This window comes from Rhinolophus hipposideros, assembly GCF_964194185.1.
Source record: "Rhinolophus hipposideros genome assembly, chromosome: 10".
Lineage (NCBI taxonomy): Eukaryota > Metazoa > Chordata > Mammalia > Chiroptera > Rhinolophidae > Rhinolophus > Rhinolophus hipposideros.
Window position 1 is genome coordinate 70,560,322 of NC_138056.1, and position 126,499 is coordinate 70,686,820.

The 126,499-nt window shown below is 37.2% G+C and overlaps 1 protein-coding gene across 8 annotated transcripts; it reads left to right on the forward strand.

Annotated features, from left to right (window-relative positions):
* Positions 1-10,453: 10,453 nt before the first annotated feature.
* Positions 10,454-114,163, forward strand: YAP1 (Yes1 associated transcriptional regulator). Of its 8 annotated transcripts, none has more exons than XM_081064204.1 (9): positions 10,492-10,997; positions 13,944-14,194; positions 60,118-60,233; positions 77,726-77,845; positions 92,384-92,577; positions 94,767-94,814; positions 105,086-105,216; positions 108,843-108,955; positions 110,469-114,157. In XM_081064204.1, the coding sequence occupies exons 1-9, from the start codon at positions 10,677-10,679 to the stop codon at positions 110,705-110,707; spliced, it is 1,533 nt and encodes a 510-aa protein (XP_080920330.1). In that variant the 5' UTR covers positions 10,492-10,676; the 3' UTR covers positions 110,708-114,157. The 8 variants fall into 8 exon arrangements, with proteins under 8 accessions (XP_080920326.1, XP_080920330.1, XP_080920325.1 ...); XM_081064199.1 differs by having other exon boundaries at positions 10,520-10,997; positions 77,726-77,839; positions 92,384-92,565; positions 110,469-114,163; XM_081064198.1 differs by having other exon boundaries at positions 10,520-10,997; positions 92,384-92,565.
* Positions 114,164-126,499: the final 12,336 nt, after the last annotated feature.

Here is a 126,499-nt window from a genome sequence, read left to right on the forward strand (position 1 = left end):
TTTCAATATTTCCTTTATCTTCGGGTAAAGAAAGAAGTCATTGGGGGCCACATCAGGTGAGTCGGGAGGGTGTTCCAATACAGTGATTTGTTTACTGGCTAAAAACTCCCTCACAGACAGTGCCGTGTGAGCTGGTGCCTTGTCGTGATGCAAGAGCCATGTGTTGTTGGTGAAAAGTTCAGGTTGTTTTCTTCTAACTTTTTCACACAGCCTTTTCAGAACTTCCAAAGAGTAAACTTGATTAACTGTATGTCCAGTTGGTACAAATTCATAATGAATAATCCCTGTGATATCAAAAAAGGTAGCAACATTGTTTTGACTCTTGATTTGGACTGATGGAACTTTTTTGGTTGCGGAGAATTGACTGACTTCCATTGTGCATTGTGCGCTTTGTTTCAGAGTTGTATTGGTACACCCATGTTTCATCAACAGTGATAACATGGCGCAAAACATTGTCTTGCCTTTTCAAAAGATCTTGGGAAACTTCGACTTTCCTTTGCTTTTGTTCATTGGTGAGCTCCTTCGGGACCATTTCTATACACACCTTTCTCATGCCAAGATTTTCAGTTAAGATTTTCTTGTTTCTCTATCAACGTTTACTTGGTTTGCTATGCTTCTTTCTCACAGTCAGCCAACAATTTGAACACACAATTCGACGAATTTTTGCAATGTTGGCGTCAGTTCTGCTTGTTACTGGCCGCCTGACCTCTTTTCATCAGTGACGCATTCTCTCCTCTCTGAAACACATTTAATCCATTTGTACACTGCCGTTTTCTTCATGACATTATCCCCACAAACTTGGACTCACATGTCCCTGATTTCACTTCCACTCTTGTCAAGTTTAACAAGAAATTGAATGTTTGTTTGTTGCTCTAATTCAAGCTCAGACATTCTTGCGACGACACAAAAGCACGCAACAACAATGAATGCCACTCAGCAAGACACTGCCACATGTCAACAGAAACACAGCTGTGAGACACTGATACACCAAGGTTATGAAACCTTCCCGAGCTGTTTGTACAGTGCTGCCAGTGTAAGTGCACGGTGGCAGGTTCTCAAACCTAATTGTCAGACCTTGTAAACTGTCTGCACAACAATGTAAAAAACTGTCTACCTTAAGGTCAAAATTGCTTTTGTACAGATTATATTATTATTAGTTTGACTGGATAGAATATAAGAGGTGGAAAAACTGTTTTTCCCCCCATTCTCTGAGACCCAAAGAATATAGAAGACATAAGCTTGAACTTCTGGTATGTCTTTGGCAGCATTTTGCACACTTACGAGTAATTCACTCAACTATTTGTAATTATTTAATATCTGCCATGAAAACAGGAACTGTGTGTAGTTGGTTCACCCTAGTATCCTCAATGCCTAGCATTTTGCCTGGCACTTAACGAACAATTAGTGTGTGTTCTCTGACTGACCAAGTCCATTTGATCCAGAGAAGCTTGCTGTTGAAGTGTGACTGCAGGTGTCGAGAGGGAGGGAGCAGGGAAGGGTGGGTGACTGAGGTCAGAGAGCATCAGTAACGCAATAGTTTCACTAATTATCCCTAAGCCGTATGAAAAACGTTGCACACTTTGTGTGCAATTAGATATGCAGCCGGGAGTATACCTGGGGAAAAATTACCACTAGAGATCAGCAGCAGCGTGTAAAAGTGAAAGACCTAACTGTGATCAGCTGCAGATGGAGGAATATTCTGGACTGAGAAACTGACCATGGTGACAGGTGACAATACCATGGTTTTCTGGCACTTGAGAACATTCTTCAGAAATTCTGAAAGTCACTTAAGAAGAGAAGGCTCACAGAATTATAGTATAGACATTCAAAAAAAGGACTTGGGCTAAAGACTAGAGAACTTGGGACATTTAAGTCCCATGAGCAAATAAAACACAGAGGCATAAAAAACACAAGGTGGTTTGGTGGGGGCACGAGTGCACCTGACTAGTTGGAAACGAGGAGTCCTGTCTAGGAGTTCTGGGTAATAACACAGAGAAGACAGATTAATGGGGAACTGGTCACTGAGGGCTGTGGGTACAAAACTAAGAAATTTAAATATTTTAAGTAGGTGACGTATAGCAGTCATTAAAGACTTTTGAGCAGGGTAGTAGCATCATGAAAGTGATATCCTGGAAAGATTAGTCTGGCAGTGATGAATTGGGGTGAGGAAAGCCGGAAGATCAAACAGAAGAGTGTAGTAGTTGTCAAAGCACAGAATTGACTGATCTAAGTTAATAGCAATGGAAACCATTTTGAGGAATCATGAAGTATGTGACAATGGAATGCTGATTAGAAAAAAAAGGAAATATGGCCCCCAAAAGGTTAGCGACTGGGTGAATTATGAAGTGTTGGGTATTTGAGGTATTAAGGACAGGGAATTGGGAACTGTGGTAGGAAGATGTGGTCAAAGAGGGAAAATCCCTCGTCCCGCCTTTCATTCCTGTCACAACTCATGCTCAACCAGCTTTGGTCCTTAACAACTCTGAAAACCTGGTCTGAAGTTTCTAAAAACTGACTGGAGACTTAGGAAAATTTTAGGTCCTGAGGCTTCTCAGTCATCCGATTAATCAACAAGTATTTGTTAAGAATGAATTCATTCTTCCACAAATGTTCATTGATTACCTACTATGTGCTACACACTGCAGATATAGCAATGAACAAAACACAAAAATTTCTATATTTGGCAGTTTACATTCTAGTTTTCATAACAGTGTTAGGGCCAATGACAGAGAGAAAGAAATACCCAATAACTCTCAAGAAACTTGAAGTTTTGTTGGAGGCATGGCACACTCACATTTTAAAAATATTTTTCAGTCTAATGGGTATAAAATGGTATTTATTATTTTAATTGGTGTGACTTTTTATATGTGGTAGAGTATTATTTTGTATATTTCCTCAAACATGTATATTGATCCTGGTGGGCAGTTCCACAGTTGGGAACCCCTGCTCTACTCTCTAATTCTCTAGTTAAAAAAAAAAAAAAAAAAAAAGGAGGGGAAGACAGGGAAGAATAGATGAAAACAAAACAACAAAGGAAATAACAAAAGACAGGGAATTACGCTGTCTCTTACAGTAAATGCTGCATTAATTAGCACTAAAAGCTGCATTTAGTGCCACATTTAGTGGTGTCCAACTGGCAAACTAGCAGCTGGTATACCTGATACCCTCTAACGTAAGTCTTCAATCTCCTGACTTGGCACACATATTGAAGTTCATTTGAAGAGGCAGGCTACACTGGGTTTAAATAAGGTTGGAACTTATCATTCCTGTTTATCTTACCTTTATTTTTTTTGTAAAGAAAAAAGTATCACTGGGTTTAAACTAACGCTAAGAATCTGTAAATTAGTTTCTTATATTTTTCATTACTAGAAAGCTGTGTGAGAGAAATAGTAAAATGGAAACCACCTATGACAATATAAATTAACTTTTATTCCACCAAATTTTTGATCAACTGTTACCCTTTTTATTCCCTTAACATATTGTAGAATAAAACAGTTATTCTTAAAAATAACTTTAAAAACTCCATACATGTAAAGGAAAGTTTAACATACCACTGAAGTTCTGAAGGAACCCACAGTGATCAGTCAAGGATGAGTCATAATGAAAGGCTTCCTTGAGAAGGGGACTGAAGTATATTTTTTAAAAAATGGATTGACTTAGGGGAGGAAAGATTGCTAGGCAGAAAGAATGTTCCATGCTATAGAGTACAGGTCGGAAATACATGTGGTATTATAAACTTCTTGACTAGAGCAGCAGATATGCTTAAAAAAGTAGATCATTCAAGTAATATCTACTATGTCTAATAAATGGAGAGCATCTAAAACATCATTTCTGTCTAAAAACCCTTTATATACTTGAATATAATTATTAAGTCTTCCTTCAGTCTTTGTTTCTAAACAATCCCAGTTCCTTAACCTTTACTCAATGTCTTATTTCTCAACTCTTTAATCATCTTCCAGTCCTCTAAGTGCTCTCCAAGTACCCCATGTTTTTCTCCAGTTGTCAATGTCACAGTATATACTATATATGGTCCAAATGTCATTTACACACAATTGATTAAAATTTGTGAAAATCATTATTTACATGTATCCTCTGTTTAAAAGTTTATAATTTAACATTCTTTAGAAATATATTTTGTTTTAGGAAGTCAAAATTGGAACTCATAATGTGTACATGAATTTGTTGTGCTGAGTTAAAATAACAGCATTTTATAACTAAAAGGAGATCACTTAGCCCAACTCTCCATTTACACAGGAACTTGAGGTCCTAAGAGGTTAATTTGCACTGTCCACTATGGTAGCCACTAGCTATATATGAAATAGAAAATTCAGTTCCTTGGTCATACTAGCCACGTTTCAAGTGCTCAGTAGCTACACATGTGGCTAGTAGCTCTGGTATTAGAGAGCACAGATATAGAACATTTCCCTCATCACAGAAAGTTCTATTGGACAGCACTGGGTTAAATGACTTGCCCAAAGCCATAAAGCTGACAGAGCCAGAACTTCCAGTTCCTGCTCCAGAGATCCCATCATACCTTTTTTAAAAGGCAAAATAAGATGGATTACTTATCCTACCTACAACATTTAAGTTTTCGTACAAAGCATTGTGCTATGTGTGGTTCCTGACCCCAAGAAGTTTTTAAGAAAATCACTTTAGGTGGGTTGCTGCCTCTATAGAAATTCCTGAAGTTTTGAGTGGGAGAGCGAGGGTGAAAATGGCACTTGAGGGAAATGGGTGTAGAATCAGAAGATTGATGGGGGCAGGAAAGGCGTGATGGAGCCTGGGAAACCAGCCAGGAATTGGCTGCAGGAACTGAGGTGTGAGCTGAAAAGTGTCTAATGTCTCTGGTAAGGTCAAAGAAACTGGTACATTTCAGTAAACACACATTTACATACACATATACATTAAATAGCTGGAGGCCAGAAGAGATATGTAACTAAAACACCTGCTATTTTCTATATAAGCAGCAGCCCACCTAAAGTAATTTGGTAACATATTCATATCTTCAACATGACATGTGGCACACAAAAAATTGAAAACTAAATTGAGAATATACCAAACTCTGGAAGTGCTATTTAATATCTAACTTATTTCCTCTTTAATTTGATGGTTGTAAAAACATTTTTTGTGCCACATGTCATGTTGAAGATACACTTACATCAAAACAATCACCACAGAATGTTAAAACTATAAACAAATTAGAATCACTGCTTAACAGATCTTTTAAAATAGAATTAATTGTCAGCTTTCAGGTAAGATTCAAGACAGGTAAGATTTTTGAGATCGTTTACAACATAAATGTTGCCAAATAGATTTTTTCTGAATTATCAAATACATGTTATATACTAGATATAGATATTTCTAGAATAAATGATGAAGTTAAAGAGATACTTACCTATAAAACAGTGAAGGTATTCACCTTGATGCATAATGGTTACAAAGTAAGGTATATAATGTTTATAGAATAAAAACAGAATGTGGAATATACTATAGAGTAGTCATTCTCAAAGATTAGCATGCCTCAGAATCACCTACAGGGACTTGTTAGAACCCAGATTAAAAAATGATAATAAAAATTAAAAAAAAATTTTTTTTTTTTTTGCTGTGTCCACCTTGAGTTTCTCCTTCAGTAATTCTCGGTTATGGCCTGAGAATTTACATTTTTAACAAGTTTTCACTGATGCTGATGCTGCTGGTTTGGGGACCGCACCTTGAGAACCATCCATAGGGAATATATTTAGTATTTTTAGAAGATACCTTGTCATTTTTAGTGTCATTTAGTAAAGCACAGTAAATGATGAGATGTAGTAGTCTTTCAGGCCTCGATGTAGAAAGCACAGGCTGCATTTGACAATACATAGTGCTTACAGCCCTGGAGAGGCTCTTTCGGGCCTCCATTATATGCTGCACTCAGTTCTGCCCTAAGCCTAAAGGACCTTGTGCTCGAACACTTTTCACATCCCGCTGTCAGAACAAACTTTAATTACTCCCATGTGGATAATAACTTCAGCTAGATTTTAGAAGAAAAAGAAATTTTATTTAAAATGATTTCTTTTACTGCAGTATCTGTGACTTTGCATTTAAAAAAACAAAATTCATCTATTATGGTATAATTGGAAAAATATATCGTATTTGAATGGAGGAGATCTATCTACAATGGGCCTGACCGGTCCTCTGATATACCAAAATAATAGGATTGAGCAATTTATTCGTGCCCCCAACCCTTTCTGGAAGGTTGTCATACCCTGGTGAACTGCGTATTAGTTTAGGCAACTAGCTCACCCAGATAGAAACCTGAGTAGAATTGATTATAAATATTTTTTCTGCTATGAGGGGAAAATGTCCACCATACAACCAGTATTAGAGCAACCAATTTAAACGAGTGAAAGGTTGGCACACATTTTTTACAAAGAAGTATTGTCATAGATTGTGGCTTATCTAAACCCAACTGATACTGTATAACTAAACGGGTGAACATGATTTTGGTTTTTAAAGTAATGATTTACATGTAGATGTTCATTTCTCAAGTGCTTTAAAATTGCCTATTCTTTAAAATTGGGAAACAGATGACACTTTGAACAAGGGAGTGGATCGTGATGCCATTAACTGAGATGGTGAATCAGAGGAGGATGTGGCTTGGGAGGGTGTGTGTGGCTGGAGGTGGAAGAGGGTAGAGGTAAAGAGTTCAGTTGTGGATGTGTTGAGCCAGAGGGGAAATGAACAAAAGCTGAGGAAGTGAAAAACAGGCATATGGACTGCTCTTTCCAAAAATGTGTACGTACGGGGGAAAAGCTTGTATACATTTCTGTAGGTTTGGGGGGAGATTTTTAGGGCTTTTGTGCATGGTGGTCTCCTTTCTCTGAGCAATGGGAGGTGATGTGATTTTCTGAAAGATTGGGGGCTGGTGAATAACCATGAGAGTGGTGAAGTTTAGAATAGCCATTATTATGTATGAGTGAGGAGCTGATTGCGGACACAAGGAAACATGGTTAGAGACTATAAGTATGGAGAGATACCAGCCCACTCGCCTGAGAGATTTCATCCAGTTGTCCCCAGAAACCTGGGTGTCAGCCAGGCTTTCTAGAGGCTGAGAGAAGCTGGATACTTCCTCTTTTCAAGCCACCAATATACTCAAGCATACCAGAATGCCAAAAGAGGATTACAAAACCAAGGTAGGTTTCAAATGTTTACTCTTAGTAAATTAATTATTTTACCACACAATGATTACAATGCAATGTTATTGTGCTACTCACTAGATACACAATTTACGTAAAATATTAATCCATAATGCATTGCAGAGTGTCATTGGGTAATAGCACCAACTTTAAAGTTCTACAATGAATGCCTTCTTGTGATTATGTAGGTATATCTCAGGGATGATAGTGTAACCCCAGTTCGACAAAATGTCGAAAGCTTTTGTTTGAAGATTTTAATGAGTGTGGGACCCAGGCCCCCATAAGCCTTAGATGTTGGAATGGAAAAAGACAGGTGACTTGATTAATTCAGTTTAAAAAATTCAGTTCATTGAAATACATGGGGCAATGGAATTGAGGGCATAGATGATTAAGAGAGGTTGAAGCAATGAGGTATGATTTCTAAACTGAATTGGGAAAGCAGTGAAAACAGGAGGGAGTGATAGGTTGGTAGAAAAGAGGGAGGTTAATAATAAACAAGGTGTAAGCAATGAAACCGGAGAACCAAATGGCTATTAAGAGAAGAGCATAACATACGTAGTTTCATTTCACAGCGGAAGTATTCTGGATGATGACTGGTATGGACATAGGAGCAGGTGGCCAAAATGAAGTGGAGATGAGGGTCCTTTTTATGTGAGAGGGCAAGTCATTGTAAAACTAGCGTTTTGATAGTGATCTAAATGGTTATTGAAAATGATCCAGGATAATGGTGGGTCTTTGTATAAAGGCGACTCCCCACTTCAAGGTGCCTTCAACTGATAATTGCTCCAAAAATGGGGCTGGAGAGGAAGAGAGGGGACAAAGGATTGAATACATGTTATCATTATCCCTTACTAACCTGTGATTGAAATTTTATAAATGAGGAATAGTAAATTACAAAATCTTGGTCAATGCTATGGAGGTGCTTACAGAACATAAAATTACTCCAAACAGTCTTTCAAATCCACTTATCAAAGTAATTTTGTTCTCAGTTTAATGGCAGGTGAAACACTACTGAACAAAGGAACCTATGCCGTACCCTAAGCCCTTTAATTATAGTGTTCATAATATTAAATGCTCTGGTGAAGGGACAGCTTCCATTACAATCCCAAGTTTTTAATCACTTTGGTTCTTATTTTCTGTGTTTTGCAGTTGAAGTTTTTAATGCATGGTTTCTGCGCAAAGGCTTTGTGTGGGTTGATTACTGGATAGGCGAGGAAGGGACTGACAGCAGGATCCTGAGGGGGGTTGCTGCAAAGGAGAGGCCGAGTTCTTACTGCATGTGAAGTAGTCTGTGAACATGGACAATGATAGCTGACGTTTACGCAGAACTCATCACAGGCCAAAAACTGGGCTACGTACTTACTTTATATCCATTGATTCATTTAATTCCTCAACATATGAAGTAGCTGTTATTACTCCTAACCCCAATATTAAAGAAATTAAAGAACAGGAAATAAGTAACTTGTCCAATGCCTCACAGCTAGTAAATGGTGGAACTGGGATCTGAACTCGAATCTCTGTAACTTTAGAACCTACAAGTTTATGGTTAAATGCACTTAACATTTTTGGTATGGGGGTGGGGATAAATCTAAGAAGCAATCAGACATCTTTGAGGGGGATTCCTTTCTCACATGCAATTGGGGTCCAGAGCAGGTGATTAGGACCTTGCTTTAGAATCTCGAGGGCCTGAAGCATTTTCCCCTGGCCCTGCCCTACCATACCAAATGATACACTTCCCTCCTCAAAATTCTCCTGGGCCGGTCCTGGCAGGAGGAAGATTATCTTTTTGCTCTGGGGACTTTTTCTTGCTTCAACCTATTCATACATCTGATCCACTAGCGTTACAGCCAACATCACTAAAACAAGAAGTTAGATTTTTTTTTTAGAATGGGCTAGTGGACTTAAAATCAGAGTGATGCTACACAACTCTGAATACGCTAAAAACACTGAGTTTCTTAAATGGATGAACTGTATAGTATGTGAATTATCTCAATAAAGCTGCTTATTAAAAAAGTCGGAATGTATGCGTTAAATTTTTCTTTCATTGCTTTTAATGATTTCAAATGGACTCCTTGCACTACCACATGGAGAACCAGGTGCCTGGGTGAGCTCCTCTCCCATTCATTTTTTTCCTCCAGTCGACATTCATGGAGTCCACCCTTGTGCCAGGCACAGAGATAACAAAAAGGGGTGGGCTCACATCCCCTTGAGGATGAAAGGCAGGTACACAGAGGAATGCTTCCAACCAAAGTTGAGCACTGATTCTTTGCGCTGAGGTTTTCACGACTATGTTGCAAGTTTCAGTGGTAAAGTTTTCACTTTTAAATAAGGCAACTTCGTATTTTAGTAAATTACTAGTCACTGATTAATCTCAAAGCTTCAAATTCCAGTCATCGTTTATTCCTTGCAAAGAGTTTTTTTGCATATTACAACGTGAAAAAAAATCAAGTTAATGTTTTTTAAAAAAAGGACCCTTATTAAAATAAGTGCCTGTGACGGGTATCTAAATTCACTCCAACCTCTCCTTGAGGCTTTAAACCCGCATTGGCACTCGGGTTGGTCCAGTCGAGCTAACGCGGGGAGGGTGTAAGCGGGTTTACGCGTCCCCTCCCGACGTCTTCCAGCCTTAGCCATTTCGCATCTCGGGGCGAACCCGGCGCCTTTCAGCCTTTCCCGAGGACTGGCCGGGAAAGGGCCGGGCCGGGCGGGAGGACTTCCTGCGGCCAAGGGCGGCCGCGTTCGCAGAGGCCAGCGCCGACCCGGACGGGACCCAACGTCGGTCGCCGGGCCGGCAGCGCTCACAGCCCGGATCGACGGGCGTGCTCTCGGCCCGACCGGGAAAAGCCCCCGCGGAGGCCTGGGCCGCGGGCGAGGTGGTCACGTGCGGCCGGGAGGGGCGTCCGAGGCCGGGAGTCTGCAGGAATGTAGCAACTTGCAGGGGAAAGTTTCCCTCGGCGGCCGGTCCCGGGAGCGGTGCGGGCGGGCGCGCAGAGGAAGGAAGAGCCTGGAGGAGGCGGAGCCGGCGAGCGGCTCGGGCGGGCGGTTCTCTCAACTTTAGTTTTGGCGTTGGAGGCGAGTTTCTGTCTCAGTCGGGCGCAGCCGCCGCCAGGGAAAAGAAAGGGAGGAAGGAAGGAACAAGAAAAGGAAATAAAAGAGAAAGGGGGAGGGGAAAAGCAACAAGCTGTCTGGCATCCGTCAAAGGAGGGAAGGAAAAAAGTTCTCAGGCGCCGCGGGTCCAGGTCCCTCGCAGCCCCTCCCGAGGCGCAGCCGCCAGACCAGTGGAGCCCGGGCGCAGGGCGGGGGCGGAGGCGCCGGGGCGGGGGATGCGGGGCCGCGGCGCAGCCCCCCGGCCCTGAGAGCGAGGACAGCGCCGCTCCCGCCGCCCAGCGCAGCCCGGCCCGCCGCCCTCGCCGCTTCTCCGGTCTCGGCCCGTCGAGCCGGGGCGCCCGGGCGGAGCCCTCGCCCGCCTGGTCGGGGTGCGCGTCGGGGGAGGCAGAAGCCATGGATCCCGGGCAGCAGCCGCCGCCTCAGCCGGCCCCCCAGGGCCAAGGGCCGCCGTCCGCGCAGCCCCCCCCGGGGCAGGGCCCACCGTCCGGGCCCGGGCAGCCGGCACCCCCGGGGTCCCAAGCGGCGGCTCAGGCCCCCCCCGCCGGACACCAGATCGTGCACGTCCGGGGGGACTCGGAGACCGACCTGGAGGCGCTTTTCAACGCCGTCATGAACCCCAAGACGGCCAACGTGCCGCAGACCGTGCCCATGAGGCTCCGGAAGCTGCCGGACTCCTTCTTTAAGCCGCCGGAGCCCAAGTCCCACTCCCGACAGGTAACCTCGCCGCTCCTCTGCCCACGTCCCCGTCGGGCGGGCCGCGGGCCCGGGGGCGGGCGGGCGCGGCGGTGGCCGGCCCCGGCCGGGAGGTGGGGGGTCCGGGAGCCCTGGCGGGGCCGGGATCCCGCGGAGCCGTGCGCGACCCGGAGGCGTCTGCTGGGCCGCGGTGACCGGCTCCGCGCTCCTCCCGGAGTCTGGAGCCGAGATTTGTTTTTCCCCTCGGAGTTTCCATCTGCGGCTGCAGCCCCGGGGGGCGTGCTTTCCCCCTTCTTTCTTTCTTTCTTCCTGGGGTTCCCGGGAGGTTGGCGGGAGTGGCGGGGGAGGTGGGGAGGCAGGAAGGGGGTGGGGAGCGCCGGCCCGGCCGCGGTGGGCTTGCACAATGCGCGCGCCTCCGCGCTCTGCACCTTCGCTCCCGCCGCCGCCGCCGCCGCCGTGGGGAGGGGGAGGGGGGGCTCTGGCATTTGTGTGTGGGTGAGTTGCCAGCGGCGGCCGAGTTTGTGAAGTCGAGCCCCGAGCCCCCTTTCCTTCGGGGCCTCTCGGTCCACTTCAGCCTCCTGGAGAGGCAAATAATTGTTCTCTTGTTTTCCAGTGTTGATTAGGGGTGGGGGTTGATCCAGTCCCTGTAGTTTCTTACTCTTTCTCCCCCTCCCCCTCCCGAAAGCATTTATTTTCCTCGCGGCCCCGGCGCTTTATGAATACAGGATCCAGACTTTCCTGGAAGTTGTTTATGGAGTTAGTGCTTTCACCCCTGTGTTTCCCTTGTGCCTTGGAACTCGGGCAAGCGCACTCTTATCAAACTTCGTCGGTTCACGTGTTGATTTCCCAATTGTGGGCTATTATTTACAGTCTGCTGAAATGCTTTTAAATTAACCACATCTGCACGTTGCGCAGGACCTGAGCTGCGCTTTACAGTGCCTTGGTTTTAAACACAAGCCTTTGAAAATACACTGCAGGTTGACTCATAGCCGAGTCCTGCCTAGTTCAACTGTGATTACAAGTTAATGTTTGGGAAGCGATGACTAATTCGAGACTCGCCATTGCCTTTTAATTCTTATTGAGGATATGAACATGGCTGTTCGCCTACACAACGTTCGATTATTTTGTCAACTTGATGCAACATTGAAGTGAAACTATTATGAACTTGTTAACATTCCAACAGGTCCCAGTCGATTTGTTTAGTGTAGGTTTTTCTTTCTTTCCTTTTTAAAAAAGGACTTGCTTCAGGCTAAACTTCAGCATAGGAACTTTGCCCAAAAGTTAATTGGTTTTCCAAATACTGCGATGTAGTTAGTCCACTCGGGCTGTAACTGGAGTGGAAAAAAGACTTATCGCCCCCACTGCCATTCCCCTATCTATCCGCAGACCTGTTGTGTGTTCTCCTGCCTCAGGCCAAAGGGTTTTAGAATTCAGAAGAACTTAACCTGCAGACTAAAACCTGGGCCATAAGGAGGAAGGAAAAATGAGATAGCTTCTTGCCTAAACACTTCAATTTGTAAGAAGTAGACTTAGGTATGCTTTTTTCTCTTCATGGAAGTGGGTTTCTGGACTCATGTGTTGGCATTGCACCCTACAGACTACACAGCTATGCTGCTGGTTACTTAAAATGTTTTGAAAGTATAATACACATAGGGGATTGAATTCCCCATTTTGTGGCATCAATAAGCCAAAATGAATTGCAATTGAAAAGTGTACTTATTCTTCTAATAAATAATCACACAAGAATTTATATCCAACAGTTTATGAATTCATGCTATTCATTGTCTACTAAAGTTTTGTTTGTTTTTTAGTAAGTTTCTTAACTGAGTGTTGTGCATCTGTAAGTTTGACTTTTGTTTCTGCCAATGATTTCCTAATTCAAATATATTCTGATTGGAAATTCAGAAATATACATGACTTTAAGGCATAAACACCTCTGCTGATTGCTTCCAGTCTCCCTTCCTTGCTTATATGAATCTAGGGAATTCTAACTTTTTGATAATCAACCCTCATTCTAATGAAGGAATTTAAATACCTATGAGTTATGAATAGTAGAAGATGGGTTATAAATACTATTATCCACAAAATGTTGGCTATAAATCCATTTATATATATGCACTTTTTTTCATCATGAAAAAAGCTATTTTACAAATGAGAAAACTGCCGTGTCACACTAGCTAGCCAGCTTGTACCCCCCAGATCTTTGGGGTCTAAGTGCAGAACTTTTTCTGCTATTATATAGTGCTCAACTTGTAAATGTGTAAGTTCTTAAATTATATTGTAATGGAACTGTTGACATCTTTATCATCTAGATACAAATACATGGTTGGGGTTTCATTTCATTCATTAGGTGGCTTTTAAGAACATTTGGATAGTTCTGAATCTTGCATCCAATAAAAGTTGTATAATTTGTGATGATTGCTTTATTGATGGCATTTGTTCATGATGAGAAAAAATGACAGTTGTCATGTGTCTAGGGCTTGGCTTAAAAAATATTAACTACTTAAAACCTAGTTTGAAAAAAAGAAAAAGAATGCATAGCTATTATATTCCTTGGGTTGTGTTTATACCTGGAACATTTTAGAACTTGGAAAAGCACCCATACTGCCTTGGTCTTTTAGAAATTAGGTTTTAAAATTCAACATTTATTATTTTAGGGATGTTTCATTCTGTACTATTTGCCTCTAAAATATGTAGAAGGCACAGCTAATGTAGTAGGTAGAAATTCACTTAGATGGACTGCTCATCAGTAAAATTACAAATGTTTGTAAAAGTACATACTGAAATTACATAAACCACTTAAAAGTATCCATCTACACACCTATATTCTCCTGTGTCAAATATTAAATATTGAAATATGCCTTTGGTACTTAGATATTTGGTTGCAATGAAATTCTAACTAGGAAATTTAAAGGGACTCTATTTAAAAACAATTTTTAAGAAAATTTCGTTTTAATATTCCTGTAGGCCAGTACGGATGCAGGCACTGCAGGAGCCCTGACTCCACAGCACGTTCGAGCTCATTCCTCTCCAGCTTCCCTGCAGCTGGGAGCTGTGTCTCCTGGGACACTGACCCCCACGGGAGTCGTCTCTGGCCCAGCAGCTACACCCACTGCTCAGCACCTTCGACAGTCTTCTTTTGAAATACCTGATGACGTGCCTCTGCCAGCAGGCTGGGAGATGGCGAAGACATCTTCTGGTCAGAGATACTTTTTAAAGTAAGTGCAAGTAATGATGGGAGATATTTTTCTAAGAAAACTGTACTTTGGAAAACAAAGTAAAATGGTGTCAAGATGTAACATGTCATTCATTTTCATATTTAACTTAATATTTCTTAATATTGTTATATTTAACTTAATGTCAAGTTCAGTTATATCCTCCACATTTTTTTGTTTGTTTGTTTGGTGTGATCTCATTACCTTCTTTAGTTGGGTAATATTTTGAAAGCTTGATTGGTTCTTGTTTCAGAGTCCTTTAATCTTTTCTTTTGTGGCAATTTGGATATTCTCATTTTGAGTTTGTGCCAAATCTGTTAATTAGCCTAGCTCAGAACTGAAAGAATAACATGAAAAATTTCAAATTGTGAGAATTATAGGGCTGGCATAGTCTTAGGAAATATGTATGGCACTAATATCTTTTTAAATAAATATTTTATTGGCAGAGAAGAACTACAAAATAAGTTAAGACTTCTTTGGGAGTCTAATTTTACAGTAGATTGTGAAATGACAAACCCTTTAGCTGCGGTTGGAGGTGATTGATCAGGTTTTTTTCCCAAAATGTAGACAAACATGAATTTTCAGGCTTAGTATACAATCTCTCAGTGGCAAAGTTCTTTCAAGCTAGCAAGTCTTCAAGACAGAATCCTTCTTCTCTAGGAAAACAATAACAAGGCCATTGGATCATTTATTTTTATCAGACGTTTTGTCTTTAACAAACTGGTAACATTTCATTAAAACTGAAAAAAATCAAAAGAATTTTATATTCTTTCACTTTGAAATTATAGATAAGACCTTACTATTTTTATCTGGCTTGTTTGGATTAAGTGTATACAGAATGTTTTCTAAAAGTAATTATTATAGACTGAAATTGATGTTTTAAAAAGGTAGCTTACTATTTAATCAGGTTGATATAATAAAGTGAAAAATAATCTGTTTTCATTGAGATCTGTCTTGACAATCTACTCAAGGCAAATGTAACATTTATTTGTTAGATCAGATAATACAATTAATGATACTGTTTTATTGTGGCTTAGTAATTATTTCATTTTGACTCTTTCAGTGTAGGTTGTTACTTTGTAACGTAAGATTTAAGAGAAGAGCAGAGGAAAATGTTTGATCTTGAAAAGTTTCTACAGTTTTTGCCCCCTTGCCTGCAATTTTTTTCTTCTTTTAATTCGTTTTCTGGTGTCCTGGTATCCATTTCAAAGGGTCAGGTTTCAACCAGAACAATAAAGGGCCTGAGACTGGAAAGTACACATAAGTCTGGCAAACTCATCTGCATGAGCAAGATCATTTGTTCTCAAGCAGACATCCAAAGTAAATGATTGAAAGAGCTGCTAGCTGTGAGGATGTGTCTTTAAGGGAAAAGGAGTGGAAACAAACCAGGTTGTTAGTAGGAAAAAGAAAGGCTGTGCTTTTTTGAACCTCTCCCTGCCGGGTCACATGCTGACCTGGGGAGATTTTTAAACAGCTTAATGACCTGCTTGCCTCCTTTCTTTGGTTGATTCTGTAGCTAAAAGTATAAGGTTAAAAAACAACGTTTATGCTCTTCTTAGTCTTTTTTGGATATTGTAATAATTGCTTATAGGTGACATCCGCCTACATTTTCATTTTGAACAATCCTTTTGTTTTGAACTGAAATAAATATTCTATAATTTTTAAGAATTTTCAATGATTCTTCCATTGAGAAGTGTTTTTCTTAAAGATATTGTTAAAGATGGATTAATGAAGAGTGTATACACATACACAACACACCACTTTGAACACCCCACTCGAGTGGGCCTGTAGGGAAGGTAAATCAGGCCAAAATGATATGAAAATTATGCCATATGAGTAATGATGGCAGCTGTAGAGAGTTTACCTGAAAAAGAAAAAAACTGGGAAAAAAGAAATAAACATCATTGTTCAAGATTTTTGAATTGCTTATTTTAAAGTTGCTAAGAGAATAAATCTTAAAAGTTCTCATCACAAGAAAAAAATTCTGTGTATGGTGATAGATGTTAACTAGACTTTATTGTGGTGATCATTTTGCAGTATATAGTAATGCCGAATCATGTTGTACACCTGAAACTAATATAATGTATGCCAATTATACCTCAATTAATAAAAAATGGGGAAAAAATTTTCTGAGGGACTCTTCACGTGGAAGTAAAGTTAGGCTTATTATATGATAAGCAACATGAGGATTTTGACTCCATGGAATTCAATTTTCTCATTTCAAACCTTTCAGAAATAGAAGAGTTTTCTCTGAGAGGTGGATCTCGGCCAGTAAAAGCAGGCAAAATCATGAATTAGTTGATACCTGTCAGGAATTGTAGAGAGGGCCCCTAAGCATTGGGTGTGGAAGATGGGTACTAGTCTTGTTTTTCTAAACAGTATCTGTAATTGAACAATATGTAATTTGGAGAAAAGTTATCAAAAGATTAGTTCACATCCAATTGTTAAGCTACTTTCATGGCATTATGGGCTGTATGAGTGGTCATAAACAATTTATTTCTGTGTACTTCACAAATAAATGATTAATATCTATCCTGTGAGTCAAAGGTGATGATAAATGAAGCTTTGGGAGCCAAGTGGCTATTGTCAAAAGTTCATTTTTATCCTAATTTTGATGTTTTAAAATCAGGCTCTCTTTGCAATCAATACTTAACAGTTTTCCTCTTGTGTCTAAAGAAGATTGTTGTCAGCTAGTTGTAGAATGATTTAAACTAGTTGCTTACTTTACACTCATTTCAACAGTGAAAAATTAATGTCTTACTAAACATCTTTTAAGATACTTGTTAGAACTAGCTTTTAAGTTACAAAGTATATAACTTATTGAGATTAATACTTGGCATGAAGAAATCTGACCATAAATGGTCCAAACATGCAATGTGATGTAACTTGATTGAAAACTTAGTGTTGACTTTGGAAACAACAAATTGTTGCCTGTGACCATAGATAAATGACCTTTTGAAGTCAATTGGCCCATCCTCTAGCTTCAAGGCAGCATAATTACTGAAGGATTATAGACAGGCAATCATTGGCATTTTTAAAGCCCTTCCTAGGTCATTGAGATCCTCTGGAGAAGACTTGTACCATATCTTGGCAAGTGATAAGGTGAAATTATGGTACTAACTACATTTATCAGCACATATTCAAGCTCTGGTATGATTCTGAAGTTTATAAAAAAAGCTTAGTCTGTATATTATGTATATTATTTGTTCACTGAATTTACTGTTTAAAACTAAGTTATTCAACATTGTATATTGAGCTTCTACTTAAAAAGAATCCTTTCTCTTCATTACTCTGAAAATTATTGCTTTCTTCAGCTGTCTTATAGTTTTCCTACAGGAAATAGTTCTTCAAGTAGTTGGTCAACAACTTCCTATTTCTTTATAAGCAGCTGAATAACTTCCTGAATTAGTATTCTATAATATGTGTGGTTACAAGGAGTGTTTTTCTCAGATTTATTTTATAGAATCTGATACCTTGTAAGTATTACCATGTACAAAGATCTTCTTTGTATATAATGTACCACATAGGACTTTATACTTTCATATAACAAATCTAATCCAATGATTTTAAAAGTTTGTAGATTTGCAATGTTTTAATAATGTTCTAATTTTTAAAAGATCATTTTGTTTCTTTTCTATGGTTTATCACTTGCTGAATAACTGACCACAGTGTTTTTAAACCTTGAAAAGTCAAGGCTTTTTGTGTCTTGTGATCTGATTAAAAGTTATATACAATATCTCGATCCACAGTTTAAAAGGGTATTTTTTCAGAGATTTTTAACATTGCAGTATATAACTTACCCAGTTTTCTAACATTGAATGAACTTGCCTTGTAGATGTTATTGATCACTATAAATTGTTTCTTTTTTGCTACATAAGTTATTTTATAAGTTAATGCTCCAATGCCCTAATTAAAGTTACCTTAGAAATGTATCAAAGATAATTAAACTGTTTCTTGTTGTAATTTGATCTATGCTTCTCCTAAACACTTGCCCAGAAGACTATAAACACCTACAATGTGTATTGTTACCATAATAAACATTAGATCTTTTTAAAAGGAACAGTTACATAAAGAATAAGGCTATTCTGGTTTTTGTTTGTTTGCTTTGTTTTTGGCAGGGGGTTTCTTGCTATATCAAATGTAACTCAAATGATTTCCCTTTAGAAATGGAAAGCTCCTAATAATGCCATTAAAGGTTGATTACACTGCAGAAAACAATTCAAATTGCAATCACAAAGTATTTTCCTATCTGAGGGGAGGGCCAGACTCTGCCTGTTTGTCTTGCTATTGAGGCTGAGTGGAGAGAGAAGATGAAAGTATTACCTCAGCTCTCGGAAAAAATGCTTGCTTCTGCTCAGTGGGTGGGCATCCCAGGGAAGAATGGCCCCCAGTGACACAATGATTTAGGCAGAAAAACTCTGAAGGAACTGTTGAATACAGTGGCAGAAGAAAAACAGTTGGAAGATAGTGGATGTGACAGAATAAATAGAACATAGCGATTAATGTATTTCCTGGGGAAAATAATGAGTATTTTTAATATGAACCAAGAAAGATGTTTAGTTAACAAACTGGATGTGTAGGTCCAACAAACTCAGTGGGCTACAACATGGTAGGCTAGTTTTCTTTTTTTGAAAAATAACATTCAAAAAAAGTATTCCTTCCCAAAAGCCTCATGTTAACTTTTAAGGGGAAAAAAAAACAAAAAAAACCTTAGCAGTATTTGAGTAATTGAAACTTTATAAAAAATGAGATTAGTCTTCACTAGTAATATGGAGAAATATATTTTAGTTTATAGTTAGAAAAATGTTGCAGATTAGCATCCCAAAACAATGCTAGCATAACTGTAAATTGCCTTTTTTATCTTAAGACTTTGGGGAAGAAGAAAATTCTGAACCTAACCCAGTTAGCTGTCAAAATGTATAGTGAAATTTAGGCTTAGGGCAAATCAAAGTGAAGTCATTTTAAAAATCAGTTGTTAAGACTTAAGATTATTCAAACTTAATTTGCTACCTTCAGTAATAGCATAATTTAGCCATTAATTATGGCTTGAAAGTTTAATAATAGTTGAGTAGCATTGTATAAAGGGAGGTCTTAAAGAGCCGTGTGGTTCTATAACTATGGTTACTAAGTGATGCAGTTCTTACAAAAAGGGCTTCTGATTCTAGGATTAATCAGAACTTCAAGCCATGAAAGGGGCATTGCTGTTTTTATGAAGAAGAATTGCTTCGTGGTTCTGGTTGCTCAAGTACTGTAGCACCAAGTTTCCTGGGAACAAGTACTGCCACCGTAGAAGCATTTCCATTTGCGTAGGGCTTGACCCCTTCTAAAAGCAAACAAAGAAGTTTGGTATAAGTCACAATGGTGCCTTTTTTGCTTCTTCCCTTTAATATTTCAGACAAGAAAAAGTGGTCAGTAGTTTAATCCTCGTTTGGCTCTTACCATGAGAAAACTCATAATCTCTAATACATCAGATGATAAGGTGTTTCTCTGAATAATGTTGCAAATGGGGCTAGCTATTAACATACTGCTGTTTTCTTCCACCAAATATTTACAATACTTTATTTGTGGCTGGTGCCATTATCTACACTTTAGTGTGGTTCTCTTAATCTCTTCACTGGATCGTATTAATCACTAGACTTACCAAATCTTCAGCTGATTACTGACCTGGAGTCGTGAGGGTACTTTTTGTTACCAGTTCTGTCCTTCCTCTTGTAATTGCTTGCTTAAAGTGAGATTTTTTGTTTGTTTTTAAAGTGAGGGCTTTCTTTGGCCAATAACTATGTTTAGAGACATGTACTTTTTGATTCATGCATGGAAACTTAACTATAGACTTTGATTTGGGATTTACATAGAGTAAAGACGATTTTCTTCAGAGTGCTGCTATGCTATCACAACATTGTGAACTAGAAAGTTGTTTGAAATTTAACTTCTCACGTATTCTGAAGTGACTAATATAGAGCAAAGGCTTTTGAGAAGGGACTCATCTCTACCATCTAGGAAATGGGGATAAAATGTGGATTTCTTTCTGTCCAAGTGTAAATGTGGGATTCCTTTGTTTTATATTTATGGAACTGTCCTCCCTCCCTCTTCCTTCCACATGTATCAGATTTTATGTCTTTTTAATAAGGGGTATGTTTTTATTATTATTTTATTATTAAAAGTAATATGTTTATTAGAGAGAAATTCAGGAATGGAGAAAGGGGAGGAAGCACCTAGATTCTGCCAAGAGGGGCTTGAAGATACTTATTTTCATTGCCTAATATATAAATACATATTTTGAAATTTAATTTTTAGGGGAGTAACATACATAAATTTAGAATGCCCCATAGTACTATAAAGTTTATAAAGAAAAAGAACCATTCTGACCCATTTTTCTTAATCTCTGACTTACGTTCTCTAGAGGTACACTTCCAACTCCTGTGACATCCCCCCCCATATACTTTAAAAAATTCCCTATTTATAAAATATGCTACACTATATTTCTTAAATATTCTGTACTCCTGAAGTCCTCCTTTCTTAATCTTTCCAGTATAATAATCCTTAACTTTTTGAAGTATTTTTAAATTGTTATGGCTATAGGATTTGCAGCTGAGCTGTATACTGTAACATGATTTTCCAAACAACTTTGATATTTTCTTGGAATTGTTAATTGCCTTGTTTTTTCATTTGTATTTCTATTCCTTTTTTGCCCCCTTGGAGACATCTCTGAGTCTCTTGTCCTGCTCTGAGCTAGACTGGTTGCTCTCACCTTGTTTCAAAGTTGTCTCCTGGGATGTCTTCACTCTCATCCCGGCAGGTACCTGCATCATTCATAATTGGATACCCTATGTACTGCTTTTCTCTAACTTGCTCACTCTTAGAGTTGGCTTATCTGTAGGAATTTGCTGAGAGAAAAAGGTACATGCTGGATAACTGACTTGAGATCTTTTATATCTAAAGATATCTTTGTTCACATTTGATGGGAAGTTTGGTTATAGAATTCAAGGTTTAGTTATTTTCCCTTGGAGTTTTGAAGGTTTTGCATCATTTTTATTCTAGTTTCTAGTTTTCTTTTTTTTTCTCCCTCTTTCTTCTGCCTCTCCGCCCCCCACCCCAACCTGCACCAACTGGTTCAAGCCATTGTTTCTCAGTCTAGTCGTGTAGGACACAGCTCCCTGGCCCATGCTGGTATTATAAGCTTTGCACTCCCCCCACCGGCTGAGGCAGTCGGGTCAGCAGTTGGCCGCTCACAGCAGCTCATGGCAGCTCTTGCCGGTGCCGGCCACTCACTCTGGCCACCGCCCACTCATGGCAGCACACAGCAGCTCACTCTAGCTGCGGGCCACTCGTGGCTGCTCACAGCAGCCCATGTCCAGGGAGAGCTGTTGTTCACAATCTTAGCTGTAGAGGGCGCAGCTCATTGGCCCACGTGGGAATCGAACCATGACCTCGGCGTTAGGAGCGCGAAGCTCCAACCCTGAGCCACTGGCTGGCCCTAGTTTTCCTATTGAGCAGTTAAACCCAGTTTGCTTCCCGTGGGGATTTTAGTGTTTGTTTGTTTGTTTGTTTGTTTGTTTTAATTTCTATTGGGTAGCAGTGTGCTTTTTCCGGACCCATCAGATCCAAGTCAAGTCCTGTCGTTCAATCTAGTTGTAGAGGGCACAGCTCAGCTCCAAGTTTAGTTGCCATTTTCAATCTGGTTGCAGGGGGCACAGCCCACCATCCCATGTGGAAATTGAACCGGCAACCTTGTTGAGAGTTCTCACTCTAACCAACTGAGCCATCCGGCTGCCTCTAGTGTTTTTTTGTGTTTTTTCTTTTTTTGCTTTACCTTTGGGGGATGCTCTTAAATTTCATTATGTGCCTTTTTTAATTCATTGTAAAGGTTGCATGATTTGGAAACTGAATCTTCAGTGTGAATGGTGCCCTTTAAAGTTTTGCAGTATAGTTGCCCTTAATTGTACTGTGTTGGGAAAGATTTATTAGTTCCTGGATAATTTCTTCCAATCGGTTATATCTGTTCTTTCTTCCTGGAATGGCTAGTCAGATTAGCTCTTTAATTTTCTTATCTTTACCCCCTATTTTCCTTCACTTAGTCTTTTGTTATGCTTTCTGGGAGATTCCTTCAACTTTAGCTTTTAATTTTTCAGTTGATTTTTTTTCCCCAAAAAAGCTATTTATTAGTCTTAATTTCCAGGGACTCTTTTCTGAGTTCATTGTTCCTTTGGTATTTTTAATAAGATGCTGTTCTTATTTCATGGATGTAGTAGTAAGTATCTCTCTGATAATATTATAGTAGTTGTGTCTTTTTAAATTTTCTTCTGTACTTTGAGTATTTTAGGTGGGTTTTGCTGGAGAATGACGTAACAGGGACCAATCAGGCCCTGAAGTTGTGGAGGGTCCTAAATGTCAGTACCTCAGTTACATAGCTTCTTTTCTAGTAGACAGTTTCTCCAGATACAAATTTACAATCCTTTTTATGGAGAGCATTGGTGCTGGTAGGTGGTTTAGTGCTGGACAATGTGGAGCGTCAGCCCTGCTCTTGGCTGTGCCAGCTATCGGAATCCAGAGCCTCTGGCTTCATTGCTCTGGAACATAAAATTTCCCATCTCCTGCTGGGACCAGGTTGGGGCGTAGGGGTGTGCAATAGGATTTTAAAAAGTTGTACGTAGGTTAAATTTTTGTGAATCCAATTTGTGACTATTAGATTGACTATGTAAAGCCCCAAATAGTGACCAGACAATTTCATAAGATTTAACTTAAATATTGCAGAATCATTATTTAATAAATACTTAAGTAAATGCTTTTACCAGGCAAATGATTCATCAATTGCATTTGTCTTGGTTAGTGTCAGTGTTGCTAGTTTACATTTTCTTACAGGGGGAACTATATAGTTTGTATAGGTTGGCATTGGGCAGCAGTTTTGTTCAGAGGATTTGGATTCTGAAGTAATGTGAAGAGGCAGAGAGACTGGAGACTTAATTCCTGTTCTTATATATATGATTATTGAGATAATCATATTTGTCATTTTCAAGTACTTTGTCTAGTAGGCACAGCTTTAAAAAGTAAGGCTTTAAAGTAAAACAGCCTTATGAAGTTAGCATATGTCTGTCTTTCCTACGTTCTTTCCTTCCACCCAGTTTTCATCAATGTAGATGGTGGTAGGATAAGGAAAATATTTATTCATATCCAAATTGGTTAAATAATTATTGGCATACTTAATGTAGATTAAGTCCTGGAGTAACTTGGTTTTATTTTAGTGTAGGTTGTTGCTTTCCCTGGCAAATGCTGTTTTCATAGATAGTTCAGAAAAGTAGGCTGTGCTCGGTCTTCAATAGACCACTGTAGATGTCATAGGATAGTGTTAATGTAAAGAGAGTATTTTCTTTACCTATAAACTAACCATGGAGATGTAAGTAGTTAGAATTTGCAGGAAAACTGGGTTTAGTTTAAAATAGATTCACCCAGAGGTGGTAACTAAAATGTGTTAGGACCCTTTGTTGTTGATCTCAAGTTGAATTTCTCCAGATTCACTTTTCATAAATCTCTGTCTTGATTAGGTAAAAAAGTTACATATGTAAATCTTTTCTGGAAAATGAGGAAGTAAACCTTTGAAAGACTGCTAAAATCTTAAGTGACCAGTGCAGAACCAGACCAGCACTCTAGCCATCAGTGAAAAGTGTTAAATGATACCAAAAAAGTAGATACTTATGGGTTGTAGAGGGTATTAAAATAGTGAATGGTGTGGGGGAATGGAACAGAATCAATACATCTTAGTTAAACATGTAGAGTACGGAAGTGTTTTAAAATAGCCAAGGGCTAAGGTTTGAAATGAGCTAAATAAATAGAGATTTCTGAGACCCTGCTTGGAACTAATCCTTACCAGTAATAGGGTCACAGTTAAAAAATTTACCAAGCTCTCCTGGATAACTTTTTTTTTTAAGATTTAAAAAAAAAAAAAAAAAAAAAAAAAGCCCCTCTGGGGAAGAGTTGGCCAAAATACAGATGTTTCTGTTTTTCCTCTACACATGTTCAGACTGATATAAGTTATGTTTCAGAAATTGTGTAGTTTGGATGGGCTCCAGATGATGTAATAGGATCACTTTTAACCCCTCCCAGCTGGAGAGTGTGCAGGCTTTCCTGTTAGGACTGGTACAAATCTCTTCTTATGAGTGACAAAATAATTACTGTTTTCAGACAATGATATATAAAATTAATATCATTGTCCTCTGTATTTGAAGACAAAACATGCCCTTTGTGTACCTGTCTATTTTTAAGTTTTCAGTGAGTGCCCATCATACTACACATAAGAATTTGCACGGCTGGTCCCTCAGTGCCTGGCTCCCTCTGCTCCCTCAGACACATGGTGATGTTTCTCAAAAAAGACCCATTTGGTTCTGGGTGGTGTGTGTTGGGTCTCTTGCATTGATGTGGTTATAGTTTCTTTCTCCCTGCTGTTCTTGGTTATTTTCTTTGAATTTACTAATATGTGCTTAGTGGTCTCTTGATTTCGTAAACATCGACCTAGTGGTTTTATGTAGCAGGCATTGTTTTAATAATATGTCAGTCTTATGAACTAGATGGGTCTCAAGACTCCGTTCACTGCAAGTCGTCTTGTTTGCCTTTTCATTGCTGTCTCTCACTGGAGAACCTGTTGAAGCTAACTAATTATAAGCTCAATAAAGACAGATTTGTCCTCTTTGTTCAGCATTACGTATGTAACTTTTGATGTATTTATTGGCAGATGACATCCCTTAGGCTACTCATTTATTTATTTCTTAAAACTATTGGGGTGACATTGGTCGATAAAATAATACTGGTTTCAAGTGTACAATTCTGTAATACATCATCTGTAAATTGCACTGTGTGTTCACCAAAATGAGTCAGTTCTCCTTCCATCAGCACATATTTGATCCCCATACTGACTGCTCATTTATTTCAGTCGATTGGTTGATAGTCCCCCTGATTAATGCCTTCAGTCCCTGCACGATTATTACTGCTGTGCAACTTCATGTTAAAAAACAGTATTTACCTTGTGTTTTTAAAGTTAATTTTACAAGTTCGAGATGATTCTTAAACTCAAATAGCTAGAGCTATTTTAAAAAGATATACTTGTTTTCTGGATATATATGAATCATAGTTCTACTTTAGGCTATGACAAGTCTGTTCCATGTACGGGGAATGTTTGACTGATTTAGAATTAAATAAATAAGAAAATTTTGTTGTAAAAGTGGTACCAGTGAGTAGACTCATGGGAATTCAGGGGAGAAGCAATGAGCTGGTGGTTATCGGACCTTGAAGAGACTGGACTAAGGTTATCCTTATGGAATTAGTATTTTCAATTCAGTGAGTGTGGGTGTAGAGGAAGGAGGTGGGGAGTCCGACTGAGCTGCAAAAAGGTTTTCTCCTAACAGACAAAAGGCTTAATCTTCCCACCTGGAATAACATTTGTATCTTAAGAGACTCTTCCTGTCCTCAGTGAAGCTGTAGTTAAGTCTGCCCTCTGATTTTGGGCATTTAAAAAAAAGCAGTTCAAATATCAAAACACTTGAAAAACTATTAAATGGCCTGGTTTCATCCACTGCTTGAAAAAAAATGTTTTATAAGTGAGGACTATCTGTTACATGAACATTGTAAAATACAATTGTATCCTGTATGTATTTTTAAAGTTTATTTTGAGGTTACAGCCTATTTAAGATAATTTTTGATACTTTATGACACTATTTGTCAGAAAATGCTAGTTGAAAGGAATTGTTTTCATTTTTCTGGTAGTGTTTAAATTTAGCTTAATGCTTATTTGTTTACCAAGTAAACTTTATTAGAAGTATACAAAATGAATATAAACCCCTTTTTCTCTTTATTATTAGTTTCAGGTGTACAAAACAACATAATGATTAGACATTTACACGTCTCACAAAGTGATAACCCCAACAAGTCTACTACCCCTCTGACACTGTACATGGTTATTACAATACCATTGACTATATTCCCTATGCTGTGCTTTACATCCTGTGACTATGTATATTTTAAATTATAGTTGACATTCAATGTTATTGTATATTAGTTTCAGGTGTACAGCGTAGTGGTTAGGCATTTACATAATTTAAAAAGTGATTTCCCCGATTAAGTCTAGTACTAGTCTGACACCATACATAGTCTTTACAACATTATTGACTAAATTCCCCATGCTGTATTTCACATCCCCTTGACTATTTTGTGACTAGTCATTTGTGCTTCCTAATCCCTTCGCCTTTCTCATCCATCCCCCAACCCCCTTCCCATCTAGCAACATCAGTTTGTTCTCTGTGTGAGTTTATTTCTGTTTTGTTTGTTCATCTATTCTTATAAATCCTTTTCATGGATCAACTATTTCTGTTTTAGATATTATCACTGCACAACTTGAATCAATAGTAAAATATGGTGTAAAAGTTACACTTTTTAGTTTTTAAAGTTGCATACCATGTTTCCCCGAAAATAAGACCTAGCCAGACAATCAGCTCTAATGCGTCTTTTGGAGCAAAAATTAATATAAGAACCGGGCTTATTTTACTATAAGACCCTGTCTTATATTAATTTTTGCTGCAAAAGATGCATTAGAGCTGATTATCTGGCTAGGTCTTATTTTCAGGGAAACAGTGGGAAAGCTGCTGATGACTGAAACATTTTCTTTCATATTTAAGGAAGTTTTTAAACTAAGCTTTAGAATTTTTGAAATGCTGAACCAGATGGTTTAATCCATTTTATATTACCAAAACCAGATAAATATTTTTAGAGCTTGTTTATTAATCAATTTTATTAAATTGTAAAGCAAACCTAATACTTTGCCTATCACTATTATAAGCTACTGTGGAAACTAAATTTTGTTTTTTAAAACACTAGGATTTAAATTGATTAATAAAATTTTGTGGGACACAGAGCAGTCAGAATTCTTTACCTAAACTCAGAGTTTAGTATGGTTTTGGAAGGAAGTAAGGAGTTTCAGGAATGCTAGTAATTAGGAAATGAATATAGTGGACAGCAACGTATTAGGCTGTTAAGATTTCAATTCTGCTTTATATTAAGCAACCACCCAGCATTTCTCACAGTTGTGGAGGCTGTGAAATCCAAGATCAAGGTGCCAGCAAGGTAGGTTTCATTCTGAGTCTTGTTCCCTTGGCTTGTAGGTTGCTGCTGCTTGCTGTATGCTCACATGACCTCTTGTGTGCACACAGAAGTTTCCTCACATGTTGGTGGAGCCTTCTAACAGGAGGGCGTAAGAAGCTGCAAAACTTCTGAGGCTGTTACATAATGTCACTTCTACATTCTGTCCGTCTGTGTGTTAAGGTCAGCCTAGATTCAAGGATTGGGAAGTAGACTCTGCCTCTTGATAGGAGGAGTTGCAAAATATCGTGGCCATGTTTTTCAGTCTACCACACTTAAATGGGAAGTTTTTAAAAATAACGTTCAAGACAGCTAAATTATCATCTGGTGCCTGAAAAACGAAGGGTAGAACATATGTCCCTGGAAAACAGTTTATACTATTAAGTAAAATCTCATTTTTTGTGAATAATGTGATACAAGTTGATAGGTGTTTCCTCTTGGGAGACCAGCAAACCAGGCAAGTTATTTTTACACCATTCAGTAGGTTCGACAGAATATGGACTTTTTGGTCACAATTTAACATTTCTGTTCAAGTCTATGCATTGTAATTGACATCTAATTATAATTATTTTCTAGAACTTGACTCTGGTATTTTACAAAAAACAAACCTATCCCATTTTAAGTTATTTATCTTTAGATTAATTTCGGTGTGAACTCACATGGAAAATTGTAGCAGAAATGGAACCTGGATTTCCTGGTACCTGCTTGATTTTTGATTTAATTATATTGCTGCTCTCTTTCTCGACCTGAATTCAATTAAGTTGAGAAAAATCTGTAGGGTTCTTGCTAAAAGATTTCACTTGATTAATTGACTATCGAATTTCTGTTAATTTACAGACTAGTAAGTTATCTGAATTTTCAAGCTATATGTGTGTATGTAGGCATACGTAAATATACGTAACACTGTTGGTGAGAACTCCCAGTGACTTTAGAACGTTTGTATTTGTTTTTCCTGCTTCCAGAAGTGTTTTCTGTGACCACACCACACGCGTCTAGGTTTCCAGGTTGCTTATAAATGAACAGTCGAGGATCGCTGCTTCACTGGGAGTTAACAAAGACATTCTCAAACATTTAATTTTCAAAACTAAGCGCATCTGTCTTTTTCTCAAGGCCTATAAAACGACAGTGCTTTTCTTCTTCATGAAGTTGAGCGAGTGCTCATAAAAAACTGATTTAATTCATTGTAATTAATGGTACCTAAAAGTTGAATTTAAATAGTGAATTGGGTTTCAGCACTGTGATTTATACTCCCGAAACGACAAACGTGGTGAGCAAGATATCCCTAGTTCTCTGGACTTTTTTTTTTTTTTTTAAAGTTCCATGGTGACTCCTCCATTTTTGGTAGTGGAGTTGTAGTGGGTCTATGAAGAGGCTTCAAAAGAAAAAAGAGCAGCTATTTATGGAGCATTTCCTCAGGCCTGCAATTTGAAGCCATTACGGCCAAGTTGCTGAGCAAGTCAGTGATTGCGTGCCAGCAGTCGCCGAGGCCCCCACCCTGCAGCCTGTGTGAAGTAGGAGTTCAGCATTACTGCTGTGCAAAGCTTGCCCTCTTCAATTATTGTCAGTTGCTTACTTTCTAAAGAGCAGGAGGGTTTCAAGCACTCTAAACCCAGTTTCTTAACAGTTAGATTATTAAGCGGTTGTAGGATATAAGCTAGTTTTTGAGTTTTCAGGAACTAGTTCAGCATCCAAGAATGGGATTCCCTCCATCCCCCACTCGCTTTTAGTTAATTAAAATCAGGTTATCTTATCAATGCAGATCTTGTCCAGCAGTTTTGCGTAAACTCACAGAAACAGATGTTGGGAGTTGTCTATCAGAGGGATTTCAACCTAATGTATACATCCTTTAGTCCTGGAGTCTGTGTTTAAGAGGAGTTTGATTTTCACAGTTTAGGTAACTTTGTTGTCTATCTATGGAAACATCATTTCTCCCTCTTTTTTTTTTTTAAACAGTGCTAGAAAATGAAGTGGTCTCATTTGTGTCTGATGATGAAGTGAAAACCCATGAGCTTCAATCTGCTCAGGATAAAATTATTATGAATCGTTTTATCTTAAACAGAATGCTTCTGATCTGTGGATTTTACAACGTTCACTCTTTTCTTTTTTTTAACGATATTTTATTATTTTTTTATTTTATTGGGGAACAGAGTGTTTCTCCAGGGCCCATCAGCTCCACGTCATTGTCCTTCAGTCTAGTTGTGGAGGGCGTAGCTCAGCTCTGAGTCCAGTCATCGTTTTCAATCTTTAGTTGCAGGGGGCACAGCCCACCATCCCATGCGGGAATTGAACTAGCAGCCTGTTGAGAGCTCGCGATCTAACCAACCGAGCCATCTGGCCTCCTCCACAACTTTCACTCTTTGGTGTATGAAACTTGGAGAACTAAGGAGCTTTTCTGTATTGCAGTCTGAAGTCTTAAAAAAATTAGTCATTGTTCTACAGAATTTTCTCTGTCCTATTAAAAATCTATTTCCCTATTGTTCTGGATTCAATTTCAACATTTTTAAATGACTGAGAAAAATGGTTTTTTGCTATACCTGTAATTTCAATTTCAAGAAAGCATCAACTGGTAAAATCAGTGATTTTACGAGAATTGAAATCTGTTTTTAATTCAAATCCTTTGAAAGGATTGACATTTGTAACTTCGATAACCTAGGATATATGAAATGGTTTTCTACTCATGGACATTACCTATAAGAGACAAGTATTTCCTAATTTACTATGTCTCTGTAACTATCCCCCTCTGCCCTGCCCCTCAACCCATGATTATGCTTAGTCCAACCTATGTTTAGTCAACAACATAGACTAAAGGGAAAAAGAAGAGTACTGTGTTTCCCTGAAAATAAGACCTACCCAGACAATTGGCTCTAATGCATCTTTTGTCAAAAATTAATATAAGACCTGGTATATTGTATTGTATTATTATATTATATTATATTATATCTGGTATTATGTTATATTATACCAGTCTTATTTTACTATAAGCTTATATTAATTTTTGCTCCAAAGACGCATTAGAGCTGATTGTCCAGCTAGGTCTTATTTTCAGGGAAACATTGTATTATTATAGGGTGCCCCCCAAGTACTAGAGTTTTTAAAAATGGCAGCCTAATCACTGAATTAATCCTCTTGGATTTCACACATTGGGTGAAATTAACTGTGGCACTTATAATAGAAATTTCCTACTTATGTGACCTAGATTGAGATTTAAGATATTTTCTATAGTGTTTAGCTAAGTGATAGTTTTTGGAAATTGCTTTTTGGATTTTCTTACACATACACCCGCCTCCAGGAACTTTTTAAATGACAGACAAATTCCTTCAGGGTTCAGCTCAGATTTTAATTCTAGAGTGTCTTCCCAGATTTTTCCTAGTCCCAAGTCTGCCTTAAAGTCCCTTCTTCTGGCCTCCCATGAATCTTGCTGTGTTAGGGAATATATTTTCACTTAAAACACTTGTGCTGTATACCCTGCACCCAGCATAGTGCCAGCACATGCTAACTGCTCACCAAAAGATAGTGAGAATTGCTTTTATATATTTCCAAGTCATTTCAGAAGTATTGTTATTTTCATCTGTTTTGGTGCCTTCAGAAAGCTTCAGCACCGTTCAGAAGAACATGAGCATTTAAGAGCATGTGGTCCCTATCCTCAGTTAGGAAGCAAGGTACACAAAACAGTAATGGCATTATAAAATATCTTTGGACTGCTAAACAATGTGGTGAGCCCTAAGTACTGCCATGTTTCTCCGAAAGTCAGACCTAGCCAGACCATCAGCTGTAATGTGTCTGGAGCAAAAATTAATATAAGCAAGTATAATATATAATATATAATATTATATATAAATATAATATAAGCAACAATTAATATGAGACTGGTCTTATTTTAGTGTAAGATGGGTGTAATATAATATAATACTGGCTCTTATTGTAATATAAGACCGGTATAGTGTAATATTTTAATATATAATATAAGACTGAGTCTTATTTTTGCTCCAAAAGACACATTAGAGCTGATGGTCCAGTTAGGTCTTATTTTTGGGGAAGCACGGTAAGTAAGTTGTCTGTTAGTAACCCAAAGAAAAGATTGCTTGCGGTGTTAGAGCTGGTGGAGAAGATTTGTGGAGGAGTTTGGCCTTTGGTTGCATTCGAGGGCTGCATAGGTTTAGATAGAATAGGATTTTATTCTGTACTGAATACTGCATCCTTTTGATGATTTTGCTTTTTTGTGAGTGATTTTCTGAGTTGAATTTCCGTTGCCTGATTGCTTATATCCCCCACTGGATATTGCAAGGCCTATTCAGTTCACCATTATGTCTTAAGCACTTAGCATAGTGTCTGGCATATGCTTAGTAATGTGGCTGGCTGGCTGATTTACTCACGTAATTCCAAGAGCCTTGGTTTCCTCATCTATAAAATCAGTAAATTGGAATACATGATCTCTAAGAACTTTTCCAGCTCTAAAAGTCTTAAATTTAGAATTCTTAAATTGAAAAATCAATTTAAGAATTCACATGAATTCTCAGGTCTACGTATAAATATCAACAAGTATTTTCTGATATGATGTTGTATTTACAATACTTTCAATTTAACATAAAGTATACTATGTTTGATATATAAATACTACCATTAAGCAAAAACAGTAATGTTGGCAATGGGAAGGGTATTTTGGAGGAGGGGTTTTTCTGAGTGTGACTTAACCTGGAGAAAAATGAAAAGTGGACAAGCTCTAATAATGACATTAAGGGATCTAGATGGAAATTAAGGTGGAATTAATATTTAGGGCTGAAAGAGTTAGAGAGGGCTGACCTTTCTATATAAATAATCAGTGATTAGTTTGGAGTTATAGTTTTAGTAAGAATGCAAACTGATTTTAAGAAATATTGGTTCTGTTTGAGCAAATACTAACACCATGAATTATCTATTGAACTGTAAAAAACGTATTAGAAAAAAGCAATTTGAAATTTAAACTGACAGCTCTTTCTCATTTGTATCTTCTCTGTTGGCACAAAAACTGACAGACAGTCCCTATCCCTGAGAGCCTTAAAAAAAAGGCTTTTATATAGCCTTCTGAGACAAGAACTATTCATTGTTGTCAGAGCCACAGGATAGCCAGTCCACACACTTACCATATCTTTTGGAATCTCTTCTTTACAATCAGTTTTAATTTTGGACTGTTTTGATTGTTAAATACAACTTAGAAATTTTTTAATCCATTGTAGCCAATAATGCAAATTGCTGATGATTCATTACATGTATGGAAGAATGTTAATATATTGTGAGTAGAGTAGTGATTTATATTTATATTTAATTTCAAAGAAAAACATTTAAACTTCCTTTTGAACATGTAAAATTTGTGTTACGTACTACATTTGATATTACTGCTTTAAAGTTGGAGAAACCATGTTTATACTTGCTTTATGAATACTTACCATGCCTTATCTCATTTAATCTCTGTAGTCTTAAAATTGTAAATGTTACATGTTTTATAGATGGGAGTCTGCCTTGAAGAGGTGAAGTTATTTATATCCATCTACCTGTGTCATTCCATAGCACCAGCTATCTCTATTAAATCTGTGGCTGTCTCTGTGATCAATAAAGTTTTTTGATAGACTGAGTTAAATCTATGCTGTATTTCTCATAAACTCATTCAACATTGCATACACATTTGGTGATTAATAAACACTTCTTGAATTGAAGTAGGATGCTTTAATTTCTTTACCATGTTCCTTAAAAAAATGATACCAGTAAGGATGACTTATCTACTCATTCAAAAGCTCCCCCAGTGATTCTGATGTTTGCATCCACTTATCTAATCATTGAATGAATTGAAAAGACTTTTCCAGTTCAACATATACTTATCATATATATTCTAAATCAGGGGTGTCCAAACTTTTTTCAACGTTTTTCACCAAGGGCCATATGCGCTAAAATACACAAACAGCCGGGCCACTCACTCGAGGTGAAGTACGTATTGCCTCACCTGGTTTAGTTAAGTAAACTAAATATATTTTTGGAATTTGCTGTGGGCCCATTGACAATGGCTGGCGGGCCACAGTTGGCCTGCAGGCCACAGTTGGCCTGCGGGCCGCAGTGGCCGCAGTTTGGACACCCCTGTTCTAAATCATTAAGCGCATACATCAAGCTGTGAAATGGGTGGATCTCATTTTATAGATGCCACAGTTTAGCTAGCACTTCCTTTCCCCACCAACTGCTGCTGATTTAAGTTCCCTTTATTATTTTATATACATTTGTGATGATATATGTGCTAGTACTACGTAACTGTAAAGGACCATATAAATGTTGTCCTTTATTACGTGGCCTTGTTTATTCCTAAGAGCAGGTCATGAGGAAAGGTTACATAGACATCTTGCTTTATCTGAAAACCAGTATTTTAGTTGACTTAATTATGTTAGTACTTACACATTGGATTAAAATTTAATAAGGATTTCACTTGCGCTCATGTTGCTCTGACTTTATATACTAACCATGAAAATAGTAGCAAATTGAAATCGACACTCACTTATAACTTCTTTCTTAATGGAACTGTCCTAGTTGGAATTTCCCACTTCTAGGAATGTGAAGCGGTAAGAATGATTTCTTTCATAGTACCTGATTAAGGTAAAATAGCCTCATCATAAAGGCGTGTAAAGAAGACTAAACAAATGTGCAGACTGGCAGATGTGTGTTGGAGGGCATTCTAGCATTGGCAATCCAGTGTGAGAAGAGACAGGATGGCCTCCTGGGTCTTCTGGCTCCAGACCTGTGATCAAGAGCTCATAACTAAAGCTGTTTGAACACTATAATTAATGGTACCAGACAAGCCCATTTACATGAAAAACTGAAAATTCGTGGTATTATAAAAAAACTTGCTGTACCCACACCCAGATAATTTTTTTCCCAACTGTGTACATAATTCAAGTTATATAGTTAATGATCTTAGGGGCTTGTGAATTATTTCCATGGGAGTAAAATATTTAATTGTGTAATTTTAAGTAGGGAAAAAGTAGTTTGATTTAAGGAAATTTACCTTACGATATTTTAGGACCTCTGTATTCTTTCAGACACGTATGAATTTTAAATGATGCTTATTGTTTTTACTAGGATGCTTATTTTTAAAGTACAGAATAAGCTTCTGCTTTCAGGAATTCAGCCGAGTGCTTCAAATGAGAGCTCATGTATTGCAACATTATTTATCTATTTTTGTAAAGGGCTGTTAATCACTTGGTGCCACCCTGTCTGAGTTGTGTGCTTGTGGATTGTCTACATGAAATAACTTGATATGGCCTCTCATTTTTGCAAAACTTTTTCCTATATTTTTAGCCCACCATGCTAGTATGAAGCTAAATTATTTAATAGGAATATTTAGAGACCAGAAGCTTACTTTTAATAAAATCTTTATTGCAGATATTGCCCTATTCTTTATGGAACAGGGAATGTTTACAGCAAATGTCAACATAGTTATGAAATATAATTCAAATAATTCATTATCCCACCTTTGGCCATCTCCCTCTCCCTCTTCCTCTCCATCTCCCTCTCCTTCTCTCTCTCCCTCTCCCTCTCTTATTTCTAAGCATACAGTCTTTTGTTTAAAAGAAAGATTCATATGCTGAGTTTATTTCCATATTTCTAAATTTGCTGTTTTACTGGACACTTGGTTTTCGATGGAGCTGTCGTTTAAGGCCTCTTGAATTATTCTGCAGGAGTGTTAGCAAGGGTTGTAAACTGGAGTTCTTCTGTGAAATGTGAGACTGTGACCTCTTGATCCAAAAGCCAGGAGTGTTGCCAGTTGAACCAAACCCTGCTGTTTCCTAAGAATAGAAATACTCTGCTTAATTATTGCAGTTCGACTCAGTGCTTATGTTGGTCTCCAATGATTGGTCAGAATCCCAGACACACATATTTGGTTGTGTATGTCTTTTGAGTGGACAAGCAAGTATTTCTTTGTAGGGAGAGGAGAGGCAAAATGTGAACAATTTCTTCAAAGAATTTAGGAAGGAGTTCTAGTATACCACAAATAACATTGATACCCAAGACCGGCCTCTGCCCTTAACCCATAGAACTTGTCTTCAAACGTGGAAAGAAATGTCTGTTTTTATGTTAACTGTAAGCAGCTTGACAAGAAACATGTAATGTATCATCTAAGTCTTTCATTTTGGGAAATTGAAGCTCCAGAAACCATGAATGTTGAACTGGGGGGTGGAGGGGGGGGGGAATTGAAGGTAACAAAAGATTATTAGGAAGCAGGAAGAAATAAGTTCATCTGTGAGTCTTAACATATTTATAAAATGTTGGCCATATTTTTCAACCTATTAGTTTGAATTGTTCAAAATCAAAACAGCAGGCTTTACAGGTCTTCATGTTATGAGCAAGATGAATAATACTTCGCAAATTGAGGATTCTTGTTCTCAGATTCAAGCTACCTTATATGTAGTTCTATTTTTCCTACTCCTTTGCTTAACTCATCTTATTTTTTATGCTTGTCAAAATTTGCAGTGTTTTAATACCTGAATATTTTAAAGTCTTTTCAAGACAAAAGTGGTTGTGAAGCCACGGTCCACCAGAGAGATACAGAAGAGAAGCCCTGTTACCTGACCCAGGTAGTTAAGATAGGTCACTTAATCAAAAATCAATTAGGTTGAGTTAGTTGAGTCAGTTATATCAAGGAATTAGTTTGGTTAGTTAAATTAGTTAAGTCACATTTAAGTAATGTACAAGTCATGGAGCCTAGCACTTAAGGTCCATAGCCCGGCCCCAAATCTCCTTTCTAGCCTCATCTGTCTACCACCTCTCCCCCTGCTCACCATGCATCGCCAGTTGTACTACAGTGACTGCATGTTCACACGTTTGTAACTTTGCCTGGCATGTTCCCCCTTTTTGGGCTACTTACCCAAGAAGGTCTCTCCAGCCTCTCTTCATTTTTATCATTTAAGCCTCAGCTCCAGCTCAGATGACAGCACAAATTTTCCTGTAGCTTTCATGGACAATATTTGAATCTCCCCATCTTAACTTTTGTGGCGTTAACTTCACTCATTTTTATTCCTATAGCATTTCTTCAGTTCTAGTACATATATTTTTCACATTTTAGACTCTGAAATTTGGGTACCTCTTACAATTCATGGGACCTTAGATTTGATTGACGGTAAGGTACTTCCAGTACTTAGAGAGGATTGAGGTTCTTGGTTACCTTCCTTCTGGAACATGCATTCTTTTTTGGGGCCATGTCTTTAATTCCTCTTCCAGCGATAGTTTCTGCTCAGATGTTGTTGAATGAAATTGAAATACTTCACTTGGCTCCTACTATATTCATAAATGTCAAGGGTATGATTTGTTCTAAAATATATCAACAATAATGACTAACATTTGTTAAATATTATGTTCTGGTACTGGTTTAAGTCCTTTATGTGTAGTAACTCATTGAATCCTCACAACAACTCTATTATTCCCATTTTACTGATGAGGAAACTGAGGCCCAGTTCATCCAAGATCATATAGCTAATAGGTGGCACAGCCAGGATTCCACCTCTGTCAATCTGGCACCAAAGTCCATGCTCTTAACCACTATTCTATACTAAAATATAATGGAATCTTTGTTTAACCAGGCACTGTGCTATGTATGTGCTTAGCTGAATTTCTCATAATCCCCATCACAGCCCCACAATGGTTTATAATGTAATATAATAGAACATTCCCACTAGGCCATGTATACGTGTAAATTCTCGTCCCTGTTCTGACCATAAAGACATAAAATAATTTCCTACCATTAAGGAAATTATTAATGTATATGCTAAAGTATATGGGTTAATAAAATGATCTTTCTAGGTCTCTTCTCCCTTTTGAAATTATTAAATTCAATTGCTGAAATAAATCCAGATCCTAAAGGAAATGAACTATAATATTGAGTACCTTCTACACTTAAGGAAGGTGGGCATCACCCCTGCTTACAAATGAGGAAACTAAGGTTAAAAGAGGATAAATATCTTGGCCAACTGATTGAAGAAGAAGCACAAGCAGAATTCAGTTTCATCATTGAATCTCTGCCTTTGAGAATGACTTTTAAACAGGCAGATTCTCTGTGGTGGTCTTTTATTTTTACTTTTAGGGTTTTTAGGAAGTCTGGGTTCTTAGGATTCCGGGTGGTATTAATTAACTATGACTGTCCTTGATTATTTAGATTAATTAACGTAAAGTCTGTATTGGAAACAATTTTGAATGTTTTTAGTCTGTTTTAAAGTTTAACCCATTTCATAACATAGGAAAATAATAGAACATGCTTAAACATGCTTGGGAAACTTTGGTGTTTCTTAGTTGACTTATAAGAGAGATTGTAGCTTTGTGCTCTAATCTGCAAGTAAATATGTGACTTGTCTTTAAATACCTGGTTTCAGGTATTTGGGGAGCCTAAGAAGATCATTGGTTTGAAAGCTGAGATATGTGTACATTTATGAGAGCCTGTATTTCTGCAAAAGGAGCGTAGGTTTGGACTCAGTTTATCTGTCTGAAAAATCTTGTGAATAGAAAACTGAAAAAACAAGACGTACAATTAAGATTTACATGGTTTAGCAATGGTTCATTCAGTTCAATAAATCTTATGTGCTCCCTGTGTACCACACACTGATGGGTTCTGGATGGCATAAATGTGGCAGGTGTAGGGGGTCCCATAAGAATGAATGATACCTACTCAGTATTGGTCTCAAATTTGGGGTAGGTATGCAGCACTAGAACGGTTATGTTTATTTGAATGAGTATTTACTTGATAGGCCTTTTAAAGTGTTATCTTACAATTCTCTGGATAATACACGAATATATGAAATGCCTTTACTCATCTTCTGCAAGTTCCTGATCATTGTATCAAGAAGTATATTTTTTATTGCACAAGGAATGGAGGTTCAATATAGAGGGGAAATTAAAGAAAGTCCAAAAGAACAAATAAAATACCCATAATCTCATTACCCATTGATAACATTTTGGCTGTGTGTTTTCAGATTGTGCTATAGACATTGAATATTGACAACTCTTCAATAAAGTTATAAATATTTGTCCTCCCACTAGCAGCATAAGATAGAACCTATTAGAATATGCTATTTTATTGCTGTTGTCTTTTACCTCTTCACATGTTGCTATATAGTTTTTATTTAATTACTTTTTGAAGTATGAGCTCCTTTAGGTTATTAAAGTGACCAACCACTCTGGACAAAACACCATCCTGGAGTATGGAGGGGTGTGTGTGGGTGAGTGGCGCGTGATTTTACCTATAAAGCAACACATTAAAGAAATATTAATGCTATACATCTTGAGCATTTTCAGATAGGATGGTTGCCAGCTAGTGGAGTTAATCTTCAGCTTCCTGAAGGAGCTGTTTTAGAGTCAGAATTTAAAGCTGCCATAGGATAAGAGAAAGAAGAGGCATGGTTTATACAGGGGGGTGGAATATAAGATGAGCATGACCTGTGTGCTGGACACAAAATAGAGAGCATATCTTCAAGAGAGAAAGGAAGCTGGTGAGATCTTAAGGGGTCAAATTGAGTGTTAAGCCAGGAGGTGGATAAGGGGGAAGCTAGATTTATTATTGTAAAGGGAGGGGAGAGACCAGCTATGAATTGTGTTTAAGGGAAGCTGACCTAGCAGCTTGTGTGGAAGGTGGCCTGTCAGGCAGGGAGCCGAGTTTAAATCCGTAAGCCAAACTTGTTACTGCTGAGTACAGGAAGTGAAAAAAGTAAGGGTATTGCTTTTGTGATCATGGAAAGTGGGAAGATTGTTTGGGAATGTTAAAATGATTGCTTTTGTTTGAAGTTATGTAAAATTAAATTTATTTCCGTCCTATCTCTGCTCTGGTCTTTTGAGACTTGGGACTCTGGTTGGGAACTTGGTCTCACTTATTCTGTACCCCACATTGCCATGCATGCTGACTTTGCCCATAGTTGGTATTCAGGAACACTCATTGACTAATTGCATAAATGAAAGAATATACATTACTAGGGCACATTTCAACACCAAGACGTTCCCATGGGGGGACTTGAGGTTATCATTGCATATAACTTCTCAAGGCTAAATAAACAGGACAAGTTGTCACAAATGAAGTGAGAAGATAGCCATGGGACCAGCTAACCAGTGCCAGAGAAAACTCATGGATTTCTCTACAATGCTTAGGCAGACTGGAGGAGAACATACCCTCGTTTTCTTTACATTTCAGTTTTTTTACTTCTCTCCTCTTTGCTAAGAAAGAGATTACAAGCAGTGTGCTCACTTCTTTCCACAGAAATTAGGAGTGGCACTTTAGTGTCCCTTGCCTTTTGTCAAGCAAGAAGTCTCAGGATGTTTTGATCTTTGGCTAACTGAAGTATGGCCAGCCAGTATTTGGGGAACTTTTAAAATGATGGCTTAGTGCTCAATGATCTTGCATAGCAGATTCTTGAGATATAAAATCTAATGATAAATAATTTTAGTTATTAAGTTAAGCCTGAGTTAAATAATATATTTGGTTATCTAACAATATCGTCCAACTCTTTTTCTCCCTTTACGTGGCATACTCAAGCGAGTAAGTGTTCTGTCTTGTATTTATTCTGTAATTCCCAAAGTGTCTGTAGGATTTTGCATGGCCTGCAGTAATTAAAAAATGTCTACTGGCCTGATACTTGTGTTAATCCCTAAAGTATTTTTATTTCATGACATTAAAATGTTAACGACTTTTAAAGGATGAAAAATTCTTACACGTGTGATAGATCTTTTTTTTTTTTTTTTGTACATTTCCTTTCGAAAATACATATATCCAAACGGTATTTCTTTTATGTAGCTGGAATCATAAGTACAAAGTTTCATTTTCTTTACCTTGATGCAATTATCAAACATTTTCCAACATACATAGAGTCTTTATGTTTGCCAATTTTAATGGCTTGGGATTCCATTTAGGAGATGTTTACTTGATTTTGATGATTGTATGGCAGTGTCTTAGAACAATGGACCCAATCTTTCACCCTGCACAGCTTAATACTCTACTTTGACTTCTGTCCAAATCTACTATTTTCAGAGTCAATTAAAAGTATGTCTCTTGAGGGTATGATATGAGCCTGAATCTTTTCCCTAAAAAGAGTATATCGCGTTGATTTGCCCACAAGGCTGGTCTGTCTGCCTTTGTAGTTTTGGAGCTGGAGCTCTTTGTTTATAGCTCTGCTGCAGTTCATCCAGAATTTCTGCTGCCTTACTTGCTTGCCATACGTGTACGCAGCTGCCAAAGCCTACATCTCCCAGTGGTATCAAGTGGATTTGTGAAGTCAACAGAGACTTCATAGAGATCTTGATTTTTCTTTGAATTTTTCCCGTTTGTAGTTTCCTTTGAGTTTAAGCTGGTTGCAATTCTTGGAAGATAGTATTGAAATTGTAGTTCAATAACACATTTAGAAGAATTTTCACCAGGTCATAGGCTGTGAAGGAAAAAGAAACATCAAATAGTCTGCATGACTAACTTTTTTACCTTAAAAAAATTTTTTAAATTGTACATGACCTACATACATACCATAAATTTACATTTTAACCATTTTTAAGTGTATAGTTCAGTGTTATGAACTATCACCAATATCCATTTCCAGAATTTGCTCATCTATTATATGAACAGTAACTCTCCATTCTTCTCTTTCCCAAGTGATAGGTGAAACCTTTGTTCTACCTTGTCTCTATGAATTTGCCTATTTTAGGTAATTAATATAAGTAGAATAATACAATATTTGTGTATCAGACTTTCATTCTTATTATAGTTGAGTAGTATTCCACTGTATATGTATATCACATTTTGTTCATTCATGGACACTTGGGATGTTTTTAATTTTTGGATAATACTGCTGTAGACGTTGGTATACATGTATCTGTTTGGGTTCCTGCTTTTAATTATTTAGGTATATATCTAGAAGTGGAATTCCTTGGTCATATGATAATTTTATGTTTAAGTGTTTCTGGACCTGCCAAACATTTCCACAATGTCTATACCAATTTATATTCATATTAGCAATGCACAAGGGTTCCTAAGTGCTCCACATCCCACTAATGCTTGTTTTCTCCTTTTTGGTAGTAGACATCATAATGGGCATGAGGGGGTATTTTATTGTGGTTTTGATTTGTATTTCTCTAATGGCTAGTGCTGTTGAACGTCTTTTCATGTCTTAATGACCATTTGTGTCTCTTCTTTGGAGAACTGTCTATTCAAGTCCTTCCTTTTTAATTAAAAATAGTAATAATGAAAATTTTGTACCCTCATTTCTTTCTATGTGATAGGTGAGGAGTTTACAGCCTATAAAGATTCTTCTGGAAGTACTCTTGTCTTAAACATCTGAATAGACATGCTAGATACCAGCAGCATTTTTCTGTACAGATGCTCTTTGACTTACGATGGGATTACATCCCAATTAAAGCCATCGTACGTTGAAAGCATTGTAAATTGAAAAAGCATTTAATACACCTAACCTATCGAACATTATAGTTTAGCCTAGCTGGTTTCTGTTGAATGGATGTTGCTTTTGCACCATCGAAAAGTTGAAAAATTGTAAGTTGAATTATCATTAATCAGGAACCATCTGTACTTTGTATTAGGTAGGTTATGTAATGCTGGGTGATGATCCAGAAATCTCAGTTGGCTAAATGCTATTTCTCATTCACAAAGTATTTTTTGCAATCTGGTGGCTTTCTAGGGTGTACCCTTCTTTGTGTTGAATCAGGCATCCCAGATGTACCTCCCTTGTGACTTTGCCATTTTGACATGTCATCATACAAAAGGAAGAGAAACATGGGAAATTCACACCGTTGTTCTGTGTTTTGGCCTGAGGATGAAACAACTTCTCATAGCCTAGTGGCAAGAATGGGGTCACTAGATCTCTTCACTGTAAATGTTTCTGCCACATAGGGACTTCTAAATTTGGAATCAAAGTTACTGCATTTCGTTCTTAGTAAGTATTAAGATCATTAGTGTTGGGGTGGCCGGTTAGCTCAGTTGGTTAGAGCACGGTACTCTTAACAACAAAGTTGCCGGGTTCGATCCCCACATGGGCCACTGTGAGCTGAGCCCTCCATAACTAGATTAAAACAACTTGGAGCTGATGGGTCCTGGAAAAACACACTTAAATAAAAGTTTTAAAAAAGAAAAGATCATTAATGTTTTCTAATAACCTGCAGTAATGGAAATTGAACCATATCTGTTCTTATTAACATTACAAATGTTCTATGTGTACTCTTTAGAGGTGTGTAGCCATTCTTATCCTGGTGATTCATGTATTCCTGGATCTATTCTTATATTTTCAATTCATATATATAGCATTTGTTATGTATTTTTAAATATAGGCACATTTATAAATATATTTTATAAAACACAAAATATTTGTTTTATATATATGCCTAGTATTTGTTAAATAACATTTTACTATAACATGTTAGTTATACAATTAAGAAACATAGCTTAATTGAAGCAACATTATTGAGCATGTAAGAGACTCTTAGGAGCTAGAGGTGCAAAAATGAATGGAACATGATGTTTATTTTTAAGATTAGAGTAGTGCTTTTCAACCAGCGTTGGTTTTTGTCCTCTCTTCCTGGAACATTGATAATGTTTGGAGACATACTTGATTGCTAGAATCGGTTAAATCTTCGGCCAGAGGAGTTTGTTTAATTGAAATCTACTTGAGCTCTTTAAGTGGACAAAAACCAAACCTCTGTGATTTAGTCCATGCTTCCCCGCTTTGTGGAATGCTTTTCCAGCCTCTTCTATTAACTAATTTTATAGATTATTCAGCACTTGGGTCAGAGGTTATCTCTTCTTATGTGCCCTCTGTATCTGTAGGTTGGACCAAGAACTTTTCCAAAAACATTGAGCGCTTCCTGTCACTTTTTATTAAAATTTTATTTTTGTGGGTCTTCCCCAGTAGAAAGAAGCTTCTCCAGGTCGGGAACTGTGTGGTACTCACTTTGAAGTCAGCAGTACCTGTCACTTCGTACCGTGTTTCCCTGAAAATAAGACTGGGTCTTGTATTAATTTTTGCTCCAAAAGACGCATTAGGGCTTATGTTCAGGGGATGTCATCCTGAAAAATCATGCTAGGGCTTATGTTCCAGTTAGGTCTTATTTTCAGGGAAACATAGTAGGTGTTCAGTAAGTGTTTTAAGTAAACTGTAGCTCGGATAATATTGTTTGGCTTGGGTTTAGGTTTGTTTGTTTTGTTGTTATTGTTTTTGGTATGGGAGAGGGTTGAAGACTGGAATTTTAGTTCTGCCTCCACCCACTAGTGTCATGATCTCAGGCAGATGATTGAGTGACCATCATGAGTCCCAATTCGGTCATCTTACAAAGTGAGGGAGGATTGAATTTACAGGATCAAGAATAGCATTCAACCACAACACACTTAATTGGAATCTAGACAACCTTATTGAACACAGCTGTGTGTCCAGGAGTCAAAAGAAGAAACCTTAGTGTAACTTTCAGATAGTTTCCCCATAATTTAAGGCAGGGGATTAACAGTAAATAAATACCAATCACTGAGAGTCCAAATGAGGAGGTCCTTTCACTTATCTGTGAAGGAACTTTTAGGGTACACCTTCTTTATAGACGACCTGGATAAGTGAAGTATTCTCATATTTAATAGGGTTCACATATAGTCTTCAGTAAGAATCTCTCCCGTGGCCAATGAAGAATGGCAACATGTTGATGAAATGGGTTTGTTGTGAGTTGTTTCTCAACCTCTGAGTCATTGGCATCAAAGCAGTTGTAGCTGCTGCTTCTGCCAGTGACCTTGATGTTCGCATTTGTTGGGCAGGTAGGCCCGTCACCTTTCACTCTGACCTCTCTAGACCAAGCTCCTTAATTTAAGAGATCAGTCTGGGCGTTGTTTAAAGAAGCCATACTACTCTGTGAGTCAGAAAATCCGTTCTAGTCCCATTGCAAGCACTTAGAAAATGATTGTTCGTTCTCTCATCTATAAAAGGAAACAATTAGTCATATGGTGTACACTTTTCCTTCTAGCTCTAATCCTGTACCATTGTATGTAAGTTTGCCCTTTGATTTCAGTGGTTCTCTTGTATTGACTTAATCATCAGTTAGTGATCAAAAAGAATCAGGTTATGCCTAGAATATAACCGAATGATCTGACTATAATTTTGGGTCTGCTTCAGTTAGTAGAATTAAGTTGTGTTGTCTCTGGGTGATTAAAGGGAAAGTTTAACAGCCTGCGTTGGAATATATAATACATATTGTATATTTTTAAAATATAGATATTTATTTCCTTGTGATGAGAACTCTTAGGATTTACTCTCAACTTTCATGTGTATCTTAAGCAATATTAACTATAATCATCATGTTGTTCATTGCTTCCTAGTACTTACTTATCTTAGAACTGGAAGTTTGTACCTTTTGACTACCTTCATCCCAGTGTTCCCTTCGCCCCCATGCCATCTCTGATAACCACAAATCTGACCTCCTTTTTTATAGGAGTTTGGGTTTGTTTTTTTCTTTTTAAGATTTCACATATAAGTGAGATCATACAGTATTTGTCTTTATCTGACTTATTTCATTTAGCATTATGTCCTCAAAATTCAACCATATTGTCATAATGGCAGTATTTCCTTGTTGTTTTTTTAATGGCCAAATAATATTCCTCTGTGTGTATGTGTATGTGTGTGTGTGTATGTATGTGTGTACATGTATGTATGTATGTCTTTTCTACCCACTTTCAAAAGTTTGCATTGCACCACTTTCCTTTTAAAAAAGGTGCATGTTAGTACCTGTTTTGCTAACTGAAAGTAATCTGAGGAGGATTATCCCTTTTACAAAAACAGTTGTTACTGTACTAATCTAGGTCTTTCATAAAAATGAAGTGGCAAAACGCAAACTTTTGGAAAGTGGGCGATACTCTTTATACCATTTCAGCTTACAAAATATTTCACAGAAATACTGTATTTCCACATAGCAGGAGACCACCGGTACCACAGCTTCTTTACCCATTCGTCCATCGATGGACACTTCAGTTGTTTCCATGTCTTGGCTACTGTAAATAACACTGCCGTGACCAATGGGGGTGGGATTCTTATATCTTTTTGAATTAGCGTTATTGTTTTCTTCAGATAAATACCCAGGAGTGGAATTGCTGGATCATATGGTAGTTCTATTTTTAATTTTTTGAGGAACCTCCATACTGTTTTCCATAGTGGTTGTACCAGTTTACATTCTCACCAACAGTGCACAAGGATTCCCTTTTTTCCACATCCTAGATGGCATTTGTCCTTTTCTTTTTGATGCTAGCCATTGTAACAGATGCGAGGTGATTTTGATTTACATTCCGCTGATGATTAGTGAGGGTGAGCACCTTTTCATGTACCTGTTGGCCATTTGTATATCTTCTTTAGACAGATGTCTTTTGCCCATTTTTAAATTGGATTATTTGTTTTTCTACTATTGTATGAGCTCCCTGTATAATTTGGATATTAACCTCTTACAGAAATATAGTTTGCAAATATTTTTCTTTTTGTTTGTTTTGCTGTGTAGATATGGGATTTTTTATGCTGCCTAATGTTGCTAGTTTTCTGAAGTCTTTGACTTGGTTTTGGAGGTTGCTTGAATTAGCAGGGTTTTTCGTTTGTTTGTTAACTATTCTTTCACACCTTCCCCAACCACAGAAGCCACCACATGTTGCTTATTTGGACCTCTTTAATTATAGAAGAAAAAGTCAGTTTTATCTTTTGTTAGCATTTTCTTACTCTGCAATATGAGTATATTGGATTAAGTAATTCTGAGATTTTTGAGGAGCTCTTCTATAAACACTGGATCTTTGATACAGGTGTGTCCCACTTTGATTGATGCATCTGAAATAATTCATATACTGTGTTTCCCCGAAAATAAGACCTAACCAGCAAATAAGCACTAGCATGATTTTTCAGGATGCTCATAATATAAAATAAGCCCTAATGCGTCTTTTGGAGCAATAATTAGTATAAGACCCGGTCTTGTTTTCTGGGAATTACGGTAGGGCTTATTTTTTATTACCAGCATCCTAAAAAATCATGCTAAGGCTTATTTTCCGGTTAGGTCCTATTTTCGGGGAAACACAGTAATAGAAGCAGAGTTTGGTTTAGTACTAATAAAACTAACTTAGATCCTTAGGTTTATTTTCTGCCTTAATATTTGTTATGGTGATATACTACTTTTTTCCCCTAATACCTCACACTTCCATAGAGCTTCATAAATACAAGATTCCCTGAATGTCCTCTTTTGTTCCTTAGAATATTGATGAATGTATATTATGTATTGGGAGTCCTGAGCCTTAATGAGTTACAGTCTTAATGGAGGTTGAAAGCCATGTATGCATGATAACCCTCTGATCAGTATCGTGGTAACGCTGTAAAGAAATTTCCATGAAAGCAGGAAGGGGCAATTGGATCTGTTGGGGGCTGAGTGGAGGAGGGGAGAGCTTAGGGAAGCCCTCCTAGGAGCTGACATTTGAGCTGGCCTCAAAGCCTTCTGACAGGAGAAGGAGGGAGGGAAAGGAATTGAAGGGGGGGATACTATGTGAGCAAAGGCATGGAGACATGAAATAGTGATTGATGGCTGAAGTTTTCCTTCAAGTGGGAAGTGTCTTTCATATTTTGAGAACTTGAGAATCTTCCTTCTGTTTGGGATTTTAATCCTATCTCCACTTGGACTTCACCTTTATAGACGTAGGCATTCCAAGTAAGTCTAGTCTGTTCCATCCCTTAAGCCATTTTAATATTTTGTCTTTGTTCAGCAGCTCCATTATGTCAGTCTTGAGCAATAGTAACAAAAACTTTCCACAATTTCCCAGATGCAAATGATTCATAATAGGCAGACACTATTTATTGCCCACTCTACCACTCAGCCACTGCTCCTTCTGACCATAGTGGACAGAATATTTTATGAAAACTCTTGTGTGGAGTTGTTTGTTTTCTTTTTTAAGATACAGAGAAATAATCTTTATTTTATAATTCAGGATTTTCAGTCTTCTCACCTTAATATCCAATAGTGTGTTCTTGATAGTATATTAAAGAATCATTCTCTAAGTGTACATTATATGTGAATTAGAGGTTGAACAAAATGAGTTCCATAGAAAACCAAATTATGTTTCTGCTGTGGGGAATCTTTTCTAGCTATTAATCGTTATAGTTATTGCAAGAGAGTTTTAAAGAGACTTCCAGTGAACCTGGTAAACAGGCTTTTCATCAACTTTTTAGGTTCCTAGAGCTTGGATTTGTTCCCAGTAAGCTGGTGGATGTTTGTCATCTTAATCAGAAAGAGGAATGCCCTCTTCCTCCTTAAACAAACAAACAAACACCTAAGAACTAGAAACCTATGAAACTACTCCGTGGGCAATATCTCATATAAAATTGAGGATCCAACTCTCTAGCATAGTTCACGAAGTCCCTAAGTGATCGTGTTACTTAGTGTTTACAGTGTAACCTTTCTGTTAATTTCCTTTTAATGACTGTGGCTGTGACTATTGGTAACTGTTTCTACCGGCATCCATAAAACTCTCCTTCAAAAAGGTGTTAATATATTTCATAGTATAATTGAATTTCATAGTCATTTAACATGAAAGATTCAAAGAAGAAAACTGTATTTTCACTAACAGGATCACATTTCAATTACAACTTTAAAAAAGCAGTTTGAATCCTAGTTTTCAGCCTGTTCTGATTCTGGTGAACTGGGAAATTTACAAAATGATATTTTTCTCTTTTTTTTCATTGAGGTAAAATTGGTATATAACATATAAGTTCCAGGTGTACATACATCTCCTTTAATGAACATGGTGAGCACAGAGGAGAGGGAAGGGAGACATTTAATCTGTATTTGTAATTGAGTGTTGATAGACTACCGAATATTCTATGTAACCCAGCCCTACCTAATAAGGTAAGCCTGGTTTGGATGAGTATGTAGTGTTCATTTTCTTCAAAAAAAAAAAAAAAAAATTAGTAGCATGGCATGACCATACAAAGAATTTAATGGATGGAAGAAAAGTGATGATTGGTTGGCCATGAATGAAAGAATCCTACCTACCCTTTGCCACATGCTTTCTTAAAATGCAGTGTAGAATATGTAAAAGTTAACTTGTAGATTTTGGGGTCTTTCCCCAAGTTATCTTGCTAATTTCAATATGAAGATTTTTAGATGATTGAAAACATTCTAAAGTGTTATCAAACTATTGTCTAAAGCTAGTGTAATTAAAGAGAAAATATGTAAGATTATTTGACTATTATAATAGTATGAATTTCATCAAAATGGCAGAGGTAGAGGCTGGCAGTTTATGTTAAAAGTTCCATGTGTTTCGTTCTGGTAGGGTCATTGCCTACTTTGCTTAGAAGTGTTTATTACAAATTTTCTCCACTGCCTTCCTGGTCATTTGCCATTGGGGAATGGTTAGACTCATCCTACATTAATATTTTGGGTAGCTGAAGCCCTGTTGTGTTGAAAACTTGAATGTAATCATAAATATTCAATAAATATGGTTCAAGGTTTATAACTAAACGTGATTTCCTCACAGTGGACACATGAGCCAACAGACTGAACAGATCCTTATTTGGAAGCTACTGGTGTCTGATGAGACACAGAAAGCTGACTATAGCTTTGTGTGACTGCCGAAACCTGTCTCTTCTTCTTGGTCCTTGGTTCAGGGCCTCAGGCCTAAGTGATGTTATGGCAAATGAGGTCAGAGTTGGTATTCAACACATTCGTTTCCTTACCTTCACAGGCTCTTTTCCCTCCCCCGAGACTGACAATCATAAAACGAAAGGATAATACTGCCAGGGTCTTTAACGTGTATAGAAAAGTGCACTTCTCTTTGACATCTAACATGTAGTAGTTTCCTTTAAACTATTATTTGCTCAGGAGTATCAGTTTAAGCAAAACAGTGAAATTTGAGGAACAAACCATCTTTTGAAGAGATTACATTCCTTATCTGGCTCTTCTGGGTAAATAAATGTCTTATTGTATTTAAGGATCTCAGTTTGTGAAAGAATATATAAAATTGCTAGATCAATTACTCTCCAAACTTATTGTACTTAGAAATACTGAGGAGCTAATAAGTCTTCCAGATAATTCTGATTATTATCTGGAAGACTAATGTGGTTTAAGGACCACATTTTGAATACTATTTATAGATTTTTCTGTGTCTTAAGATTTCTCAGAGCTTTTTGTTTTATTTTGTTTTTTGGTCATAGTTCTGCCATTTCTTGTTTTTAAGGTGACTCTTAGGAAAGGAGCTAGGTAGACTTTATAATTGAAAATCAAGACAATTGAATTCCAGTCTTTGTTCTATTACTACAACTCTGTCTCATTTTATACTGTGATGACAATCTGCCATTTTCTGTATCATGACATAAGGACAAATAAATATTAGGTTGGTTTAAAAGTAATTGTAGTTTAAAAGGTTAAAAATAATTGCAAAAACCGCAATTACTTTTGCACCAACTTAATACATTGTTTTTTTAACTTTGGGTGAGAATGTTCTCAGTCCTTAAGGCATTAGGAAAAGAATATTGCCAGTCACAACTACAGATAAAAGCCATCTGGGATCAAGATTGAGAAAACTGTGTTTGTTTCAGGAAGCCTCCACTTGAGCTTTGGCATTATTCTCATAACTACTCCATCCTCACCCCTTCCTTAAGGACTAACCATTTCCAAGGGGAGCTGTATAGTATAAGCATGTCACTCTTGTACGGCAACATGGTGAAGTTGTGTTTAAATTGATTTCATACTTGTGAACAAATGTTAATTTTATTCAACCTAAGGCTATAGGGTCAGCTTACAGTGTGGTGTACAATTTGTAGAGTAGAATATAATCAATTGTCGCGTTTGCTTTTATGTGTTTCTGTCCACACATGTTCATAATTTTTACTCATTTTAAAGGCTTTGAGTGATAACCCACTTACTTAAATTTCAACCCAAGATTTTGATTCCTAGTAATACAGAAACTATGTTACCATAGAAGCAATGTAAGTGTTTTCATTCTTATCAAGAAATTATAGTATGTGTATATCTCTGCTTTTGAGGGTTCTAAAAATAATCCATGGTAGACATATACAAATATAAAAAACATGTGGTTGTGGCTTAGGAACTGTAGCTCCTACAAGGATTAGATTGAACAATGTATCATTGTTCCTTGAGTCAATTAAGCGTGTAGGTTTAGCTAGCTTGGGTACAGCCTCTAGCATGTGACTCTATAAATAACACTTGCACAACAAACATGGGCTTGATAAGTGAGCAATAAATCTGGGCTGACTGCCCACTCTTCCAAATTTTAGAACCAGCCTTACCATCATAGTATTTTGAGGGCCTGACAGCAGTAACAGAAGTTTTAAAATTAAAATGTTCCTCACATCTATTTTGTATTGTTCCTCATTTTCCAGTTTTATGCTTCTTTTTGTTTTTCCTGAAAGTCAACTTTTCTTAATAAAAGGAATCCTTTAGTTTGGTCAGTTGGGTTCTTATTACATACTTCACAGCTTTTGTGTTCTTACATATACTTAAGTGCAAATTTTCTCACTTCAGGAACGGTGGAAATTTGGTTGTCCAGACGTCCCCAGCTTCAAAGCAGTCATCTTTGTTTACCTTTATTGGGAGCAAATAGGAATATCTAACAAGTCCCATAACATAGTTATATTACAAGCCCATACAGCAAAGATGAGTTCTGTAAAATGCATTTTATCAGTCTAAGCAGGCCACTCTTGCCAAAAAATTTATTTTTGATTTTCCCCTATTGCAACACAATGAGGATCTGAAAGGTGTATTAGATTCAACACTTGTCAGATGTATTTTTAAAAGTTTCTGTTGATATAGTCATAGTTTGTAGATTATATTGTTAAATTCTTACAATTAATTTGTGCTATCTGACATCACAGAATCTTAGCAGAATTGGGAAGAACCAGTTTGTTAGGTAGCTATGTGCAACTAAAACAGGGATTTTGTGAGAGTAGCTTTTATAGTGAAGAAGAAAATCTTTTTCAAAAGTGGATTATGAAAAGGAGATAGGCCTAACCATATTGTATTATAGATATGGTATAAGTTTATAACAACTTAATTTTACTAATACTAGTTCCAGATTTTAACCAAGATTGTAGCATTTTACAAATTAACGGGCTTGGAGAGGATACTTCATTCTCTACCCTCCCTTCCCCCTCTCCCCCACAAACCAAGATCTGTTAAACCCCCTTTGTGTTCTCACAGCTCCCTATGTATAATTAACTACGTTGTTACACATAAGACTTTATATTGAAACATTGTATATTTTTCACTACACCCGGGAATCTTGGGGGCAGGATTTTGTCTTTATTTTTAGAATTCAGCTAATTTATTCCTTACTCTATGTGTCACATTCTACATGTCAGTTAATCCCATTTAGGATTTAGGTCACAGTAATACTTGATGGTTAAAGAATAACCCAATAGAATAAGCTTTCAATTCACCAAATGGTCATTGAACACTTACTTGCAAAGCACTGTTTATGGATGAAATATAGGAAAGGAAAGAAGGAGAGAGATCGTTTACTCTCCAGAAGTTCATCATCTGGTAGGAAAGACGTTAGATTTGTGTTATAAAAATGCTCTCTATTTGTAGTTTATGATTTCTTAATGCAATGATTCTTAACCCTGTCAGCCCCATCAAACCCTTTTAGTAAGAAATATTTTGGGAACTGTTTATTCTAAAGTGAAATTCAAATGTAATACAACTCAACTACACACATCATTTTTTAAAATCAGCATTATAATATGTGTAATGGGGGGGAGAAATACTTTGTGATAAAATAATATGTGTATTAATATGTAAATGCTTGGGCGTGACTAATAGAAACTATACTAACGTAGTTAGGTACTTGCATCTACATCTATAATCACCCTTAACATGGCAGGTTTTAATAAAGAACAAGTTTGTTGAGTTGGTAACTGAAAATTGATAATGTGATTATTCAGAAAGGATATACTAATTAACAGATTTCCAAACAAAGTTAAATATGATTGATTGCCTTCCAGAAAAATTTAGTGTATAATTAAAATTGTGCAAACCATACTTTGTCTATGTATAAATTGGAGTTTTGTGTGTAAATGTGACTTTTCCCTACGTGGTTGTCTGACAAGACATTGCAAAGTTGTGGAAGACCAACTACTTCATGGCTGGAAATCTGTCATTCAATATTATCTCCCTGTTGGAGTATGATAATCAAAAAAGTCCCTGCCCTGATTTCTAAATTGGTAACCATTCCTCTAAAAAAAAAAAAAAAATGTTAGTACAATATCAAATCAAGTTTTGAAAGGCTACAGTGCTTTTTATTTTGTTTTGTTTTTTATTAAAAGTAGGCAAGAAGGAGTAAACTATCACCAGTGCAGCCAGTGACGTAACAAGCAGTGAGGAAAAGGCTGTTTCCTTGTGACCTAGTGGTACTTATTGTGGTAAAATCAGTGGATGATGGAGTTCAGTGTACCCTCCTGCAATAATGGTGCAAATTAAACTTTGAATGTTTGCCACAGGTTATTATTGGTTTTGCTTTCTTGTAAGTCTGATATCTAAACCATATAGTTCTACAGGTACACAAAATATTTATCTTCTGGGCATTAGTCATCCTTAAAACACAGTGTAGGTGATCAAGTCTCATAGTATCTAAGGCAGTGCTTCTCAAACTTGACTGTGCACACAGACCTCTGGATCTTGTTAAGCTGCGCATTCTGAGTCAGTGGGCTGGGTGGAGCCTGCGGTTCTGCATTTCTAAGGAGCTTCCTCCAAGTCTTCTCTGTGCTGCTGGCTCCAGGCCCACGCCCTCGAGGAGCAAGGGTACAAAGGATTTGTTATCCATTCCTTGAGGCTTCTAAACTTGAACGTAGTTTCAATGTCAATGTTAATCACTAAAATTATGTTACTAAACCTACATTAGCTTATGCAGTTCTCTAAAGCTTTCACTAACGAGCAGCATGAAGTTAATCCTAAACTTTGAGGATACAGGAAAGTCGTTGGGTATCTTCCTATCACTATAAAACCCACTTCTCATTATGTTCCTCAGTGTCCCTTAAATAAGAGATACGGAGTCAGGATAACAAAACATGCAGCCAAAACGTTGAAGAGCGTCTTAGAATTTGTTGGGATGGGCTTTGGCTGAAACATAAGAAGTACTGCGTTTTCTTTGCCTTGGTTTAGATTGATAGCCAACCATCTTATAGTTTAAGTAAAAAGAAAAAAAAAGAAAGAAAAAACTTGTATGAAGAGGTTTTCAACAATGAATATTTTGAGACATTTGGTTATAGGAATGGGATGATTCTTTTATTCCCCAATTATTTTGCCGCTCGTCCCCTAGAAGCCAGTATACCTACACTTGCATGATTCCTTTTCTAGTTCATTCTTCCTCTAAGCTGATAGCTCTGTGAATGTCAGTCTAACGGTCCAGAAACACTTTTATCATTTCAGTTTTCTGTCCTGAAACCTGGAAAATCTACCTGCTGTATCTCGGTATCACCTAGCAGGTGCAAACTAAATGCGTATCTCGTTCTTAAACATTTACTTGACTTGGCCCATTCACCATCAAGTGTTTCCTATTTTATGTATTGGACTTGCACAGGAATTAAGTCAGGAAAAGTATTTGAGGGCCTTTTCTGTACCAGGAGCCATAGTACTTGTTGCTTTTATATATGTTGCCAAATTTAATCCTTGCAACCCTGGGAAGGAAGTAAATAAATCAGTCCCACTTTACTGAAGATAAAAAAGATTGATAAAATTACCTGCCTTTACTACCCAGATTATCATTGGCAGAGCTGGGATTTGAATCCATGTGTTCCTTACTTCTCTTACTATTCACAGAGTAGGCTTCTACCAGGAGGGATCTGGGTCTTGAAAGATTAGGTAGAAATTAGATGTTTTGTGGGCCAGTTGGAGAAAAGATTACCCGAGGGTGAACAGGAGTCAAGAAATGTAGCTGGTGTTTCAGAACAATCAGAGATTAATACTAAGCTTAGATAGCTGTTGATTATGTAATGTTGGTAACACATAATTTGCATAAAGGATTTTTTTTAAGTAGCTTTTTTTTTTCTGTCTAAGTCATCTCTCTGTGACCCACTTCCAAAATGGGTTCATTACTCTTAAAAAACATTTCTTTATATCTCATTGTGACAGTACATGGAGAAGTAAACAGTAGGGAGAGTTACTTTTGGTAGATTCTGAGAGATGATTTAATGAGAGTCTTTGAAACCAACTTTTATAGGAGATTAGACACTTCAATATAACAAGAAATCAGTGCCTAGACAGGGAAGCAGTTTGCAGGTTATCATAGTTATCTCTTAATTTATATCAGTGTCAGAGATGTTTCTAAAGTAAGAAACAAAGTAAGAAGAACAAAAACCAGCATAACTTTTTAGAGCTGCAAACCACCAATTTAAAGGAAAAGAAATAGTAAGCATAATACCCCCATAATCAATTTACCTCTTTACCATGCCATCAATTCACCAGTCACTAATATTCTCCAGTGATTCTACATTTTTTAATAAAGATAGCTTTTTGTCCGAATTGCTACTCCTATCTCATTTCCTAGTCCTGGATTAGTTTTAATAGTTGATGAATTGAAACAGAAAGCTTTTAAAATGACTAATTCTCCCTCTAAATTACATACTCTGAAAAAAAGTCTATTCTACTAGAGTGGTACATTATAATTTTAGAAAATCCTTTTCTACTTAGAGACCAGTATGATGGAGTGAAAAGAGCACTGAGGTAGAAGCTAAAATACTTTGATCCTGGCTGTGCTGCTTAGCCAGCGGTATGAATGAAGGCCAGTTACTCGGTTTTCCTGAGTCTTTGTGTCCTTATTTGTGAAGGAAGGATTGATTGTTCTGAGAAGTGAATGAGAACTGTTGTGATAGGTTTTCCTTCTCAGGTAGGAAGTCTTGACTGCAAGTCTCGACTGCAGGCACTCTCTGATTCTCACCAGCCCAACACCATATTCTCTAGTCCTTTTTCATTGTCTGCTCTCATTGGCTCCTTGGAAGAGCCACATCATCCTGAGAGCAGTTAACAGAAGTTGGCAACTTTCTCCTGTACAGTAAATCCCAGGGTTACACTGGGGTGGCAGCACATGTATCTGATACGTGGGAAAGTGTGTCTGTAGGACGTTCCCTTGGCCTTCGGAATTCACATAGAAGGCTCCCCCCACCCCTCAGTATCCAAGGGATCTATGCATGTCTGTCATTGGTCCCATCTAAAAAGCCCTGGGAATGTTAGTTATACCTCAATAAAAAAAATTTTTTGTTAAAGTCCTGGGAAATCCTCTCGTCTCCATATTCCCTTTGTGTTTGAGTAGGAGAGATGCAGAGGAGTGTGAACCTGGGTTTTTGGTGTACTGGGTGTTGTTGCAGAGGCGATTTCTGTCTCCTTGTACTTAATTATTGCAAACGGTTGGAGGAGTGGAGGTGGTGAGGTAGAGGTTAGTCTTAAGAAATCTAAACATGCAAGATGCTTTCGCAACATAAGAGAAAGTCTGATGTAGCAGAAAAAGTGCAGATTTTGCATCAATTAGTTATGAGTTTAAATCCCAGCCCAGCTACATCCTGGTCAGCTGCCCTTGGACTTGTCAGTTGAATAAATTATAGGTCTTTTTTGTTAAGTGATTATTTTTTTCAACCGTTGTGAGAGACTTACAGAACAATGGCACATTTTTATTCTCCCTGTCTAATGCTGGTCCTAGGGAGATAAGATTTTGGGGTGTCCTCAGGGTAACTTCAGGTAGCATTTCGTGTTCTTATGGTTTCCCCAGTAATTTGAAGCTGTGACAATATTGTTATTCTTTATAAGGTCAGAATTGTTGCTTGCTCAAGGCCCAGGTTTGAGTTTCATAAGATTTACATCCCATCTCACAGGAATATATAAAGCTCTTATATATATATATATATATATGTACATATATATATATATGTATATATATAAATTAAAGTTTATTGGGGTGACAGTTGTTAGCAAAGTTACATAGATTTCAGGTGTACAATTCTGTATTACATCATCTATAAATCCCACTGTGTGTTCACCACCCAGAGTCAGTTCTCCTTCCATCACTGTATGTTTGATACAACTCTTTAAATAGTTCTATACATCAGAACCTCAAGTAACCTGTGGTATTATGCAAAACGTCCATTTTCTAATGGTTCACTTCAGGATTTCTGCCCCTTTTTTGGGTTCCATATACATTTTGCTATGTCATCCAATATGTAAGACCAAATTCTTCAGTGAAAAAAAAAGAGACAGAAGCCAACAGGAGAGGTGGCTCTGCTTACACAAGGGAGATTGTTCCTAGACATGGACCTTGGTCCGGGTAGCTGTAGTGCTTTTCTTTCATCAGGAGTAAATTTGGACAAGTTCATTGTTTCTCAGCCTTAGCTGCTCTAGAGTGAGATCATAGGGTTTATCTTGACCATATCCAATCATCTTTTCTTTCCCAAAATAATAGCAAAGAGTAGTTTATTTACATGTATTAAGATGCTGTAGAATTTCACGCTTCTTATTTACCTGTGGTAAATTTATCAGCTAGGCTATTGTTGGAAACAAGGTAAACTAAGTCTTCAGTTATTTTTTATGTTATACATAGCCATTCATTTTTAACTCTGAAAATGCAGTTTTGAGTTTTCCTTAATTTTACCTCCTTGGTTTGTGTATTTTGATTCTGTTATTTATAATTTGGCATTTCTAAGAATCAGTGTAGTTTGAGCGATAAAATTCTTTTCAACCCTCTCCCTGATGAGCATTTATATGAACTCTTGAGTCACATTCTTAAATAATGCACACTATTTTAATAGTTACTTAATTCAGCATGTATTGATTGAGCCTTTCTATGTACCAGGCACTCTACCAAGGGTACCTCCTTCAAGAAGCTCATATTCTAGTGGTAATAGAAATTGTGTTTTGTAACATTCTGGTATCTTATTGAATGTTCAGTACCCAGGCCTTTTTGTTCTATTCCCTCTTAGTATTTATGCAGTATATTCTTTTTCTTATGTTAAAAGGAAGGCTGGGTATTTGGGGATATACTGTAAATTGACTTGTTAGGATAAAACAGTGTTTTCTATCATTTAATCTTACAGATTAAGTGAAGACAAAAATTTTAAAGATACTTTTTTTCGCATTTTCTTAGGCATCTAAATGGTTACGTGCTTTTGAAGTTGGACAATTTAGATAATAGCATCTTTATTCCTTAAAGAGATGTAGATCTTTTTAAGCAAGTGGAACATTTGCTGAGGTCACATAGTAGTACAGCTCCATGAGACTGAACTCACTGAGATTTAACAGCTTTTTCAGGAGGAGAAATTTTAGCATTTGTATTTACATCATTTCAGCAAAATAAGTGATCTTTTGAGAGCAATAAAACTACATTTTCTGTATTCTATTCAAAACTTTAATTTATTTAAAGGAGAAAGAAGCCTTAAGAACAGTTTTACAGATTGGCTCCAATATTTGGGAAGATTCATGTGGTTCAGAATGGGGTCTTCTTAAACTCTCCAGTGGAGCTCTGTCTCGTTATAAACAGATTAATATGATTTATGTAATGGGTTAGTTTCCAACTATTAGATACTTAGAAAATCTTCAGCAGTCAGAATCCTGAACTTGCTTCTAGTGCGCCTCCCTCTTCTCCTTTACCCCTGACAAATGTTAGGGCTTTTAAGAAGTACTGGAGGCGAGGAGTAGGCAGCGGCATACACTTTCGTTGAAATTTAAGAGCCGCTACTGATGAATCACTGGCCATTTCCTTTCTTGGTTTTTTAACATTAAAACAGGCAGTGAGAAACATTTTCCTAAATTTTGGTCTTCTTGTGGATTTTAAACTTCTTTCCTTGAGTATAACTATTACATTACTTAACCATATGTGTATTGCTTGCTATTGGTTAGCATGAGAAGCAGTGCGTATCTAGAGAACATTTTATGGTTTAATTTGTACAGTGCCTCATATGTAAAATTAAAAAGGAAGAGGAGTAAGCTCTTACTAGGCTTGATAAGGATTTGATCTTTTGGAATGAGGTGCTTACATAGCAAGACTTGAACAAGCTTTTCCCTATGTTGTCTAGACCTGAGCAAATGCTAGTGCGACTGTTTAAAAGCATATATGACCAGTGGGGGGAAAAAGGAGTGCTGACTAGTTAACATTTGACAAAGTATATACTCCACTAAATAAACAAGTATTTTCTCTTAACGTTTGTAGTTGGTCTGTAGTAGCCTGGAATTGAGAGGTACCATTGCCATTCCTAACAATACACGTCTTCTACATTGTTACCTCGTTTTCATCCCTTTTCTGCTTGCCTAGGACCAAAAGGAATTCTTCTCCCATCTCCAATAGGTAATATTTAAGGTTCATTCTAGTCAGAGTCTATAATCCTTTCTATACTGTGTTATTGGTAATGTTATTGATGAAGCTAGCATTCCAGTTCCATGTCAGGAAAATTAATCACGGTGTATCATTTCCTTACCATCTACAGGGATATTTATCCTGGGATGATTCAAGAAGAGAGAGAATTCAGATTTGAAATTTAAACAGCCATACAAAAAACAATTTGAGTGTTTTTTTTTTTTAATTATGTTTTATTTTTGTTCACCCTGCCCTTCCCTGCCCCAGTTTCAAAAATAATGAGTTTATGGTTGTTTAATAATAGGAAAACCTAGCAAAGCAGAGTTCTGTAATTTTGCCATCTAGAAATATACATTGTTACATTTTGATGTCTATTCTTCCCATATGTTTTTAGTACACACACACACACATTTAAACAATAAGCTTCATACTATACATACTGTTTTACAACCGACTTTAAAAACCTGTATTGTGAATATTTTCCATGTTATTCAATATTCTTCTAAAATATTTTCACCAGCTGTATTATAGTCCGTCATATAAAATAATATTTATTTAACCAATCCCTATCATTAGATGTTAGCTGACTTTCTGCTTCTATAAGTTATACAGAAGAGAACCTTGCATAACTCTTTGACTACTTCTCTGACTATTCAGGATCATTTTTTTAGGCAGTTTCATGTATATAATATTTTTAGTTTTTGCTTCACTGAGACAATTCAATTTGCTAGAAAACAACTAGTATTTACTGAATGGTCACATACCAGATGCTGTGCTACATGCCTCATGGTCTTATATTTCATAGAATCTTTAGCTGTTTTCATCCCAATTTTGTTGATGAACAAATCTATGTGACTATATCTAAGATATTTTGCAGTGAGTTAAGAGTATGTAGAATATGTTTAAATATTTTATTTAGCAAATAACAAAGGCCTTTGACAGTCACAGGAGATTTTAAATAAAAACTTACAGATGAAATTTTTAATTCTATTTTGGCTTTAGAGTATATATTATAACAAGACTTAATTTTTTGTGTGTTTTACCTAATGGGTTTTAGGTCCAAAAATTATGTTAATTGACATTCTTAGCTTAGGAGAAAAAAATAGGGGATTCCCTGGTGAATTTTGGCTTTTAGTCATATGACTACTGTTACAGACAATTTATAAATCACATTTTATTTTTAAATTAGAAGTAGATAATAATTGTCCACTAGGTGACAATGGTTTCCCTTCACTTAAAACTCCAGGCATAGCTTTTTCAAATTTTGCTCTTGTGAGATCTAAGAAATGAAAGGTTAGTGACACAAGGATTTAAAAAGTTTGCAGAGGAGGGGAAGGGACCGTGAGATGTCGTGCCTGTACTTTTGTGGAGCTAGTTTATGCCCTGTTCCTGTTAGCCCATATCTCCCCTGTTTTGATAAGTGGGAATGTTGTTTTTAGGACCTCATGTATGTTATCTAATGCACCGGTTTGTTTTGTCTTAGTCACATTGATCAGACAACAACATGGCAGGACCCCAGGAAGGCCATGCTCTCCCAGATGAATGTTCCAGCCCCCACCAGTCCACCCGTGCAGCAGAATATGATGAACTCAGCCTCAGGTGAGTGAGACACTGTAATTAAACCACACTGAGTAATGCTTGTGCACTGGTAAAACTTTCTGTGGAAAATAGTAATTATTCTTTTAAGGAAACTGGAGCATGGGTGATGGTTATTTTTTATCCAGTTTCATGTGGGAGACTTACTTTATTTCAAAATAACATGCTCTATGCCAAAGTCTTGTTTAATCATTAATACATAAAGGGGCTGGTGACTAAAAGCCAACAGTTTAAAGTTTCAGTTCTGAAATGAGTATCTCAGATTCCTAGTTTGGTTAATTTTGACGTGCTTGTGTTTTCTTGTGTCTCAGGTCTTAGAGTTAAAGGTTTGCCCCCCCTTCCTTTTGTGGTTTGGATGGGAAACCAAGCTGTGGTGTTCTTAACCCTCTACCTTTTAAAGTGGATATTTGTTCTACCTTGAGATTAACTGGAAGATAGCCATTTATAAACTCCAAGGCATCTTTCTTAGGTCTAGTCTGTGTTATTGAACACATTTCTACCTTTTTCACAGACGATAAACCTGAGTATAAATCTTTTTTTCTGCCTCTTAATTTGGCAATAACTTAAAATCTACCATGTTTTTCATCTACATAATGACAAGTGACAATGCCCCTTACAGTAGAGAGGAAGATATTAAGAAGTGAATAATATAAAAAAGTTTTTATTCCAGTTCTAGTACATAGGCGGTACTAGGTCAAGGTTTAGTTCCCTCTTCCCTACAAAGTTAGCCGTTGTCCACCTTCTTTATTCTTTGTGATGTGGGCCCAAGTTGCAACGCTGTGCCTGGCACCAGGAACTGACCCCCTTTGCTGAGTGCCCTGAAGGTAATACAATCTGTTGAAATATTTTTACTGTTCCTTAACTCTCTGCTCTGGCTTTTGGTGGGTTGAACACTTTTCTAACGAGGTAAGAGCTGAAAATGAAAATCTAGGCAAGTTCGCAAGCGAGCTTTTCTTGTCATACTTTGTTTATGTCAACTCTTGAGGTAAGATTGATTCCTTAAATCTGCCATTTAGCTTATTTTCATATGAATGCATTTACTTGTTCTCCAAATCTGTTCTATGTGTGACATAAAAACTATTCAAGCATTTATTGACTAATATTTCACTTGGCAATTTTTTTTAATTATTAAGTTTCCAAATAAAAGTCGTGAAAGCTGCTTTGTATTGATAGTCGCAAGATAATTGAGATCATTCACCTCGTCGTGCTCCATCTAAAACAATACCTAGGAAATTATTAACAAATAACTCACTTTAAATTTTTTGAGAGATTAGGCATTTTTGCATCTACAAAGGTTAATTGTGATTCTTTTAGAGCATTGGTTTGTTTTTTTCTATAAAATTGTGTAATGATGATGGTCTAAGCAAATGGGGAGAGTTTGTCTTCAAATTTGTGTTTAAAATCAAAAGTGTATATCAAATTTGTTTTAGTGGGTTTTAGAATATTTGCATGTATTTTATTTCAGGACTGGTTTGTTTGTAAAATATATCATGTTTTTATATACTGCATATAAATTAGTAGGCATGCTTAATAAACAGCTATGTTTTTAAATTAATTTATTTTCCAGTTACGGTTGACACACAGTATTAGTTTCAGGTGTACAACATAGTACTTGGACTTACGAAGTCACCACCCCGAGAAATCTATTACCTGTCTGACACCATACATACCAGTAGTTGTTACAGTATTACTGACTGTATTCCCTATGTTGTACTTGACATTCCCATGATTAATTTTATAACTGGCAATTTGTACTTCTTAATCCCTTTCACCTTTTTCACCCATCCTACCCCCACCACCACCACCCTCATCCACCCAAAACAGCGGTATTTAGTAAAGAGAAGTGCCTTTGGTGGGAACAGTTTGAGTAGACTGGGAAGAGCCAAGATTGTAGTGGGTTAGGAAAAGGGGGCGGGGGAGTATGAAGAGCAGGTTGAAATAACAACAGTCACCCCCCAAAAGACTTGAGCCGTGTTTAAATGGTAGCAGGAGGTATTACATAATAAGAAACCCTATTTATATGCCAGGCATTCTGCTAATGTCATTTTGTACGATCTCATTTAATTCTTGTCATGGCCATTTAAGTTAGGTGCTGTTATTCATCTCACTTCACATCCGAGAAAACTTGAGGAACTTTTCCAAAATTATTCAACTTTTCAATGATAGAAACCAGAATTCAGACTCTGATAATGGGGATCCAGAGCTCATGTGACCAGGGTTAGGTAGTGACAGAGAAGAAAGCCCCAGAGAAAACAGAAGGGATAGGATCTGTTAATGCACCGGAGGCGCTATGTTTATAGCAAACATACTGCAGAGCTGTTTCTACAGAAGGTGGTGGATGTGCGGTGATGTTTGCTTAAGGAGAGTTTGTATCTAATAAAATACACACTATACCTTAAAGAAGAGAGACTATTTCAGGAGGACACTACAGGTCATTGTGTTTAATGGGGAGGTCAGACAATATGATGAATTAAAAAAGGAAGAAACAGGTATGATGAAACCAACAAGCTTTATAAAAAACAAAAACTGATCGTCATAAAGAAAAGGAGTCAGCAGAAGTTTCAAAATGAGGGTAACGTGTTAAGTATATATGAAAATTCAAGTGTGGATTATTCTGAATTTATTCACAAATACAAATGGGGGCTTAACTGTCAAATCAAGTTGAGGCTGTTGATAAAATCTGTATAGTAGATGACTCAATTGTCAATTACATGCATGAGATTGTTGTCTTTCATTCCTTCCATTTTAGTGGACATTGAAGAATAAATAGAGGACTTCTCCATGGTGTTGAAGTGCTTTGGAATGAATGTCACGAGAACTGTAGTCTTGATACACCTCATGTTCACGTAAAATTATAGCCATAATGTCATGTTAATAAGGTTTCCACCTAAGAGCTTCTCTTACTCCACCCACCCACGGTGCTTTCGAGCTGTGTGTTCTCCAGTGAAGTGCGCGGCACAGCTTCTCAAATGGCTGTAAGAGGAACTGAGCTCTTTCTGAGTCCAGTTTTTCCTTGAGAAAAGCAGCAAAGGTGATGCTTGTCTGTGCTTGGAAAAAATAATCTTTTCAGCAGCTTTTAGAGCCTGAAGACTGTGAGGAAGGAGATTGGTGAGGGTATTTAAACTTGGACGGCATTTACTGTAACAAAGCAGCACATGGCTACTGTTCTGCAGTATCTCCAATTCTCACCCTGGAGAGGGAATGCCTTCTGAGTCTGCTAATCTGAAGCCGTCAGATAAAAGAAAGCTACACCGCTCTTCTGAAGCATTTTACTGGGTTATTCAAACTAAATGCAACTTGATTTACATTGTTATCGTTAGTTAATTTAACTAGAACTTTCTAGCTGTGCTCTGTTTAAAAAAGAATTCTTATTCAAATATTTGAGTCCAGTTTTGTGTTCTGCTATAATAATTATTTCTAATCAAACCACTTTTCTTAAAATACTATCGTTTTTTTCTCCAGACTCCCCAGACCTAATTTTTAATGGTTGGCTGGACTGAACGATCTTTTAAGATTCTCTCCAATTCTAAGATTTTTGTGAAATTCTTTTTCTTTTATTCAGTCTAATTCAATTTAGCGAAAATGATCAGTTTACTTTGTTTTTACCAGTTCTTTTTTAAAATGTGAAGTTGAAATGATGGATTTCATTGCTAGACTGGAGACCTATAGTTTGTAATTGGCCAAATTTCTAAGTATATCTAATAGAGAAGTCATTTAAAGGTGCCACCTGGAAAGGGTTCCAGAGGCAAGACTTACTAGATTCTGTGAAGAAGACTAATTTATATTCTTTGTCCATTTAATTGACAAAGAAATTACAGTAAACTTTGTGAAAAGAATTTGAAGGGCAAGGAAAGGGAAATGAAAAAAATAAAAGAAAATTGAATAATTCTGTAAGATAATGGTTATATTTTACTTTAATATAGTATATACATATATAAACCCTATACTATTAAATTATTTGAGGCAAGGTGATCGCCTTTTAGAAGTTCTTTTAAATGTTGTTATGCTTGTAAAATATTAATTTAATTAGTCTTTTGATGTATACTTGGTCTATATAAAATAGTTCTTCTACATACTGAAAATGAGGCAAAAATTAGTGATTTTGGTGTTTGACATTAGAAAATAAGGACTTGGGGAAAGAAAAGTGATACTTCTCCTTAACCACCTCTATTTATATGAAAATAGTAATTTTTTTTTAATAGTAGCTTGTTAACAGTGAACCATAAGATTGCTGAATCTTAAAGCAATAATAAAGTCAAAGTATGCTCTGTGATAATTCAGAAATAACTTGACACCAAAGGGCTGGTAACTGTTAAGGAACATTAAATATCATAAGCTGTAATTTAAATTAAGCAAAATCAATTAACCCAATTATCTGCTTTTTACAAATGTGCCTTTGATAGCAATCTAAAGTTAAATGTCTTATCACTGGTATGTTTTAAGGGATTCGTTATTTTCATGTTTTCAAGTGAGGCATTTATATTTGACTAATGCCCAGATCTACCAACGCAGCACTTTCAGATTTCCCTGCATGGAATTCCTAGGAAATACCTCAAGATGGGTGGAGAAAGATGATACATGTTAGAGGAATGTGCTAAACACCTTCCTTGCAGAGGGGGGAATGTTGAGAAGCAAGCAGAGTGGTAGAGAACTGTATTGCCCCTGTTTTGTGTAATCTCTGTCAGAGCACAAAAGACCAAACGGGAAAGAAATTGTTACCAAGAAAAATGACAGGGAGAGAATAGAAGTGAAATGTAAAAACGACAGGTAAAAGGTAGGTGTAAGGTTTTTAATTTTAAAAAGCACAAGAAAAGGGTCAGGATGTGTGAGAAGTTGCAAAGCTGACAACAGGTTGTAGGAGTTGATAATTCCTACTTCATGTGTTGTATATAGTTCACAAACTTTGAAATTCTACTTTTCATCTTTGGAGTGAACTGAGAAGGAGTTTAGAATAGGAGGTTAAATAAGATCAAGGGCTCTTGGAGTCCGGTGGACCTGAATTTGAATCCCAGCTCTGTCACTTACTGCCAATGAGATCTAAGACAAGTTACTGTACCTACCCATGCCTCAGTTTTCTCACTTGGAAAATGAGGGTAACAATAATAGATAATACAGAATTTTCAGGGCTATTGTGAAGATTAAGTTACACAACCTATAAAAGGTAATTGGGACATAGTTAGAAGTTATTAACAATATACAGTGTTTGGTATAATAGATTGCATGCATAATAGATAAGTAAATGTGATCTGATCTGATATTTTACAGTTTATTTAGTTTGTATTAACTAGTAGCCACAGTTCATTTAAAATAATTTTAAAAATCTGGTAACCATATTGTCTTCAGGCTATATTTACATTACATGAGTCAATGTTTCTGTTCTTCTGAAAGTTCTTGATTATTATAAAATGGAAATTATTTGTCAATCTGAAGTCATAGTGTATATAATGAGACTGTACTGAAGTATATCAACAGTATTCACAGGGATAACATTGTAGCAAAGCCCAAAGTCAGAGCAATAAATGAAACAAGAGATAGAGACAATGTATTTTATTATTACCTTAAGCACTCCTATCCTGTGTCTTTTTTTTTTTTTTAACCAAAATTGCTGGTTTCTATTTTCTCATCTGAAAATATAGGTAAATTAAGAAAGATGGCCACAGGAAATAGTAAAGAACAAAAACATAATAATCCAGAATCGATATAGCTAATTCTTAAGAAACTGAATTGTTTTATATAGTTTGTCTTGATTTATTTGATGATTAAGTTCCTGAAAAATGACTAGTAATATGGAAAGAAGAACATAGTTCTTGCTTAAAAATATAGACCAGTACGTTCCAGTTTAATAAAAGTTGCAAATAATATATAGGGACTATGGAGTATAAAAATATTTGTGAAATAGAAAAAATAATTCAATGAGAATGTCGAACCAAGTTGCAAATGACATTAGCTTGCAATGATCAAATCCTCAGTACTGTAGGAGTTCTTCTTCTAAGTCTTTCTTAAACCCAACGATGCCTTCCACATGGCACCTTTTAATCTTGATGGCCTCTTGACTTTGCTGCTTCATGAAGCAAGCATCCTGTGTCACGGCAGCTAATGGCCTGTTTTATTCTGAGGATGACAGTGTCTCACTCCTCTTCGCTGGGGATCTCTTTTGATGTTAACTGACTCCAGCCATGATTTTTCAGATAACAATATTTTCTAAATAATATTAAAACTCAGATTGCCTGGGCAAAGCAGCAACATTTGCCAGTGGAACAATAGGTGTTGGCTGATAAATTGTCATTCTTGATGCCAAGTCTGCCCAGCTGGGCTTCTACAGTGAACTCCCAGGGTAAAACAACCCCACCCCCAAATACATCAGTAAAATTATTGGCATGTACAATCCATAACATTTTTAAAGTATTCATTTCTCCATTCCTTTATTGAATAAGCCCAAATTAATCACGTTGCAAGGCAGATGTATAGAGTTACTTGGTTTTCTTCAGTAGCTTCATATTAGTATTTTTTACAGTGCTCCATTTTAAAAGATTATTGCAATTTGAGAACCATAATATCCAAAATAATTATCTACATCCCAAATATGTTAAGGAGTATTGTGTTCTTATATTTAATTATTTGCTTATTTCAGGTAAGATGATTCTTTCCTGCTATCTGGGCTTATTTTAGAAGTTGTCTTCTGAAGGAAGGAGAGATCTGTAGAAACTCAGCATTGAGTTTCCCTTGTTGAGTTCTCTTGACCTGTACTTAGAGCACAAATAAATATATATATTTTAATTTATTCAAACTCTTTTGAAGTAACTGTTTGGGAAAGTTCATTTGAATTCTGAAAGTTACTAAGATTTTAGTGTAAGTAAATGTAATGAAGAAGATAAAAGAAAAGGATATAAGCTTATTTCTGTTATTTTTAACCAATGGACTAACTTAGAAAAGTAAAAGGATATTATTAAAGAATGTAAAGAAAACAGTTTTGGATACATTAGTATCATTGCCACCAGCTCTCTTAGTAAAATGAGTTATTAAAGTGGTGCTTAAAAATAGAAGTGTCCCTGTTCAACTTTTGTGCTGTGACTATTTGCAGAATTTTGGAAACTTTGCTCAGCTTTGGAGTAGAGAGGATGAAAAAGATTATAAATCATTTACATGTAAGAACCAAATAAATGCCTATTTTATTTCTTTTTTTGATAAGTGTTGGAATATTATTTTTGTCTTTCCCACTGATTTCTAAGTCCTTCTGGTTACTCTATTGCTAAGTAACTTTATGACTCATAAGAGGAATATTTGTGTGAAAGATTAAGATGCTAATTCTTTAAAAATTATATCCATAGACTACCATATATAGGCAGCATCAGTGAAATGAAAGAAATCCTGCAATAATGGAGTTTTTGTAAATAATATTTTCTTTTGATGTCAATGAGGTAAGGAGGTAGTAAAAGTTACTTTAGGTTACCATTTTGACAAAAGGTCATTGCTTTATTTGAACATTCTGAAGTCTAAATGAGCTTAGCAGAAAGCTAATTTTTATAAATGTACTTACTAAAACTCTGTTAAGTTAAAGTATAAAAGAATCAAGTTGCACTGAAGAGCCTGGAGAGTTGCGTACTAGAAAGTACTGTGAGCTTATACTTGGCCGTTTTCTCTGGGATATTCATGCAGCTATAATGAACAGGAAGATGATATTTCACAAAGTCGCATGATTTCACCTTGAGACAATTGAATTGTTCCCTTTCACAGTCATTGATTCAACAAATATTAACTGCCCTGCTTTGTACTAGGCGTTGTAATGGCCACTGGGATTGCCATTACAAGTCAAGTTAAAACACTTTTTTCCCATATAACTAGCAATAAATGTTAAGGCAGACATGTGCCAAGTGCTGAGAACGTAGTGGAGGAACATGTAAATCAGTAGTCAGGAGAGTAGAGAAGATGTCTTTAAAGAGCCAGAGGTGCACTCGTATTCCTTCAGTAAATTCTGAATAGTACATGCCAAGCACTATTCTAAATCATGAGAATATAGAATATTAAAAAAATACAATGTGTCAGATAGTTACAATGGAAAGAGAAAAATAAACCTGTTAAGGAAGGATCAGAGAGTGATTGGCTGGAGATAGAGGGAGATGATATTTGTAGATCGTTTCTCCAGTGAAGGCCTCTCCTTGATGTCTTTTGAGCAGATCTGAATGAACAGTCATGCAGATATCTGGGGGGAAAGGAGAGAAGTGTTCCATGCATAGCACAACAGCCAGTTCAGAGGTGCTAAGGCATGTTTGGGGGACAGCAAGGAGGCCATTGCAACTAGGACAGAGTTTTCAAAAGGTCCATGGAGGCCACATTATGTAGGGACTTGTAGGTTTTGAACAGAGGAGTGATGTAACCTGAGTAAGTTTTTTAAAACTAGGGGGATTAGTTAGGGAGCAGTTGCAATAACAGAGGAAAGGCTACACCAGGATGGTGAGAAATGGTTGGATTCAGCACCTGGATTCTAGTAGATGAGTGGGAGTTGCCTTTGCTGAAGAAAAGAGAAGGTAAAGGGGACAGTCAGTTTGTGAGAGATTACTGAGGCCCGAAAGCCCCAGCACCACAAAACTAGTGGTGAAATGGTGGAGAGATGAGACTAAAGACATTTGCAGAAGAATTTTGTGTGACCAACTTAGAAGTTTGAGCTTTATCCTGAAAAAATTGGGAGACCATTAAAAATCTGACTCTTCTCTAGGACACCCCAAGGGAAGGGAAAAACCTATGAGTTACTTGCTTTTGTTAGCTGATCAGTTTGTGTTTGAGACCCAGGTTTATTTTTTCATAAACCTGCCTCTTTATATTGTACACAAATTTTGTAAGTTAAATATATTATTAGAACAAAATGGCAGAATTATTCCAGGAAAGAATAGGGAATTTACTTTTTTTTTAAGTACCTACTATGTCAAGCACTTTATCCTTTAATCCTCTAAACAATTAATTATGAAGAGTATTCATCTCCATTTTCTAAATGAGGGAAGTGAGCATCGAGCAGATTAAGGAACTTGCCCTGGGGTTACAAGGCTTATAGATACTGGATCCAAGATTTGATCCCAAGTCCTACTGAATCTAAACCTGTACAGTTTTCTCTTAACTATGCTGTCTTTCTAGAGTTTAAGGCTAAAATTATATTTAGTTTCATTTACAATGCATCAAAAGTGATTTTTTTTTTTTAACCAAGTAATCCATTGAATGGTACTTTTGCTATATTGGTAAAGTTTGAGTTAATGGTAACTAGTTCTATAAAAGAGTTTAATAAAACAAGTGAGCCTTATTAGTTTTCTGTATTCTAGATCACTGGTTCTCAAATGATGATGTGTTCAGGAATTGCCTAGGGATTTGTTAAAATGCGGATTCTGAGTAGTTAGGTCTGGAGTGGGACCTAAGATTCTGCATTTCTAACAAGTTTCCAGGTGTGCTGATTCTGCTGGTTTATGGATTACAAAGATAGACAACTCTGGAATGGTAAACTTAAAACCAGAGAAACATTAATGATCCACGTTATTCCTATTTTTATTTTATTCCTATTTTCAGTTGGAATAAAAGCTTTACTAAGTGCCTAATACATATGAATAACTCTATCATTTTATTTGAGAGCTTATTTAATATAAAAATCCTACAAAATGTTACCAACTTTTTAAAAAATGTATGATTTATAAAAGCACAAACTGAGAATCTGAGAGATTGTGACCAATCCGTCATTTTTACCACAGATAAGTTCTTAATTATTTCAGCTCAGCAAACGCTGGTTGTGTTTGGTGGCAGTGCAAAGCTCTGGGGATACAAGACGGAAAAAAAAAATCAAGGTACTTACTTCAAGCCTTAGAGCCTGAGGGGGAGAGACAGGGCTATAGGCAAACGGTTAGGGAACAGTGAGGTGTCTGCTATAAAGGGGTGTGAGCACAGTGGTTGGGGTGCAGGATGCTCGTGAGTAGAATGCAGGTAAGCAGCAGTGCCAGGATTCCAACCTAAGCCTTCAGATGTGTGGGCCCGGGTTTCATCATAATCTACTACACTGTCCATTGTGGTGTACTGGTGGTTTGGGCCAATCAGTATGTTCTGGTAGTTTGGCAGCAGAATCATCTAGTTAACCTATAGGACAGGACACCTGAACTCAAAGGGCGAGAAAGACATGAGCTGGCATCACTCTTAGCACTCATGTGCTTGAAGAAGATTTTCATCAGTATATTTATAATCTTTTTAGATTGCACCTTCTATGTCTGTCTGTATGCAAAAATGACACAGCCTGAGCTCTTTGGAGATGCATGCTTTAAGTCACTTTTCACCGAGAATAAAACTGTTGCTCTGGAAACCAGAAGAGAAACCATATTTCTTTTACCAAGACTTGATTTTATAAACTGCTTTTTCTTCAATAATGCATTAATATACACTTGCCCCATGTTTGGCTTATTAAAGCCCCCCAAAAAAATGAGTGACAATAATATTTAATATTTATTGTACATGACAACATTTTCCATGGTAGCTAGCCAAAAGTTTTGTAGTCTGGGCAGAACCTTACGAGGGATGGTTTAGGGTTTACAAGATCAAGCATATTAATTTCAGATGTTTATGTTTATGGAAGACTTCTTTGGAAACAAAACTGCAAAAGAGTCAGGGTGAATGTATTTTAGTTCCTGTATATTTTGAAAACCGTAAGTCTCCTGACCAAAATGTCACAAACTAACCTGGTGGTAGTTTCTAATAAATGTTGCTATCTTTCTCCCGAGCAACCATGTAAAATAGAGAATACCCACTCATGGAAAAAAAGAAAAACTCTATAATCTAGAGAGGAGAAGTTTGAAGGACCAAAAGAAAACTGGGTGAGGAGAGGTAGTGATGAATGGTAGCTGTGAATGCTTTCAGGACCTATGGACAGAATGATAAATTCTTCCCAAACTATTACCTGGTCTATACCTCAACTCAGTGTAAAAGAGCAAATACAAGCAAATATCAAATAATCAAAACAAGCGCAATTTCAGTTGATGGGTGGGGAAGTCTTAGTGGGATAGAGTTGAGAAAAGCTTCACAAAGACATATCATGAGAATAGAGTAGAATTTCACTGGATAAAAACAGTGGGGGCTAAGAGGGGACAGTTTGGGGAGTGGGGTGCATGTGCGTGGAGCTGAAAACCCCATAGCACTGCTAAGTAAGTACAGGCAGACCTTGGGAGGTACCATGGGTTTGGTTTTAGACCACTGCCATAAAGTGACTGTCGGGGTAAAGCGAGTCTTAATCCTCTTTCTGGTGGAGGCTCTTGCCTTCAGTTTGTAAAAATCACATTTCTGAAGCACAGTAAAGTGCAAAGCGCAATAAAGCGAGGTATGCCTGTACTGGAAAGACAGCAGTGAGCAAGCCATGCAGCTGGGAGGGCTGACGTGGAGTGGGTTACCGAGTGACTAAGGTGATGGAATCATCCGACCGAAGAGAACGCGCCTGATGTACCCGAGAGGAAAGCTTGTGTAGCAAAGCCCGCTTGAGGAAGTGCCATTCACACTGGGGAGCGATGAGCAGGAGTTAGCTGAGCGAGGAGGGTGGTAGAAGAGTGGCAGCAGGGAAGTCCTAGAGGGAGGACAGGAGAAGTTTGAAGAAACGTCTAAAGAAAGAGGAGTGAGTGGGAAGGGTTGTGAGCGATGGTGGAATACCCCCATGACCTGTGCAGTGCTGTGTAACGCCTGACTGTGGCAGACCTGGAATAACCCAACACACATCTGCACATTTTTCCAGTGGGCTTTGGGGAGCCCTGAGTCAAAGAGCTGTTTCCTCAGAAGAGGAGCGGCAAGATGATCTTGCACCACATCTAATGTTTAATGCTGCAGTTAATTAAGACAAATGAGGGTGGGAGGGCTACTGTTACAATTTAGTCATAGAAATGTGAAAGTCCACATTAAAGTTTTATTTGAGAAACAGACACAATTGTTATTTTAAAGTAACATCCACTCAAAATATTGGACATATTTTGTGAAGTATCAGTGTCCAGTTGGTGGAGAAGAAAACGGGTGTTGACCCTGTGAAAAGCATTAAAGATGTAGGAGACATCTACATGAATATGACTGAAGCTATGGAACTGCATGGAAGTTCTAGGAATAGAAAATTTTTTTAAAAAACACTACTTTGGATTAATGTTTGTCATACTTTCAGGGTAGGGTAGTATTTAACAGCATGATTTCTGGAGAGCTAAAACTGTCTGGGTTTGAACCCCAGCTCTGCCACTTACTTAGTTTGGGCTAAATGATCTTGGGCAACTTTTCTGTGCCTTAGTTTTTTCATCTGTGAAGTGGGGATGATAATAGTACCTATGCCATGGGGCTGTTAATTGAGTTAATGTTTGCTTACAAAGAACTTACAACAATGCCTTGCATATAGAAAAAACAGTTTGTGATTCATCCTAAATACAAGAAACCAGAATTTAAAAAAAAACCTGAAATCGATCAGAATTACATACCTTTAAAGATTTTATTGCATCTACTTTTCCAGTTTACATTCTAAGGAAACTACTCCTTGATAGTCCTGTACTTTGAACCCCACATCAGGGTGTGTTTAATATACTTTCAGTGTCCTGGGTGACTTCTTTATTCCTGAATTGTGGGGCAGATGAGAGTAAGATGTTGATCATTTAACGTGTGGCATAATCAAGACTTTCTTGTTTGATTAGCTATTGCAAGTGGTTTGTTAGTCATTACTCATGCAAGAGGGTGCTTAGGCAAGAGCAGGAAGGAAGTTGATGGTGAGTCACCTTCAGTATTGTGACATGGAGTATTTTATGTTTTTAAAATACTGCAGGAAGTTAGTATTTGCTGTGGTAGATAAGTAATCATTCAACCAGTAGTAGGAAATCCTACATAAAAATTTATTTTTCCCAAGGAGAGGTTATTCTAATTTATGAATTACTTTAGTTATAGCCTACCACTCTCTTTTGCTTGTCCGACTTCAAATGTCTTACCTCTTACATCTCATTAAAGCACTAACCTCTTTCTCACTGCCTTCTTGATTCAGGGCTGTTATTTTTTATCTCTTCTTCCCCCAAAAGAGTTTAGTGTGGTGGTCAGGCATGATATTCCAGCCTTGAAACACACCCACTTCTTTCCTACGTCTAAGGGCCTACCTTTAATGTATGTGAATGTATGTGATTGGGGATGAAAATGTTTATTGCCCGCTCTGACTTATTAGAGGTTGTCCATGACTTTGGAGAAATTGGTCTCACCCTTTAGTCTTGATAATCCCCTGTAGGTATTACTTATTCAACCCTTTATTGGTTGAAATGACAGAAGTGTTTCTGGTCAAGTCTTGAATTTAAAAACCAGGTGGACCATTGTGCCTCACTCCTTGTTTGTTCGCCCCCTCCATACTGGACTCCTCACTGTTGCCCTGACTAGAAGTTCGATTCCCACGTGGGCCAGTGAGCTGCACCCTCCACAACTAGATTGAAAACAATAATTTGGCTTGGAGCTGATGGGTCCTGGAAAAACACACTGTTCCCCAAAATTCCCCAACCAAAAAAAAAAAAAAAAAATTGAAAAAAAGAAAAAGAAAACATCCTATTTTGGGCCATCTCTTTCCACATAACATTTTATTTTTACCACATAACATTTTATTTTTACCAGTGTTGAAAGAAACACATAAATGAATATATAAAGCATTCTTTTCTGCTTAACATATATATTTTGCTATAAATCTGAGTGCTTATAAAATTAATTATATGGTACTTATTCTATTTCATATGCATATCATTTCTTTAATTAGAAATATGGTGAGAAAATAGGCAGCAATTACTATACTGTTTATTTATACTGAGCTTGTCTCTTCTTTATGTCTTCGTGTCTAAAAGTAGTACATGAAGAGGTTTGTTTTAATTGTTTATGCTATATAAGAATAGTATTGGTGAAAAGTTTCTTACATTTAATTTTTGAAATCTACTCTTTTTAGTGAAATATTAAGTACTTAATGATTTATATATGATAAATATTTAATGATTTAAATTTGGGTGTACTACTTTGAATTTAAGGTATGAAACACCTGCATGAGTTCTGGGGAATGTATTTATATCTTTGGGAAGCAGCATATTACATAGTTTCAAATCAAAAGCTCTGAAGTCAAATTGCCTAGGGTCAAATCTTTGCATTGGGCAAGTTACCTCTCTGAATGTCCCTGTGTTTGGTCTGGATGACAGGGATAAGAACAGTACGTAGCACACAGAGCCACTGTGCAGATGTAAATGTGATGTCACCATTGTGTGCCGGGAGTAATAGAGCCAGGAGTGGAGGTGCTGCTGCCATCAGTACCTCCAGAGGCTGTGCGTTATATTATTATTTATAACAGCAAAAACATGTATGAACAACTCTGATATCCAACGCTTGGAAAAGGAATAAATGAATTCTAGTATATTAGTACAGTAAGATCTATGAAGAATGAGAGACCGACGTGCTGTGTCAAGAAAAGATGCCCGTAATATGTTAAGTGAATAATATGGTACAGGTAGAGCATGACATCAGTGGGTGCGTATGAGTTGTGTAATTTGCACAAGGAAAAAAATCCAGAACCTATCACAAAACTGAAGTTGTTCAGTTTTCCCCCTACGAGTAGGTTACAAGAAACTTTTGCCTTTTCCATCATGCATTTCTGCAATTTTTACTACTTTTAGAATATTGAAATGAACTGTGAAAATGAATACGTATATGAATAGAAAGTTTAAGGAGCAAAAGGCACTGGATTAATAACATATTTTTATACTCTGTTTGTAAACATATTAATTGAAAATAATATATGCACTATATGATTTTACGCTCATTTATAGAAATTTCAGAGGATTAAAAGGCAGGACATTCATTCTTCCGTTAAATATTTATTGAGCAATTACTCAGATACTGGCCTACAAGTTAAAATATGAGTGACTTGGTCATTGCCAAGAGGACAGACAATGTAAACAGGTGATTACAGCTCTGTCCATTAAATGTTAATACAGAGTCGAAGAGAAAACTAATAATTTTGTATGAGACAATCAGGGAAGGCTGAATTGAAGAGGTGACATCTTTCTCTTGCAGGATGAATGAATAAGCATTTATAAGGGGTAGGGCAGAAGGATGTCTGTGATAACAGGAGCTGCACATACAAGGAGATGGCATCATTTTGTGAAACACTGGAAGGGGGTGGTATGAATTGGGTGTGTGGAGAACACTTACTAAGAAATGAGTCTAGCTGGCATTTTCCTTTTGATGATGGAGAGCAAGGGAGATGTTTTAAAGACAATGAGTGACGTAAAAGTTGGTTAAGTAATATTTAAAGAAAAAAAATCCCTGATGGTGTTTGATGGAAGACACTGGGATGAGGGGAGGAGATGAGAAGTCTGGCACCAAGGAAAGAAGCTCTATAGTAGTAAGGAAAAAGAGCTGGTAACTATTGATGGTTGAGTTTTTAAAGGTAGGTTGGAATAGCTCAGTCAGAGAGGGTGTAGTAGAATCTACAGGTTGGAGTGGGTAAGTACATAGGGAAGGTTGCTTTGTATCCAAGAGAGTGCGCTTGGTTCTAAAGACAGTTAGAGTGGAGAGTGATACAATTAAAAAAAGAAAACAACAAAAGGTAGGAAATCCAGGCAGGTTTGGAGGCTGTAATAGTGTCCATTGGGATCGTTGAGTTGAGGCTCTTAAGGCATCCAGTGACTGCTGTTGACTTGTTTATCAACATGATGTCTTAACTTAAAATCTTGGTTACCTGTTTTTAAAAAACATTTTACACTTGAGCCTTCTTCACAATTAAAGGTAGTAGCAAACCATCAGGAGTCAGTTTTGTAGGCTCTACCTTCCTCATGGGGAAATAGAGCCCAAAGTGACAGAAAGCTACTAAGAAAAGTGGTTTGATTTACTATGTGTTAAACAAGTTTGCTTCTCATTCACCTTTTAGTAAACATGGGATCCCTTACAGCAAATTCCTCTGGAAATGATTAGCATTGTGTGCAGAATTCCACATCCTGGACTGGAGGAAGGTCTTCCCCCAGTGGTTTCTCTAGGAATACAAAACACTGCAGTTTCACAGGTCTGCATTTCCTAACAGGATTTTGTCCCTCTTTCAAAGCAGACCTTTGATAATAGTCTAGTACCAAGTGGGTCTGTTCCTGACTCAAGTGAAACTGGCTTGTGTGAATGGTCTGCTTAACCGGACAGAGTTCCTTACTCAGCAACACTCATAAGGCCAGCTGAGACTGCCAAGATAGAAAAAAGGAACTTGTTCTGTTTTTGCACAAGAAGCGTACTCAGTCTCTGGTCTTAAATGTGAGAGATGAATAAAAAGAAGTAGTTAATGAGGGGCTTAGGCTGCTGTGTTTAAGAATCGTCTTTGGCACTAACTAGCTTTGTGGGGTTCTACCGGACTGAGCCATTCTGTGCCTCAATTTCCTCATTAGAATAGAAATGGTATCACTGCTTATGTCATTGGTTGTTGTAAGGATTAAACGAGTTAGTGTACTTAATATACTTAGAACAGTGACTGGCACACAGTAAGCACTCAATTTATGTTGGTCCACAGATAGAAAAATTTTAGGCATTTACTCAGATTCTATTTCCAATTTACACTTGCCTCTCCTGACTCCTCGTGGGGATGGGAAGTGGAAGGGGGAGGGTGCGGAGAAAATGAATTGAGACGGAAATATTCTTGAATTTGTTATTGGCCTTTTTTCATTGCTATTACCTCCCAAAAGCAATTGTCTAGCTTCTTTATCCTCCTAAAGATAGAATAATCGTCCTAGACTTAATTATATTCTTTAGTTCTACCTCCCAGATATTCTTTCCTCATTCCATAGCTTCTTCATGAGAAATTTCCCTTCCAAACAGTTTAAGCACTTACTTACTCCCTTCCAAGCCTCTAACAAACTTTAACTTCTGGCCACACCTACTACCTCCTAGTAGCAACTTCTGGGCTGCTTAAAAATAAGCTTTTTTTTTGGACTACAGTTTTCTCTATTATAGTTTGCATGATGTGAGCCCATCACATAAATAATGGAAATAAACGGAGCTTGTCAGGCTTAGCTAAAGTGTGCCTTATATTAAACAGAATGTTTATGATACTTTAGATGTTCCGAAAACACTTGCATGTATTCCTTGTTAAAGAACCTTGGAGTTCCTAAGAAGGTACTGTCACAAAACCAACTTGACTTGGGGGAAGGGGTTAGTGCCTGAGTTGTAGCACTTTGTGTCTTGTGTTAACAGTAATAATAATTATTTGGGTCATGACTTCCAAAAGGATTTTTTTTAAATCTGACTTTTTTTTTATTTGTCTTTGGGGATGTAGATTTTATTATTTGCTAAGTTTCTTTTTAGTGGAGAAGAATCTGGTACATAGGTTTACCTTTCTTCTCGGAACACATGCTTAATTTTGTTTTAATGAATTGCTTTATGTCAAGATGTATTTTCTTTTTAAATTAGCACCCCTCCCACTTTTTTTTAGGTGCACCAAATAAAAACCAACCGTGATTTTTTTTCTGTATTTATAGGTCCTCTTCCTGATGGATGGGAACAAGCCATGACTCAGGATGGAGAAATTTACTATATAAACCATAAGAACAAGACCACCTCTTGGCTAGACCCAAGGCTTGACCCTCGTTTTGGTAAAGGTTCATCTCAAAACCTTTCTAGATATTTTTGATTAACATTTTTTATCTGTGAATTTGGGAAGGTACATTTAAATAAAATTGCATTGCTTTATCGTATTAAAAAATGACTGCCCACCCAAATTTTCCAGTACTATTTTTATACCTCTTTTTATACCCTTTACTTTAAATTTGAGGAATTCAGGTATATATCAGCTTTTTATTACAGCTTAGACTCCTCCGGATGGGATTTTAGGGAATGTTGCGGTGGCTGACTAACCAGAATCACTGTTCCTTTCACATTTTTGGGAGACAGTGATTTATTTAAAATGATCTTTCTAGCTACAATAATAATCAGGCTGTCTTGCTGCGTCTAAAACCTGGGATACCTGTTTTTGTTAGTGACCTGATGCCTGCGTATGCTTAACTTAAGAGAGCAGTGAGTACCAACTGTGCCTGGGTATTGTAATATTTTCTATCCTAAATGGAGGTGTGGGAGATCCTGTTACCCTAGAGAGCTAAGACCAATGACATAATTTTTTTCTTCTCTTCTGGCTTTTTTGTTTTTTGTGGGTTTTTTTTAAAGATCCTTTGTTTTTCATGTAGAAAACAGAAAGCAAAGCCATATTCCTCTCCAAATCACATGACTAAATCACCGATTTGTGCAAAAGAATACGCCCCTCCCAAATATGAACATTTTGTTAATAGTGTACAAGCCAGTTAGTGCCTTTTTGCCTATACTTTTTCACTGTTTTCAGTTTCTTCAGTTAGGTTTCTGAGATGTTTTCCCAAAGCCATGGAAAAATGAATCTAAAAAGAAGCAGATCATTGTGGTTTCGAAGTTTTCGTCTTGGATTGGATGCAGCTAAATGAAAACAATGTGCAGATCACTGAGTAGGTCAGATTGAGGGGACGCGGAACCTTTGAAGCTTTATAGGGGTTGACCTGACAACAACTGTGGGGCCCTTATGGGAAAGAGGAATTAACTCTGTGAATGCCATCAAAAAACACTGGGGGGGGGGGGGGACTGGCCAGAGCTGGTTGGGCAAAATCACTTCCCTGTCAGGAACATTATGAACAGCTCTCCTATGTCTTTATGTACACCATTAAATTACCCCAACATTTGGGTTTGCCCCAAACTGACCGGTCAGCTTTATGGACCGATTGAACTCCCTATTCAGGTAAAGTCAAAGGTGGGATCTGGGCAGAGGTGCATTTTGACAGATACCTAGTTTGGCTGATTAAATGCTAGCCTTTTAATCTTCAAAACCTATTTGGGTGTTAAAAAAGTTATGTGGCATGTTAATAATTTGCAACTTCAGATTCTATTTGATACTTGAATCAGCCCTTGTGGTTGAAACAGGAAACGGCCTTAAGGTAGAGAATTTAATAAATGTTGCCATTTGTGTGGACTGTAACGATAACAGTCATGTTTCCTTAAATCATCTTTAATGAATTCAACTTGTCCACGATTTGGAAACTTTTTTAAATGATACTGTGGTTTTTTTGGTTTTTGTTGTTGTTTTTAATCCCAACATAAGGTTATGAAAGATGATGATTAACCCTTAGCTAACAGGAGAAATCAAGAATTGAAACAAAGCTTTCTTTTGTTTTTGTTTTTAAGTATTTTCAGTTAAAACCATGAAATAAAACAACTTGGCTGTGAGCTAAAGTAGATCCATTAATTACACAGCTTGGTCTTTTGTTTTGAATCAAAAAGTACAAAAAAAATTCTTCCTCCCTTCCTCCAACACATATGTACATACAATTAGATATGCCAAAAAAAGTTTCATAAAATTCTCTTAATTGCCTTTAGTTTCCCTTTTTGGGCCCACTGTGTATGTGTATTCCAGACAGGCTTGACAACATGCCAAAGCTTTTTATTTTATAGCCTGACTTTTAATCTGTTCCAGACCTTTTCAGTCAGAGAGCTCAAGTGTAACTGAAGGGGGGTTCAGGCAAGAAAAAAAAGCGTGGGTTTCTCTGATCTAGAGTGACAGCGAATAGAGACAAGCTGTTAGCTGCTGAATTTGAAGGAGCTCTCCTTGAAATCTGAAGTTCTATAGTGGATTGTGTTTTATCTCTGCCAAAAAATATAAACTATCCCCTTCTGACCCTTTGAGCCATGCAGACACAAACAAATGGTAGGTTATTGCTCTCATGGTTGTGGAATTTGCTTTCCTATACTTCCCAAATCTACATTAAGGTATTTGTCAATTTTTAGCTTAAATCAGGTTGACCTATGTCTTTTGACATTTTTAGAATGGAAGATAAACCTCTGTATAAGCTTAACTTTATCACTCACCTCCTTCAAACACGAACCTCTTTTTTTAAATTTCTATTCTTTGTCAGGTGTTTTAGATTATATTTAGAACAATTTATCAGCTCTTCACATCCCACATGAAGTTAATAAATTATCCATATAATTTCAGGAAATTAAATAGTAATTTGTTGTGGATTGGTTCTTTTTATCCGATTTTCTTGTTCTTTAATATTTAAAAACTATGTATCTTTGACATTTATAGTTGAGAATTTATTAGTAATTTGTAACAAATCACAAAGTAACATCAAATGGCAATGAGGACTTGCTGATAAAAAGGAGGGCTTCTGTTTGCTTGTTTATAAGGAATCATATTAGGAATGTTTTTTACTTGTATTAAAGCAAATTGATGCTTGAGTATAATGCGGGCCATTAAATTATTTCATGTAAACATCCTTTTTCTCCTAGAGATTTTATACTTATAAATACGAAGTCTCAAGTTAAATATTTCCTTGTACATTGTAGACTTATTGTTTTATATAATACAATCATATGAATACTTTCCAGTAAAAAGCCCTAATGAAAACAGAAAAAACTGATAATTCCTGGTCTTCAGAATGAAAGATTTACTCCAGAACACTAATAGTCAGTGAACTGATGTTTTATGTAATGTTATTGTTCCTATTGTTTATATCAAAGGATATATTAAATAGTGTTAGCAAACTGTTTCTGGAAATAAGTGCTGATGGCACCACTTGGATTTAAAACACTATTGGTGTAAATAAAATATTGGAACCAGAGATTTGGGCTAAAAAAGTATATCTTGAGTTTTCAAGGAAGTAATGAACAATCTAGTTTAGCAAAAACAAAATATCCTTTAATTCCTAACAACAATTTTGTGCCTAGAAATTCTGTTCATGGAAAGGTCAAAGATTAAAACCCAGATGTTGATTTTGGTTCTTTGTTTCAGTTTCCCAAAATTTACTATACTCTGTGTGTGTGTATGTATGTGTGTGTGTGTGTGTGTGTGTGTATGTGTGTGATGTAATTTCTGAAAATATAAGAAATAAAACTAAAAGAATAAGTAAATATATATACGTTTATATTTATAATTTAAGTCCCAAAGCCAAAAGTTGTTCAGCATATCTTTCTTATCAGTTAAATATTTTGCATCTATAATTAGTCTATTAAAATTTTTAACTGTTGAAACATTCATTAACCTTTTCCCTTTAAGATCAAATATTTCTGGTAGCTGTTAGAAGTAATATTTTAACTTTTGATGAAAATGCACCTAATGACCAACTAAATACCTAATTCTGTTCTGTTAGTGATGGAAAACACACTAAATGCTGTACAATGAAATCTGTGACTCTGTTAATGGAGTCTTGGGCAGATAGAATGTCAATGTCTAATCATTTGAATTTTATTGAAGCAAGTCTGTTAATACCCAAATACCCATGCATCCATGCATTAAAAACAAGCAGGGGTTTTTGTGTTTTGGGGTTTTTCTACCCTCTTATAAATCCTTCCTGGTTATCCTAAATTGTCAGTATTTGGTTGTGGATTGTAATATTAACTACTTACAATAGAGAAGAAAAGATGTTTCAGTATGTTTTAGATAAGAAGAGCTGTTGCTAACTAAACATTTTTCACAGATAAACCTTACAAAATTTGGCCCTGAGAAGGAATTTATAATTCCTCTAATCAGCATTTCTCAAAAGGGGAGGGATGTGTTCTGGGCCCTGTAGCATGTTCAGCATCTCTGGCTCCTGCCCACTAAATGCCATAGTGCTACCCAGTCATTGGATTGTGACTTCCCAAATAACCAGCATATGTTAATATTGGGAGAAGGAAGGAATATTGCCTCAAATCTGAAGTCCTCTGAGACCTGGGGGAAGTATGACCAATGCATTTAAATGGCAGAACTAGAATCTGCACTTTATCTTTTGACAACTGGAAATTTAAAGAAATTTAGATTACATTCAGTTAATCTTTCAAAAACACACCTAATTCACCAATACTAACACAGGGAAATTTCAGACGGAAGAACACAACAGTGGTTAATGAATTTACTTATATGCAATATTGCGAGTTAACGTGAGGAAATTACCCAAAGGCAATGAATTTCCAATCATGGAAATTGAATGATAAGATACATGATTGCAGCAGACCATGAAGCCATGTAGATGAATTATCATGTTTCACCTCTATCATATTCTTAAGAGATTGTCTTCTAACCTGGGCTTTGACATTTCCCTTGACTGGGAGCGTACCACATTACAAGGCAGTCCATTCTATTTAAGGCAAGTTGTAAAGTAATGACCAGAGAGTATGTGTCCTTTTATTATGCAGAAATTTACTTCCCCTCAAATTTGTGAAGACAATTTCAATTCCAGAAGAATTCCTTCTAACTATGGTTGCTCTGTTTTTCTCACATTAAGAGTTCTGGGTTTTTTACCAGTTCATTCCCCTTCTTTGGATGCCTTTCATTTTATTAGTACGTAGCTCTTTAAATAGCATGCTCAACATGTACATTGCCCAGTGATGGCATTGCTCTGACCTGGTATTTTATATGTCCTCCAGAAATCCATTTTTGAAATCTACAGAAGTTAGCTAGCATCCTGTTTCCTACCTGGTAGTTACACAATGTGCTGAATTTAAAAGAGTCAAATCTCGATGATAGAAAAATTTACCACTCAGTTGGGAGTTAAGACTCAAGTTCTTCTGGGATCACGATGAACCAACTTGTTCACAGAGATCCCTGACGTCTCTTGGTTTGATTGGCCTTATCTGTAAAATTTGACTGGGTTATACTGGAGGGTTTTAAGGATATTTTCAGTCCTTAATTAATTTAACACAATATGCTAGATTGTGGATTCTTTGGTGCCTGCTTTTACCCTTGCTTAAGGTTAGTTCTCAGTATCCTTGCAGATTTGAGTGCATTGAGGTTTCAGAGATACTTTTCAACTATTTATTGCCTCATTTGAAGATCAGCTTTTGGTTCTCTGGTCACAGTTGGGAATTACTTTTGAAGAGGAGACAGGGAAATCTTTCAACCTTTAATCTAAAGATAAGCCTTATCACGTGGTGAGTATGCCCAGGCAAGCAAACCTGATGGGGGATGGGCAGGGCTGGGTGGAACAGTTTAGTGTACACTCCCAAACTTTTCAAAGCATATAGGAGTTTAAACATGCTTATGTAAGCAGGGTTCAACTTTACTGCCTTAAAGATGGTGCATTTTGGTATGCTTTTTATTTCTAATATTTAAAGTTGACATGATAGAAAGCCTTATATAAGCTGATTTGAAGTATAGTTCCAGGCTCTGTGATTAGCGAAGCCTGATTTAAAACATACTGTTAGCAACTCATTCTGAGTTGGCCTGCACTTTCTTCTCAAGTGTGTACTTTCATTTTCAATAAATCACTTTTAAAAAAATAAATAAAACATATTGTTAGAGATTGTTTCTAATTGTTGCCCTCACAATTTTTTATTTAAAGACAAGCACTTAGTGAAATGAATGTTTTATTGCATAAAATTATAGAATGTCAAAATTAGTTTAATATTTGAGGTTTGCAGTTTTATTCTTTTATTTTTTTTTTAAGGGGAACAGGACTTTATTGGGGAACAGTGTGTACTTCCGGGACGTTTTTCCAAGTCAAGTTGTTGTCCTTTCAATCTTAGTTGTGGAGAGCGCTGCTCAGCTCCAGGTCCAGTTGACATTGCTAGTTGCAGGGGGTGAACTGACAACCTTGCGGTTGAGAGGACGCGCTCCAACCAACTGAGCCATCCTGGAGCTCAGTGGCAGCTCAGCTCAAGGTGCCCTGTTCAATCTTAGTTGCAGGGGAATTAAACTGGCAACCTTGTGGTTGAGAGCCCACTGGCCCATGTGGGAATTGCACCGGCAGCCTTTGGAGTTAGGAGCATGGAGCTCTAACCACCTGAGCCACCGGGCCGGCCCTATTCTTTTATTTTCAAATTTATATTAAATTCAGGAGGATGGTGCCAATCAATCATGGTAAGCAGTCTCGCAGCTACTCATCATATGAGTAGACATGTGTCAGTGAAGTTAATATGTAGATTCTATTTGACAGTGGTTCAATGATGTAAATAATTACATGTTGAAGAAATACTTTTGTCTTTATTTACATAATGTTATTCATGTAGAATTTTTAAACTAAAGAACTTAAGATCACCAAAGCCACTGAATGATAATTTACATTACTGGTTTATTGTGTTAGAAAAAACCGCTAACATCTCACACACACACACAAATCTTAACGTAGTTTTATTTTTAAAACAAATTGCAAGTTATATTTGTATCAACTCAGCATCAATAGCAAGTATTGTATAAAACATGCTGGAGAAGACAGCCATTTGGTGGTGCCACTTTTTGTGCCAATCCATAGATTCAGATACAAGAAGCAGAGAAAGCGATCATAGACTCCCTGAGGGGAAGTCAAATAGATTTCTGCTGAAGTAAATCAGAATAATTAGAAGGAGAGTGGTTCATATTCTTTGTTTTGTTTTATACTCATTTTGTTCTGCTAGCCTGGTTGCTGAGGTCATTTTAGAACTCTTTCTGGACTTGCTTCAACTTGGAAATACTCCTGGGCATTACTGATAGCATCCTACTAACTAGGGATAGAAACTATTTCAGTATTTATTTACTCATTCAACGAATATTTGAGTGCCAATTCTATAGTAGGCACTAGGCTAACCATCTGAGCGGGGGGTTGCAAGCTACTAAACAAATAAAAAAACATAAAATGTGTTAAGTACAATGAAGGATAATAAACAAGGTGTCTTGAAAGGGAATAACATGGAGTGGAAGGAACCTACTTGAGCGCAGGTGGTCAGGGAAGGCTTTTTTGAAGCGGGATATTAAAGGATGAGAAAAAGCAGTCTTGCTCTAGACTATATAAAAGGACCAATGATTGCGCTTACCAGTAAAATCTAAGATATGCGTGTCTTATAAATGATAAATTCCCCTGTGAAAGAGCATTAATAGTAATAGATTACATGTAATCATAAATAAAGCTATTATTGATGGAACTGTTTAGTCATTAATCTAACATGAATTGCTAATGGCAGATATGTTTTAAAATATAATTTCCCTCTCTTTATACCAGTAGTCTCATTATTTGAACTTTCTCTCCAAACTATACTTTAAACTTTATTTTCATAGTAAAAGGAAAAAACCTAGTTGTACTCTGGGGACAGAGAGAGCTGAAAGCTATTTAGAACACTTTCACCCTTTTCTTCCTCACCTCGTTTGGCAACCCTAGTCCTGCCCCAAACTGCTTAATGAGGTGATGAAGAGAAAATGTTCTGTTGATTTTTTTTTTTAAAAGCTCCATCCATAATTGCACTGTTTGAAAAATACCATTGTAATGAATTTTCATACCAGTCTTTTGATAGACGGTTGAAGGAAGAAGAAATTCAATTGACCTAAATAATGATGTTTGTTATTGATATTTTTGAACAGGTTAAAGATTTAAATCCATTAAATGCACACTAACCATCATCCATAGATTCTGCAGCTTTAAGTGAAATGACTATAAGGAAACCACTTTTACCACAGGCTAATTGCTAGAAAAAGAGTTAAGTTCCTACAGCATCTCATCAACATTATAACACAATGATGTTGAATAAAATAGCAATATTGAGGACCTGATGAACGTCAACCCAGTATTAGGGCCCTGGAGGTTGGTGCTTGGGAAGGAAGAGAAGCACAAAGTGTGGGAAGGCGAGGTTCCTTTCCTTGTCACAAGACCTAGATAAAATCTTAGAGGAGGTGAACTGTTACCATAATACAACACAAAACAACAATGCGATACCACTTTATTCCCAGTAAGAAAGCTAAAATCAAAGACAGACAATAACAAGAGTTGACCAGAATGTGGAGAAACTTCAATCCTCCTACATTGTTGATGGGATTGAAAAATGATGCAGCCACTTTGGAAAAGTTTGACAGTTCCTCAAAAAGTTAAACACAGGTACTATAAGACCCAGAAATTCCATTCCAAGATATATACGCAAAAACACTGGGACTATATGTCCACACAAAAAACCTGTACATGAATGTTCATAGCAGCATTATTCATAGTAGCCAAAAAAATAACACAAATGTCCATCAATTGATGAATAGACTAACAAAATGTGGCATATCCATACGATGGAATATTAATTGGCAATAAAAATGAATGAAATGCTGATACATACCACAACATGGATGAATCTTGAAAACATGCCATGTGAAACAAGCCAGCCACAAAAAGCCACATATTGTTTGATTTCTTTTATATGAGATGTCCACAATGGGCAAATCCATGTATACAGAAAGTCGATTAGTGGTTGCCATGGACTGGGGGAGGAGCAACAGGAAGTATACTGCTAAGGATGTGGGGTTTCTTTTTAGGGTGATGAAAATGTTCTGAAATTAGATAATGGTGATGGTTACACAATTCCATGATGTAGAAAAACTGTTAAAAGTGAATTTTATGATATGTGAGATAACCTCATTCTCAGTAAACTTTCTAAAAAATAATTCCTGGGCATGACATTGTCATTTAGGTATATCGCTTTATTAAATGTTGGGAAATATCTTTTGAATATTGGTAATAAAAAGGTATATCAGTCATGAGATTAGGATCCTGGCCTTTTACTCCTTTTGTAAGAGACAGATTTTCAGTGTGAATCAAATAGTAACTTTCACTGAAAAACTATCATTTTATATATACATATATATATAAATTATGCAGATAGATGATTCAGTGACCTAGGTCAGGTAATAAACACTTAGCAGTAGGTGTTTTGTGTTTTGTTTTTACTAGTTTAAGACTGACAGATGACCTGTTAGTTTGTGTTTTCAGAAAAAAAATTTCTTTTAACCAAGTATATCTTAGTCTTGAGTACTCTTGTAGGTATGTTTCTAAGTGTTATAAACAAACTAATATAGCCATGTTAATATGTAAACATGCAATGCCTGATACTTGATAAAATACTAAACAAAGCGAAGAAGTGCTTTCTTCTGTTGTCAGAGATTTGATATAAATTAATGTTTTAAAGATTCAAAAATTGTTTCTGATTTTAAATTTATACTTAATGAGGATTTATTATTTCAAAGTTTATGGTTGATTACCGGATCTGTAGTTCTTTGTAATGTTCCAAGGTTGAGGTTACAAATTATGTAAATCTAAATTGTCTGCAGCTTGAAAACTCAGATGTTTAGAAAGAAATTTTGGAAGAGTCTCATGGCGATACCCTCCTCTCTTTTTGAGAAGGTGGTCTCTTATTTTTCAGTAAGGCTGAGTCAGTGGTTTGCTACAGTACCATGAAGCAGTGGAAGTAATACTTGAAACAATTACTATTTCATAGTCCAGGCAGCACAGAATCTGAAATTTAAAATACAGCATGTTGTATTTTTTAAGATTGCCATATTTTAGGGATTTTTTTTTCCTCTCTCTTTACCTTTTAGAAATTTTATTAAAGCTGGAAACGTTGGGATTTCAGTAGTTGACCATAGGGGAAGAAGTTGGTAATGCTATTTTTTTCTGGCTTCCCTGCCCCCCTCTCTCCCCAGGAAACAAAGCCTGTTTTGTTTCTTGCCTGCTTGTGAGGTCTCTGCTGCTCCCCGTGTGGGTGCATGGGCTCTGTGCTTTGTTGAAATGCTTGAGATACTCAGAAGGTAAAGAACAGGATGCTTCTGGAGAGGCATAAACCCCAGCTTCAGTAGATGAACAAGGTTGTTTGAATTGGTCATTTCATTGAGCTCTTTATGAAAACCTTGTAGTATGGTTGTATCCATAGGTAACAGCATTTTGATAAAACCAAAAGTGCTCATCATCATTAGAGAGACTGTTTTTGTTGTATATTTTGTGCAAATTTCTGTTTAGTTCTGCGGAATTCTTTTTCCTCCATCTTTCGATATCCTCTTTTTCCCGTCTGTGATTTTGAGTAGTCAGATAAGCTTAAATTTGTGAAATGTCTTACCAACTAATCCAGTGTGCCATCAGCAGTGGTCACGGCCATTAATGACCACTGCATATGTATCTAATTCTGGAAAACTAGTGGGAAACGGGGTATTTACCCCTTTACTTTCATGCAATTTTGTTATTGTCCAATTAGTTTTCACAAGGAATATATATTTTATTAACTTATTAAATGCTATATTACTTAATAAAAATCCAGTGTGGAAAGCTGAAAAGCTTTTCTAATGTTTCTTAATAGTTGACATATTTAACAGTACATAGCTCTAGAATCTGTTTTGAAATCAATTATGTTTTACAATTCCAACACTCCTCAACTCACTAATGTGCTATTTCCTAGCAGTTATTTTTTTTTTTATTTTTTTTTATTAATTGCATGGAACTGAAAAATTTCCCCCCAATATAGTTGCTTGCTCTAGGCCTCAGTCTGTGAGATATTTGATGTATGTGGTGGATTCTCAGATCAATCCCCCAATTCATATTTACTCTATACTACCAAACCTGACATAGTACAATACATAAAACATCTCTATGGAAAAATATGTTGAGTGTCCTGAAATGCCAGGAACATGTTTCATCAAAAAAGAAGGATCCCGAAAGGGGTTGAGCTAAGGCTCAATCTCCACCACCCATTTTTTTCCATTTAGATCTTACAGGAAAGATAAGTATGCATGTCTTTGTGAATCATAGAATACTTTGAAACTGAGTGGCATGGTACAGTGGGAGGAGGAGGGAGGAACTCAAGCCAGGATGATTATCTGTAGGAGTAATAATCTTAAAATTTAAAAAGAACTGTTCTGGAGAAGGCAAGAGACTAACATTTATGGAGCAGCTAGTGTATTCCAGGACTATAATACATGCCTTACATATATTACTTACTCCCCACAATGACTCCAAAAGGGAAATGTTAACATCCCCAGGTTTAGTTGAGGAAACTAAGGACTAGATGAATTACTGGATTGGTGTACTGAACGCTAGTGGTGGTTTGTTGGACTCTACAAGCCTTGTTTTTGTTTTTGTTTTCTTTTATCATAACTATGATGCCTGTTAGTTGTTCATCTAATAATGTTGGTGACAGATAGATAAAAGCAATTGTGTTAAATGAGGTTGATACTACATGGCAAAACTTAGTTCTCAAACATTTTTGTTTTTTTCCTATCCATTCCCCTATAAAATACTAAACTATAAACCATAATTATGAAAGTTTTAGCCATTTGTTCTTTGTAAAGACATTTCATAAATAAGTCTGACTTTTTGTTGTTGTTCATATAAGAAATTAATAAGGTTTTGAGTAATATGGAGCAGTGATTCATTTTTTTACATCCCTTTCCTGCTCTGCAAGACAAAATATTTAAAAGAGATAACCAAAAAGACAAAACTGGGGTTGTAATCGCTGTCGGTCAGAAAATAAAACCACAAAGCAGTGAATAGGAGCAGGGTTAGGAACCTGCCAGGTTTAGAGGCCATTCAGCTTCTGAGGATATCAGGAACTCAAAGTGTTAAGAACAAAGGGGATACAGAAAGAGTCTTAATGGTGAAAACCAGGTGGAGAGCCCACTGGCCCTAGCCTAGTACAAAGGCAAGGACTGACTTTGGGTCAGGTCACAAGTTTCAAGAATCAATAAAGTGTGGTACCTAGTACAAGAGTAATTAGATTAGTAAACAGGACAGGAACTCAAGAAACAAAATATGAAAATTGAGCCTGATAGAGATGATTGGTGTTAGAACCAGTGGATAGTCATGAAGAAAGATAAAATTAGATCCACTCATGCCATGTACCAGGATAAATTCCAAATGAATTGGCTTGAATTGCCAAATAAATATATAAAGGGGAACCGTATAGTTTTGAAATCAAAATTGATGAATTCCTCTTTCACCTGGAAGTGGGGAAAATATAAGATCAAATTTCAAAAAATATTGATAAGTTTGACTACTTAAAAAAATGAACTTTTGTATGGAAGAAAATAAGCAAACTAAAAAGACATGATAAGCTGGGAGAAATTTTTTTTAACATATATTACAAAGGGTTTTTATCCCTAGTATACAGATTGTCTAAAATAGAGAACGATCAGTAACTCTGTAGCAAAAGATATAAATGCAGTTCACATAAAAAATAAAAATGGCCCTTTAAATTTGGAAATTGACCAAACTCCAGCAAAATAAAATCATATTGCAAAACCATTTCTCTTCTTGCAGAATGGCAGAAATCCAAAAGTTTGGCAGGCTGTGAGGGATAAAAAGACACTCCTCATATCTTACTGGTAGGGATACAGTAAAGTACAACCCCTACATATGTGGGGAGGTGGCAGATTTGGCAGTGTTACTTATGTTTTAAATCATTAACTCGGCAATCTCCCATGTAGGACTCTACCCCAAAGATACAGGAGTAGCAAAAATACAAAAATATGCATGTATGAGCTTTTTCTGTTTGGTACTCTTTAGTAATAATGAAAACTTAATAGGAATTTGGTTGAATGGAATACTAATCAGCTATCTATAGTCTTCATAGGAAGTAAAGAAAGTCTCTAAAATTCAAAACCAGAATGTCACAGGTGAATCTGTATTGCGTTGATGGCCAAAACACACAGAGAGGAATTATTTCAAGTGACTTGTAAACACCGCACTTTGACTCTGTACACCTAATGAACTATCTTAAGGACAAAACATGACCCAAAAAATCAGAAACTTTATGAGTACTCAGTAGATTGAATTGAACTAAGGCATACTGAGATAGGTTGGTCAGTAATTTTTCCTTTTTCTAATATCCGTAGCTCTAGTATATTGATGTCATGCTGGCCTCATAGAAGAGTGGGTCAATCTAAGGGGAAATTGATAGGATTTCTATATTGTCATATCCTAAATAGTTCAATTTCTGCCTTACTGAATACTCAACTTACTTAGAAACTTTTTAGTGTTTTTTGGTTTTTTTCCAGCCCAAACTTTGCAGACCCTGTGCTAGGCACTGAGGAGGAATACATGATGAGGATACTCTTCCCCACTCCTGGGGAGCTCTAGTCTAAGAGAGTGTACAAGTTTGCAAATAAAAGATTATAGTCAGGTGAGAAATGTCAGTGGACAAAATGGAAAAGTCCCAAGGTCATGCCCTAAGGGAAGACAATTCTTAATGTACATGCTGGGCTCTGGGAAAGGCTGGGGAGGTGTGCTCGTAAAGTCTCCAAGAAGAGTTGCCATCTACCAAGTGGCCTCTGTGGTACAGCAGAGGACACATGAAAAATCACCAGATCGTGTGTGACTGGGAGGCCAATAAGTCACAAGAGCTGTCAGTATATGTTATTTCAGATTTTGTAACAAGGTTCATGAGAGGGGTTGGTTTGTGGTTTTCCTTTCTTCTGATGTCCTTGTTAAGGTAGCTGGGTTATGCTGGCCTCATAAAAGAGTGAAGTATTCGTTCTTCGCTGTTCTCTGGAAACGGTTGTGAACGATCGGTATTATTTCTTCCTGGAATGTTTGTGAAATTGCTTGAGCCTGAGGTTCTCATTGGTTGAAACACTTAGTAGAAATAGTGGCCTGACATTTCACTTAAAAAATTGAATGTGTCTGAAAAGGTGATAGATACATCATTCAGAAATTCATTCCATTTCTCGTTGTCAAATGGTGTAATATAGGTTCAACTAAAAAAATAATGACTACGTGGGCTGCATGGGGGTATAGAGATGTTGGACGAGACAAGTCTCTGCCATCGGATGTTGATTTTATTAGGAGTGTGCATCAGATCATTTTCATGTGCTTTATTAGAGGTGTAAATACATTTTAGAATATATTAAGGACTGGTAATTTTGATGGGCTTGAGTGATCAGAATACTTCATCTCACTTGCTGTGGGAGATGTATTTTTTAATTAAATATATATTTCTGTTTTGCAATAAGCAATGCATTCACATCATTTAAACTTCAAAAGTTACAAAAAATGTCTCTCTTCAACTAGTCCTTTAGTCTTCCAGTTTCCTAGCTCGAGAGTCCACAGATGGTAATTGCTTCTTGGCTGCCCTTCAGTTCACATTCTGTGGCTCTATATGCATGTAATATCCATTTCCCTTGGACTGTTCAGTCATTCATTGCATGTCAGAGCTACCTCTTGTTTCTTTTCTCTTCTAGCTGCTCTGCATCTTATAAAGACAACGATGACAATACCAGTAGTAACAAATTAATACAACCATTGCACATTGGTGGATTTTTAGGTGATTTCCAGCCTTACTACAGAAAAGGATACGTTGACTATCGCCATTGCTTTTGAATAACTAAGTATCCTTTTCCTTCGCTAGTTGTTTAGGACAGATCTTTTGTTTCATTTCAGCCATGAACCAGAGAATCAGTCAAAGTGCTCCAGTGAAACAGCCACCACCCCTGGCTCCCCAGAGCCCTCAAGGAGGAGTCATGGGCGGTGGCAACTCCAACCAGCAGCAACAGATGCGGCTGCAGCAACTGCAGATGGAGAAAGAGAGACTGCGACTGAAGCAGCAAGAACTGCTTCGGCAGGTGAGGCCACAGGTTAGAAACCAGCCTTCCACTTTTTGGGGTTTGTCGTCTTATATGAAGTTGGGTGTATTGCATTTGAACATTTATTAGTTACAGAGGACAGTTGTTTCTCTAAAACTAGAGTGACAGAAACATTCTATCCAGCTCTGTCCTCGTCTTAGTTTAGTTTCTTGACTGTCCTTTGATTACATGGGCTGTAACATGTAAATCTGTATCACAAAGAGATGTTTTGGCCATGGTCATGGCAGCCAAGCGAAACCTGAAGGAAATAAGGGTGCGTCCTCAAATGGACATGGAACTGTAAATTACTATATCTCTGAGGATTTCACTAAGGGGGGAAACTCTGAGGCATCACTTGGGGGAAAACATCTTTAAATGAATTGTTTCTCTGGGTAAATGCCCCTGTATGACATTTGTTGGTCTTTATGTTCCATAAGAATGGATAATCCCTTATCTAAAAATCAATTCTTCTTTATCTTGTTTGAGAGTAGTAAAGTCTAAGTTTAGATATAGGGGTTGCTCTCTTATCAAAACAGTTTATTTTTTAAGTTTTATGTACAATTTTTGGATAATAAAAACAGTGTGATTTTGAAAATGTATAAAAAGTGAAAGCTATCAGTTGTTGTTGTTTTTCAGAGACATTCTATTTGTTTACAAGCATTAAATATTTGTATCTATACTTTTTTTCCCCCACCTAAGTCATAGCATACCTAAGTCATAGCATACTAAACATTAAAAAATCATAATACTCCAAAAAAAATCATGATACTCTACATTTCTGTTGCCAGGATGTAGGCATTTAAACAAGGTACTCTTTTTTGAGGGCAGTATCTTAAAAGTGTCACTAGAGTATTAAATGGAAGTAACATGAACTTGATACAATTATTGAACTCTAATTTGGGATTTGAGGAACTGGTACCTGAGGAATTAAACTAAGCCGTGTAATCCCAGACAGACTCATCTTTAAATTGTTTGTTCTGTCAGTGTAATTCTAGTGTGGTTGGCACCAAAAGTGAGTCCTAATAGGAGTAAGAGAGTTTGTGCCAGCATATGATGTCAGGAAGTAGTCTTGAAAGAAATATTTCTTCATCTGCCATTAAGAAGGTGGGGACAGGAAGCATAGTAACCAGTTTACTGTCTCTCTAACTGACTTTCTCATAAATTATTATACAGGAATAATTTCTGATTTAAATAAAACTTTATCATCAGAACAAGGTAGCACCATCAAGACTGTAATTATGTAGCTAGTAGAAGAAATAAAGCAATTTAAGAGAGTGTTTTACACAGCTTGTTTACTTTACATTCCTTGCTTTTTATTTTGTTGTTATTTAGTACTAGATGATATAAGTAAATACAAGTCTTAGTTTCATATGTGAATTAAAGACTATCAAAACCGACAAACCTTTATTAAGAAAAATGGTTTAATTGCTAATGTCAGAGTCTTGCTGTTTGTAACATAATTTTTAAAAAGTCTAAAAATGAGCTATTCGTCCTTTTGTTGTATGCCATAGATCAGCCTTTTTTCTTTTCTTTTTTTTGTTTTTTTTTTCTTTTTTGGTGTTTTTTGTTGTTGTTTTGGTGGGCAAAATGCTGCTACTTATAAAACTCTTCCTTCCAAAGAATTTTTCTAAATCTTATTCTCACTCTTAACTTTGGTTGATGGGTCCTGGACAGAATAGCTTCCTTTCAAGGTAACTTCTTACGCTGTTTCTTCTTTACTACCAACCGTGTTGTCTTTTCTTATGTTGAAATGACAGACTTGCACTATTCTTTATACTAATAGTCTATTTTTTAGGATGTTTTTGTTTTTTAGCAATCAGTATAAATTCAGTTATCTCAAGTCTTTTGGCTTCCTGTGAACTTCTTCTGTTGACAGTTTCTCTTATCACTAAAACATCAAATTGTATTTTTCCTGCTTCATCTAATACTCAGAAGCAAAGAACCTACCTGACCAATATCAAATTGAGTCCTGACACCTAAAGTCTTGCTGTCCTATCCCCAATGCTGTTCAACACTTCTGAGGGTTCAGTTTGTTATGTGGTGACTCCACTGGCTCCTGTCTTCCTCAGTCTGCTTCTTCTTGGGCTAGCTTGGGAATTCTGTGCCATGGTGATATGTCTGGATGCAATTTGTAAGTCAGCCTACACAGCCAAACCATGTGGCTTAAAGTAATTTTTATTCGTCTTATGTTTTACTCTTAGGCAATGCGGAATATCAATCCCAGCACAGCAAATTCTCCAAAATGTCAGGTAGGCTCTTATCTGATGTTTTAGCATTAAAAGAAAAAAGATACTAGGAAAGAGAGAAGCTTACGCTCCTGAGGGCCTGTGCTCACTGAGGATTAGCCCAGAGTATAACACTGAGCCATCTTTCTGCCAAGATAATTTAAGTTAATGTTGCTGGTCCCAGAAAGTCTTACTATCTGCTCCTTCCCTGCTCCTCCCAGAGAGCTGCTACTATTTGTTTTTGATTCCATAGAGGTCTTTTTTTATCGCACATTTGAAATGTATTATGTCCCAATTGTTCATCCAGTCATCCTTGAGGTCTGCCTAGTTTTTAATTTGTGTAGCTTAAAATAGTATTAAGTTAATAATTTGAACAATAATGAAGGTAGCACAGATTATTTACTTCCTATTTTAGGAAATTTTAATAAGCTTCATAATGATACTGTTAGGAAAGGAAAAATTCTTTCTTGTGGACATTCCAAAGGAAGAATATCAAAATTATTCAAAGAGAAGGATCTTCCTTGGTAGTGTTTTGGGTTTCTTTTTTGGCTTTAATTAACATTTCTCCCTGATGACCTCCAGGGAACACTGGCTGTGAAGACATCTTATTTAGATGGAAAAATTGTGGCCATTTTTCCTTCTGGCACTTTTCTAACTCATGGGAAGAAACTCATTCTTGAAACCAAAGAGATAACTCTGTGTTTAGAGTTTGAAGGATTTGAAGGAATTAGGAGCTAGGAGATCATTGCACTTTTCTCAGGTGGGCAGAAGCAACCAGGAAACACCTCCTACTGTGTGTAGCTCTTCTGCTAAATAAGTGCATTGTGTTAGAATCGGCTGTAGAAGCTGGAGTTGGCAGAATTCCAGTTACTTTAGATACTGTTCACTTGTCCATTGGAGCACTATGGTGATAAAGTCAGATATAGTCCTCGTAGAGACCAGTTAACTTTGTGAGAGGAGAACTCTGTTCTTTATCTCATTAATGTCTCCTTTAATCAAGAGATCAAGTAAGGGAATAACTCATGAAAGTCATCGTTGCTAAAGCAAAGAGCGCAGACATTCTTGTGATGAGGGCCACCAGTACCACGTTGCACTGGGAAGACCATCGTAGCTTTGGATCTTTATACAGTGAAGACATTTTTTCCTTGCTTTTTCTTTGAAGTATTTCTGAAAGAAGGTTTTTATTTGTGATAAATGAAGTGGAAACTATTAATCATATAGGAGCAGAAATGAACTCAAATGAGATTTGGGCTCAAGCAAAAAGTCCTCCATGCCAAAAGTGTTTTGAAATTGTTTTTTCTTTTTCCTGCTGAGATTTTGAACCTTAAATCTGATAAATTAAATGTTTCTAGGTCTATATTTCATACCAAGTATAAGTATAAACAGTTGCTCTTATTTAAATTGTCATCAGGAGTTCTTACTTTTTTTAGCAGAAAAACTTTTAAAAAGGTGAACCTTCTAAGTAATAAAATTCTTTTAAATTTACATGGTATTAAAAATGCAGATTTTGTTCCTTAGATTTGTCTAAGAGCAAGAAACCTGAAAAAGATAGTTTTTGAAAAATAAACTTTGCATTTGCTGGAGAATAAAGTACTGATTTGTTATATGTGTTTTAATTGTCTGTATTTACCTAACATGATTTTGAAAATATCAAATGTATGAAAATCCAGTTATAGAGTTAATTTTGGATTTGCTCAGATACACGGAATCTGGTAGTGTTTGCATTAAGCAAGCGTTTGTTTTTCTCATCCTACATATTTTCTACATGACTTTAAAGTAGATGTCAGAAAATATTTCACAAAGATGGTCCTATTTTAAGTAAACATAGCTTTAAATAGGGTTACCAGGATAATTAAAAAAGCCAGTAGGAGCTCTCCAGTCTCGAAAAAAAGAATATAGTACTATAGAGGAATAGTGGAGAAAAGGGGATGGATCCACTCAGTATTTAAGTGCCAGACACTGTTGTTCCAAGTTTATTTTTCACTTTTCTCATAGAAATTAGTGCAGATGTCTTAACAAGCAACGTGATTTCAGCATCATTCTTTTATACTTCATATGCTTTGGGATGTGGGAAAGTACCAAACTTGAAAATGTTTACAAATTACTCGTTTCAAAAGTTGCCTTTAAGTACTTTCAGATAAGATTAACAAAACATGTCTATATTGTAGGAGTCTCTGGTTATGTAAACTAACGTCAGTACAGGTAAGGTTAATGCAAAATTCTGAAAAATTAAGACAACTTTAAAGGCATCAGTATATCTTCTTAGTTAAAGATGGAAATTATCACCTTAATTTGTTAGGGTTTGTTCGCAGAATTTTGGAAAAACTTGATCTCACAGAGCTTTAAATATTTTTGTTTTTGATTATTCACTATTTTATATTTCAAAAGCAATTTCTATTAGAAAAATCTTTGAAACTATAAACATCATCTTTGCTCTGTGAGACTGAGCATGTAATGCTTAATTTGCTAGTTATATCTCTTTCTAATACATCAATTGCTCCTTTGTAAATTGGAGAGCTTTTGAGAGAGTAGATTAGGAATGCATCCCAGCTTCTGTTACAAGGTCTTTTGAAACAGTTTGAGGAAAGATAGTCTGCCCTGAATGTGAATGTTTTTACCTTCCCTTGTGCTTAAGAATGTGGTTCTTAATACCTGTGTTTCCCTAATACCTTATGAGATTGAGTCTAAACTCTGAAACCTGGATCATGGTCTGCTCAGTAGCCTTCTCTCTCTCTGGTTAAGCCAATTACTCTTCCTTCTGCTGAGTGCACTCTTCTCTCTTGCTGTCATGATTCTGCTCATGAGCTTTTCTTCCCTCTTAACCAATTAGGATTCTCCATGTTTTTATAAGACCTAGATCAAAACTCATCCCCAAGGGGCCTCAGCAGAATTCTTGAAACTGCCCAGAAAATAGAAATAAGACTGCTATATATAGATACCTTTTTTTGTGAGCAAATAATTGCTTTATTCTTCAGAGAAATTATACCTATCAACATTTTGCAACTAATGAATATTGTGTAATTTCCATTCTTTATGGGTAGTAAGAACTAGACATCAGAGTTAATCACTGGTTTGATGAATGATAACACCCACAGTATTATTGTTGAGGATATTGTGCTGTGCCATTAGCCCACAATGGTAAAGAGGTTTAGCTATCCACAGTTTCAGTCAAATGGAGCAAAACAATACTACTGTTCAGTCATGTGAAAAAATCGCCATCAATCTTTTTTATTTCCTGAATTCAGTAATACCAAAAAATTCGGCTTTTTTTCCCTCCAAACTGTCTTTCTTGTTAGCAAACATTGAAAAAGCTGTTTCAGAATCCAGTTAACACTTTTTCCAAGATTATCTCTCTTCTTTTGAAGTCCTAATATCAAATATAAACCATAGATTCATTTAGATGTTATCCTGTGAATACTTTATATTTTATTTTAAATGGACATGTTGAAATCTTTGTATAAAAGGCAGGGGGGAGATTTAGCCTCACATCTCACATACTTTAATAGGTTATCTTATTTTTTTCATTAAGGTCACCATAATTTGAAGAATGCTATAATAATTTTTATTACTTTAATTGAGACCATAATTGAGTAATACAAATTACAAAAGTCCTAATTCCATAGATGTGTCAGAAAGAGTGTTGAATCTTAGGATCATGCTGGGAACACCAAACTGCAGGTCTATTTTGGATATCACTTTTCAGAGCTTAGGGTTATCATAGTTATCAATGACTATCCCCAAAGCCACGTAGACACATTTTTTAGTCAAAAATATTTCCGAAGTTAAAGATGCTTTGGTAAATGGCACAAACATTAAAAAACAAAAAGCATTCTGAACATTGGCTGAATGTTTTAGTAACTTCAGACATAATGAAATATCTGTGTGACTGTTTAAAGCTGTGGTGGAAAATGGGTATGGCAAGGCGTATCTTGAGTAGTTTGAAGAAATGGCATCCCCCCCACCCCCATTTTTGGAATTGTCGACATAAACTGCTATCACTAAGACAAACTATTTATAAAATGTATATGTTTAGGGTTATTCTCCATTTCTAAATTTGGATTTCTAGTTTACTAAACTAACCCTTCTTTTGATACCCGGTGTGTGGGGAACCTTCACTTATGTGCCGTATATTATCCAAAAATGGATATACTCTTATACTGCTTTTTGTATTTGATACAAAGACAATATAGTATTTGATAAAGACAAAATTGCTTTAAAAAGGTACTGACAGTTGACCTTGTATTTTTTTTTTAATTTCATATACATGGACTCATCACTTTTACAGCTAGCAAGATTGTTGTGAGATTTATTCATGTTGTGTCTATAGTTCAGTCATTTTTATTGCTGACTAGTATTCCGTGGTAGGAATGTACTGCAGTTATTTTATCTATTCACCTATTGATAGACATCTGAGTTGTTTCTAAATCATATGACTTTGCATACACATATGCTTTTATTTCTCTTGGATACCCTAAGAACTTAATAATCTAGAAATGTTCTCAATATTCCTAGACTACTGACTACCTCTACTGCCTCTCCTTATTTTTTTAAATGATATGAACCAAAGCATTCGTTTTATATGGGGCCAAAATACTTTAACTACCAGTTATGTATTAAACTGTCTGTCTTTTTTTACCCTAAGGGCAATAATACTACTATTTAAATGAAAGGAGGGAAATATAAAAAGGGATGATGGCTTATGGCTAGATCCTGAATCCATAAAAGTCTACCACATAAAGCAGGCAAACTTGTGTTTTCCTTTATAAACCGTCCTGGAAAGTTCCCGCCAGACCCAGCAGGGACTGGGTTTTACTTATAGTGCAGATAGTTCTGACTCAGTGCGTCCCAGATTAGCTAAGATTTACAAGCTCAATGGGAAAGGCCACCACATTTTTGTATTATTACAGAAGAAAATGTGCTAAAAATACTTTCTTCGTTTAGAAAAAGTCAAATACTATTGCAAAAGAACTATTTGACCTCTGAAATACAGAAGCATGATTAAATTTTGGCCGAATTTCCTATCAACTTGCTTACTCTTCCATTTTTGAAAGTCTGTCAAACTATTTTTTTTCTGGCTACCTTTGGGAAAAGAGAAGCTTAACAAACTTATATTTTTAGCTCAGTATTCTAATTTTAGGCGTTTTTTCATGACAAAAAGAACTCCTTAGAGATAGACATAACTTTCAACATGAAATGTTTCAACTGAAATCGGTTTTTGTAGATAATCCAGTTATGTCCCAAGGCTTATTTTTAAAACAGCTCTGCCAGATTTAGCCAATGAAAAATTACGTTCATATTCATCTAAAATGTTCTGATACAATTACTTTATTGTGGTCGAATAGGCTTATTCTACATATACACACAGATAGATGATAGATAGATAGATAGATAGATAGATAGATAGATAGATAGATAGATAGAAGCTTACTTTTAAATTCAGTGTAATGGAGAATTTATATGAAATACATTTTTGATTAAAAAATTTGGATTATGTAACTTCATTTTATACTTGTTCATATGAAAATAACTATTTTTCTCGAAAGACACTAGCAAAAGGTCTATACAGCTCTGAAACAAATTTTTGATACTGTACTTCTAAAATTCTTAATTTTATATAAGTGTGTACACGTTCACATTTACAGTTCTTGGCTAAAAATACAAAGACTTATAAAGCTTGCTCATAGTGAAAACCCATCGTTCAGCTGTTCTCACTGGAAGTAGGACTGCTTAGGGTGGAACTGTGTCAGTTAGCTCTGACTCCATGTTCACTCTCCTTCAAAATCTGACTAGATGAAGCATGGAAAATTCCTCAAATTTTCATTTCACTTCTAAGATCTGCCATAAAACTATATATGGGTGTGTACATGCATTCATGTGTATTTGTTTATGTGGGACATAGAAGTTACTGTTTTTATGTTCAATTGAATTCCAAAGTTATAAGCTAAGAAGGGGAGAAAAGGTTGGTTTGTTTTCCTACCTAAATAGAGAAGTTTCCCGCCCCCATCTTTGACAATTTCTTTAAAATAGCATCAGAAATGTTCGTCTTCTTTATTTAACCCCATGAAATAAGTTATATTCACAGCAGGTGAAAATATTAACATAGGAATTAATGACTTGAGGAGGAGCTACCAAATCAACTTTAATTACAAAGAGCAATTTTGTCTTCAGCAAATACTGGGCTATGTAAGAATGTATCCATTTTGGATGATAATATGTATAAATTATTATAGGTCAATTATACTTCATTGAAGCTGTTCAAAAATGACTTGGCATCCAATCAACACTGTTCTTTTTGCTATAACTGCAAGTTTCAAAAATGAGTTCACTATTTATACCTTGAATGTGGTTTCTATAATCTGTGTGTTATTTGTATCATTTGTCCTATGGTTCATTCATTCTAAAATGTATTGCTATTTACATTCTCGTATTCATTAGCAACATAAATTCTTGACAATATTGGAGGTTCTTGTTTTATCCTCCACAACAGTCCATTCATTCATTCATTCATTCATTCAGTGTGGCCTTAAGAAAAGAAATAAAGAAATAATAACAGTATCTTATGATAAGTGCTAAGATCATGCTACATCCATATGATCATGGTTTTAAAGACGTAACATATATCTCTGATCCATTCCAAAAATGGAGACGGGGTGGGGGTCATCATGGAGAGTTACCTAGAGAAGGTCTTAAATAATAAAGTGTTTTAGTCCAGAAGAGCATATGGAAAGACATGGTACCAAGAGACAACATGCCATACTACAGATAGTGCAGGGAGTGCACTATGATTATGTTAAAGTCCCTTGCTACTTTGTAAGCTGAGAATGGGAAAGGTCACAAAGACAGAGTGTAGACAGGAAACAAATACAATGAATCCCCAGAAGCTACTGGGAGAGTGTGTTGGCATTTAACAGGAGGAGGGGGGAAAACCCTTTTTCTGAGCCTGAAAGAAAAGTTACAAAGATGAGCATGAGTGAAGATAGCTCTGGGGGGAGCAGGAAAGGATGGCATGAGGAGCCAGAAAAATGGGCCTCGTGGCCTCAGTGTTCTTATTGAAGTAGGAAAGAGACGGAAATGGTCTTGACTGAATAGGGGCTTAAGAGACAGCCAGATTTGGAATAGTGACCATGGGAACATGAGAAATAAAACTACCAGGGAGTGGGGAGGGTCAGTGGATGGTAATAAGGGGCCCAACCAAGGCCAAAGACCATTAATTTATAAAAACAGTCTGGATATTTGTATGATTTTTCTCAAGCATTTCTTAGTAGTCTCAGTATAGATATGAAGCAAGCACATTTTTAGTATTGATCCAGGGTTGGAATTTGCTGTTTTGAGATAAAATCATATATATGTAAGGAACGTATAAGGTTATCATGTGTATTTCAACTGATCGGCCCTGAGTTCAAGGAGGAAATAAAAATAAACCAACAGGCCAGATGAAACCAGATGGCCAACAGGTACATGAAAAGATGCTCAACATCACTAATCATCAGGAAAATGCAAATCAAAACCACAGTGAGATATCACCTCACACCTGTTAGAATGGCTATTCTAAAAAAGACAAGAAATAACAAGTGTTGGTGAGGATGTGGAGCAAAAGAAACCCTTGTGCACTGTTGTGAATATAAATTGGTGCAGCCACTGTGGACAATAGTATAGAGGTTTCTCAAAAACAAACAAAAAAAACCCACAGACTACCATATGATCCAGCAATTCTACTTCTGGGTATTTGAAGGAAATGAAAACACTAACTCAAAAATATATATGCACCCCCGTGTTAATGGTAGCATTATTTACAATAGTCATGATATGAAAACAACCTAAGTGCCCATCCATGGATAAATGGGTAAAGAAAATGTGGTGTATGCTATGCAGCCATAGAAGAGAATGGACTCTTGCCATTTGTGACAACATGGATGGACCTTGAGGACATTATGCTAAGTGAAATAAGTCAGAGAAAGCCAAATACTGTTTGATCTCACTTATAAGTGGAATCTAAAACCAAAAAAAACAAGCTTATCGATAGAGAACAGATGGTTGCCTGAACAGGTGGTTGCTAGAGGGGAGGGGGCTAGGGCTAAATGTGTAAAGGGGGTTCCAAAGGTAGAAAATTCCAAATCCAAATAAGTCATGGGATGTAACGTACAGCATGGGACTGTAGTTAATAATACTGTATTACATATTTCAAAGTTGCTAAGAATAAATCTTAAAAATCTTCATCACAAAAAATATATTTGTAACCATATATGGGGATTGCTACTAACTAACTAGACTTATTGTGCTGATTATTTCACAGTGTATGCAAATATTGAATCAGTTGTACAACTGAAACTAATGTAATGTTGTATGTCAATTATACCTCAATAAAAAAAAAAGAGGGGGGTAAGGGAGCTAATAGACTGGAATAGTAAGGGAGAGAAGGAACTAGAGTCCTGAGGTTGGAGGGCTGGTAGACTGGGAGTGATATCATGCAGGAACTGGGTAAAAAATAAAACTGTGGTCCCAGAAAGTCAAATGAGTGCATGTAAAGTTTGTGGGGGAGAAGTTTCTAAGCCAGGTCCAGGGTGTGACTGAAGGAATGGAGTTAACGATTGAGTTATGGTGAAGTGGTCAGTATCATTGCAATTTAGAGATCAAAGGATTTCAACAAGGGATTTCAACGATAGATTATTATATAGGTATTGTGCATAGATGTTGACAATTCCAGGCTGATAGATGCAGTTGCAATGAAGTAAAAAACATTGATTGTTGTCCCAAGCATGACTAAAGATTTTAGAGGAAGGTTTGGTTTTAAATAACAAGGTCTTGGCTGTGCCAGTGAATGGTTGAGGTAGGTGGAGATGAAGATCATTGAAATCCAGCAAGTCAGGGAGCTGTCAGGTTGAGTGAACCATCCATGTAATAATGTATAAATAACAAGATACAGCATCATGTCTTGTAACAATGAAATAATAATGAGCATAAGTGGCATTTTAAGATATGTGCAACAACTACAATATAATATGAAAATGTCTTCTATTGATGAAAAATCAAAGGTATAGTAAATACTACTGCTTGTTTCCCATATTTGTAATTAAAGAAGGTGCTAAATTTCAGAAAATAAAGGTGTAATTTTTTTGCCCTCCATCCAAGTTCACAGGTCCTCTTCATTCTGTCACAATCCTCTGGTTAAGGAACCCTGTTTCAAGGGATGCTCTATCCAGAAGACATAAACCTGAATAAAAAGAAGTAGTTTTTGCATGAGGAAGAATTCATAGCCTAGAAGTGATGGTGCAGAGCTCAGAGAATATCTGCACTGCCTCTGCACCTGGTGATGGCTGTGGGCGGGAAGGAGGGACCTGGAGATGGTGGGTGTGTGCCTCAGGGAGCAGGCTTGGCTCAGGAAGCCTGCGGGGAGAGCAGTGGCCTTTGTGATAAACTGTATCTCAAGTCAAACCAAAAACGGCAAGGCAGGGGAAACTAATGGTGTAGCAGAAATGGTGTTTGTAAGAGCTTGGGAGGCACAGGGGAAATTCTTAGGGGAAGGGAACAGTGAACAGATGAAAAGGTGAAAGAAAGGACAGAGTAGTAAATAGGTGTTACGGGGTTAACTAGAGCGAGATAAACATGAGGTCCCCGGCAAAGGCAAATACAAGACTGAGGCCTGGGATGTTTGCAGACCAGTTGAGACAGGCCTTCTGGAACCATCAGGGAAGTAATGGCCCACAGCTTTTGCTCAATTTTCCAGGTAGAATCCTGCTGAGAAATTGTTGAATGCCTCTGAAGATAGCTCAAGATAGAAAAACCTAAAGTCAAAATGAGACACTGGATAGCAAAGTATAAAACAGTACAGTAGGCGGGGCACGGGTGGGGAGTTGGTGCCTTACAGTAAATCATCAAATGTTCTTCATTACTGGTGTGGAACACACAAAACCCATATGAGGGATGGTGAGTAAAAATAAACTCTAAGAAGTCTCTTTTAAAGGACCAGACTTGCTATTCTACCCTAAAGGAGGGATTTGGGAGTGTCTACCAAAGTAAGGAAAGTAACAAAATGAAATTCAGTAATAAAGTATATATGTTTTGAGGTTAATAAGACTAGATAAACTTTCAATTTATATAATTTAATTTTCTATCACTTGAAATGGATAGAAGAACTTGATCTTTCCAACGGGGAAACTTATTAACTTTAAAATAGATGTGAATCCACTTTATATGCACATACATGGTTACCCTACTGCGCATTTTATTTCTTTAATCCTAACAATAAGTTTGTTAATCAGTAGACTGATTCTATTTGTGTTTGTTTTTTTTTTTAGGAATTAGCTCTCCGGAGCCAACTACCGACACTGGAGCAGGACGGTGGGACTCAAAATCCAGTATCTTCTCCTGGGATGTCTCAGGAATTGAGAACAATGACGACCAATAGCTCAGATCCCTTTCTGAACAGGTCGGTGAGAGTTGCTACTGGCCAATATCTGAAAAAGATCCTAGCTTTGAGATTATTCTCCTCAGTACTTGTAATAAGCTGTTTGAACATCTGTGTGGGCCAAAAACCATAGCTGTAAAGGAATCTCTCCATAAATGGCAAGGACAATAAAACGTGAGGATTAAGCACCGCTCCTGTGAGAGGAAGTGAGCTGTTCAGACTTGTAGGGGGATACTTAATTCAAAGTCACATGTTTGCTTCAGCCTCTACTGTTGACTACCAGTTACTTAAAATTACAGAATCGTGAAGAAACATATGAATGCCTTTCTATGAAAGTAAATGAACTGCAGAGGATGATTAGAAGGAATTTTCCACCTGTGTTCAACCTGAGAGGTTTCACTACAGCGGCGCTGTGAGGCCTCGTGTTCTTAAGGGCTGTCGTTCCAGGAGAGAAAATGTAAGGTTGTGCCTCTTTCCAGAAATGCATTAATTTTACAGGCAGTATTTAAAAATAACATAGCTGAAGGAGGATACATTTTAGTGAGTTACCATTTTCAGGAAGATTATACAGTGTTTTTATATACAGTGCTATGTTGAAAACAGCAAGCTGAAACAGGTCATATTCTTTGCCTAAGAAAGCTTTCTAATATTAAGATTCGACTACTCTTTATTCTTCTAGGTTGTAAAATATTTATAGAGTTTCAGTTTTTTAAAAGCAGGAACAAATACTTTCTGGTCTTTATGCTTTTGATGTTTTTTAACAAATTTTAAGCGACGCAGTTTTAAAAGTATTTAAAGGTACTTTGGTTTAGGAAAGCTATTATCTACATGGGTATTCAGTTCTCACCAATTGAATTGAAAACTTCATGATCGTAAGAAAAACAAAATGTACTCTTCTGACACATACAGTTTAAAGTTCTGCCAAAAATTGAGTGTTTTTATACAAGATTATAGTTCTGAACTTAAACGAGATTAATTACGAAAGGTCACAGCCACAAAACTTTTTTTTTTTTTTTTACAAGGAAAATTTTAGATCAGTGTAATTCCAGTACCCATCTATTAAAGGCCTATAGTGATCTAGGGATAAAAGCAGACTATTTAGAAAAAATGGATAGATTCTTCCTTAAAACTTTTGTGGAAGCTGGGCTCCAGTTTGAAATTCCGTTTTCTGTTAAGTATGGCAGAGAGCCAGGTCATCAGTGTTACTAGTCTGAGAGCACGGTTCCGTGTCCTCTCTCACACCTTTTCCTTAAGCTCTAAACACTTGTTCCCCTGACTTGCTGTGGAATTGAGTCTCAGTGGTGGTGCCTCATCCAGTCATCTCCTTTTACCCTAAGAGCCTTCGAGGCTAGCTCCCACGCGCCCCTCCACGAAACCTTTCCACTGTATTTGTAAGCTCCCTCCTCTCTGTTCTAAAAGCACTGTGCTCACATAGCGTTTATATGTGATTCATTAATGTACAGTAGTACCTCAGTTTTCAAACGTCTCCGTTGACGAACATTTCCGTTTACGAACATTTCCGTTTACGAACACCGTAAATCTGAAGCAAATGCTTCAGTTTTCAACACATCTCGGAAGTCAAACATGTCGAACATGTCACAAGGCTTCTGCTGAGTGCAAGATCCTGAGCCCTAGCTGTCGGCTGTTTTCAAACGTTTCAGAACTCGAACGGTCTTCCAGAACGGATTACGTTAGAAAACCGAGGGACCACTGTATTTGTTCATCTCCCTCCCTGAAGTTGTGAGCCTCTCAAAAAGCATCAGTTGTAGGTGATGGTGATTGTATGTAACCTTCCTATCCTCAGAGCCTGGTCTCCCGCCTGTCACGTAGTAGCCAGTGCTCAGGGAGTGTTGAGTGAATGAGTGGGGGCTGCAGGCAGTGGGCTTCTGCAGGGAGCGGTTCCTCCTGATCAGGGAAATGGCTCTGTGAACTCAGTTCCTAGGAAGACCAATGTGCCTCCCGTGGCTGGACAAGAACCCTGCACAACTGGGGAAATGCAGCCGTTCTGTAACAGAGTGCTGAGTGTTTGGTGTGTGCCCCGTGCTCAGCAGTGGGAATGGAGTGATGATTAGGACCAGGCCTTGTCCCAGAGCAGGACAGGCAAAATAAAAACAAACCACATCCTGAGCCTTCTCCTATGTGGCTGCATTGTGTACAAATGGTCTCAGAGGCAAATTGGTGTTTTCTTGGGTCTGTGTGAGGCTTTTGAATCTTGCCAAAATCTGACAAGAAGCATTAGAGTAAACCAGTAGTTGCAATATACAGAGTGAGGGGGAGGGAAGATCAAGCAAATGCCTTAAGTAATTGTAGAGAAGAAATTTGGGGGACTGAGCTTTCAACCTTGAGCAACTGTTAAGGCTTGTTTATAAAGCTTACTAGTTTTTTCGTTTTTTTAACTTTTGTGTAATCTAAACAGCTACTTAAATGTCCAAACTACAAGGAAAGTTCAAGTTCACATCATGGTCACAGACCCTTGGACAACAATTGCCTTTATTTCACACTTTGCCATAAGACTTTCTAGAATTAGTAGAACCCCAGATTTTAGAGTCAGGGCCAGCTGGTGTCCACAGCGCTACTACCGTGTTTCCTCGAAAATAAGACCTAGCTGAACCATCAGCTCTAATGCGTCTTTTGGAGCAAAAATTCATATAAGACCCGGTCTTACATTATTTAAGACCGGGTCTTATATCACAGTAAAATAAGACTGTGTCTTATATGAAGTTTTGCTCCAAAAGATGCATTAGAGCTGACTGTTCGGCTAGGTCTTATTTTCAAGGAAACACAGTAGCTTAGGAAAGTGTCCTATTTCTACAAGTAATGTTCTGAAGATGTTCACCATACTTGTGTGTAAATCTGGGAAACTTCATTTAACCTAAAGTAAAAATCTGTCTTGGCTCATGTTTTCCTGTTTTTCTCAAGGTGTGTACCTTGTAGGTTTTTGTTTGTTTTTTTAATTAATCCTTCCTTCAATTGGAACTCTAAAACTCTAAGGACTGTCTTATGCTGAGGTGTTTGGGTTTTTCCTCCCTAAAAAGAAGCAAGAAGATCAAGCTATGGGAGTTCTTACCATATCGTCAGTGAATCATGTTTTTTGGCCCAGTCGGAAAAAGAATTCTGGTTCTTTATTTTGGGTTGATTTTTTTCCTTGGCTTAAACTCTCTGAATAAGAGCTAGGAATTTAGCATGAGTCTAGTGCAGACCTGTCTCACCACCTACCTAGCATTTGTGTTTCGAGCTGTGCCTGTGCTACCATCACTTGGGAATTGAGACCTTGAAACAAGTGATCTGTGTGGATCCCCCGGAATTCAAAATGGTATTACAGAGAGAATACCTGTACAGAGAATTTTCTGTCGGCTAGGAAAACTGAGTATATCTTTTTTGCCCTAGAGCAACCAAGCCCAGAAACATAGGAGAGATCTTGGCCCCTTAGAGTTGCCAACTTCAATTAGGATTACCTTGTCTCTCTCGCTTCACAGCCTAAGGGCTGTGTATGGGGCCTGAAAGAGGGTGCTTGTTTCAGACGTTGCAGGGCAAGGATTTTCACTAATCCTCTTTGAGAATCATGTTAATACTCAGCAGGTGTTTGTTTTTACCTTGAATTTTTTTTCTTCATTTTTTTATTGGTCTTTAATTCTCATTCTTTGTAGTGGCACCTATCACTCTCGAGATGAGAGTACAGACAGTGGACTAAGCATGAGCAGCTACAGTGTCCCTCGAACCCCAGATGACTTCTTGAACAGTGTTGATGAAATGGATACAGGTTAGTACTCTTCCTTCCTCTTAGGAGTCTGACTTTCAGTCAGGTGTAGTCGTTTTATCACCAGGTCTAATAAGCTGTGGCGAGCAAACGTTATTCAGAAGAAAGCCATTAAAATCCTGTAAACTTCAATTCAAATCGAGCCCGCTTTGTTTTTCTATGGCATTTTGTAACTTAAGTCTTTTCTCAGTTTTTTAAATGTCATGGAATCTTAGCTCTACTTGAACAAAACTGATGGCTGACTTGTTTTAGCATTTAAAATACTGAATTAGTTGGCGAGGCGGTTGAGGACCCTATTAGATTTCTCTATTATAATATTACAGATTTGTATTCTTAATTTTGGAGAGAGATTTCTATATGTGATTCAGTGTTTGCTTCCCTCTTTTCTATGAGGGTTTTTTGGTCCAACTTAGGTGTTATGGGGCTCAGGAAGTCACATTGGAAAGGCTAGGTGGTAGGGCTCACCTAGTTGATTGTTAGAATGGTTACAGGGGTCTTGCAGGAGCGAGGAAATAGCGGCCTCACCGGGGTAATTAAGGACCTATTTTTCCCGTGGCTAACCTGGTAACCACAGATTGCCCTGGAATTGGCAACTATCAGGAAGCATGAACTGGCCGGGAAACGACCCAGTTCTCCCGCTAGCTCATTCTTTAGCTGACAACTTCTGAAAGTGTCTGGCAAGTCTTCTGTGCCTATGGTCATGCACCTCATCGCTTTTATGCTTTCTAGAATCACCCCTCGCCCATGTCTCCGCTTGTCTAAATCTTAAATCATCCTTAGGAGTCACTTCAAACCCATCTCTTTTCCTTATTCCTCTATCCCCTATTTCTTCTCCAGACCCCTATAGTACTTAATTGTTTAATATTATATTAGTTTTTCTGAAAGCATGTTCCATTGAAGCTCTAAGGAATGTTAATGTTGGTGTATGCACAAAAGGGTTTGTGGCCAGGTCAATTGGAAAAACCTAGAGCAAACCTAGGAAGGTGTGCTTATTCAGGGACTTCTGGGAGGCTTGTTTTTCTACTATGAATGAATCTCCAAGAGTGGAATAGAGTTTTCAATCAGTCCGTGTATTTTAGTGTTTCCCAAGGTGTACTTAAGGGAAACATGGGATTACACCGTTCATTTTTATATTTTGTTTTATGATTTTATTTTGGTGGTACACATCAGGAAGAGAGTCATGTCGTGTGCTGTTACGTGGTATACTTGCTCCTTCTCCCTTACTGTATTCATGTTTTCAGGGAATTTTTTTTTCATGACCCACCTTTAGTGTTCAACACTAGTCATAAGCAATCGAGTTGTTGGTTCAATATCTGAATGAATGTTGAAGCGGAACTAAACTTGGTAGTGTTATTGTGTTGTTGGTGGGTTGTTTGCTCTAAAAGAAATGGGGCGTTGGTTCAGGAGGTCAGTTAGGAGTGCTCTTCTTTCTCAATGCATGTCTGTATGCTCTCACATGATACAGCTCTGATGTTAGCTTTTCAAAACAGACCTATTCTCTCTCTGTTCCAACTAGGTGATACTATCAACCAAAGCACCCTACCCTCACAGCAGAATCGTTTCCCAGACTACCTTGAAGCCATTCCTGGGACAAATGTGGACCTTGGAACACTGGAGGGAGATGGAATGAACATAGAAGGAGAGGAGTTGATGCCAAGTCTGCAGGAAGCTTTGAGTTCTGACATCCTTAATGACATGGAGTCTGTTTTGGCTGCCACCAAACTAGATAAAGAAAGCTTTCTTACATGGTTATAGAGCCCTCAGGTAGACTGAATTCTAAATCTGTGAAGGATCTAAGGAGATAAGACACACATACCAGAAATTTCCAAATAAGCCAGTTGCAATCTTCTGGCTAATACAGAAAAAGATGAACAAACGTCCAGCAAGATTCTTTCATCCACTATTTTGCTCTTCCTTGTCCATTGCTGCTGTTAATATATTGCTGACCTCTTTCATAGTTGGCCCTAAAGAATCAAAACACAAAAAACAAACAAACAAAAAAAAACCTTTTTGTTTCTTTTGCTATTATAACTACTGTTTGTTTTGGGGGCTGGGGGAAGTGAGCCTGTTTGGATGATGGATGCCATTCCTTTTGCCCAGTTAGATGTTCACCGATCAGTTTAACTAAATAGACTTGGAAGTCAAAGGCTTCATGTCACAGCATTTAGTTTGTTCATGCAATTGTTTCTTCAGCTGCCTTTGGCCAGTGGAAAAACATGACTTACTGGTCTGACAAGCCAAAAATGTTGTATCTGATATTAAGTACTTAATGCTGATTTGAAGAGATAGCTGAAACCAAGGCTGAAGACTATTTTACTTTCAGTGTTTTTTTTCCTCCTAGTGCTATCATTAGTCACATAGTGACCTTGATTTTATTTTAGGAGCTTATAAGGCATGAGACAATTTCCATAGAAATATATTAATTATTGCCACATACTCTAGTATAGGTTTTGGTGGGTTTTATTGTGGGTTTGTTTTGTTTTGGTTGGTTGGGGTATTTTTTTCCAGAATTGAGGCAAATTACCATAGTAGTGAATCTGTTTATAGTTGTAGTTTGGGACCGTTATTGTAGTTCCTTTGGTAAAATCTACATTTCCTGATTTTTTTTTTTTTTTACCATCTTATTTAAATCTTGATTATCTGCTCTCTCTATATATACCCCCACACACACTTATAATGTTTATATGGTAGTGTGATAGCAGAATGTATTTTTTTTTGTAGGTTTCCCTACTTTCCAGTTTATTTTAAAATGGTAGCTTTGAATGTATGCATTTAGAATACATGATTAGTAGTTTATATTTCACAGGTAGATTAAATCTGGTTGGGACAGTCTATAGATGTTTGCAGTAGTTTAGTGTTCTAGAAAAGGTTATTGTTATGGAGTGCTGTATGCCCTCTGGGCACACAATAAATATTATTTGATGAATTTGAAAGAAGCAAACAAGAAATGGCTTTATTTTCCCTTGTTACTCCCTTGGACTGATTTTAAGTCTTGATGGGAAATCACTGAGTAGGTTCATAATGTACGTGACAGAAGTAAGCTTTATGTGGTCGTTTACCTTCCCTTAGCTTTGGAAGTTTTACCTTCACCTTAGTTTTGGAAGTAAATTCTAGGACTTTAGTTGTCATTTGTAATGAACACATTAAAGACTACATTGAAATATTGCCTTCAAGATTGTTCTTACTTGTAAGACTTGCTCCTACTTCTATATGCTGAAATTGACCCTGGACAGTAAAATACTGTAAGGTCATGAGTTAGCTGGTAAAGTGATCAGATTAATAAATGTATATTGGTAGTTGAATTTAGCAAAGAAATAGAGATAATCATGATTATACTTTTATTTTTACAGGAAGAGATATAACTAGAGTATGTGTCTACAGGAGTAATAATGGTTCCAAAGAGTATTTTTTAAAGGAAAAAAATGAGCATGAATCAACTCTTCAGTATAAGCTATGAAGTAATGGTTGTTGGTTGGTTGTGAATTATAGAGGCACCAGCAAGCACCTCTGATTAAGGGTCTTTCAGTGTTTCTAGAGTAAGCCCTTATTTTCAAGGGTTTATAACAGACATAAAGTCTCTTTTTCTGGCTAAAACTGCTATGAAAAGCCTCAACTTGGGAGGATAGTTGTTTTTTTCTGGTTACAAAATCTAAGTATTTTGACCCTTCAATTCAGAGGAGTGCAAAAGTTGGAAGTAAGAAGTTTTATATTAAGTATTTTCAGTGCTCAAAAAAATGCAGTCACTGTGTTGTATATAATGATTCATAGATCGATCACTCGTAATAATTGACTCTAAGGCTTTTATTAAGAAAACAGCACGATCAAATCTTGAGTTAAGTCTGGGGGGAAATGGCCACTGTGCAGATGCATTGACATTTTTTTTAGAGCAATAATGAAATTCTACCTAGAATGCATAATTGCATATATGGATGGTGCAGCATGTTGGGGGTTTTTTATGTGCAGAAGATCAAAGCTACTTGGAAAGAGTGCCTACAATTTGCCAGTAAGCCACAAATTAAGATCGTATCTTATATATCAACAGAGTAGCTTTAGGTAAGGGAGAGGGTGGGAAGGGGGTGGAGGGTTGTGAAGACTTAGTGGGACTTTGATAGAGAACTTTATAACCTTCTTTTTCTTCAGTAAAGATATACCTTGCATCTTGCTGTCATTAAAGGCAGTTGTTCCTAAAATTTCAATCACTTATGTACACCCACAAAATAAGAATATAGAGTTCTTTATTTCCCCTCGACTTTAATTTGCCCAGTTATACCTCAATATTGTAGGAGCACTGTGGTACCTGACAGACTCGGTGCTTTGATCTTATCATACCCTCTGTACTGACCTGAAGGAGACCTAAGAGTTCTTTCTCTTTCTGAGTTTGAATCACAGCCTCAACGTGGTCTTTCTTGTTTTATGTCCGTGTTCCTAATGTAAAAGTGTTGAACTGCTTCTTGATTGTATTGGGTAGCATTGGGGTAAGAGTTTAACTGGGTATTCTTGAATTACTTTTACAATAAACCAATTTTATAATCTTTAAATGTATCAGCTTTTTACATTTGTGTTCTTTTCAGTTAGGGCTTCTAAGATCTACTTATGGTTGATGGAACACATTGATTTAGTTTGAGATTTTTGAAAGCACTATTTGCTGTAATAACTATTTTCTAAATATAGTGCCTTTTTTAAAAAAAGTACAAAGTAAATGACTTTTATAAACAAATAATGTTGCTGTTTTAAGTATTCATATTAAATAGATGCATTCTATATGGAATTTTGGCAGAAACACTGAAAAATAACAGTAATTAATTGTGTAATTCATACCAATCAGTGTTGAAACCCAAACAGTACAAAAGTGGGAGGCAATATCCAGTGATTAACAATTTCATAGCTTTTACACATCTGAGAAATGAGTGCTCAGATGAATTTTATCTTCCGCATGTTTTTATAAGAATTGTGGGTGTGCCTATCTTAACAATTGTTTTCTGTATCTTGAAAAAGTTATTCTCCACGTTTTAAATGTTTTATATTAGAGAATTCTTTAATGCACACTTGTCAAATATATATATAGTACCAATGTTACCTTTTTATTTTTGTTTTAGATGTAAAAGCATGCTCATATGTTAGGTACTTACATAAATTGTTACATTATTTTTTCTTATGTAATACCTTTTTGTTTGTTTATGTGGTTCAAATATATTCTTTCTTTAAACTCTTCTTTGTTGTTTTTAACGATTAATATATTTAAAACTTTTTTGGCTTCTTAATGGACTTCCACTAGAACAAGTACTAGTGATAAAAGGAAATAAAAGGTGATTACAGTGGTAACTGGTAGGTGAAATTTAAGGTGAGTTTGACATTTGGAAGTTTTGAAGTACGGATATAATTCTTCGAACTTTATGTTCTGTACTCCTCATACTGACCGTCCCCATTGATGATAGTGTGTGAGCAGAATTGTCTCCTTCATTCTTGACTGACTTTACCACATGTAACAGCACAGAAAAAAAACAGAAGAACTTGACACAGTCTTTCAAAATAGCCTTTGGTTTTATTTCTCCAAAACATTGTCTCATGGTCTCGAAAATATAACACTTGTATTAGTGAAAATTATTAGTTATTGTTTTATAAATAAAAACATTCACAAATTTAAGTGATAGGTTAGGAACTTTGAATAATTAGTAGACTTGATTGTCTTTGAAAATGATTTATTTCTGTGTTTGTGTATATAATATCTTCAATTACTGACACATTAGTTTTGGTGAGGCAAGTATGAAAACTTTTCATATTTTGTTATGTATCATTTCTTTACAATAGAAGAACACTAATATTGTGGAGCTTGAAATTTATTATTTCCCTTATGTTGTGCAAAATGTAGCAGTTGTCGGCCTTAGCTCAAAACTCTCCCTGTGTCTGTAGGCAGTTGACCTTATGTTGGATGCCTTGAAGTCCAACTACCTTCATTCTGGATCCTGTGAACCAGAATTGTACAACATTTAGGTAACTGATTTAGTCTGAGTCAGCAGAGTCCTCAGAAGAAGATATTAATTTGGATTTCGGAAGGATAGCCTCTAGAGAGAACAAGGGACGGCCATTCTAAATATTTGAGAAGGATAGTAGTCTTACTTAGAACCTGACATTGAGTCATTTACATAATGTTTTTCTTAGAAAGACAGACCCAAAACTAAGGTAAAATAGCTCAGTATATGAATCGCCCAGCTGGAGTAAACAGACAAATGGTTTTCCAGAGAGACAACAATAGTAATAAAGGAAACTTAAGTGGTAACTGCAGGAGTTGTCAGTAGGCCAGTGAGTTATGTTTAATTCCCCCCACTGGTTTCCATTTTGTCAGCCGAGGCTGCAAAAGCAGAGCCGCCTCAGAGACCACATCACATTTTCCTACCTTCTGTAATGGCAGACCATCCCTGGTCCCGGCAACCATAAATTATATCAGGTTTATATTCAATTACATTGAAAATCTGGCTTTATTTGGTAGTTATGGGTAAATTCATGTGTTGCTTTCCCTTGGACTCCAGGGTTTCATATGTCCTAGTGCTGCTGGAATCAGCCACGTCTCTGGCAGCGTATATGCCACGTCATCCCTATGCCACTTTCAACTATTGTCATGTAGTCACTTTATGTTAATAACCATGAAAAACTTGACAAAAATGTCTTTCAATTAAAATTTTATTGCTGAATTAGGAATCAGATGAGAATCCTGTGATATTTAGTACTACAGTTTTTCCAAACCACATAATAGAATATTTTTGCCATATTACCTGGGTACAAAAAGCTCGGGTATAAGTAAAATTGGTAATTTCCTAACCATAAAAACAGCCTTAAACTGGTAGGCATAATGCTACCACAAATAAAAACAGTTGCAGAATCAAGACACTAGCAAAACAAGATGATATTGAAAAGATACTCTGAATTTTTAAAGCTGCCATATTTTAACAGAAAACAAAATTTCTGAACTAGCTGACCTAGTTCAAAGCAGTCTTTTTCCCCCCTTTCTTTCACCTCTCCCCCGTTCAAGCCATTGTTTCTCAGTCTAGTTGTATAGGACACAACTCCCTGGCCCATGCTGGTATTATGAGCCTTGCGGCCCACCCCCACCCCCACTCCCCCGCCCCAGCTGAGGCAGTAAGTTGTTGGTTGGCTGCTCACAGCAGCTCTTGCCCTGGCCATGGGCCGCTCACCACAGCACATGGTAGCCAACCCCAACCTCCAGCTGCTCTTGGCAGCCCAGCTCCAGGGAGAGCTATTGTTCACAATCTTAGCTGTAGAGGACGCAGCTCACTGGCCCATATGGGAATCCAACTGGCGTACTCGGCGTGAGGAGCACGGCGCTCCAAACCACCTGAGCCACCAGGCCAACCCCAAAGCAGTATTTAAAAATATCTGAGCAAAAAGTCTACTTCTGTAAAATTTCTAAACAGCTAACCTGGTTCTTAGAATTTTTTTTTTAATGTAAAACTTAAAAACTAGAGTTACTGTAGCTTTGTGTAATCAATGTTGTTTTGTACTCAAAGTAAGTGAGTGCACAGGGCTTGATTCTTAGTACAAGAAACCTCTCACTAAGGAACAATAAGAAAATAGGATCTAAACCGGGAAGATAACTTTAGTGTACGAGTATTTAAAACTGCTAACTTATTTGTTAGAGTTATGACACACCTTTACCCATATTTCTTCATGTCTTGTCCCAAGTATATTTTAGAAGGAGACAAGTTTCCACGACCTTCACAGAATTTATAAGACAATCCATCAGTTAAACATCACCTGTTTGGGTGTAATTTTCATTGTGGGATGTTATTAGAAACCACATCTCAGTTCCTTTTAAGGCCATTAGTTCAATTGCAAATCAAGTTATTGTGTGATAGTGGATTTACACAAGATTAAAATGATGCCCTGTCGAGCCAATTGAAAGAGAAATCATATTTTCAAAGCTGCGACTTAAGGGAAGAATCTGAGGGGAAAAAAAGCATTGCTGCGTTTCAGTAGTACTCTAAGCCGGCATAGTGATGGATGGACTAAGAAACTTGGCTGAAGATCAGTTTTCTTTAAGTGAACCTTGTAGCAAATGGTATTTAAGTACCTCTTTCTATTGATTAAAAGCTAAGCATATCCTCAGGAAGGGTTCAACAGAGGCATCTCATTGGTTGTAGACCAGCAGGCTCTTAACTGATGGGTCAGAATATAACAACGGTGTAAGACTCCGATCTCTGGGATAACCATGAATGAAGACCTTAGTTTTTATGAGAAATATAAAAAGGCATGTTCATGAGCAGCCAGATCAGGAGTAGCTTGAAGTCACACTGTGCAAAAACACTTGTACAGTATCTTCTGGAAAAGACTGTTTGCTGAATGGTTTTCTCTGGACACCAGGAAGTCTCTTGATCCCTATGAAACAGTCTCAATGGAACTGGCCAGAGGAGAATGTAGACTTACGGTTTAGTTGCCTTTTACCATCCAAACCATGAACAACAATGTAGTTCATTCGAGGCCAAAGCAATTTCTGCGGAATTCTGCAGTTAGGGTTTGCAGAAGAACAGCATGAGCCCATGAACTGTCCAATCAAAAAAATAGCTCATGACTCACCAGGCATATGTGTGTTAACTAGCTCAGGACTCCCCTTTCAGGGCACATAGTTGATCTGGAATGGAGTGGCAAGCCCTGGCCAAATTTGGAATATTGCTTAGGAAATTGAACACTGATTTGAACTAAAAAAAAATGACTGCAGACCCAATCCCAAAGCCATTAAAGCATACTTCTCAAGGCCTGAACATTTCCAACAGATTCATTGTTGTAGCCTCCTCGTTATGGCAAATTTCAAAGGCCCATTATATGGTCAAGTGGATGTCCCCCTGCCATCACTTACTGTGTGACTTGAAGAACTGAGACTTCTTCCATCAAGGGTAACGTGAAAATACTATAATTTACACCATCTCTGACACTGGTTAGGACAAAAGCAAAATATAAAAATAACTGGGAAACTGTTATCATTCTTTAAAAGCAATATTGTTTTTTAATATGTCCATGATCTTTCTCAGTATCATCTTTTTAGAAACTTCTATTGTTAATTGAATAATTCAGATGCATCCTTATAATTGAGTAGGTCTACGCAGGGCATTTCACAGGTACATGAGGCTGTGCCTTGCTCTAATTAGTATGCACACCTGGTATTATTATATTTATTATATATAAGACCTGGTCTTATGTTAATTTTTGCTCCAAAAGACACATTAGAGCTGATTGGCTAGCTTTTATTTTCGGGGAAACACTGTAATAAAACACAAATCCCTGTCCTTGGGGAGTTTAGTATAGTCAGCAGGCCAGGACCAGATAATAGTTGATATGTACTGAGCACTCACTATGTGCTAGGCACTTTCCCAAGTACTGTCCATGGATTAACTCATTCATTCCTGGTAAAAAACCAGTCAGGTGGGTACTGTCCTAGATATGAAAACTGACATAGAGGTCACACATCTCTGAGTAGTGGATTTGGACAGTCTGGCTCCAGAACCTAACCTCATTGCTATGTGCTACCTGTGGCTTGAATATCAGAGTGAGAAATTTGAATATCCAATGAACAATGGAGGCGTTTGAATGTCTTTTAAACAAGAGGACAATAAAAAATTAGTTAAAGTATAAGCTTTAAATCAAATGTTAAGGAAATTATGATTGAACTTACCTAAAGCATAACAAAATTGGGCCTGACCCACAAGTGGAAAGAGGAAAATATAAATATCTGCATACACATTCCTAGACACTAAGTGAACTCAGGGTACCTTTGATTTGCTCCCATAATGCTATAGGTCAATTTTTTTCTACCTTCCTGGAAGACAAGAAGGGAAGGTGATGATTTCAAAGGCAACTGAATTGGTTTCCCCAGTAGTATAATCAAACTTGTCTGCTCAGGTAGTGAAGTGCTGTAGAATAGAAATAATTCTATTTATCCTACAGAGATAGAAATGAGCAAAGCTGGTGTCTGAACAGATTCCTAACTTGTGAAACTTACCCCAAGCAAAGAAAAACTATGGAAAATGTAATCTCAAGAGGCCATCAAGAGCAGCTACTCAAAGGCCAAAGGCTGTGAGCCCATTTGGGGGAAGGGGTCAACAAGAATGGACCAACTGAAAGGCCTGAAGAAAACTGAAGTTATCAACTGACTTGTGTCAACGAGAGCAGTACTTCCACATGTGATAAAGGAAGAATCCAGTCTAAACTCTTTTTCACTGCCCTTGAGAAGAGATGCAGTGGCAGTACTTGAGTGATACGCTAACATTTCAGCTGGTGTACTGTAATCACAAGCCAATATGAGCAGAGGTGACACTTGAAAAGTAACTTCAAGTATTACCTCAGTGTAACCTTACTTCTGTGGGGCCCCTTGGGGACCTATGGCAACAGAAAGGACAGCAGAACTATGCCCACAGAGGCAGGTGTGTGATACGAAGACGGGTGGTTCCAGATCTCAGAATGGCTGCCTAGGGGAGGAATCAGAGGAAACAGGACCTCAGTGGTGCAGTGTTCCCCAGTTCCTGGTACCCTTCACGATTCACTCCTCCAGAGGGATCAGTCCTGAGGGAATTGTCTCAGGACTCCATTCAGGAGGAGACTGAATCATGTCCTAAAGAAGATAAGTGAATTTGGAGAGGGAGAGAGAGAGAGGAAAACATATACCAGAGAGTAAGCCAACCCATATAGGAGAAACAATTACTTGATCCAGTCAATATATAGAACACCTACTAGGTGTTGGGTCTGGGTGTGGAGTTAGAGCAATGAAAAGGACAGCATCCCCGCCCTCATGGAGCTTGCGATCTCAGGGGAGAGGCCAACCTGAAGTGTTTTATAGTTATCTAACTATGATTGCAATCATTGTTAACCCATATGGTATTTGGGAGCCATGAGAGTGTGTAGAGACCTAACATGGTGAAGGGAGTGAGGAGGCTTCTCTGAGGGGGAGACACAGAAGACGTAAAGAATAGGGAAAGAACACTGGCTGGGAGGTGGGGCAGGGAGCTTGTCATGTCAGGCAGATGGGACAGCATGTTCCTACCGCCTTGAGAGGGAAAGAAACTTCTATCAGCCTTGAAGATACTACAAACAGAAACCACAGGCTGGTGTGGTGGGAGGGCAGTGAGAAGAGCATGGGAGAGGCAGGGCCGGCTGGGTAGGTAGGTCCATGCAGCCGTGCTGAGGGTTTGCAATTCATTCCTTACTGCAATGGAAACTCATTGAAGTTTTACGTAGGAGGATGATATGATCAGACTAGTGTGCTGAGAATATCGCTCTGGCTGCTGTGTGATGTCCAACTAGAGGGTGGGTGAGTGTGGTGGTGCAGCGGACCGGTTAGGAAACAGTAGTGGTAGTTCAGGGCAGAGGTGATGGTGGCTAGCACCAGGGTAATGGCGGTGACAGTGGCAGATAAAAGCAACAGGATAATTGGATGGATGTCAGAGAATTAAAAAAAAAGTGAAAGGAAACAATGGAGGAGGAGCAGGTTCGGGGAGGGGGGAAATGCCACTGGGGACAAAAAAAATGTGTTGGCTAAGTGCCGAACAAAATGAAAGGTTGCTGCTTGACCCAGAGAGGTCGCTGCTCTGTTAATCCAGTGTTGTCATGAAGGTCAGCTGATTTAAATGGTGAACTTAATGGGCAACTTTGAGTATGTTTGATCTCACTAAACTCTAACACGACACCCAGGGGACTCTACAAGTAACAAGATCAGTCCACGGCCCCTTTAAAATCAAGAACACAACCAACAGAAACCAAAACTAACATACAACAGTCCCATATGCACAACCTGGATTTACAAGATTTGTCACTTCACTATTTTTAAATGCAGGTCAAAGCTCATTAGCACATATCTGTATAAGGTTAAAATAAAAACCCCGGGTCCTATGCAAAGACTCTCACTTAAAATAATGTAAGTACAAGAGAATGATGGCAGTTCTGTTATTTCATCTCTAACAGGAATTGACCTCATTTCTCCAATTGGTTTTGTGTATTTTAAAATTGACCTGACTGCCATGTGTGTTTGATTAGCACTTCACACCTTCTTTACAATGGGGAGGGGGGAAGCGGGGGACTGTTATTGGCATCTGTCCAGCTGTTCCTGATGCCCTATCAGGCTAAGAAACCTCCCTTGATTGGGACACTTGGGCCAAAGGCCAGGCTGACTGAGTGAAATGTCAGATGGTCTCTCTCTTTTTTTCTCCAAAGAAATGCCCAAAGCCTGAGCTGGTCTCCTAGAGATCTCTTCATTTCCCAGAACTGGCATCCAGAAAAGAGGAGCCTTGTTTATGGTGCTATCCTTTCCCCTTGCCCACAGCAGTGTTCTTCCTTTAAACTAAGGTGTAAATAGCAACTGGTTTCCAAGACCACTCATTCAATCCACAGGGCTGCTGAACTGTGGAGAGCAGATACTAACGACCTCTCTGCAGCGTCCATCCCAAGTGTGGGGAGGCTTCCTGGGTGGTGGTGGGGCAGATGGGTAGGGCAGCCAGGAATGAGGCCCACACAGTCACAGCTGGGGAGCCTGACCCAGCAGGGCCACAGAGGCAGACAAGATAGGGTAAGTCAGGGTTCATCCAAGTTTCAAAACCAGAATAGAACTCTCGAGAGAATTGAGGCCCAGAAGGTTGAAGAGACTTGCTCAAAGAGCCAGTCACAGAACCTTAGACCTTTGACTTCCAGTGACTTTATCCTTAATCACCTTGGAAAAAAATCACCCTGGGTGAAAATTACTCTCAAAACTCTAAATTGCCTATACAGTTGACCCTGGAACAACATGGGTTTGCACTACATGGGTCCAATTATATGTGGATGTTTTTCAATAAATATATAGAGTACTGTAAGCATATTTTCTTTTCCTTATGATTTTCTTAATAACTTTCTTGTCTCTAGCTTACTTTATTGTAAGAATACAATATAGAATACATTTAACACCAAATATGTGTTCATCAACTTATTGTTTATGTTATCAATAAGGCTTCCAGTCGACAGTAGAGTAATTAGTAGTTAAGTTTGGGGAGTCAGAAGTTATACAGAGATTTTCGACTGGTCTGGGGTTGGCACCCCTAACCTCCGCGTTGTTCAAGGGTCAACTGTATTGTATTTAGTCCAGCAAGCTGCTTATATTCTGGAAGGTACTCAGGACTGAGACCAATAGATGGAACGGCAGAGCCAGACACCCATTTCAGGCTGACTGGGGCCTATACTTACTGACTGGGAGGGTCTGTGGAATCACCCAGGCTTCTAAGACGTTATTTCTCTCTTGTCCTCCCTCTTTGTCTTCAGCATATATAGTTTAATTTATGTAAGTCAAATGGGTGGTACGGTGCCTACTAAGGGTCAGGAACTATACTGGCCAATGGGGAGTCAATACGACTCCTGCTACTACCAACTAAACTATTAAGAGCTGAATGTGCACCGGGCACTATTCTTAAAGGTTTGCTAACTCATTTAATACCACTGACTCAGAAGCATGTGCCTGCTTTCAAAGAGCCCCTTGTTTAGGGACGTGCTTCTAAATCCTGGCTGAATACTGGAATCCCCTGAGGAGCTGCTGAAACACCCTGGTGTGTGAGCTCCACCCAGAGATTTTGCTTTAATTGGACAGGGGCTGAGCCGGAGCATCAGGGTTTTCTGAATGCTCTTCAGATAACTCTTATGTGTAGCCAGCCTTGAGAGCCACTGAGCCAGGGTGAAGGAGGCAGACGTGTAAACCAGCAATGACAGGGGAGTGTGCCCTGTGTGCTAAGGGAGACCACAGGTGGGACACCTGACCCAGATAACAGCGTCAGGAAGAGAGCCCGGGAAGAAGGGAAATGTGAGAGGGAGTCACTCGAGGCCTGTCACTGACCAACGTGTGTTCAAGGGGAGTTTCTGTTCCCATCTTGCCTCTTTGATGCACAGCTACCCAGTTGGCCCTGTCCCAGATGGAACCTTTTAGTTTTAAAGACCCTGAGCCAGTTGTAGTCAAACGAGCACTCCAAGGGGCAGGCTTCCCCCCATGAAGCCAGGCACTGTGTTCACACCCAACAGGAGGTGCCTTCCCTGCCTGGGTCTGGGGTTCAGCAGCAGAGCCTCTGTCCCCAAGAGGGACTGATCAGATCTGGGAATCAGGAAGGAGGGAGCTGGCTCGTTGGAAGAACCTCCCCTTTTTGGCATAACCCTCCATAACCCAGCACAACCTTTAGAGTAAGTGTTGGGTTTTGATCACAGAACTGATTAATATTGTAGCTGCATTATGGATCAAACAGATTTTATATGCTAGTGTGGGGATTGAGAATTATTCATATTATTGCTTTTGATGGGTACATTCATTCTGGTTCCAAACAAGCAACTGGCGGAGAATTCTCAGACTAGAATCCAGCCATGGAAATCAAGACTGTAGACTATACATTATAATCCAAGATATGAATCAGAACTGATAAAGAAAGTGGGTACACAATATAAAATATGTTTATTTTAAAATCCAAATTGGCCTAACTACATCAATGTGTTACATACTAAATTGTTTAACACATGCAACAAAATGGGAGAGGGTACTGGATTAAAATTTTACTTGAACACATTTGGCAAATTGACTAAAACTTTAAACTTTTCAGGCTTTCTTCCCATTGAAATATTTTGAATATTTTGAAAGCAAACTACATACAAATGACAATGGATGGAACCCCCTGGCCTCACCATGAGTGGCCTTCAGTCCTGGGGGTGAGAGATGTAGGATGTACAGTAGTACCTCGGTTTTTGAATGTCTCCATTGACGAACATTTCGGTTTACGAACGCCATAAACCCGAAAGTAAATGCTTCGGTTTTCAAACACACCTCGGAAGTCGAACGTGTCACACAGCTTCTGCTGAGTGCAAGATCCTGAGGCCTAGCTGTTGGCTGCTTTCGAATGTTTCAGAATTCTAATGGTCTTCCAGAACAGATTACGTTTGAAAACCGAGGTACCACTGTATATGCAGATCTTCTCTGAGGTGCAACACTACATGGGAACTCGGAAGCCCGCTGACCGCAAAGAAAAGTGAGGGAAGACCCAATCGGAAGATTGTTGGTACGTTCCACTTCTAGACACTTATCCTGAGAAAAAATTCGAGGATGTGTGCAAAGATTTATCAAAAGAGCAAAAACTCTGGGAATAATTTAGATTTCTAAAATGGGAGATTGGTTAAATTAATTATGTGATATCCATAAAATGAAATACTGTGCAACTATTACCAATGAAGTTGAAGAAGCATGTTGACTGACATGGAAAGATGTTTATAACATTGTATACTCCGATGAAAAGACAGGTTACAAAATTATGTTCCTAAAACCTAATTTCACGAGTGACACAAAGCAGCCACTCAGTAATTATTATTGAGTAGGAAAACAATAATATTGTACATATATCTCTATTTTCATTGAAAAAAATAGGTAAATACATTTTTGAAAGATAATTATATATGTTAAACTTGTTACAGAAATTATCTCTGAGTGGCAGGATTATATGTGACTTTTATTCCTTTTTATATTTATTTGGTCATTTTTCAACAATGAGCATGCGTTACTTTTGTTAAGTTAAAAAATGAAAAATCTTTGCACTTGTAATTTATAAATTTCTACAAGCTGAATGTCTTTGAGTAGACGATATTTCTTCAGGGGATTTATATTTCTGAAGGCCTGTAAATGGACGCATCTCCAGCTGAAACTTTGTTCATCACTTGCTTTAAGTAAGTACAGTTATTACATGTGATTTATATCTCATAAAGCTGTTTTTAAAATGTTACCTTTGGATTTTTTTGAGTGATGAATTCTGTATAATACTGTAATGATGGATACATGACACTATGCATTTGCCAAAACCCATATAATTAACTTTACAACACAAAGAGTTATCCTTAATGTATGCAAATTTAAAAAAATCATTCAGGACAACAGGGGATCCCAGGATGTGACAAAAGAATCTAAATGTATTATGGGTCTATGAAACAACCTCACTGAAGGGGGTGGGCAAAAAGTTGCAGATCTGAGTTATCTTGGAAATGAGTGGAATCTATGAGACTAAATGAAAAAGAAACTGTACATAAACCTCGTACTCTAAGTGATAAAGTTGTTTCCCACAGGGGTATGGGTTAACAATTCTAATATCATTATAAATGCTTACTGGAATGGAACAATGAACTAAATGGACGCTGGATGATAAGAGCTAGGTTTCTCACTGTTGGAGTGAGGGGTTACAGATAAGCAAGAGGAAGGGCTAAAATGATCCAGGTGGTAATGGATTAGAATTGGAGATAGCACTATGAACTCATGTTTAGTTTAATGTAGACACAATTGATTACATATTAAAGTGTCTATATGTATATATATATATATATATGTGTGTGTGTGTATACATGGGTTAGTGTACATACATATATTTCCTGGCATCTGAGAGGGCCTAAAAGCAACAGCAACAACTATTCTTATTCCCCTCCCCATCCTTGTTACACAAATAGTAGCACATTATACACACTGTTTTGTACCCTACTTTTTCACTTACTATATCCTACAGATTATCTACATCAATACATAAATTCCACATTTCTTTTTACAGCTGCACAGTATTGTGTGGATATACCATAATTTATATAACAACTCCCTATTGGTGAACATGTACCATGTTTCCCCGAAAATAAGACCTAACCAGAAAATCAGCCGTAGCATGATTTTCAGGATACTCATAATGCGTCTTTTGGAGCAAAAATTAGTATAAGACCCGGTCTTATTTTTGCGGAAATATGGTAGGGCTTATTTTATATTATGAGCATCCTGAAAAATCATGCTAGGGCTTATTTTCCGGTTAGTTCTTATTTTGGGGGAAACATGGTATTATTTCCAATCTTGTGCCATTTCAAATAATGCAATAAAACCCCCATCATTTTGTACATGTTCAAGTCTATCTATAGGATCGACTCCTAGAAGTAAAAATGCTGAATTAAAAGGTGCATACATCTGTAATTTGATGCATACAGACAAGTTTCAAAGCATAGAGGTGGTTCCATTTTTTAGCAGGAGTGCCTGCTAGTAGTTTATGAGAATGTCAGTTTTCCCACAACCTTACCAATAGAGGGTAGTGTCTAACTTTTGGCACTTTGCCAATTTGGTTGATAAGAAATGGCATCTCAAGTTTTAATTTGTATGTTATTTATTATGAGTCAGGCTGAACATCTTTCACATATTCACAGCTGATTTGTATTTATTTTACTCTGAATTGTCCATTGAGGTCATTTTCCCATTTTACTGTTGAGTTGTGGGATTTTGTTCTCATGAATACAAAGGATTGCTGTATGTATGTCTGTGATAAAGTTGTATAAAAGTTTCCCAGTTTATCACTAGTTTGACTTCTTAAGATGTTACTGACATGTGAATATCTTTTTTACAGTCACATTTATCAATCATTTTCACCTTTACGTAGGAGAAAATATCTCAACCTGTTCCAGACCTCTAGAACCTTACACGTATGATGTGGTGTCAGGCCCCTATGTTTCTGTGGGATTTATCTATGCTTCTGAGATGCAAGT

Coding starts and splice junctions, on each gene's coding strand:
- YAP1 (XM_081064204.1), top strand. CDS start 10,677: ATGGATCCCGGGCAGCAGCCGCCGCCTCAGCCGGCCCCCCAGGGCCAA. Junction 14,195..60,117: donor GGTCAGAGATACTTTTTAAA/GTAAGTGCAAGT, acceptor GTTTTGTCTTAG/TCACATTGATCAGACAACAA. Junction 105,217..108,842: donor TCAGATCCCTTTCTGAACAG/GTCGGTGAGAGT, acceptor CATTCTTTGTAG/TGGCACCTATCACTCTCGAG.